Source organism: Dipteris shenzhenensis, chromosome 9 (genome assembly GCF_047967505.1).
Source record: "Dipteris shenzhenensis isolate YYH24624 ecotype China chromosome 9, Dip_SZ_1.0, whole genome shotgun sequence".
In the NCBI taxonomy this organism is placed as follows: domain Eukaryota; kingdom Viridiplantae; phylum Streptophyta; class Polypodiopsida; order Gleicheniales; family Dipteridaceae; genus Dipteris; species Dipteris shenzhenensis.
This window is the reverse complement of record NC_141604.1, coordinates 29,052,708-29,182,586: the sequence shown is the minus strand read 5'-3', so window position 1 is coordinate 29,182,586 and position 129,879 is coordinate 29,052,708. Positions and strand designations below refer to the sequence as shown.

General features: G+C 44.3%; 1 protein-coding gene across 1 annotated transcript; it reads right to left on the bottom strand.

The window, feature by feature from the left end:
- Positions 1 to 12,110: 12,110 nt before the first annotated feature.
- Positions 12,111 to 116,232, bottom strand: LOC147898475 (zinc finger CCCH domain protein). Its single transcript, XM_087378894.1, has 11 exons — positions 114,669 to 116,232; positions 85,047 to 85,054; positions 61,746 to 61,927; positions 57,902 to 57,962; positions 56,567 to 56,665; positions 56,001 to 56,095; positions 46,669 to 46,782; positions 46,492 to 46,559; positions 13,468 to 13,578; positions 13,090 to 13,387; positions 12,111 to 12,863 (listed from the first exon to the last, which is right to left on the bottom strand). Exons 1-11 carry the CDS (start codon positions 115,994 to 115,996, stop codon positions 12,738 to 12,740), a joined length of 2,490 nt encoding a protein of 829 aa, XP_087235020.1. The 5' UTR covers positions 115,997 to 116,232; the 3' UTR covers positions 12,111 to 12,737.
- Between the last annotated feature and the right edge of the window lie 13,647 nt (positions 116,233 to 129,879).

Genomic DNA, 129,879 nt, shown 5'->3' with positions numbered 1-129,879 from the left:
TAATGATGTGGCATAGTTATACATACACACACACACATATAAATATAAAAGTAATATACACTTTTTACTTTTATGAAGAAACACACACACAAATATTTACATTTATATTTATATCTCGTATATTTATATATATCTTATATATGCATTTGGGAAGGAGGAAATGCACGAAAGAGGTTTGGGGAACTTCAAAGGAGGGTTGTGTAGGTTCAAAGCAAGAGGAGGGATGTAACACGCAGTGGTCATGGGGGACAGAAGAGCTCGAACTGTGACCACGTTGGCAGTATGGACACAGACACATACACACACACACACACACACATACACACACACATAGAGAAACTGAGTGAGATAGATGAGAGAGAGAGAGAGAGAGAGAGAGAGAGAGAGAGAGAGTTTATAAGACATTTATTTATATTTTAATATTTAGTGTTTTGCGTGCGTTTTAAATCGGCAAATTAAAATGTTTAAACGATTTTTGACCCACCAAGGAGCGATGTTAACCGGCCAGAGAGAGAGAGAGAGAGAGAGAGAGAGAGAGAGAGAGTTTATATGACATTTATATTTTAATATTTATTGTTTTGTGTGCCTTTTAAATCGGCGAATTAAAATGTTTTAAACGTTTTTGACCCCCCAAGGAGCGATTTAAACCGGCCCGACACGTTTTTTAACCGAGACCGACTGCAGCTAGCAGTTACCCTCAGGAGGTGCATTACTTAGAAATCCTATGTATCACGTGTGTTCAAGGGGTATTTAGAAAACCCCTCAACTAAATTTCCCCCCCAATAATAGCACCCCTCTTTACTTATGAACTAAGTGATTTTTTTCTAAAGTTGTGTGTGTGTGTTAAGAAGTTTGGTTTAATGAAAGACAACTGAAAATTCTTGAATATTTGTGTGTGTGTGTGTGTGTGTGTGTGTGTGCGCGTGCGTGTTGGTGTGTATGTATATGTTTTTTGCAATTTTTCTTAAAATTCCTCAAAATTTGAAATTTATAAATAAAACCTTAGATTTTATTAAAGGCAATCTATGATCACAACTTTGAGACCCAATGGAGCGGGTCTCTTGTCCATCATAGACGGGGGTCAGGTTACTTGTTATAAATTGAAAAATAAAACAAGCCCTCTATGAAGGCCATCTATCACCCATGTTTAGGGAGAATATCCCCTAATTTATTAATCCTTTATTGAGGGCCAAAATAACCCATGTTTTTAATGATTTGTTTCTACCATGTCAAAGAATCCCCTTGTAACCACAATTTTTAGCCATAGCTTAGTAACTTACCCCTAAAATAAATCCTCTGTAAGCCACACCCTAGATTAGTGAGGGTAAACCTAACCATAGACCAATTATCATCTTGGCTAACCATTAGCCTTTAAGTCCCTACCTTTGGGGGAAAGGCCTCTAGATTCACCTTGTTCTAAATATGTTCACTCCCCACTATATCAAACCTTCCTCAAGGGCCATACAAAACCGTTAGGGAGTTCACACTCATTCACCAGTTAAAAAGATTTTGATGTCTTGGAGGCCAATCAATTTAGTGGCATCTTCCTTTCCTATTGCTTTATTGTCTTGATATCCAAATAAAAAGTGTTTTCTCCTAGTACTCATTGACAAAACAAAAATAACAAACCAATCCCCCTTTTCTCTGCCTAGTAGTAAAAGAGTCCCCGATAATGTTCGCAGATTCAAAGTGTTACTATGCCAAGTGCTAATGATAAAGCATGAAGTGCCTTCCTGGCTAAGCAAGGCAAGGGGACAAGAAGTGTGTGTGTGTGTGTGTGTGTGCATGCACGCATGCACCTGCACGTGCATGTGTGCATGTGCGTGTGCGTGTGCCTGTGCATGTGCGTGTGCATGCATGTGCATGTGTTCACGCATGCGTGTGTGTGTGTGTTTCATTACTGCCCTAACGTCTTGCAGTGTGTTCCTAGGAGTCAAATTAGTGTCGTCAGCAAACTGTTGGCTAACCAATTGCTTCCCTTATGGTAGCTTAATGCCCCTAATGACCCTTTGTTGAGTCCTCTAAATAAGGAGCCACCTAAAGAATAAGAAGTTATGGAAAACAAGAATGGAGCAATAGGGCAATCTTGCATAATGGATCTTCTCAAGGGAAAAGTAGAAGACATAACTCCATTCACACACACCCTAGCAGAGGCATTAGAGAGAAGGAGTTTAATGTATGAGATATAATTTGGGCCAAACCCTATCCTGGAGTGACTGAATTAGAAATTTCCAATCAAGCCTATCGTACGCTTTATCAAAGTCAACCTTGATGAAGCAAACATCGTGTTTGGTATCACAACCATACTCACAACCTTCTCACACATTGATAATGGCATCCAAAAGATGTCTACCTTTAATAAATCCTTTCTATTTCTAGAGAATCCACTTGTCTATTTTAGATTGCATTCTTAATGCTAAAGCCTTGGCCAAAATCTTTTAGCTGTAGTTCAACATCATTAAAGGTCTCCCATTCTTGAGGATGTTCTTCCTGTCCCTTTAGGAATAATCTTAAAGACTCCACCATTCAAGTGAGTAGGGAATTGCTAATTATGGAGGCTCTCCTACCACATAGCAAGAAGCTTATGACCCACAACTTCCCAAAAGGATTTGTAGAACTCTATGGGCAGCCCATCTTCTCCAGGGGTCTTGCCATCCTTCATTGTGTTTATAGCCTCTTTGAGCTCTCTTAAAGAGAGGGAAGCTTTTAGATAGGCTTGATCAAAGGGTTGTGAACTAAGGACTTCCTAGCCCTCCTACACTTCTCTTTGGCTTGATAAATCTTAGGAGATACCCTCTTTGGCTTGTGTTTATAGCCTCTTTGATCTCTCTCAAAGAGAGGGGAGCTTTCAGATAGGTTTGATCAAAGGGTTGAACTAAGGACTTCCTAGTCCTCCTACACTTCTCTTTGGCTTGATAAATCTTAGGAGATACCTATAGAGATGGAGAAAGAAGATTCTCAAATTTTTTAGATATGAACTTTTGTTATTCTTCCTAACTCTTGGCCCACCGATTATTAGCCATCTTCATTGGTTCTCTTCCTTCTGATAATTTTAAAAACTTCTTTAGTTGGCCTGTCCATCTTTCCAACCACCAATCTAGAGATAGAACCTGGCCTCTCTGAGCTTAGCTCTATCCAGCCTCAAGAGGTCATTCTTAGCGTTCAGGAGATTTGTTTGAGCACTGGTGATCCCTTGTCTTGCCGCAACTCCAAACCTTCAATAACTTCTTTGATTTTGTCCAATCTTCTGGCCCTTATTCTATTTCTATTTTCCTTGCATTCTTTAGAATCTGTTGGGTGTCCCTGACTGCATTCTGCCCACAAGAGGAGGCCATCTTGGCCTACATCAGGTTATCATAGGCCTTAGTAATCTGATGTTGTATTGACTTAAAGTGGAAAAGGCTGGGGTCAGCCTTGAACTATGACAAGGTTTTAGGCCCAAGTCCAAAATTAGAGCTCAGCATTACTGGCTTGTGGTCTGAAAGAGAGGGTGGTGAAGTCTACATCCTTAACTATAAAGGAAAGGGTTAGAAACCCTAACCCTAATCCTAAAGTATATAGTTACATTTTCAACAAAATCTAATGTACAGTTAGTCATTTGTGATGTGCTCTCTAGCTGTGGCCTCTCTCGTCATCTCCACTCTTCTCCTCTCCTCTCTCCATATTTGTTCATGGTATTAGAGCTCCCTTGCCTTCCATTGAGGCATTGAGATCATTGTGTGAGAGATTGAGAGATCGAGTGTTCATTTCGGCAGAGAAAAGTTTCTAATTTATTGTGTTGAGAGGAAATTTCCATCATCCTTGAGAGATTTTCATTCTTTCTCTTGAGTGTATGAGAGTTCATTTCATTCTAGGGATTGAGGACTCTCTGTGAGAAATAGAAAGAGAGAGAGACTGAAATCCTACGAGTGCTTGTGTCAAAGAGAGAAAGATTGATTGCTTTGAGAACAAGAGAGAGATATATAGGTGGCCGACTCATCCTCTACTCAACAACAAGGCAATCTATCGATAAAGACTGTCTAAAGCTTTTACTTCAAGCTCTATAAACCCTAGCGACTTTGCAACTGAGGCCAATCGTCTAAGATTTTGACATTCTAAGCACCTCCTAAGCTCTACTGTGCCTCCAAAACTCCACGGCTCCTTCTAAACTTCCACGGGCTGCTACGCCAAAGCTCACGGGGGCCTTCATCAACCCCAACCACAGGCTGTCGTACAAGCTCTCCATGAAGGAAGAGTCTTCATGCTCTTGCCCTTGGACTCTTCTCAGGTCTGAGCAAACGCTTCATCCTCCTCCCCCTTCATCTGCCTCAAACGCTTCTCCCTCCCCCTCCGTATCCCGTACTTCAGTCATTGGGGCCATCACCTCACCCTCCTCCCTTGGTGAATGAGACCTCGCCCGCTCCCTCCCCTTGTCGCCTCACCACCACGGTCAGGAGCTCTACTAGACCACCGTGCTACTCGATGGTGCTCCTTTTCGAGACTACGATATGGGTCGGGGAGCTTCCAATGTCAGTAAGTTGAGTGCGCCGTTCCGTCGATTCTTGGAGGTGCCAAAACGAAGCCCCCGGGATAATCCGAACCCATAGACAGGCAGCGCCCAAACGCAAACCAGGTCATGGAAAGTTGCAGAGAAAAAGTCCCAAGCAAACGGAGAGAGGGAGAGTTGCAGAGATAGCTACGACATTACACAGCTTGGCTGAACAGACGCTTCATCTGCCGCAAGTAGGAGAAGGATAAACAGAGGGGAACCGATCAAAGTACCTTCTGGATGATCTCTGTGGTAACGCTGGGTAGGACCCCCTTGTTTTCAACGAGATAAAAAAGTGTAACAATAGGGGTTGCCGCTCTACCTCAAAGCAACAAGATGTCGAGAGACGCAAGAGGAGCAAAGGGTCTTGATCGATGAAATATGCCAACCAATGAAGAATTCTTCTGAATCTTGGAAGAAAGAGTCGATTCCAGATGCGACAGTGAGGAAGGTGGTTCCAGATGCACCTGAATCTCTTACGAGTCGTTTGATCCTCAATTCCTATGGCAGCTAATTTTGAGGAAAAACGACTCCCCAGCCTGTGTTTGCTGCATACCAGCCCAAAATGGACCTTTTCCAGGACAAATCAGGCCTCCCATTGTGGAATGTCAGCCATGTCCTCTGGCCTTGCTTGTTGCCAAGCCGCCTTCTTTCAGAACAATGCCCTGGGGTGTTTGGAGATGGACTACTAGGGACGAAGGTCCTCTGCCGCATCCATAGCTTGGTGTCTAGCAAAATCTGGAGGTTGCATTTCATTCTTCTTAATCTCTACGTCAAGAGAATGCTGGTAAGTCCCTCGCGGCTTGGGGGGAATTCACACAGGATAAGTAGCACCTCTTTAGGGGGGTTGGACTATGATCGATGCAAAAATCAGGACAAGAAGGATGAAATTATTGGCACAAATGTACCGACTCGTGAGGGAGTTGTTCCATTTGTTGGAACTCTTGCCTTTCTCTGAAGTGTTACCGAGGCCTATTGCAACATCTGCCTCGGCACATAAATGCAACTATGTGAACCTCTTCACTCCTGAATGATGCATAATTCATCAACGGTGACTTCAAGGTTTTGATGCTCAAGTCCACAACGGGCTTGTACGCAACCACAAGAGCTCCTTTGATGTTATGTGTGTGCAGAATATTTGCAGCTGATCCTTCTTCCCCTATGTGTAACTCCTGAATACAATTAAAGTGATGAGAAGAACTCGATTGGATAAGGAAAGGGTTTCAGAGAACCGACTCATTACTTAGTTCGTGCAAAAAATCTCCATGCCTTACAATCAAATAAAAAATCCTGGATGGCTTTAGGAGTCAGCTCGAAAGACCTGCGAAGATCTTGGATGTGTCATTGTGTTGTATGCTGCGATTCAAATCAGAAGACTTGCGATGTGTAATGAGTTGTATACAAGTCGAGTGGAGGAGCGTATAAATTTCTGGTGGAAGCAAGCTACTGTGGTTTGTTGTATGGCTAATGGTGGGAGGTCACAACTTCTTCTTTTATGCAGCCTCTCCATCCTATAGTATCTAAGGCTAGTCAATCTTTAGGATAGGTGCAAAGGATGTGCCAGCCTCCTTCTTGACTATGCCCTTTGCCATCACTAGAGGATAGTATATGGGAGAGGTGTCCAGCATCACTATATGGAACATTTGGGTTGCCTACTGCAGTTTTGTGATGGAAGGCCATCAAGTTCCTGTAAACAAGCACCGTAGTTTCCCTCTAGTAGGACAACATCTACACCCTTCTAGCCATTTGGGAATGTGGTACAATAAGAACTTGAGTGACCGTTGAGAGGCGGATGCATTTTTGCAATGCTTGGCATGCGGTTTTCTTTCATGTATTTATGGAGCAAGGCATTTCACTGGATGTGTAGCCCCTATCCCAAAGATTCCCTATGTAGTGAGTTTGTTCTTTCCCCTATCCCAAAGATTCCCTATGTAGTGAGTTTGTTCTTTTCCTTGGAAAAGAAAATGTGGAGGTAAACATGGTGGAGCCCATTGGGGTGCCAACACCCACCTAGAAAGAACCTTCAACTATGGAAGACTAAGACAAGTACTTATTCATGGAGCAAGGCATTCCATTGGATGTATAGCCCCCCATCTTGTTTGCTAGCCCCTATCCCAAAGATTCCCTATGTAGCAAGTTGCTTTTTTCCTTGAAAAAAAAATGTGGAGGTTAACATGGTGGAGCCCATTGAAGTGCCAACACCCACCTAGAAAGAACCTTCAACTGTGGAAGACCAATGGGGTAGAGGTGATCAGGATGTACACATAAGGGACATCAAAGAATAAATATCAAGACTTCAAATATCTACCCCTCCCACCTTGTCCCGAAACAATTTCCTTAGAAGTTGACTAAAGAAAGAGCGAGAGACTACCCCATCAAGGATACCCTAGCTCATGAGAGAGGTATTGTAAGAGGTAGTAAAGTAAGGAAAAGAAGGATGTGGTGAAAGAAGAGTTGAGCAACCCAAAAACCCCACAACCCATGTTCATCAACAGAACCTTCAAGATGTAGAGGACTTCCTCATAGAATTCACATATGTGTATGACAACCTAGGTATTTCATGAACATGTCATAAACTTTACCCACAACAATGGAATGAGTAATGAAACTAAGGAACCTTCTCTCAAGGAGCATCATTGTCTCTTGCTCTTATGTTTCAAAACATGTTTATCATATTGCTAGTTTGAGACTTAACCCTAATTCTTGGTCATGAATGAAATGTATTTATACCATGTGATTTTGTGCATGGGAATATTACCTAACCTTGAGAAGGTCATGGAACATTTTGTAGACGTTGCCTACCTGCATGGAAATGTGTTGACAGAATGTATCCTTTCACTGGGGCCCACCACCAACAAGCCTTCAACACATTAGAAAGTACAAGTTTTCCCTCCAATTTTCGTCAATTTTGATTGGAACAAGGTATCCAATGTGCATACAAATGCAGTGAGGAAAGTGGTCATGGCAGTAATCAATCCCCCCAACGTCTGCTTCCCCCTCTCTTTCTCAATCCCAAGACACCCTCCTCTAGTCTCGCCTCTTTCTCTCTCCCAAACCCTACCTTCTCACAAAATTTCATGCTTTTTCTTCTCTTCTTCTTCTTTTCTTTCCCCCTCATCTTTTTTGCGCCCAACCCCAACCCCCCCCCTTCTTGCTCTTTTTTCTTTCCTCACCCTTTCTCTATCTCAAAACCCCTCCCTTCTCTTCTTTCTCCCCTCCTCAACCTCTCCCTCTCTCTATCTCAAAACCCTTCCCTTCTGTTTTCTCTCCCCTCCCCTCCTCCTCTCCCTTAAAAACCCTCCTCATTTTTTTCTCCTCCCCACTCTCTACCTCTCCCCTCTCCTCCCCCCACTCTCTTCCCCTTTGAAATCCCGCTCTTCTTGTCTCTCTCTTCCCCCCCTTCTTTCTCTTGACTGAAACCCTTCTCTTTCCTCTCTCTTTCACTCCCCTTCTCTCTCTTAACTACTGCTCCTTTCTTGGCGCCCTCTCCTCCCCTTGCATTCTTTCTCTTAAACCCTTCAAGATCAACCCCATCCTTATTTTTCAGAATTAGAGTCGATTAAGGGGGGTAGAGCATGCTATGCCATGCCATATGGTGCACATTTTGCATAGGCACTCAGATGCTCGTGGCCAATGCAAGCAGCATGTGGCATCATGTGCATGTGGCCCACGTGCCTTAGGCACTTGGAGCATCCATCCACTGCGCCCAAGGTCCTTAAAGGCCTTGAAAAAGGGGGACTCTAAGAAGGACTAAATGCTTAAACATGCAAAAAGTATACCCTTGTGCATGGATATTGCATGCGCAATGTTTTCACCTCGAATTCTTGCCAATATCAATGTGCATATAGATGTTTCTTCCATCAAGAAACTCACCCACCCCAAAAAATTCCATTACAATCGTGCACATTTTTTCACTACCACCACCACATAGTCCCACGTTCACAATTTTTGCATGCTTGCCCCTCACACGATCACACATGCCTAACTTTTGCATCCCATATAGTCCCACATGCATAATTTTTGCATGTTGTCACCCTCATGCCTTCTCCTGTGTGATTTAATCATCATTGCAGAACCCCCCCCCTCCCCCCCCCCCCCCCCCAAAAAAAAAAGAAAAAAAAACACATGATTTCTGTGTAGATTGTATTGCTGCCACCACGCAAAAAAACCACCCATATTATTTTCTTGACTTTTGCAGCACCATGACAATTCTACCAAACCCCATGAGTAGCATAGAAGGCACCTTTGGATAGAAAGCTTGCAACTGGTTCTCAAAACAAGCTGTCCCCCTTCAACAAAAACGAGAAATAGAAAAAGGGTCACGTCGTTTCTGTCCCCCCTCTTGCTTCTTTTCTCTTATCTATCCTACCCTTGCCTTAACCTATCTCCCTCCATCCCTTGTATCCTACCATCCACTACCCTGAGCACACTTTACTCTACTTCACACAAATTCATCCATGGTGCACACATTCCTCTTCTCTAACTCCACCTCTTTCACCACCACCTCTTTGTATGCATTTCCATGCATTCTTTTTGCATACTTTTCTCGGCATCATCACTGTGTAGTTCTTGGGTTATTTGTGCACATTTTCTCATGCAAACACCCTACAACACCAAATCCACCTCTTTCACCATCACCTTATGCATGCTTGTGCACTCTTTGTGCACATTGTTCTCTTGCTTGTCTACCTATTCTTAAGTACATGACACTTGTGTTGGCACCGGTTGTATGATGGGCCAAATGCATTGTCTTTCATTTTACACTTTACATAACTTCATTGTAAAGCCTTATTGGCTATTTTTATTGATACCTTGTATCTATCTAAAATCTTTACTATTTTTGCATGTAGGATTTTCAAATATTATGGAGCACATTGAAGAGATTAGAGCAGTTGTCTCTACCACCACCTTACATTTCAATGGGAAAGAGTATGCCGCTGTAACATTCAAGAGAAGTGGACTCACATGGACATGGGAAGAAAAGTTTGGTTTCTCCTTCAAAGAAAAACTGAGCTACATCTTACGATGTCAAGGAAAGATATCGAGTAAAATGTGATACATTGCACCATAGATTTAGGCATAGGGTCAAACTCTAACCAAGGAAAGAAAGCTCAATATTGTCCTCATTATAAGAAGGTTTTCTTAGCAACAACCTATCCCCATTTTAAAACATAAAATCCAATGGAGCTTTGAGAGGGTCTCAAGATTATAAAAAATAAGAATAAATTAGGAGTTAAGAAGAGTGAACACGACTGACTTGGAACAAAATTTTAAAAAATAAAAATATGCTCTTGAGAGTTCACCCATCATGCTATGTATGGTTTTGTAAAGGCTCGGCATGTTATGTATGTGTGTTCTGAAGGCTCAACATGCTATTAATCTTGACTTCATTCACTCGACATACGACATCCATTTAGATAAAGAGAAGCAAGGAGAAAGAATCCCCATATGCAATGAGATAGAGGTTAATAGCTTGGACAATGATTTATGCATTAAGATTTCTACATATTGGACTGATGTTTATAGGATGTTGAGCCTCCTAACTTTTGCCTAATTCATAGGATACAAATCCAATGGAGCCTTAAGATCATAGTAAATTAGAAATACATAAAAGAAACTTAAAACAATGAAGACTATGCTCCCAAGAGGTCACCCATAATGAATGTGCTTTGTGAGGCCGTATTTATCTCTGCTTCATTGTCTCTCATCTATCAATATAGACAGAGGAAAAAGGAGAAGGGATTCCTACATGCAAATAAATGGATATAAATAGCTTAGAGGAGGATGTATGGTTAAGGAAATCCATCTATTGAACTTATATTCTTGTGAAGAAGTTCCCCCTAACTTTGGCCTACCATATTAGACTGAAAATCTAATGGAGTCTTTGAGAGGATCTTGAGTTGATAGAACATAAGAATTAAATTAGCACAAGATTGAGATAAATCAAACTTTAAAAAATCAAAACTATGCTCCCAAGAGGTCACCCATCCTGCTTTTAAGTCCTAACATCTAATCTAGCTATATTTCTCACTTTTGACTAACAAAGTCCAACATACAAAGGAGAAAGGTGACAAAATCCCAACCAATAGATATCTTCCTAGCATGTGCGAAGTATAATGCTTTTCCAAGTGATGCATTTGATAAAAGCATCAAACGTATGGATAACACCGATGTCCATATATGAGTGGAAGATGTTTACATGTCTTAAGACACAATTGACCAATTCAAAATGTGTGATGGATATATAGGCATGGACCATCCAAACCAAATGATTCATGAAGGTCTTGAAAAAGATGGGACAATTGAGAATGTCTTTTACAATGGAAGGCTTGGAGTTTCTGGAAAGAATTTCGTACGATGTACCCTTATGTATAGAAATGATTGCTATAGGCGTGGTAGAGTTTAGGTGAATTAATTGGCCTATTGATCCAAGAAGAGGATCGATGAAAAGTGATTTGGGAATGACTATGCTAATGGTGCATTGGTTTCCAAGACGTGCAACCTGAATTTCGAAGGCAAGAAGCCTCAAAGGAATGCACAACATGGTGGTTCTATAGGAAACAAGGGAAATCAAAGCCGACATAGTCAACTATCTAAAGCCAAGCACCTAAAAGAGCAAGGTGAAGTGCTACAATTGCGGCAAGTTACGCCAACTTGCTAGAGAATACTACAAGCCTAAGAAAGAGCAAAGCAATAAAAGACGAAACGGACCTAGGCACATGCAACAAATGCCATATATGCCTCTAAACGTAGACACATAGACACCTCATAAGATGGGTTGTGCAATGGCAAGAGGGACGATTGAGCCACAATGCGTTATGCAAGGTTCTAAGACATCTCAGCCCATTACAATGTGCATTGCATTTCTTGTACGCGTGACTTTGATCAAAACATTTGGATCGTGGATTTTGATGTTGCATCTATGAGACAACCATCCATTCCTATATAAGGGAATCTATGAATTCTAGTTCAACTTCTCATAAAGAAATCATGGCTATATGTGATGTGTTATGTGTGCAAAGACTAGCCACAAATCTGCATAGCGACATTGTCATCAAGATCAAGTTCTCTTTCAATACAAAATGCTCATTCTACTCACTAAAGAAGGCACAATTGGTTATGGCGTAAGGGATCGCATGTTTTACAAACTTGCCATAGCACAACTGAGAGAAAAGCATAGATGTGTTGTTTCAGCAGGACTTTAAAAGACGATGCCGATCTCTTAACATCTATGCTAGGAAAGTTTAGTTCTCATTCACCTTTCAAGATGGTGCTTTGTTTTCAGCATAAACAAAACCATTTTATTGGTGGGTATACATATTACACACTTGTATGCTTTAAGGGGGCTTCCTTCATAGGGATTGTCCTTTTGACCCTTTAGAATTGGTGGCATGTTAAGTCAAGGTTTTCTTGTGGATTACCTTTTAATGAATGATTCCCTTCTGAACAAAGAAAGATCGTTAAAAAAAAAAAACAAAAACAAAGGTAGGTCATTTTAATAACAACACCTTCCGGCAGCACAACCTCAAACCTCCTCTTCTACACAAGAAAAGAAGAAACAAACAAAAACAACAAAATGCGCACACAAATTTTCACTTCTCCATTAAAAATGAGGGTCTGATACAATTAGCTGAGGATTTGAACTTGATGTGACCACTTAAGAACCAATCTTAGGATTTCTTGCTCACAATGAGACCAGTTTTGCAATGGATAAAACATCAGCAGGAGAGTTAAGAGAATATGACCTTTCTGATAAAACAGCCTTGACACTTTATGTGGCATCTCTTCTAGCTTTGTCTTTTGCATGAAAAGCCTCGGCCATCCCATAAAAACCGAGCACACAGAAGGGTCCTGCTTTGACTCCAGACAAAGGGTTGTTAGATTTATAACCCCCATCCATTTCAAGTATGCCACACGGACTAGGGTATTCGGCATTAAGCTTGAGACAACAAGAAGGAAGCTCGGAAAGGAATTCCCAGCTGGCCTTCATGTTTTTGCCTACAGATGCAACAGAAATCATGTAACATTGAATTAACAACAGAGCACATCTTCCCATGCCGACTTTTACCCCGTAGCATCTTTGTAGACCCATATGAGGGCCGAGCAGCACTAAGGGCAAAAAAAGGCTTATTATATTCATACTTCCCTTGGAGAACTGAGGATAAGCCCAAGTAAATCGTTTTTGCAACCCCCCTTCCCGCCCCAAAAATTAATCAAGGTCCTCCAAATTTGGCGAAACAAACTGGGCTCGAGCAAGAGGAAACTCCTTTCCACGCACCCAAACACCTGCTTGAGACCATTGTACATCCTCCCAGGCAAGGTCATCGTCCAGAACCTGTCATTGAATCAGAATGTTCAATAAAATTATCATAATTTGTAGCTTGAAATAAGGACAAAGAACAGAATAAGTCATTGAGAATTTTTAGTTTTACCCTTGGTCTTGTACTCCCCTCACTTTAAATCATTTGAACATATGCAAGCAAGCCAGCAGACATTTCTTTTTGTATGGATGTCAACTAAATGCAAGTCAAAAGGCTTTCTCTTCAATGTTTAGCCTTTACCTCTACAAATTCAGATGGAAGGGGAACGCTTTTTGCAAGCATCACTTTTAAAGGCAAAGGTTGCTTGCAGCGTGCCCACTTGTAGCGATCAAAAACTTCACCGTTTTGACTTTGCATTTGACCTTTGTCATTGGATCGAACCTTTTCTCCATTGTGATTACCAAGAATCTTTTCATTTTCCTTATCCCTAGCCTTGTCTCCACTAGCAGCAAAGACTTGAGGAGGAGCAGAAGTCGCAGTTGTACCCACAAAACCCCCATTACAAGTTACTTTTTCTCCATCATAAGAGAGCTCATATCTACAGAGACGAGACAAACAGATTAGAGCTATGACATGATGATGTATAGAACAATAGTACATAAACTTCTTCAGTTCTACCTGTGCCTGTGTGTCTCAACATAGAGTACTTCGCCCTTTCTCAACCTTGCTGAGGTATACTGAGACTTTTTCAGGCCCCTATCTGCAACAATGCTCATGCTATACTTCATCCTGCAGGAATTAATACAAACGTTAAACACACATTATGTAGAAATTGTATACATTTGACACTTAGAGTGTGTGTGTGTGTGCCTATCCTATAAAGGCATTGTACTTTCTCATGTCAAATCAATCAACTCACTTGGAGCTCTCTTGGTCATGTGAGTTCTATTGGTTATTGCATCCTTTCATTTCTTTTTCTTTTATTTTAGTTATGCGTTCCATTTAGTTCTTTGCCTTTCCATTTTCCATTTCATTCCTCCCTGCCATGTCTCTTCAATGTAGAGTCCCATAAGCACTATGACTACTAGCTAAATCTACTTTGTTAACATCCACAGGGTACAGTCACAGAATGCAGGGTAATCAGTGATTAGAGGTGATTAGGCTTCATGATTTACTTCAATGGTTGCAGCCATGGAAGGAGTACAGTGCAAGATTTAAGGGGTTTGAACCGCAAATAACTCAAGAAGTTACAGGTCTCAGGGGGTTTGAGCCCCAAATATCCCAAGCAGTTACAGGCATAAGGCACAAATTGCCACAAATATCTCAAGTGGCTACGGGCCTCAGGGGGTTTGAGCCCCAAATAGCTTCGACCTCAGAGGCGCGAGGCTAACACAAGCGCTATTTGGTGCTCTTATATGGTTAAAAAAGCAAAGATCCGAGGCTAAGCACCCCCTGTGACATGCAGGAGGTGGAGACAGAGGAGCACGTACTCATGAGATGCCCCAGATACTATGAGATTTGAAAAAGATACCATTCCTGCTTACTATGATACCTAGATATGAGCCGGATCATTGACTACCCTGACAAACGATGTGCCACACTCTTTATACACAAAATCACATACTTACAATCCAGGCTCACGAGGCCGTGTTGGAGTAGAGGGTTCATTTCCCAACTAATAAGACCCCAAATGAGGAGCATTGGGACATGGTACCTATATAGAATTGGAGCGTAGATCAACATGGGTCTGGCTCATCACAAGGGCTACCATTAATGGGCTGACCCATGGGCAGCTTAATGGGGAAACTGTACCAGCAAGAAGAGCAGCACTGGGCAGCATATGGGCTGCCACATGGGAGAATAGGCAAAAGAGAAAGAAAGAAAGATATATTAATGTCCACGGGAGACCTCGCGGGCCTATGGGACAAAGTGCACAGAAAAGAGAGATGTGCTGCCACGTAGGCAGTCAGATGTAAATGGATGGCTGACAGAACCACCATAGGAGAAGCAGTGGACAAGGCGACGTAGGCGGATACATGGAGCCAGCATAGATAGCAAAATGGAGGCCATGGCTAAGCAATACATATCCCAGGATTGGGTCTAATGAGGCCTTTAGAGTGCTTGGCCTGGTCGTCTAGCCAGAGAATCAAGTTGGTGGGGGCCCTAAATAGGGTCAGCTCTAGGATACAAAGGTTGGGTCATTTATGGTTGGCCAAATAGTGGGCTGATCAGACTACTAGAGGCTGGTCCACCAGCATCTGAATGGGGAAAGAATAAGGTCCCCTCACCCAATTATGCCCATGCCTCAATGACAGCAGTACATCAAATTATTAATTATGCAAAGTTCAATGCTGTAACTTGTTCAATTATAAATATGAATGCTTATTGGAATTGGGCCCTGGGCTCTGGGCTCACTCCTGAGTCCATCACAATTATACTAGGCATATAATTTTTTTTCACACACAGGCACATGGAAAAAGTTGAGTCGAAACACATTTGGAAAAGTTCCCGAAATTTTGCAAACGTTTCCAAACGCCGTAGTTGGAAACACGTGGCAACTATCCTTACACTGCAGATAGATGGTCACAATTTGCGAACCATTCATCCCCACGGTCCCCATGCCCTCCAGATTGCCAGTAGAGAATAGAGTGGCATCACCCCCCCCGGCCGGCCCCTCCCCGTCTCCTCCCCGGAAAATGGGCCCATAGGAGGCACCAGGCGAGGATGGGACCTCAATTAGAGGCCTCTCTCCTCAAGGAGAGCAAGCCTAATCCTTTGATTGACCCCCAACCCCCTCTTTAGACAAGCCCGCTTCTTCGATTCTCACCCGTTCCTCCTCTCCTAGTTTTATCACCCGCCTTGAGCCCACCGTGTAATCCCAAATCCCTCAAGCCAGTCCTCATCAGACTCTCCCTTTGCTAGCCCTGGCCCAGCCCTGGCCCAGCATCTTTTCCCAGACTCGATTCCTCTCTTTTTACTTCTAGGGCACAAGACCCATCTAGACCACCCACTCTTGTGACCCTCAAACTACACAAAGATACCAAAGGAGTACCCTTCCGTCTTGGAGATCTTGGTCTGATACTTCAGCCCTTGAAGGGGGCCACCATTGGATCAATGTTTTGGGGCTTTGACTTCCTAGTAGTGGACCCGATGATCGTTGAAGGTCTAGATGATGGAGATGTTGGAGTGGCTAGGACAACTGCATCAGGAACTGTGGCTAGGACATGGTCACAGTGCCACTGTTTAAATTGCTTGTCCTAGAGATAGGCATAGGCGGAGATATGAGTGTGATGATTCGTTTAGATGAGAGTGAGAATCTCAGCCGCCTTTGAACCAATATGCAAAGTCTCAACCTCCTTGTTGATGTCTCGTGCTCTCAAGGTGGGTCTAGGCATCTTATGCAACACCGCACAGATCTAGATTATGCCCTCTCTAAGTCTCTAGCAAAAGTCAACTCCCTCAGAAGTAGCCTCATTGGAAGGCCTTGTTCAACCTCCCCCGCCCTCACACACACACACCATCTTCTTTATTAGTTGTAGAGAGCCTTTGTTATGCAGTCAATTGATACTCTCTCACTTTAGGAGCACATGTTTTCAGCCTCATATATTTGCAACTTCCAAGAAACACCCAAATATTTGGTCCCCGATAGTGGGATGGAGTAGGCGTATGCATCTCAGTGAACCCCTGGCCCTAGAGGTATTTGATCAAGGCTAGCTCATAGTAGGACGCCTAAGTACGGATCTCCAACATATATGCACCTCCATGTTAGCACTTAGCCATGGTATGGCCTTGTAGGCTAGTCTTAGGACTTAGTCAACCCTTAGGTTGACTTCATTGGCCAACCATATGGTTGACTTCGGGGCCATATAGGCCACCCCTTTGTAGTTTCTCATTATCCATTTGCAAGTAGTGTTCCTTTAGCTTGTCGTTTTCTGAGCTGGGATATCTGGTAGCAGGAGTGTCTTTCTAAGAGCCAACATTTCATTTTTTCGTTGATTTTCATGGTTGGCACCTTTATGGTGTTGCCAACTTGTATGATCATTTTTTACAAGCATCAATAGAAGTTCTTTTCTTTGGAAGAAAAAAGCTTATCGTTTTCTCCCTTGCGCTCCACTCCCATTCCATTGCTTCCCGCACCCAAGAGTGGTATCAGAGCTGGATCTACTCCAACCTACTCTAGCACCATTTTGTTGCGTTTTCTCCTTCTTCACTCAGATCTTCCTGGTACAATTGGATTTGAATCTTTTCACCCCCTTTTATGTCACATTTGCACACCTTGCAGTGACATTGAGGTAATTTGCTCTAGAAATTGGGGCTTTTGTGTCACATTCGCAGATTTTACAGTGACATTTGCTCCTTTTGGTCACATTTTGGGGCTTTTGCAGTATTTTCCCTAATTTGACTCCATTTCGACTCTGAAGTTGGGGATTCTGGATCTATTTCTAGCATATTGCGAGATATTTTCAGATTTCTAGGTTATTTTGTCACATTTGCCTAAATGGCAGTGACATTTGGTTGCTTTAATATGAAATTGGGGGTTTTCAATGACATTGGCAAGAAATTGCAGCAGATTTGATCACATTTGCAAAATTACAGCTTATTTTGGGGCTTTTATCAATTTGCCCTCTTTTTGGCATAATTGCCCTCTCCAAATTTGGGGCATTCTTTGCTTGACACAACCAAATTTGGGCTCTATTCCATTTGAGTTGGGCTATTTTTCCTTTGACATTTGTGGCATTCAACCACCATTTGGGACAGATTCAGCTCCGATTTGCATTGGACAGATTTTTGCAGACATTTGCCCTTTGATTTGGGCTGGTCATTTGTAGGACAGCTATTTGCAGGGGGGTCCTTTGATTGGACAGATATTTTCTTGCAGGTCATTTTTTGGGGACAGCTTGTGCATTTTGCTCAATGTTTAAGCAACCATCTTGGCATTGACACTTGCAGACATTTGCCGTCATTTTTTGTCTAACATTTGCAGCCAGCGGTCAGATACTTGGGCAGCTAGCTCTTTGCATTGTAGCCTTGAGGCTGTGACTCTTGTAGAGCACTTTTATTATTTGGGGATTTTCATTTGCAATGGCAAACCATGAATCTTTTGGGATGCTTGCTACTGAGGACAAGCTTGATGGCACCAATTATCCCATGTGGTCATACTTGGTACGCCACCTATTGGTGTTCAAGAACTTTTGGGGAATTGTATCTGGATCAGAGACCAGACCTCTCTCTTCATCACAAGCACATGCAGCCACCGCAGTCACTTCTGCTACTTCAGGTTCATCTACCACTACTCCCTCCGTGCCTGCCGTCGACCCTCCAACACAAGAACAAATTGGTTGGGATCAACGAGATGCACAAGCACATGCAGTGATTCACATGAATTGCAAGAGAGTTGTTATACCTCACATTCAGTCTTGCAAAACAGCCAAGGCTGCATGGGACACTTTGGCGAGTCCTTATCAGATACGCAATGAGGCTAGAGTTGCTTATTTGCGCATTTATTGTGGAGTGCCATTATAATCCTACTATGCATGATTCAGCTTTTGCAGCCTCAGATTCTGCCTAAGACTGGTACTTTGATAGTGGTGCTTCCAAGCACATCACTTCCTGCACAAAACTATTTCACACATTGAGTGGTGTTCTAAAGGGGGGGACTGTCACTTGTGCAAATAATGCAGCATATCCCATAATAGGGATTGGTCAAGTGGTTGTTACTACACTGTCAGGTGATACCATTCCACTTGTGGAAGTTTTATATGTTCTAGGTATCAAAAGGAATCTGATTTCTATCTCAGCCATCTCTACATATGGCTTCAGAGTTTTTTTGATGGTTATCACTGTGTCATTTATGATAACCGGTATGACAACCATATTGTACTTACTGGAACACTTGATAGGGAACTATATCATCTTGACATATATGCACAACAGGCTGCTAATAGAAGCTAATGCCGAGGATGAATCTGTCATTTCTGATACACATCTATGGCATGAGAGATTGGGACATCTCAACTTCAACAGTTTTGTGAAGATGCATTCACATGACATGGTCGTAGATCTTCCACCAATGCACTTAAAAAACATAGATGCGAGTGCTGCTTGTTGGGCAAAATGCATAGGATTCCATTTCCCAAGGACGGGACCCTTGGTGCATCCAAGAAGTTGCATCTCGTACATAGTGATGTGTGCGGACTGATGCGGACAGCATCACTTGTACTTCATGTTCCTTCAGCTTGTTGTTTGCTCCCTTGCACTCCACTCCCATTCCATTGCCTTGCACTCCACTCCCACTCCATTGCTTCCCGCACCCAACACTCCATTCCGTCAACAGAGAGCGCCATTTTAGCGCTAGCTTACGGAAAGTCTACCAGACATGGATTCTTTCATTATTGGAGTGACTTCAACCATCTTGAGTTCGCAGAGGACAAGCTCGAGGGGATTCCTTCATGGCCATGCCTCCCTCAGAGCCACACACGTGGGAGCAGTTTATCTTCTTGTCAAGGGCCATGATCCTTGGTGCAAGGGTGAGTTCTTCAGAGTACAAGGGAGTCTCAGGTTCTCCTTTGGCAACGCTGGCATGATGGGCTTTTGGAGAGACTGAACAATCGGCAACCGGGTCATGTATACGAAGCCATTGTGCCTAGCATGACAATGTTGAACCACTCTCTCAAAGACATGTTATTTCATGAGGACTCCTATAGGATAGGTGGGCCAGATGGATGGTTGATGTCATTCAAAGAAGAGTACAAATCTCTACTCTCACGCGTTGAAGTGCAGGCAAACCCTCCAAGAGAGAGTGCATTCAAGGAGCCCCCTATCGAGAGGCTCAGGGAGTAAGAACCAACCCAAACTCTCAGGGGCTACAAGACAAATACAAGAGTGCCAAACTTGACTTGTAAGTGAGGGAGATCCGATGTGCAGAGTACTGCTATCACTCTTCCCAAGCAAGTGGGTGCAACAAGGAGATAGGATGACAATCACTTCTTCCAGACCGCCGATACAGTCTCAGTTATAGCGGTTGAGAGACAAGGAATCCTAGATGTACTCAGATGCATAGGACGTCCTTGAGATGACTATCTCCTACCGACAGCTCTTTCAAGCAGAGGAGGAGACCTCGTAGGTGCTGGCAGCTTGGGAAAGGTATGGACCCATATCCCCTCTATGGCCACCCTAGACATTATGGCACATTTACTGTCACAAATGAGGAGGTTTGGGAAGCTCTCCCCATACAGAAATCTAGAGTAAGGACAGCTTGTTCCCGATCTTCTTTCGGCATTTTTGGTAGCAGATTTGTACTTTCTTGCATTTCGGAGCTTCGATTCGCGCTACTCCCTTAGTCACTTGCCCAAGGATGGATATCCTAAAAGGTGGGGACATGGTTGACATCAGCCAATGGCACTAGATCAGATTATTGGACACCACCTAGAAGATCTCGGCCAAGGTCTTGAGTTTGCAGCTCCGTCTACACCTCCCCAACATTGTCCACAAACACCCGAACAAGTTTCCTTAAGGAGAGGAGCATCCTCGATAACATCTTCACTTTTTGGGAGGCGATAGATTGGCCCCAAGAGGAGGCCGAAGGATGCCCAACTTCTTTCTATCCTCCTGCTAGATTTCGGGAAGGCTTATGACAAAGTGGAGGGCACCATGAGGAAATTAGGCTTTTCAAACCAATAGGTGTGGGGGATTTTTCCCTTTATGCAAACAGCTCTAGCCAGGTTCTCATTAGGGTGCACACAATGGAGGCCCTCTCACTCTCGCGTTCAGTGTGTGCGTGACTATGACAAGGTGGGTTGCTGCATCCATTGGAAATCCTATATAAAAGTAGAAAAGAATTTCATGGATTTATAATTGCATTGCCACAGGCATGATAACATTTGGGTGGTGGTGGATACACCGACCAAGATGGGCACGTTCATTTCAACGAAGACCACATTTCTGCTCCACAACTAGCACAATTCTTTGTGGGAAAGTTATTTAGTTTCTATGGTTAAACGGCTGAAATCATTCATCAAGATCCCAAGTTTAGGAGGATGATATTGCAGGCCGTATCGTATGGTTTACATAATTAATAATGTTGTTTATGACCTGGAGTTACCTCCTAGTGTGAGGACACACCCAGTCTTTCATGTCAGCTACCCAAGCTTCATATCAAATGGAAGGACATGAAAAGTGATAACAACTCTTGGGAGAGTAAGCGATCCCTATTAGACGAGGTGTGTTGCTCCCTATTCCTTCTGCAAGCTCTCCCCTCCCCCCCGCTCCCCCCCCCCTCGGAAAAAAATCCCACTTGCCTCTCCTTCGACCCTCGTTTGGTGGCTCCCCAACCATCACCATCTCCACCCATCAGCTCCCGCCTCCCTCCAACCCCCTTTTCCTTTTCTGCGCTGCCCCCTTCCCTGGATTGCCCCTTGCGCCTCTCCCCTTCATCTATGAGTGGAAGCCTATGTGACAAACGTTGATTCTTGCGATTTCGGTGGAGTTTTGGAGGGGAATAGTCGGTACCCGTACCAAATGCATAATTTACTCAATACCTACCTTCAGGGCCCATTGCATCAAGAAAGAGGTCCCCACTCCTAGCCGACTAGCACACTGATTCAACAGCCAGTGTGTAACTGCTCAAACGGATCACTGCTACTAGACCCAAGCATCAATTGTTGCACAAGAAAGCCAGCTGAAAAGTGGTAGTGACAGTGGGTAATCCACTGACGACTCCATCATACAGAACATTTGGTCCCGCATAGTAAGGTCAAAGAGAAGGGGGATCCACAAAAAGGTGGTATTATGGCTAGGACAACAATGTCATCACACTCCCAGATCGTGCTTCGCTTGGAGCATACCTGCAATGGACTCCCTCAAAAGGAGGTGCAGATCCTCGATGCATTGCTAAAAAAGAAGCGGGTTCAACAAGCCATAGCAGAGATCTTGCCCCACAGGACGGCTAGGCCAGTCGGGTATTAGAGGGGATGCAAAGGAGTAGCAAGGAACTACAGCCGTAGGCACTTCAGAGGTGGCACACTCTTTAGCAGAGGGAGAGAAAACTAAGACGAGACTCAAAAACCGACCACAGAGATCCGCAGGGAAATGTTTTCTTATCAATCCTGCAAGGATAACCAGGGAGTTCTTCCAGACCACTGGCTCGCACTCAACAGGGACCTAGCTCCACTGGGGATACATGATAAGAGCGGCCAAATCCAATCATACCCTCAAGAGATTCTAGAGCTGACCACGTCATTCTATCGACACACTCCTCAAGGAGTTCCCATAGGCTCTTGCAGCCCGGGATTCAGTTTGGAAACACACTCCTTTAGTGGTCTCCCTAGACATGAGTAGGCATGCGGATACCCTGTTCACAAATGAGGACTCTTAGAGGCCCTCAAGGCCCTCAGTGGCTAGGCGAGGATGGATTGACTTCGTCCCTCTACCTGCATGCCATAGGGCCTTTTGTGTTTTGGTTTTGTACGTGTTCCAATAGACAAGAGCCAATAAGGTATTTTGTAAGCTTCTTACTTTGAAAGTGCAGCGTACATCTTTCTCTACTTATTTTTTCTATTTTGTGCTTACCATCTAATGTACATTTAAGGTGGTGACGATGTCAAAGAGGATGATACGTCAAAGGAAGTCGACGCTTGCATGCAACCTAAAGAGAAGGACCAGACCAATGACTCCGGTGGAACCTCCAAGAAAGGGAGATGACTCCAACTCCAACAAGGACTCCCAAGAAGCCAGCTCAACCAATGAGTAGGAAGGATTGCATGTTACTCTTCTCTTTGACTCTTTGGTCCACCCAACAGGTATGTATGGCAGCCCTTCTTCGGGGCCGAACCTATCAGAGATGGATTAGTCTCACGTAAAGAGCTTCGAGTTCTCTTTCTTCAGTCCCCCATCATTAGTCATGTCTGATTCAGAAAGAAAGAAAGTTTATTAGAGTCTTTGGAAGACCGATGGGTCTATGAGACTGTGAAAAACCTGATACAATGAGCTCACCCTGTGCCTGCATCACTGTCTCGAGCTTGTCGATGTAGAGGGCAAACAAGGTAGGTGATAATGGGCACCCTTGTTTGACCCCGATAGTGCTCATGATCTCATCTATCCATCCAGATCCTGTCCGGACTACTCTGCCTGAGACTCACTCATAAAGTGCCATGAAAGCCCAAATGATCTGCTGGTCGTAACCCAAATCCTGTAGAGCATCCCCACTACAACTTGACGAATTATTCCAAGTTATCACGCATCTTTATTGTGTCTAGAGTATGGCTCTTGTGACATAGGCTACCATGGCTTGGCCCTATCTTTCATCATGGCTTTGGTAGTTGAGTGTGACCAGAGGTGTTGGTATGCACATACATGCAAATGGTTTGAGTGTTTTGAGCTCTAGATAGACAAACTACCCCCCTTTCAATACAGCATTGAGGCCCCCTCTGTCGCACTCACATATCATGAGGTGAACCAGGTTATCCAGGACTCGAGAGGATCTCTTACAGCTACACACATTCAAGACCTTGTTGGCACCTAGTGAGCTTTTTGTGAAGCTCATCTTCTTCAGAGACCACTGCTTGCAGATTTCATCAAAGGGTTACATTGACCAACCTAGGATACACACGGATCCATCTCGCTGTCCCTTGAGGATTGGAATCTGTACAGATACACTCATTGAGATTTAGGTAATATATCATTCTCTTACATATTCGCGATACTCAATCTTGGCACTGATCTGGCAATTCCGTGTTTCATCACACTGATTTCGCATTGACAGTGGTGGATGGGCGTAAGGGCATACCCAGAGAGGGTCGCATCTACACTTTATATGATCAGCAGGAGATCGAGTCAAAGGAGCACTTCCCTTTCAGGTATCCTATATACTCCGAGATCTGGGGTCCCTACCACCACCTATTTAGGCATGGTTTCAGAACCCTATCTAGTTTCTTGTCCTACCCAGATCAGAGATGCCTGGTGACTTTCATCCATGAGGCCATCCGACATAGGGAGCATTTGCTTACAACACAGGGTGTACGATCAGGGTGTACTACCAGACTGGCAGAATCTAGAATTTGGGGCTTTTGGTTATAATCTGCATTTTGGGATTCTTCTATGAATATATATTCCTTGGAGCATCTTTTCATTCAGATTTGCATAGGGCATTGGGGAAATTTGATATAAAGATGAGGAAATTTGGAGCATAGCCGTTTTTTAATGGCTCCAAGGAAGTCCGATTTTAATTCCAAGAAGGGCAAGATGGCTGTGAATCCCGAAATGGACTATGAAGAATTTCAAGAACTGGGCTTAACAGAAGGAATCGTGAATTTGATTGCTGCACCTGTTGAAGATGCCCAGTTGAGTGACCATAAACCAGCTGAAATTGTCTCTACAATAAAATCCAGGAGGCCATCCCTACGATTTCATGTGAGAATGGGAGAGAGAGAAACAGTGAGAGCAAGAAGCAGGAGAGAGTGAGAGCTGAAAGCTTAGTTGCAAATAGATGAGTGTGTTACAACTGAACTGAGTGATGGATTTTGTCTAAGTGACAAAACCTTATCACTTCACTAACCATAGTTAGTGAACTAACTGTGGTTAGGGGGAAAAGCCTCTAAGTGAGGAAAAAGTGCCCCTAGCCTACTTATTACATTACATCGGTCACTGCTAAATTATAGCAATAATTCTAACACCCCCCTGCAGTGCCAATGTCATGTACAAGGAAAAGATCAATCACCAAAAGGAGATAAGTTCAGGGCACTGCGACATCAATCACCAAAAGGAGATAAGTCAGGGCACTGCGAAATGCCTCAAACTTTTCACGTGGAAGTGCTATGGTGAAAATGTCTGCAACATTGTCATGTGTTGACACATAGATCATGCTGATCTCTCCTGCATGCAACTTCTCTCTGACGTAGTGATAGTGAACCTCAATGTGCTTCGTGCGAGCATGAAACACAAGATTCTTTGCCACTGCAATAGCACTCTCACTGTCAGTGAGAATTGGAGAAGGACCCTCCAATGAAAGATGAAGATCAGCAAATAAACGACGCAGCCAAACACAGTCAACTGTCGCTATGAAAGCTGCCCTATACTCAGCTTCACATGAAGAGGTAGCCACTGTAGATTGTTTCTTGCTCAACCAAGAAATACAAGCTTTCCCCAGAAAGAAACAATTGCCACTTGTGGACTGCCTAGTGTCATAATCTCCAGCCCAATTTGAGTCACTGTAGGCATGCATCTGCAAGTCACCCCCCCTGGGAAACATCAAGCCAAACGACTTGGTACCTTGCAAATAACGGAACATGTGTTTTACAGCCTGCCAATGCAGCCTGCCAATGCATAGTCTTTGGGCTGTGCATATATCTGCTCACCTGAGAAACTGCAAACTGAATATCAGGTCGTGTAATGCAGAGATAAATGAGGCATCCAACAGCCTGACTGTAGAGTGTGACATCAAATGATTCACCTACTTCATGCATTGTAAGCTTCAGCCCCGGCTCCATGGGAGTAGCTATGGGCTTACAATCCTGCATGTTGAATCTGTCCAAGAGTTTTTGCACATACTTGGATTCAGACATACCGATGCCACTTTGCTCAAGTGAACTGGATCCCCAAATAAAACTGTAGCAGCCCCAAATCTGACATGTCAAAAGTGGTCTGCAATTCAGCTTTAAAATCTGCGATATTATCTTCATTTGACCCTGTGAGCAGTAAGTCATCTACATAAAGAATGATGACTAAAACATCCCCCCCATCCTTCTTGATGTAGAGGGTACTTTCGGTTGGACTGTTGTGCAGCCCCTTGCTGGTCAGAAAGGCATGAATCTTTGCATACCATGCACGTGGGGCCTGTTTCAGCCCATACAAAGCGTTATTTAGCTTGCATACCTGAAGTGCATTTCCTGAAATTTCAAAGCCTGGAGGTTGTTTGACATAAACCTCTTCCAACAAGTCTCCATTAAGGAAGGCTGTTTTTATGTCCAACTAATGAACATTCCACTGAAAATTTGCAGCCATTGCTATGACTGACCGGATGGTTGTCATTCTGGATGTAGGAGCAAAAGTCTCCTCATAGTCTATGCCCTTTTTCTGAGCATATCCTTTTGCGACCAGCCTTGCCTTGTACCTGTCAATGGTGCCATCAGGCTTTCTTTTAACTTTGAAAACCCACCGTGTACCTATGGCATGTTTACCTGGTGGCAAATCGACAACTTCCCATGTCTAATTTTTCTGAATGGATTGCAACTCATCGTGCATGGCATTCATCCAATGCACATTATCCTGTGCCTCTTCAAATGTCTCGGGTTCCTCCTCATCAAGAAGAGTACCTGCATAAGCTGATTCAACTGAAAGAGCACCTCCCCCATGTCTTACTGCACTCCGAGTTCTGCCAGGTAATGGAGCATCAATTCTACTCTCCCTGAGAGTCTGTAACAGCCAATTTGGGACTGTTTTTGCTGCATGTATATCTGCAATTTCTTGCTGAACAACCTCTTCCACGGCTTGTGGAGGTGGTATGACATCCTGTGGCTGAATCGGAGCATGTGGAGGTATCTGAAAATTCTGATTTTCATTAGATATATCAGCAGGGGAACCCAAGGCAATGGGTAGTAACCCCTCAAAGACATCACCGGAAGAAGAAGGCATATCAAATTCAGCTTGAGTGTGAGCTGAATTCTCTGAAAATATTACATCTCTACTGACAATGATCTTGCGTGTGACAGGATTGTAGAGACAGTAGCCCTTGCTCTCTGCACTGTACCCAACAAAAATGCATTTGATTGCCTTATCAGACAACTTATGCCAAAACTCAACAGGCACATGAGCATAAGCAAGGCATCCAAAGACACGGAAATGATCCACAGAAGGCTTTCTCCCTTGCCAAACTTCATAGGGAGTCTTGGTCTTCAAAGCTTTTGTGGGTGCCCGATTCAAAACATAATTGGCACACATGAGACCTTCAAGCCAAAATTTGTGAGGCAATTTTTTGCTTTTCAGCATACATCTATCCATCTCCATAAGAGTATGATTTTTTCTCTCAGCTTTCCCATTTTGCTGAGGTTAGCCTCACTGTAAGCTGATGTACAATGCCCTTGTCTTTCAAAAAAGCATCAAAATCTGCAGACAAGTACTCCCCTCCTCTATCTGTGCGTAATGTCTGTATCTTGAGTCCGGATTCATTCTCAACCATGGATGCAAAGTGTTTGAAGACCATAAACACTTCTGATTTGCGTTTCAGCCCATAAACCCAAGTGTAGTTGGAGTAGTCATCTATAAAAGTGACAAAGTAATGATGGAGTCCTCATGGGACCACAGACATCACTATGGATAAGCTGTAATTTTCGAACAGCTTTAACTGATCCATCCTTCTTAAAAGGAGATCTGTGCATTGTACCAAGAATGCACCCTTCACAGGCATGTGGAGGAGGTGTTTCAAGAGGAGACAATGCATCAACCATGGCATGTTTTTGAAGCGTCATCAAGCTGCCATAATGCATATGTCCATATCTCGCGTGCCATAACTCCGCATTCTACATAGCCGTAGTAGGAGTGGAAACTGCAAGAGCATGTGCTGGTCTTTTCTCATACATGTCAAGCTGAAAAAGACTACGCAACAAAGTGCCAGACAATCTCAAGGCATAGTCATGCTCTCTATCATGGACTGCACACTTGTCATCTTCAAAAATGACCTGAAATCCAACTCTGTTAAGAGTGGACACTGAAAGTAGATTTTTTGTGATACCAGGCACATACAAGACATCAGAAATTCTGAATGTTGAGCCATCAATGGCTGTAAGTTCAACTTCTCCTGTACCACGAACTGAATAGGAGGAGTTGTTGGCACATGTGACCTTTTTACCAACGGGTGGTGGATGCAGAGATGTGAAGAGACACTTCCTGGAAGTGATATGCTTTGAGGCACCGCTGTCAAAATACCATGTATTATGTGTCTCATTGACACTGAAAGCTGATGCATCCTTGGAAGAATCATAACTGCATGTCTGAAAAGCATAAGTGTCATCATTACAAGTGGCTGTACTATCCCGAGCAGCCAACTGAGAGTCTGAAATACAAGACAAGAAGGCATAGTCGTGCTCCACAAAGTTGGCTGTAGCTTGCTCATTGTCAGATGCATGAGGAGCTGAATCTGAGACAGCCATACCGGAGCTTTTTTTCTTTTCTTTTGCAAGCCTTTTCTTGCATTCTCCAATGTAGTGACCTGGCTTTTTGCAGTAATGACATATTCCCTTCTTCTTGGGCTTACCTGCATCACCCTTAGCCTTTTGAGAAGGCTGTCCTGAACCACTGGAAGGCTGATTTGCTGAAGTCTTTGCCTATCCCTTTGCTTTAGGCTTGAATTTTGAGAGCATGGCATGTTCACCTGCTCGTGAAGCCATGCTTTTCCTGGTCTACTCTTCCTGCAACAGAAGTCCTATCAACTCGTGAAAAGTGAGAGGATTTGCACCCCCCCTCAAAGACAAATTCAACGAGGTATGAAAGCTGAGATAAGACTCAGGAAGAGAATTCAGAGTAGTGGTAATCATCTCTGAATCAGGAATGATCTCATCAATATTCAGCAACTGCTCTCATAAATCCTGTAGCTTTGTGAGGTGCACTGACATGGAGTCACCCTCTTCCATATGTGTATGAGACAATTCTCTTTTCAAAAAAGACACCATGGCATCATTCCGAGCTGCATACATGCTCTCCAAAATATCCCATGCTGCCTTTGAGGTCTTACACGACCGGATATGCGGAATGATGAATCTTTTCACTGAAACAGAAATACACGACAAAGCTAAAGCATCACGTGAATCCCATCTCTTCTGCTCTGGAGTGGTAGGTATAACTGCACCAATAACTTGTGCTGCAGCTGTACCCTGTGCACGACCTCTGCCTCCTCCTTGTTGGGGAGGGGTATTAGGTGCCACATTTGCTGGCCGGAACTCATCCCCACTTACATAGTCCCACAAATTACGAGAAATCAGAATATTGCGTACCATAAAACTCCAGAGGGAGTAGTTGGTACCATCCAGCTTGTCCTCTTGTGAGAGACCAATGAAACCAAAATCATTCTGATTTTGATGGGCCATGTCTGAGAAAGAAAATACAGCAAATGCAAATCTGAATTCCCTTGCTGGGAATGGAGTGCACAAATCCCAAAAAAACACAGCCAAAGACTGGCTAAAAATGCAACTCAAATCTCTGTAATGTCTCTGTCAGAAATCTGCCAGAGCATCTAATCTCTCCCAAAACCTGCCAAAAGCGCTTCAAAGCAGTCACAAAAAAAGGCAGTGTGAACTGAAACCTGTCAAATTGCTCTCCCAACACAAAAGCCCCAATTTGTGGCTTGAAATTGCAACCAGAAAGGGACAAATTTACTAAAAGCCCCAAATCTGCAATTTCTGAACAAAAGCCCCAAATTTGGAGTTGAAATTGAGCCAAATTTCACCCAAATAGTTAATCTCTGCAATTTCTTGGCCAATCTTTGCAATTTGCTTGCAATGTGTGCCAAAAAATGGACAAAAGCCCCAAATTTAACAAAATGCCCAATTCACAGATTGTGCTCAAATCTGTCCAAAGATTGCTCTGCCAAACAATGGCTTCTTGCAAACTGTACCTGCCAAACGACCAACTTCAAGAGTGCCTGCAGGAAAGGTCAAATGCAACTATACGACCTGTACGGTGGCTGCACGCAGAAAGTACGGAAGGTACTGTACGGTCGACGCAGGTTGTACGACGCCACACGTGCGGGTTGTACGGACGAAGGTTGGCGACGATGTATGGAATCTAGTGCAGGAGCCGTACGGTCTGTACGGCGAAGATACCTGCGGAGCACGTAGTACAACGCAAGTACGTACGGGGCTGCAGGCTCTACGACGCCTGTGTACGGAGCTGTACGACTGTAGGCTATACGGCGACGAGCTGTACGATGAAGATGACGAATGGCAACGCAGGTAATATTCAGGACTGTACGGAGCTGTACGAATTGTACGGACGATCTGTACGGACGGTGGACTGATGGAGCTGGAGCTTGCAGGCTGGGCTCGAGCTGGAGGCGAGAAGCAGAAGAGCAGGGTCAACGCGCTCTGATACCAAATGTGAGAATGGGAGAGAGAAACAGTGAGAGCAAGAAGCAGGAGAGAGTGAGAGCTGAAAGCTTAGTTGCAAATAGATGAGTGTGTTACATCTGAACTGAGTGATGGGTTTTGTCTAAGTGACAAAACCTTATCACTTCACTAACCATAGTTAGTGAACTAACTGTGGTTAGGGGGAAAAACCTCTAAGTGAGGGAAAAGTGCCCCTAGCCTACTTATTACATTACATTGGTCACTGCTAAATTATAGCAATAATTATAACATTTCATACTCAATCACGTTCTAAGTCAACCCACCACGGGACTGGGCTTAATTTTGAGGGCTTGATGGGAATAATGCTGGGGCAGTAGGGAAAAACCAGGAGGGTGAATTTCCAACAACCCCCTAATTTCTACACCTGCTTGGACCACCATCATTCCTCGTGGTTCAGATTATATCCAAGCTCAAGGTACAGCCCCTAATGGCATGCGAAGTTCTTCCAGGGTGTACCAAGCAAGGTGAGTTTCTATCTCAGCAACTCATGGCATAAAATCAGTTGGACCCTGATATTAGGTCAGCCATGATTTTTACTCAATTTGTAAAGGGTATCAACAGAAATATTCAGAAGGAAATGGGGAAAGAGTCGGGCGGACAGGGGTAAGGATTATAAGGGAAAAATCATTATGCAAAGTTTAAAGGTGAGAACAATTCACCAAACAAGCTGGAGGGGTGATTGAGTAAGTTGGAGGACTACTTTAGATTGAGTCCCATGTATGATGCTGCCAAAGTCCAATTTGCAGTATTACATTTTGAGGATTATGCTCGCACGTGGTGGAGGCATCAACTTCAGGAAATTAACAGTGGGGTAAGACTACTTGGGGAGGAATTTAGGCAGGAGATGGTTGAAAATATCTTTCAACTTCTTGTTGTTGACCAATATATTTGCCAATGGTATGATCTGGTGCAACATGGTTCAGCATCAAGCAACTTTGAAAGAAATCTTTGTTTGTTAGGGGAGTTCATCAAAAGCAGAGGATGATTAAGTGTATCCATGGCTTGCAGCCAATTATTGCTTCTGATGTGATGGCATCTAGACCTGAGGCCTTGGATGAAGCTATGCAGTTAGCAGAGATGTTTGAACCAAAGCACAATTCCAAGGAGAAATCCATTGGTATTGGGTATTTCTAGAAAACAGCCACTGTGGACTATTCATTGAAGAAGACTAGTGGAGAGCAGAAATCTCATTTGATTCCAAGACCTCTTCAACCAAATCTCTGATCCAAGGTAAAATTATTCCTAGGTATTCCGCTTTAAAAGTTTCAAAGTCCAGCAGTTATGGCAAGAATTTTGACAAGTAATTATAAAAATAAGAAGAAGGTACATCAACAATTGTCTCAAGCTCTTATGGATGAGAGCAAAAAGAAAGTCTTTCTTTCACATGTGGTGAAAAATGGGGTGTGGATCACAGGTATGCAAGGCTAAATCAGCTCATGGCTAATTAAGTATAATAAACCTTCCTCAACAGGAAATGCAGAGGAGTCTCATGATTGGTGTCAGGATGTCACAAGGCATGATGAGATGGATGATAAGAATTGTGTGTTCAATCCTGTGGTTAATGGATGATGGATAATAAGAATTACGTGTCACAAGGCATGATGGATGATAAGAATTCTGTGTTCGATCCTGTGGTAATAACCGAAGGGAAATAAGAGCTATGAATGGCTCTAGAACTTGGAATTTATCATCTTTTTTCTCACACCTTGTACACCATCCACCTACAGCAGCAGGTAAGCATAGCTACTACAACTTTGAAAGCTCCTTTGACTGTTGTGATCCCTACAGAGAGGCTAAGGGCAATGAGGCTGTGACTGATGAAGAGATCAGGTGGGACACCCAATCATAACGGTACAGAATATCTGCAAATGCTTTAATGGTGTAAGCAGTCCCACCACCATCACTACCAGCCAGAGGATCTGCACTAATGCTGAGATCAACCTTTCCTCAGATTACTCCTGTATAGTTGATTTATTTGCTTTGGATCTAGGTCCCATTGATATCAAAATTGGCTGTGATTGGGGCTTCACCATGAATTTAAAGAGTATTCCAATGACCTCCATGACAAGGGTAAATAAGTTTTTTTAACTGGTATAGATTCTTAGAAATTGCAGCTGATAACAACCAAATAATTCAGAAGGCTCCTCAAGAAAGATGTTTGTTTGTTTGCTTTAAAGCTTGAACCTGGAGATAATAAGAAACCAAGTAAAGACTTCAAAGTGGAGGCGTTGACATGCTAGGGTTGCTACAGCAATATCAGTACATTTTTCAAGAACCCCTACCTGGTCTTCCCCTTAAAAGCGAAGTTGATCATGCCATTTGTTTGGAGGACGGATCAAAGCCCATCAAGAAGGCTCCTAATAGGAGGTTGCCAAGCAAATTCAGGAGTTGTTGGACAAAGGAGGTTTCATCACTGATTGTCAATCTTCATTTGCTTCTTTTGTTTTGCTGGTGAAGAAGAAGGATGGCAATTCAAGATTACACACTGACTACATGGAGTTGAATAAAATGACTACGAAAAATAGATTCCTCATCCCTAGGGTGGATGATTTGTTGGATGAACTGAAAGGATCTGGACACTATTCTAAGATAGACCTCACGTCAGGGTACCATCAAATAAGAATCAAGAAGGTGATGAATATAAAACTTCTTCAGGACAGAAAGAGGACTTTATGAATTCAAAGTGATCCCTTTTGGCTCACTAATTCTCCTGATTCTTGGCCTTATCCCTTCAAGTTTATATTGGTATTCTTTGATGACATCCTTATGATAGCAGGAATAAGGAGGAGCATTTACAACACGTGGCCCCAGTGCTGGAGGTTCTCAGAATGCATCAACTTTATGCGGAGCCTTCTAAGTGTGCAGTTATGGTGCAAAAGGTGGAATACCTACACTGCATTATTACTTCTGAGGACATTTCAATGGATCCTTCTAAGGTACAAGTGATTAAGCTGTGGCCAATCCATGTAACATTTACTCATTGAGAGCAATTCTTAGTTTGACCTCATTTTGCAGAAGATTTATCAAGCACTATGCCAAACGAGCAATTGCACTCACTTATTTGCTTAAGAAAGGGCCTTTTGTATGGAACTCTTCTGCTCAGACAGCCTTTAATGATCTCAAGAAAGCCCTTATGATAGCACAATCTTGGTATACCCATACTTTTCAAGGCCATTCCTAATAGAGGCGGACGCAAGTGGAAAAAGAATAGGAGCTGTTCTCAAACAGTCATGGCTTATAAGGGCAGGAAATTGAGTGATAAGGAGTATATATTTCCAACCCATAACAAGGATATGCTTGCTATCATACATGCTATCAAGAATGGCATCATTACTTGTATGGTGGATACTTCAAGGGAAGGACGGACCATAGGTCATTGAGGTATCTGTTATCCCAGAGTACCCTTACTCCTAGACAAACAAGGTGGCTGGAGTTTCTACAAGGGTATGATTTTGATATTGAATATAAAAGAGGGAAAGAAAATGTGGTAGCTGATGCTTTATCTAGACTGTGGTCTTGTCAATGCTATGCAGTCTCCAATATTTTCAAGCATTGGATACATGATACCTAAGACTGCTGCCATCTTTACGGCCTTACAAGTCCACAATGTGTGGATTGTCCACAATTTTCCCTGAGGAATGGGCACTTAAACAAGTTTATTTGGTCCCACATTCCTCTTTTTAGAATCTGGAAGACTTTTATGAGAAGGTTCTTCTATTGGCAACGGTTGTGGAAGGATCTGTTGATTTATGTAAAATGTTGTGTGCTGTGTCAACAAAACAGGACTGATAACACTCACCCAACAGGTCTGCTACATCCCCTACCCATTCCAGAGGGCACGTGGACTCATATTGACCCTGGTTTTCCCACCACAGCAAAGAGGTGGAACAGCATCATGGTGGTTGTGGATAGGCGGACAAAAACAGCCCATTTTGTGCCAACTAAAAAACCACTTATACTTCTTTTCAAGTACCCAATCAATTTATAGAACATAGATTTAGGCTGCACGGCCTCCCTCAAGAGAGAGATGGTGACAGAGATGCCAATCTAACAGTCAAACTAAGAGGGTCAATAATTGGCTGGAAGAATATTTGATGCATTGCTGTTGACACACAAAAGTCAAGGGATAAGTGATCATGTTTGGCAGAATCCTGTCATAATTCTACAAGCCACTCCATTAAAATGTCATCATTTGAAGCTTTGTATGGATGCCAGGTTACGTACCTTCTACTCTCAATGACAAAATTTTCTTTAATCAAGATGAAAGGCGTGAGTTGGAGAGAATGCAAGCCGTCTTACAGCTGGCAACTTATGTAGGGCACAGTCTTGGATGAAAGAGTATGCAGATCAGAAGAAAAGAGATGTGGAATTCCAGGAAGGAAACTGAGTATATCTCAAGTTGCATAGGCATACATATGCTTCGTTGAAAGGCAATACCAACACTAAGCTGACTCACAGATTCTATGTCCCCTATGAAATTCTTAAGAGGGTAGGTGAATTGGCTTATCAGTTGGACCTGCCTTCCTCTAGAAAGATCCACAATGCATTCCTTGTATCCCTGCTTGACAAGCGTGTGGGAGTAGATGTTCCAGTTGCTACAGAATTGCTCTTATGGATGAATCAGGGCAGGTAGAGTATACACCAGAAAAGATTCCAGGATACCAAAACAAAATACTACATTAAAATGGAAGGGGTTACCAGAGGAGGACTCATCATGGAAGCCTGAGAGTATTGTGCAGGAGTTCCCCTATTTGTTGAGCTGAGTGGGATCTCTTTCTGCCCACATCAGTACATATGCATAATCTCCCCTACTCCGTTGTATTGCTTGTGTCCATATTGAGGACAACATTTTATAAGTAGGAGGTGATTGTAAAATAGTTAGTCTTAGTTTGGCAATCAGCTAGTAGTCAATCAAATAATAGGCCCTGTTAGTCTACTCTCAGCTAGTCATATAGATGACTCTAGTGCCAACCTCAATAATCTCCCCCTAGGTAAGCTTAGCCTAGACCCTGTGAAGACAAGTGACCGTCTGGAAGATGGCATGAACCTAAATCGATGTCATGCCATACTCTACCTGTATGATCTGGTGGGGGACCGAATGCTTGCTCCAAATTATCCCGGATCCCATGGTCACCTGAAACCTCTCAAAGCGTCGCCACTCAATCGCAGATAGATCATCTCCCCATAAGGGTGTTGTGTACATGACCGTCGATCTTACTAATGTGTTGAATAGCCATCTCTTTGTCGGGGATCCTGGAAATGTGCCTAAAAGCATAATCTCTCTAGTCGAACCAGAGCTCCCTACCCTCGTGTAAGTCGCGCCCTGGCTGCGTAGCTCATCATGAAGACTGGACCTGCAAAGACTTCCCCTAGTTACGTGTACAACTATACAATCTCCACTAGCTTCCCTTGGTAAGCAAAGCTGTGTCAGTGAAGTTAAGGTGTTGAAGATCATAACCTTGGACTTGCCAAGGTTGACTGTCAGATCTCTCTCTCTACAAAACACCTCTAGGGCCTCTAGGTGCCTCTGTAGGCCTACTACTGAGAAAGACAGGAGGACTATGTCATCTGCATACAGCAATATATGTATCATCAGATCAGCCAACAATGATCCCTCACCCCCTAGACGGTCAATGAAGGTCGTGATCTCATCAATGCATAGCCCAAATAATGTCGGTGAGAGAGGGCATCCCTGCTTCACCCCTATCGTGCTCTCGATCCAGTCTGACAGGCCTCCAGGAGCATGTACTCTTCCTCTGACTAACATATATAAGCTCATCACCCCCCATATCATGTCTACTGGGATCTGCATCTCCTGAAATTGCTTGATCATGGGAAATCGTAGGACTGTATCAAAGGCCTTTTGAACGTCTACAAAACATGCATAGACTTTCTAGGATCTCAACCTCGCCTCCTCAATGACTGCCTGCAAGGTGAAGTGACCAAGAGTGAAATGTTGCCTTTGAAACCCATCCTGCCCCAATGTCTGCAGCCCATGTGGTTTCATGTAGCAGCTGATCTCTCTCTCTAGTACTCACCCATACATCTTGTCCAATGTATGACCAATCATGAGAATGCGGTAGTTCCTAGTATCCATGGGATATCCTGCTTTGTGTATCGACACATTGGTTGTGGTACTCCAAGTACCGTGGCACAGTGTGTGATTGGGCATTTGTGCTAAAATCAGGGCCAGGACCTTTGCGAAGTGCTCAATGCTTAGCCCCTCATGGTCCCAGGCTCTCTGATTGTGGAGCCGGCGTAATGAAGCTCACATATTATGTGCTATGAACAACTTGCGTGTGGTGGGTCTGGGGAGGGCAGACATATCAGGTGGTGTCTGAGATAGGGCGTCATAGAGAGATGTCGCATAAGTGTGCCACACATCAAAATCTGTGATGGGGTAATAGGTAACTTCCCCTCAGACAGGAGCCCCCAGGCAAAGGTGGAACCACCTCCTCGAAAAGATCAAATTCACCTCATCCATCCTATGCGATAGCAAAGCCCGCCTCTTACGTTGTGTCAAGCATTGGTAGATCCGTTGTGCCTTTGGCCTCGTCAGGTGTCCCAAAGTCTGCTCTCATACGAGGTGAGATGTCATTTCTTGGCATTCGTCATCAAACCATGCATTCTGGGGCATCTTCCTAGATGGGGAGCGGGGTATAGAGCGAATTGTGGGAAAAGACCTAGTGGCAGCATCCTGGACCACTGAGACCAAAGTGTCTGAAGCATGTGAAACGTCTGCGTCATCTCCCATGTGAGTCGATAGCTCCCGTGACAAGTGGCTCATATATACTGCATCAACATAGTACAATTTCAATCGCATGATAGTCACTAATAAGGTTGAAAACCATTAACTCCATCACGCATAGCAGGGACTAGCTACTATGACATCCCCAGTGATGTCATCAGCGCCCAACCGTGGGTATAGACCATAGTATAAAAATATGCTCTCACACATACAAATTCACACCCCCGCCCATACTTGAGCATCCATTTAGACAAAATCTTTGTACTGAGTTTTTATCGGCACTTCGGGGTGAAGGGAAGACTCAGCCATGACGAAGGCTAGCATGGCCAAAGTGTATCTGAATACGGGTGCCGGCTGTTCCCGTCTGGCAATGGCGTGGAGGTCGATTTGCAAAATGGCAAATAGGAGTGGTCCGTGCCAAGTGGGGGAGGAGGGACAATGAGGTCATGTACATGTGTCACAAAGGCTGGGGAGCCCATCAGGTAATCCATTGTGCTCGTCCGCCCTCCATCGGGATGCAAATGAGTCCTCCAGATGACGGCCATCTATGAGAGAGAGAGAGAGAGAGAGAGAGAGAGAAAGAAAGAAAGAAAGAAAGAAAGTTTATTAAAGTCTTCGGAAGACCGATGGGTCTATGAGACTGTGAAAATCCTGATACAACCACTGTGGTAGTGGAGCTACTAAACGAGCGTCCATACCAATGCAAAATGCAAAATGCCAAAAATGCAGAATGGCAGTACTAAGTCCTAAGTACAACATAGTCATGTCGGTGGTCGACTATATATCAATCTCAGCATCATCATCAATATCATCATCATCCCCAGCAACAGCAAGATATCAGGATGGATGAGGCAGTGGAGGCATGAAGTCGGCAATAGAGTGCTGTCGGCCACTCAAAGGTGCGGTCCTGGCACGTCTCTTGGTCGTAGCTCTACATCTAACCAGGGCTACTGTGACCCCTGTCGGTCGGCTCCAACTCTAAACAAGGAGGGGATGTCTCCAAGTGTGATCTGTGTGTCGACCCTCTGTCTGAGCTGTCGGGTCACGGGCTCCGGGTCACGGTCATGTCGAGGCCTCGTCTCGTTGGGGTCCATGTGATCTAGCTGAAAGAACTCCGTGATAGAGCTCTGAGAGGGATCAACCGAGGAAGAAGTCTGCTCCTGTCTCCGTGCTCGGAGTATCCTCTTGCAGTGTCTAAGTGCCTCATGAATGAAACTTGCCAAACACCGTTGGTCTAGGTAGGAGAGGAAATGGGCTAAAATCCCATAGCTATCTCTGAAGAGGCAGCGGAAACGTCCTCGGATCTCATAGTACACAAGACACCTGAAGATGAAATGCTCCTCTGTCTCAACCTCCTGTGTGTCACATAGTGTGCATATGCGCCGCTCCCTGGGTAGTCGCTCTGCTCTGCCGCTCTCGATGCGAAGTTTGTGTGAAGAGACCCGGAACTGCCAAAGAGAGATCCTCATCGAGTGGGATAGGTGAATCTGTGTGTATCCTGGTGGGTCAATGAAACCCTCCGCTGTGATATGTAAGAAGTGATCTCTGTAGAAGCTAAGCTTCACTGGGAGTTCACTCGGTTCCAACCATGTCCGAAAAGTGTGTAGCTGTAGTAGATCCTCACGGGTAACCTGGTTGACCTCGTGTGATAAGAGGGGAGAGAATGGAGCATCCATGCTATACTAGAAGGGAGGTAGTCTATCCATGTGGAGCCCCAGTCGCTCAAACCATCTCTCTATACGTGCATACCAGCACCTCTGATCTCCTCCTGCTGCAAGTGCCATAGAAGAGGATAAAGCTATCCATGGTAGCCTGCTACGCCCCGAGGTATAATCCCCATATTCCCTAACTCGGTACAGATATGTGATGACCTGAAATGCAGCATCTAGCTGTAAAGGGGGTGACCCAAACTCAGCCTGAATGATCTGGTGAGGAACGGATGACTTACCACAAATCATCCGAGAGAGAGAGAGAGAGAGAGAGAGAGAGAGAGAGAGAGAGAGAGAGAGAGAAGAAGAAGAAGAAGAAGAAAATATTATCGTCCTCTGAAGACCAAAACCGGCCTATGGGACCTGAGCAATACAATATCACAAGTACATGAAAGCTCCTCCCGAAGATGGGAGGGTGGAAAGAGAAACCACCTTCTAGGATTCAGGTGGATTCCTATGCTTGAAGAGCTTATACACAAATGTTCCTAAAGCTGAAGGTGACCCTTTATGCAGCAAATCAGCCAGTTTGTTATGTCCCTCAAGGAGGTGATTGAACTCTTCCCTAATGTGTGCATAGTGAGGGCATATCATTACCATGTGTTCTTCTGTTTCAACCATACCTTGATCACATAGTTGGCATATTCTACTCTCCCTTGGCATCTTTTTCCATCCCCCTGTTTCTATTTGCAGCTGGTGTGATCGGGTGCGAAGTGAGGCTAAAGCCCTCCGTTTATGCACTGCTATAGGTGTACATATGTACTTCTGCGTTGTTGTCTCCCTTCCTGTATAAATTGACCAATATTCGGGGTTGATATATGTGCGATAGTACTCAAATTTATCTTTGTTTTCTGCTGTTTGCCATTTCCTGTGTAGTGCATTCAGCAGGTCATAATGAAAAGCCTCTTCATCAATCTCCTCTGAAGAGTAGTTTAAATACTCTTCTACTTACTTCTTGAACCATTTTTTTAGGTCCTGTGCCCATCCGGATGTCAAAATCTTGCCCTTGTTTGTCTTTTGAAGCTTCTGACTTTCATTCCATGCTCTCTTTGGTAGCCTTTCATTATCCATGCACTTGACAAGAGAGAGAGAGAGAGAGAGAGAGAGAGAGAGAGAGAGAGAGATGTACCAAGGTTAGCCATATAGCCAAAAAAGCTAAAAGCACCCAAAAAGAGAAGAAAGCAAGCTATTATAGCGAAGTTGTGCACATTGGGAGTTGTGACAATTGATAATCTAGGTTAACTAGGTTAATTTAAATAGATTTATATCTTTAAAAATTTGGCCCATGGCCCTCCTACCCTTACATCTACTTAGCTTATCTTAACAAGTCAAGGTTGTGGTTGACTAGAGTTTCTCAAGGCTTACAACATAAGGTCAAATTTCAAGTTCCATCCACATTTTCTTGAGTGGATCCTAACATGTGCTATCCCTCTAAACCAATAATGGGTGCCTTGAATGCAATTATGTCTAAGATATCACTCGCATCAAATGTCTTGGAGACCATGTCTCTAAAACTCCCCCATATAATGATTGGTTCAGAGTCCACCTCATAAACTCTATATCTCCCCCATCATCGCTAATGCTCAACCCTAAGTCCTAAAAAAGAATGGCATGGCCTTGCAAGCTAATGTGCAAGTGGATAACCAAGAGTCAAATATGTCCACTCTTGATCCTTTGTACATTTGTAATCCCTTGACAAGAGGTCCACCATTTGCACTAGCCTATCTCACCAACATATTAGCAAACAACATTAGCTATTGGTCACCCAATGTTGAGGATCATTTATGTTAAAACAAGTGACTCCCATCATGTAGAGTCATGTAACAACGAACCTACCACAGAGAATTAGTAATATGTACATAAAATATTAATAAAATGCATTTGAAATATGGTAATGTCAAAAAATGCCAGACTTATAAATAGTGTAGTAAACGGCATTGCACTTGTTGTCTATACCAAAAGTGCTTAGTGAAACCCTCTACATAAACTTCCAAATATCAAGCATGGTTGTTTGTTTCTTCCAGGTAGCTTCTTCATCTTAGGTATCTTTAAAGTAACTCTCTCCATCCATTAGAGCCGAAGACTAGGCAACATGATTGACTGTTATTCTATGAATATTTGAAATTAGTAACGCTTCCTTGTATATTTAGTTTAAAACAATGCCGGTCTTTTTCGAGTTTATCAAGGGTTTGTCGGATCTCTGAGCCTCTTGGGTCTTTTGGGTTAAAATATGATATGATGTTACGTTGCCCTCCATATCTTGCTAAGCAATTCTTGAAAAATAATTTATTATATCTCTCACTTCATGTATCACCGACTTCACCATAGCACCACTCCCTCTAGGAGTTGATCACACATACCTATTCTTCACTATCGCCACCCCACGCTTAGCCACACCACACACACCACATAGGAAGCACGACACCTACCACGACATACACTTTGATCACAGCCTCTCACCGGCCTACTCTGGACGCCTAAACAGACTCCTAACCTACATCGATCACATACCACTCATAGAGGACCGTGCTGCCCTCATTAGTCGCACACTCCACGAGGCTGCCCTCCAAATCTTTCCCCACACCACATGGTCCACTGGACCACCACCTCTTGGTTCTGTACCCTGCAACAATTGGTACGATGCGAAGTGCAAGGCTTATCGCCGACAGCTCCGATTTAAAACCAGATGTCACCTTCCGAACACACCAGACACAGTATGCAAGTACCGACGTCTCGTACGTCGAAAGAAGCAGGCATTTCTTCGTCGAAATGAGGAGCTGCTACTGCACATCTTGTACAGCAGCAACTCTAAGGATTTTTGGCGGAGATTCCTTGAGCGTAGGTCCCCATCACCCCTCACCGACACAAGAGTCTGGCACACGTATGCACACCATCTTTATGATGTCCCACACCAGCCCACTCCACATCTCATACACACACCTCGCCCCACCACTTGCACGTTGTTCACCAGAGGGGGAGTCAAGGACGCGACATTGAAACTGCACAATGGCCGAGCGAAGGATCACAAGGGGCTATGCACTGAGTTTATCGCATATGGGATTGACACATTAGCCCCGATCCTAGCAAAGCTATTCAATGACGCTATTTGCCTTGGCTTGCCCCGCACCCATCCACAAGGCAAGGGATCCCATGGACTCGAGTAACTACAGGACTATCATGATTGAACATGTGATGTCCAAGATCTATGCAGCTGTATTGGATGCATCGGTCAGCCTGTTCGCAGAGATGAGAGGGCTCAGAGCAGAGGGTCAGGCCGGTTTCAGGCGAGACCATGGGACTATGGATCACATACTCACACTCAGGAGTGTCATTGAGGAGGCCAGATCACGGAAGGAGAGGGTATATTGTTGCTTTGTGGATTTCCGCAAAGCCTTTGACACAGTACCTCGAGCTCATCTCATCACACGCCTACAAACATTGGGATTTGATCAAGAGATCATCTGGGCAGTCATGGCACTGTATGAGAGAGTCTCACGCCGAGTTCGGACAGGCGCAGGTTGGACAAATGAGATCTTGAGTACCATAGGGATGTTGGAATATGGAAAAAGAACTAGAACTAGAAACTGGAAATGGAAATGAAATGACAAGACTAGAAGACAAGAAATACCTTGAGAAAAGTGTAGACAAGACACAAGCTAGACTGATAGATTAGAATGATGTGACCCATTGAATATATGGGCCAAAGTACAAGACATAATGCAAGAGTGTTTATGGGATAATTGTAGAAGTGCCACATGGCACACACTCAAGACATAAAGACTAGACTTAGACTTAGACTAGGAAATAGTACACTTAGTGTGCACTTATCTCCAACACCCTCCTTAAGTGGACACTAGGAGTAAGACAGAAAGACAAGACTAGAGGACAGACATAAAGACTGATAGACTGAGAGACAAGATAGAAGACATGACAGACAAAAGATCCTGAGACACCCCTCCTCAAGTGATATCCTCATATGGGTCCACAAGGGTAGGGACAAGATGGATCTAAAACAAGACACAGTCAGATTGATAGACAGATAGACAGACAGACAAGACTAGATAGACAGAAGACTGACTGTAGATAGAAAGACCAAGACACTAGAACCCCTTGACCTACATCATCGGTGGTCAAGGTGGTAGACAAAACATAGAAGTAATCAGAAAGCCCACTTTTCATCATGTAAGGAAGGAACAGCAGGATCAGCTGATGGAGATGTTGCAGCAACATGGGCTGAGGTAGATGCAGGAGCTGATGTAGAGGTTTTGGAGTAGCAGTCCCTCTCCCGGTGATTATCACGGCCACAAATGGTGCATGGATGAGCCTTGAAACAGTCCTTCTCCACATGATTAGTCTTGCCACAATGGGTGCAAGGCTTTCTTACCTTAGAACTGCCTTTCTTTGCTAAAAATGCAGTGTCAGTTACCTTGCGTTGTTGAGTTCTTTCTTCCTCTTGGAGAGCATTGATGATTCCCTCAAGAGAAGGATTATTATGATACTTGAAGGTAGTGACAAGAGTAGCATAGGAGTCAGGTAAGCTTTTGAGAAGCACAGCAATAGCAATATCTTCGGAGATGGGAGACTTGACTGACGCAAGCTGAACCATAAGACTGCGAAGATAATTGACATGAGAGGCTATAGTAGCTCCTTCCTGCATATGTAGATCAAAAAATGAGATCATAAGTGCAATCTTAGAGTTTTTAGATCGGGCTCCAAAAAGAGTGTCCAAAGTGATCCATGCTTGAGGAGCAGACTGTATGTCAGAGATGTGATGAATGTAATCATCTCCAAGGCCGAGCAATATGATAGCATAGGCTTTGTCGTTCTTGGCAGCAACAACTTGCTCAGATGGACCTTCGGGAGCATCACGGTGAACAATGTCCCAAAGGCCTTCTTTCATAAGATGGCACTTGATTTTGATCTGCCAAGTATGAAAGTTGGACCCATTGAATTTGTCGATAGATATGAGAGAATGAGAGGAAGATGCCATGTGGGAAGGTCTTACCTCTTGCTAGGATGCAAGGGCAGTGTCTATTCCCTTACAATATTGCAGAAAATAAATGAGAGGAAGAGATCCCAGAAGCCGGTTCTCTCACCACTTTGTCAGGGCCATAGCATATGACAGCCCATCGAAGTAGGAGGAACCAGCAAAAAAGGAGACTGTTCAGCAAACTGAAAGAGGCAGATGAAGTCGAAGAAGTCTTCAGCCTGTACAGGTACGGATTTCGTACAGTCGTACGGACTGTACGGATGTACGGACGATGGTGCAGAGTACTGACGACGGAGTACGGACGAGGACGAACGAAGTACGGCGGCGTACAGCGGCGGTCGTACGGAGAGCAGAGATGGATGCTGCGCAGATTTGTCGGTGGCAGCAGATCTGGCGCTCAGATCTGGCTGAGCGACAGCAGGAGCGGAAGCTACAGCAGCGCCAGATCTGCGCAGATCTGACGTGCAGATCTGGTAGAGAATGGAACTGCGCAACAGATCTGGCAGCGCAATGGCGTGCAGATCTGGCGCGCAGATCTGGAAGAGAGATGGCGGGCAGATTTACAGCGGCAGCAGGGACGGCAGCAGCGTGGAGAAGACGGGCAGAAGAGGAAGATGGCGACCAGCTGAGCGGGGGAGAAATCTGAGAAGAGGCAGCTATGGCTACAGCAGACTGAGGGGGGAGAAGAGGGATCAATCTAGCTCTGATACCATGTTGGAATATGGAAAAAGAACTAGAACTAGAAACTGGAAATGGAAATGAAATGACAAGACTAGAAGACAAGAAATACCTTGAGAAAAGTGTAGACAAGACACAAGCTAGACTGATAGATTAGAATGATGTGACCCATTGAATATATGGGCCAAAGTACAAGACATAATGCAAGAGTGTTTATGGGATAATTGTAGAAGTGCCACATGGCACACACTCAAGACATAAAGACTAGACTTAGACTTAGACTAGGAAATAGTACACTTAGTGTGCACTTATCTCCAACAAGGGATCAAACAGGGTTGTCCCTTATCACTGACCCTATTTGGCCTCTACATCGATGAGCTTGAGACTTTCGTGGGGGCGTTCGGAGGGACCGGTTGCTCACTTGCTGGGATCATCATCAGGATTCTTCTTTATGCAGATGACGTGGCACTCTTGTCGTCCACATCCGAGGGGCTCCAGCGACACCTGGATGCACTGCAGGCTTTTTGTTTATCCCATGATTTGGAGGTCAACCTTGGCAAGACCAAGGTCATGATCTTTAACACCTCTCGAGCAAACATGCAATGGAAGCAGGTTACTTTTACTTTCGGTGGGTCACCAATTGAGATCGTATCCTCATACACTTACTTGGGGGTCATCTTCTCCGGCCCAATCTTCACGATGAGACCAGCGATGCAGGCCAGACTAAGCAGGGGATACGTCTCACTGGCTTAGCTAGAGAGACAATGCTTTCACTCCCACTTCCAGGACCCTAAGACCAAGGCTCTTCTCTTCGACTCCTTGGTCCGACCAGCCGGTATGTATGGCAACCCTTGTTGGGGGCCTGACATGTCAGAGATAGAGTGGACACGGGTGGAGCGCCTGCAGATCCTCATGCTCTCACGGATGATCCGAGGGGAACCGTCTGTACCACATCACATCATTCAAGTCGAGTTTGGTACTTCTTCACTCCAGCTAGATGCAGCCTTTCAGACCATCACATATCTACAAGGGGTAAGATCATATGGGGACTGCACATCAGGAAGACAGAGGTTGCCATGGTTGGCTCTCGATTCCTCCATGAGGTTGGCAGCAGAGGGAGACGAGCGATGCTGGTATGCACGGACTCACAGATGGTTTGTGAGACTAGGGTTCCACAACATCGATAGGATACCTCCTTTTCAGTACAGTTTAGATGCCCCTCCGGTACTCCCACCCACCATCCCGATTGGGCCACACACCAACCACGTCATTCGAGAGGATCTCCTGCAGCTACACACCTTTAGGACCTGGTTGGAACCGAGGGAGCTCCCAGTGAAGCTGAGTTTCTACAGAGATTACTGTCTTCGTATTTCAGAGGAGGGATTCATCACACCACTAGGGTACACTGAGCTTCATATGCCTCACTCACTACGGATCTCCATCGTACAGTTTCGGGTATCATCACACCGCCTCCGCATAGAGAGCGACAGAGTAGAGGGGATTCCTAGGGAGCATCGCTTATGCATATTGTGCGACTGTCAGGAGGTTGAGTCGAAGTTTTCAGGTGCCCAGTGTACTATGAGATCCGAGGTCGCTACCACTGCCTCTTCAGAGACGGCTCCGGGCTCTCCTTTCCAGATTCCTCGCCTACCCAGATCAGAGATGCCTCGCGGCCTTCATTCACGAGGGAGTCCGACACAGAGAGTACTTACTTAGGCGACGAGGCTTGGCCACATCATCAGACACCTCTCAGAGCAGGATCACAGAGTTCTTCCCATCGAGTGACATTGATCGTCCAGTCTCTAGTCGTAGACATGACAGAGACCCCGACCCGACGACTGCAACACGACACACGAGACATCGGGGGACCTCCCGTCATTGTTTAGACCCGGGATACGTCCCATGGGAGTCACGGTGGCTCTAGTCTTGTGTCGAGCCTCGTCCAGGAGACCGAGACACACAGCACCCCTTGACAGGCACCAGCATCCCATCACTCGCTATGCACCAGCCAGGGCGACATGACATACAGACGATTCCGCTCCGCTCCAATCCTTTTCTTTTCTTTTCATTGTTACATCCAGATGTATTTGATTATGTATGATCAGACTTAGGGTTCAGCACGGGTGATGATGCTCGTTTCAGTAGCTCCACCCTTACTGTGATTTGTATCAAGTTTTCTTTCAGTCTTATAGACCCATTGGTCTTCCGAAGACTCTAATAAAATTTCTTTCTTTCTTGCTTTCTCTTAAAGCAGTCTATGGAAAGAGTCATGCTTTTCCTTAGCGTAAGGATAACCCCATGTGTATCAACTCATAGGCCTTGATTGACATTATCTAGGTTAGCAGTACCAATGACCAATGAAAATGCTTATGTATTGCAATATAAATAATAAAATAAGAACTTCAATAAGAAATCTCCATACAAGCTTGTGTTTTCTCATTAGAGATTGAAAAGTAAAGGGGAACTCACCATGGTTCATTGCACAAGTTATACTGGATCGTGACTTCTTGAACAAATCGTTGTTGCCGATATGCATTCTGAGGAAAATAAAGTAGAACAAAAGAAAACACAAAAGTTGTTAGATGCACACTCTCTCCACTTTCATATCAAACCTCAAAACTAAAAAATATGAAAATGAAGTTGTACAGATGAGGCAGCTCTTGTAGTCATTGTCCGCTCCATTGCAGCCGGGGCAAGTGTGGGGGCAGCTGCAGAGATTCTTGTCAAGCAAGGCTCTAGTTCAATGCTTCCACCACCTACCTGCAACTTAACCCCACATATATCTTAAAATCTGACAAAAACCATGTAAATTTGTAATGATAAAAAAAAGAACCAATTGAATAAAAACATTTTTATGAAAATTAAAACGCTCCAAAAAATAATAATAAACTTAAAGGCTCATTTCCAATAGCAAAGATAGTACATTTTTATTTCCCCCCTTTTAAATTTACACTTTAAAAAAACGTGGTCAGCCTAAACAGGTACAAATGAAATAATAAGTAACAAATTTGTAATACCTGTCAAGCTTGACCATTGTGCATGCCACATGTTATACAATTAAGCTACCACAATCTCATGGTGCTTGAGCATCGTGCATGCCACACATGCTATACAATTAAATTACCACAATCTCCTACACATCTCTAGTCATTCAAAGGGGATGTCCAATTTACAATTAGCAATAATAACCTTGCAACCGATCAAATATGAAAGAAAATTATATGTAAGCATTGCCACGGGTCCAAGCAAACATACAACAAAGGGAAATGCCATTATTGGTGTTAACATGGGCTACTATGAGAAAGAATACAGAAAGAAAAAGCATGATTAAGGTCAATACAGCATGGACACTCCATCCAAGAGAGCTTCAATAATGCATCTAAACCACACAATGTGGAATCCAGCAACTGTGTTCAAAGACTTGTGTACAATGTAACAATCCCATGTATACCATTGAAGACTCTTGCAGCTTACCAGGAATCACTACTTTTTATGAGTCACCTCACACATGTCTACAGCCAGCTCATTGGACCCTTCCATGGGCATGTGGCTAGGCTCTATACAGCCCTTATGCCAGCCCTAACAGAGGGCAGACAATCAGCCCTAAATGTTGCCAAAGGGTGCCCCATGTGGTAATCCAACAAGGAGTTGCATGTGCTGCCCATCCAATTTATTCCAACAGATTTAAGACCAACACCTTTGTCATAGGCATGCAAGGCCAACATAGATAGCATCATTGTCGTAGGCATATAAGACCAAAGCACAACATATTAGCATAATCATGTAGGGTGGGCCGTGGCCAAAACAGAGAAGCCTTTCACCCTCTTTATCCAGGCACTTCAAAAAGTGATTCAGTTGGGAAGGACACACAAATGAATTGAATCCTTGGGCAAAAGTGACTTTTTGAAGTGAGTGTGTACAATAAGTTGTGACTGTTTAACTCAGCAGGCATGACTCTTGATTCAAGGTCCTGCTTTCACAAATTGGGCCCACCAGCCTATCATCAATCTCTGCCCATGGGCCATCATCCAGACACGACTCTAGACTTGAGGTCTTGTTTTCACAACTTGGGCCTTCCACCAGCCCATCTGCCCATCACCCACAAAAAAAAGGCCTGTCAAAAACATCCTTTCCACATTTGATTAGTTTTCCACAATCATGATTGTATTAAGAAAACTCTTGGGAAATTGATTTTGCATTTTAAGAGTGATTATTTTAACATCAAAAAACTTTGTACATCATAAGAATTATCCTTAGCAGGATGATCTTGGAGTTCAGCTAAACCATAGGCTCCAACAAAACTTCAGAGCATAGCAGCAGTAGCTCAGTGGCATCAACAAGAAGACAACTGACAATTCAGGACCTCCTATATATGCATGCAGGGACCTGAAAGGAGAAACTCTGTGCAGCAGCATCAGAAGCCTCTCAAACCTGATCATGGGTGGCAGCAGCAGCATGAGAGGGTACACCCTACGCGGGATCAATAGATATATCCTGACCCTGAGAAGAAACACCAGGAGTCTGGTCTGCAGCCTATGAGACGGGGTACTGAGCAGCTATTCCTTGACAAGAGGTTTGAGTAGCTTCAGCTTGAGAAGGTGGTGTCCTATGAAGGTAATGGGGGGGCTTATCATGATCTTCCTCCAAAGTACATCTGCTGATATGGTCAACAAGGTCCTCACTTAGCCTGGTGTGCTCAAGATTGTATGAACTTATCTGGAAGTCTAGCCTCCTTTTTTCCTATTCCACCATGAAATAAAAAGAGTGTCAATAAGCATCACCACATCATTACATTGGAAGTTGTTTCTAGAAATCCCGATGAACCATAAAGCATGGGCCCTTATTTGAAACCAAAGCTCCTTCATGGTTTTAAATGCAACTCCCAATGAAATGTCTTTCCAATTAACTGGCTCCCCAATTTCTATTTGGATAAACTTCCACACCTTTTTGGCATGGGGGCAAGCAACAAACAAACGGAAAATGTCTTCAATAGTACCAGGGCATCTTTTGCATTGGCCATCTCCTCTCCCTATTCTGAATCCCCTTGCATTAGTCCAAACAACTTTATATAAAATAAGCCAAGCTAGGCATGACACCTTTTCAAGGACCTGCTTGATCCACATCTTCTCAAATCTGTCCTGCCACTTTTCTCTGCTGTCTTCAAGCAACCATCTTGAATCCAACGTTCTAAACAGGTCATCAATATCTGAGGATGGAGTGGGGACTGGAAGCAGTGAAGAACTTCTTACCCAGCTGCCTCTGTATATTAGGAAGGTGCCACCTTTCCAACAAGTGTTTCCTTGCCAAAGTTCAAGTCTTCTCATAATCAACATCTGACACTTGTGAGAGATGAGCAGACAAGCAGGCAGAAAAAGAGCTAGAGAGCAAAACGTAGAGTGTACAATAGATAAGATTGGTTTTGTCTAAGTGACAAAACCACACTAACCCACTAACTGTGGTTAGGTGGGAAAAACCTCTAGTGAGGGAAAATTTCCCCTAACTCACTTATGGATTACTTTGGTCAATGCCTAGAATATGTCAATAATTCTAACACCCCCCTACAGTGCCAATGTGATGATGTACAAGGAAGTGATCAATCACCAAAAGGAGATAAGTTCAGGGCACTGCAAAATGCCTCAAACTTCTCACGTGGAAGTGCTTTGATGAAGATGTCTACAACATTGTCATGTGTTGACACATAGATCATATTGATCTTCCCTGCATGCAACTTCTCTATGAAATAATGATAATGAACCTCAATGTGCTTCATGCAAGCATGAAACACACGATTATTTGCCACTGCTATAGCACTCTAACTATCAGTGATAATCGCAGAAGGACCCTCCAATGAGAGCTGAAGATCAGCAAACAAACGATGCAGCCAAACACATTCAACTGTCCTGTGAAAGCTGCCCTGTACTCAGCTTCACATGAAGAAGTAGCCACAGTAGATTGTTTCTTGCTCAACCAAGAAATGCAAGCTTTTCCCAAAAAAAAACAATTACCACTGTGTGGACTGCCTAGTGTCATAGTCTCCAGCCCCTGAGTCACTGTAAGTATGCATATGCAAGTCACCCCCCCTGGGAAACATCAAGCCATAAGACTTGTCTTGCAAGTAACGAAAGATGCATTTTACAGAGTAGTCGGTGTCTGTGCGGTGCCGTACTAGGGTGGATACCGGCTCAATACCGATCTTCCGTGCCCACCTCATCATGAAGGAGGCTTCCACCCCGAACAGCTCCGCACACTTTTGGAGGGGCCAGGAGTATGCCTGCTCTACCTTTGCCTCCAGCGACAATCTGATAACTCTTGTCGCCAAACCACACACCGGCTCCTCACACGTGAAGCTCAACTGAAAGTTCACCTCCGTGCCATGGGCCTACCAAAGGTCCAATCCCTGTGGCCCCATCCACTCATCCATCATGAGTGTAATCTGATTTTCCAAACAACTCTAGGAACCACTTCTCCAACCTTGTGGAGGCAAACTAAAATCTCCAAACGGAGTGTGTCTAAGATCCCACCGCACTGATCAAACCCCCCTTCCCGGGTTGAAGGACCATGAGCATTACCTCCAGTGGTAGAGGATATGAGTCTGGAATCTCCAGATAATTCTAGGGTCCTAACCTCCGGAAGTTCGCAGTAAGGGATGCCCAGACAGGAGGTTGAGAGCTGCTCACTGAGAGGACGAGCCTCGTCCCTCAGGATCCCTTCTTGAATGGACCTACTGCTGCGATGAGGAAGCTGAAGGGGGCATCATCGTTCCCTTGCATGTTGGCAGAGGTGTCAAGGCGAAAGAACTTGCTGCTAAGGTGGAGAGGGGGGCGGCGGGAGAGGGAGGGATAGGGACACGGGGGTCAGAGGGAGGGGGGCGGGTGGTGAGAGTGACCATAGGCGGAGGGGCTGAAAGGGGGGGGGGGGGGGAACCCTGGAGGGGGAGGGGGAGGGGGAGGGATAAGGACGAAGACCTCAGGCCCCCCCTGTTGATCAAGCTCACTGGGGCTCTGGATCTGCTCCTCCGCGGTTGCCGTCGGGCTAGCGTCTGCAGCTTCCGCCATCACTGCAACTACAGCTCCTGGGGCTTGCTGCTACTGCAAGGGTGGGTGCGGAGGTTGAGCCTCCGAAGCTGGAGGATCGTCTAGATGGCCGGTGGCCCCTGTCGCTGGGAGAGGTGGCTCCTGAAGTTCCTCCTTCGAGGCCTCTTGGTCAACCCTGTCCCTCTCTCTACAATTGGCTCTCTGCCTACAACACTTGTGGGGCTGCTTGCTTGGTTTCTTTTTCTTTTTAACCTGGGTCAAGTCCCCATCTGAGGGGGTAACCCATGGGGTCTGAGACTCCTGCTGCTCCTGCCTGAGAGTACGCTAGACTCAGGCCTGTTGACTCTATCTACTCTGCAGGGGAGGGAAGGGAGGTGCTCGGACGAGGCCATGGGGACAATCTCTGGCGAGGTGACCCATCTGTCTGCACCGAAGATACTGGCCTGGTAACCCGAAAATCTCCACCCTCTGGCGAAGTGTGCCCCCTTCAAGGGTCTCGAGAAGGATCAACTCTGGGAGGGACTCCAGGCTCTCATCCACCAGTCTGATCCTAGGGACTCCATCATCTGCTAAAACTGAGGTGGCCGACTCAGGCGGGGACTCGAGCACTGTGCCATATGCCCGACCAATGAAAGGGAGGATGGCACGATACTCCTTGGGGAGCCCTGGGAAGCGGAGTGTAACCAAAAAACATGGAACATGGTGTGTCGTATCCATGTCCTCCACTGTGAACCCATGATACCAAGGAAAGAGGTAAACAAGATGCGGGCTAAGGAGGATGGGGCTCTGCTCCACAAGTGTGTCGAGGCAGTGTCGGGGGAGCTCAACTCGATGAGGAAAACGCCTCTTCCATAGATGGTGACCTCCTGGATGTGGTCTCTCTCTAATGCCAAGCTTGCCTGGATCCACTCTCGCACCTGTCTCCGTGTAGGCGTGAGGCCCACAATTCTGCCCACAAGCGCCTTGTCCTGAAGGGACTGAACTGCCTGCTATACTTGTTGCTTGTCAGTTGGGAAAAGAAGAACCTTAATAGCAGTGGGAGTCGAGGGTGTTGCCATAGAGCCCCTCTGGCCAAACCAAGGGTCACCACCAAGATGTTCTTTCACTGTAACAAGCACGAATGCTCCCGCTGCAGGGAGGCAAATGAAAAAGGAGAGAGAAAGAAGGGCATCGAGGCGAAGCGAGGCGAGGAGGTAGGGGAGAGAGGTGGCAAGGGCGACAGGGAAGGAAGAGGGGAAGAGAGGAAGGAGGTAGAAGGGAGAAGAGGAGGAAGGAGTGAAGGGTTGGAAGGAGGACGGGAGAGGCAGGAGGAGGAGGAGAAAGACGGGGGGAGGCGGAATGGCGGGGAGGGCACGCTGGCAAGAGAGGTAGGAGAACGGGAGGAGGTACGAGGCGGGAAGGAGAGGCAGGAGAAGGAAGGGGTGGAGGAGGTATGAGGCGGGAAGGAGAGGCGAGAGAAGGAAGGGGCAGAGGAGCAGCAAGGGGGCGGGAGCGAAGAAGGCAAGGCGGCGGAGGCAGAGCGGAGGAGGCCGGGCAAAGCAAAGGCGAAGGAGGAGGCTAGGCGGAGCCGGGGGCGAGGGCGAGGGCAAGGCAAGGCGGAAGGGGGGCAGCGGGCGGAGCAGCCAGGAGCAGCGGGCAGAAGGCCCTCAGGCCGCCGCAGGCGGAGGAGGGAGCTCAGCGAGCGCCGGCCACCAAATGCCACAATCCTTTTTGCATGAACAGCAGACGTGTAGCTAATTGCCATGATGCGAAATTCTTTCCATTGAACATTACCAGGATAGCAAAAATTCTTTCCATTGAACATTGCCAGACTCATGGGCTTTAGCAATAGAGAATACCCAAAAACTGCTCAAGACATCAAGGAAGAATAGGGCCCAAACTGTCTTAACCATGCTTTGAACACTCTTTAGGAAAAAAAGCTTTAGGTTAGCTTTAAACCAAGAGCAACCTCTTTGTCCAGATCCAAAATCATAGTATAGGAAGACTGGCTTGTGATTTGACAAAGAGAGAGAGGAGAAGGTATGAGTTCTCAGAGAACTTATACTACTCAAGAGACCCTGAGATAGATGAAATCTGTCAAGTCTATCCTCTCTCCTATACTCTCCAATCTACCTATTACACCAAGTAAAATCTCCCTTTGGACATGCATCTACAAATTGCCACTGATCCTTCAATTCTTCCCAAGCCTCAAGTTCAGAGCCTCTTATCACTGTATCTTTTTTCATCCATCTGTCTCTTTTTCTTTCCACCATATTAAAGTCACCTAAGGCAAAACAATTGCCTTCTACAATAGCAAGTGATTCCCACATCATCTTTTTGTCTACTGCAGCATTTGGAGCATACACTGAAATAGCTACAAACTTCTAACCCTTGACCATCTGTTTTGGTCATCTGTGACTACTTGAAGCACCCCTCCATTGTAATGGGAAAGTATACCAATTGCAGTTCCTCCCTTCCCCATAGAATGAGAAGTATAGTACCAATTTCTACTTTTGTCAATTACTTTTAGTCTACCCTCTAGACCAAGCCTACTTGCCTTGACCTCCTCCAATGCTAGAAAGGTGGGGGAGAGGGAATTGGCTCTCAACCAATGAGCAATCTCCTCACCTTTACCAAGATCTGTCAATCCTCTGACATTCAAAGTCAAGGAAGTGACAGCTTTATCTGGGATTCTTTTTGTGCCCCTTTTTGGCACTGGGGTTAGGGCTATTCAACTATGGGGAAGCTGCTTTGGATTGCCTACTTTTAGTCTGCACTACAGTGAAGGATTTCCCTTGACTAGTGTCCTTATTGCTTGGGATGACTTTAACCTGGTCCTCTTCTGAGTCTTTTTCACATAAGTCGTTCCCTCATCCCTATTGACATCCTCCTCGAACTTCTTGGACCAGCCAACTTCTATCATAATATCATCGTCACCTTCCTGGCTTTTTTCCCCTTCCTCTTCAGCCTCCTTCTTCCTAAGAAGTCAAAGGAGTTTTTGGAAGTACGAATAATGGGCACTATTTCTATTACCTTTCTCTAATGGAGTCTCAAAGGCATTAGCTGAATGTACTTCTTGTCTAGTGTTATCAGGCACTGTAGGAGCCTTTGGGACCTATTTTTCTACTACAACAGGTTGCTTTTGGGCAGGAGGGGTAGTCTCTTTGGGCTTGCCTCTCTTAAAAGACACAACATGGGTGGATAGACCACAAAGGAAGCAAGAGTTAGGTAGATTCCTGTACACCAATGGTTGTTCCCTGAAAGTGCTTCCATTTTTGTTTAGGATGACCAAAGTCTTAGGAAGCTCTTCAACAATATCAATCTTGATGCATATCTGGGGGTTGCCTCTAGAATTTATGAAATTTTTCTGTTCTACCCCTAGAACCTCTTCCAAGACCACAGCACAAGAAGGGCAATTGATTACAAAGATAGAGAGGCAAGACAGGACGTTCTACCCAAACAGGGATTCTTGTTGATCTGGGAGCTTAGGAGAGAACTCCTTGGTCCACCGTTCTAGATAAAGGGGCTGATTCCTAATTGTCCATAGTCCATATTGGAGGGATCTAGAAGCCATTTCAGGCTTTTCAAAAAAGAATACAAAGAAACCTTTTCCAAGGAATCTGACATTTAATACATTCATACCCTTACTGACCCAAATAGTTCTAATCCAGGTTTCTATGAAGGCCATAGGGGGTCTTACACCAGGCAAGTAGCCTACAAATGCATGTCTACTCAGCCATCTCATAGAATCTGTGAGAAGCTTGTCATCAACGAAAGCCAAAATAGACTTACCTGTATTGATTGCTCACTCTCACCGGAAACGTAGCATGTTCCTCCAACCACTGATTTCGAATCAGTTCGGACTCCTTGATCATGCGTGGGTGTCGGAATATCCTCTTCCTTCTCGCTAGGGGGAGATACTCCTTGGTTGTCCTTAACCTGCCCAACATTTGTGTCAGTCTCTCCTGCTGGTCCTTCTCTTGATGGTATCCACTTGCTCCATCTTTACTAGGACCTCCTGCTTAGCCTCCACTGGTTGGGAAGATGCATCATGAGTTACTACAAGACTAGACTACTTCTTCCATCTTCTTTGATTCAATGAGCTTTCAACATTCAAAATATCATGACTAAGTTTTCTGCAATAGTTGCATCTCTTCTTTTTCTTATTTGCATTCTTATGACAATTATGCTTGGGTTTCCCACATGACATTGCTATTTTGCATTACGCTTATGATGGGTAGCACATGCCTGAGATCACCAGTGATAGAGGCATTCCAATTAGCACAGCTTTGCTCTTCCTGCAACAATAAAGGGATCAGATGATCAAAGCTATAATGGTTGGGATTGTCCATGGCCACCAACCTCAACATGGTTGCAAACCCTTGATAAGAGTCAAGAAGTCCACTAAGTGTTGTGGACACAATCTGACTATCTGGCATAACTTCATCAATGTTGGCCAATCATTTCATTATTTGTGTCAAACACTAGGCCTCTAATTGAGACTTGTTCACCTAGTGTTCAAAGTCCCATAGCTATATATTGAGGCATTTGATCTGAATTCGACATATATAGAGCAATGTATGTAAGTTCCTCTACCTTATGGGCCAATAAATTTTTTAAGACTGAACATGTGGCATGCCATGTGTTTCTCAAGGATTTAGGATTTCTTATAAAACCCTCACTTTCTATGTATTTCCAAGTGTGATTTCATTTCAGCTTTGCACTTCAACACCGTGACTTCTTTCCTCTCAATTTCTCTTCATATGAAAGCATGTGCAGCATTTCAACAGCTAAGATATACAAAAACGAGATGTCAAACATCTATCCAAAGAGAATAATGTAAACAAATGCTTCAAAAGGAAATCTTTCCCTAATTAGCTGGCCAGAAGTTGAACATGAAGAGATGCAAAACCAAAGTGAGGAATAACAGATGTTTTATAAGGCTAGACTCTAGATGTTAGATACCTTTACAATACGGCACCGCAGTATGCTATAGCTACACCCACTAGCAGCACCCCATGCCCGTGACCTGACATTATTCCTTAATGTTGAAGTGTAGCCTGAAGTGTAGCCTGCAAGAATCAAGCTCAGATTTGTCATTCGTTTTTTGTAAAGGAAGCCTGTGAACAAGACCATCACATCTTGCATGTACACAACCCTTTAGTCAATTGTACTCAAAGCATACATAATTAAAAGAAAGCACCAAAAATTTAAACACTCTAATATTCAGCTGCCAGGGAATGTGCACGGTTGCAAAGTAACTTACAAAGCATAGATAGTCATGTACACTATTTTAAAAATAAAAATCATTGGTTGGCACAAAGGCATGGTTTTAAAGGAATCCCCACCATGCAACCATGTTGATCAACACCAAATATATCTTACTCTTCTGGGCGTCTCAGGCATCGTTTCTTGTCTCATAATAGAGAAAGTAATCAACCTTATCACTTTCTTGCCAATCCAATTAACTGTGCAAACCACTACAATTTTGACCGTTCTGCAATCCATGGGTGAAGCAAAAAATTACTCACTGTCTTGTGGTGGAAGCACACGAATTGTAGCACGCAGCTCTAGTATGGAAGGAGGAGGAGGAGAAGCTGTCGGCCGATAATATCCAGTGTGCATTAGAACTGTCAAAGAAAATACAAATTAGCATGCCATTGTGCCATTGACTTGGAACAAAGGAAAACTTGGAAATTTTGTTTTGATATTTTCCATTTATTTGGGAGGTAGATTGCCTCCAAACTCATTTCACCTAATAAGCTCAATATTTGATGTAAAGGAACATGGTGCAACATGTATATACCTAGATGAATCCAGGAACATTCCCAAACTCATCCTCTAAAACCACAACATAGTGCAGTTTCAATCTCATGATAGTCACTCACAAGGTTGAAAACCATAAACTCCATCATGTATAGCAGGGACTAGCTACTATGACATCCCCACTGACGTCATCAGCGCCCAACAGTGGGTGTAGACCATAGTATAAAAATATGCTCGCACACATACAAATCCACACACCCACACATACTTGAGCATCCATTTATACAAAGTCTTCGTACTGAGTTTCTGTCGGCACTCCGGAGGTGAAGGGCAGACTCAGCCATGATGAAGGCTAGCACTAAAGGAGAAGGCTAATCAAAAGGTAGTCCAAAATCTCTTCATTCAAGCTACAACTGCTTGTGACGTCTAAACATTTTCATTTTAGTCTCTCCCCATGCATGCACACCACACACACAGAGACACTCTCACACACATTTTTTTGTGCGGCGAAATCCATGTATGTTTATATTACAAGAAGAAGTCCTCAAAGAGGGGACATGCAATTACAATAGCTAAAGATTTCGGTGCAAGACAAGTAGATAAAGTAATCTATCTGACGAACACACAGACAATCGTAGAAAGATTGCCGAGCGTGATTTGAAAATTGGAAAAGTAGAATCTCCAAAGACTCCATGATTTTTTGTCTTCCCACAGAGTCAAGAGTCCCCAATACCGAACACACACGCGCACACTTTTTTTTTGGGTAAAAGCACATTTCATTAAGAAGAATGTACATTCGTAGCTGTCCCAAAGTGAGACGACTACTACTCATAAGCTAGAGGAAGCTGAAAACACACACACACACACACCTTTTTTTTTTTTGCAAAAGAATGTCCCAAAGTGAGACAGCTACCACTCATAAACGAGAAGACGATGAGAAAAGACCAAGGAAAATGTACATTGAAAGCTGCGCCAAATAGGAGCAACTTCTACTCCAAGCTAAAACTCTCTCTCTCGCTCTCCCTCTCTCTCTCTCTCTCTCACACACACACACACACAAAATATGTGTAGCTTACTGCAGAAAATAACAAGGCTTATACCTGCTACCAAGTCAGAATCATCGGTGTACACATCTGTCCCCCATAACTGGCTGCCCCGCACCTGTTAAAATAATATATCAGAAAGTTGCAAAGCCAAATTAGACTTAAAGCAGCTTCTATGACAATGCCTTTAACCTTTGTGTGCAGTTTCAGGCTGTAATGCTACCTGTAACATCATCTTTGAACAGATCGTACTCCAACTTATCAATTCATCATAAGACTGTGCTATTATAAGAAAAGTCTCTAATAACTCAGCAGACATGTCTCCTTCCTCTTAACACTGACAACTGCTTACATTGAATAATATACTGATCTATGCTTAACCAAGTAAGGGCAAGAGCTATAGAGTTCTTTTTTATTGTCCACCTGAGGTTAGGGTCACGGACAGCAGACTTGGCCATACTCATGCAATATAATACACTTGACATTGCAGCTCCCATGATAGACGACACACAGAACCTAGGTATCGACCTCACATATTGTCAGCGAGTGAAATCTGGAAGATGATCCCTTTGTCTTCCAGACTTTCTGATTTCAGCGGTTTGATGGCACCTAAAGGTAAGAACTGAGCAGTCCATGACCAAAGAAAGGCAAACAATCAGGCACTCGCCTGTTTAAAATGTGCAGATCGTTTTTTTGTCTAGACTTGTGGCTATGAACAGGGATTTGGCAGCACCTAAAGAACAAGATTGTTTCAAAAATGATGAAACCACAGCCACAAGCACTGACAGAACACAGAAGTTATCTCAACAGACAGGAATTTGCTTTCCAAGATCAAAAAGCGTACTGTTGAGAAACCTCCATTTTGTGTCACATGTGACTTCCATGTGTTGAAGAAGTGAAAGGAAAGCATGAAGCTGAACACAAAATGAGAGAATGCTTGCTTGCTTATGGAATGAAGAAAGGTGAGGTCCATATGTAGGCACCTCTACATGAGCCACCAAGCTCCACAATCATCTCCTCAAACATCTCCTCAATCAGCTCCTAGAATCTCTCAATCATCCTATGTGGCATCTACCACCACCTAACAGTGCTTATGGGCACCTAACTATGCCTCTAGCACACACACATAAAACCTAAGGTGTGCCTGTGGCATACACCTTGAGATATGCCATCAAACCCCCCCTCAAGGGAATGCCTCGAGCTATGTCAAGGATACATCTAGTCTCATAGTTTCTCATGCCATCTCATGGTGGTCAAGGATAAATCTATGGCTAGGATCTCATGCTAGCAAGGGTTCCCAAGAGTGTGAAGTAAACAAAAGGGATACATAAGACCTTCCAATGGTTATCTCCCCTGCATGTACATGCACACAATGTCTGCACGAGGTACCATGGAACAAAACACATATACATGGCCTACATCATATGGTGACCAGAGGTGTTTACAAAGAACACAATAGTTTATTCCATTCATTTTGGAGGACTATCCAGACAGAGTACCTTGACTCAACATAAAAGAGTGACTCAACATAAAAGAGAGATCTTGAGCATATATGGAGATGGTTCAAAAAGCATAATCTTCATAGGAGGCCTCATCTTGTGGAGGCACATCAACTGAAAGTAAATTGGCAGTTTCTGGTTTTGTAGTGGCTTCCTTTTTTGCCTTACAATACTTTTCATGGTGATTGTTTTTGCCACAATATTTGCAAGGATTGATCTTGAAGCAATCTTTTGAGAGGTGATTAGTCTTCCCACAATGTTTGCAAGGTTGAAACTTGCCCATTTGAGTTTTTATGGCATAGGCTGTGTCATTTCCTCTTCAGAGTTCCTTGTGCCTTTCTTCTTCTTGAAGAGCAATAATAAGACCTTCAAGAGTAGGATTAGGAAGATTTTTCAAAGTGGTAACAACATGATCATAATCTTCAGGCATACTTTTGAGCAATACTGCCATTGCATCATCTGTAGTGATTGGAGAGTTGATAGAAGCAAGTTGAGTCATGAGACTCCGCATGTGATTGACATGGGCAGCCAAGGGAGTGCCACTAGCCATCTTCAATTCAAAGAACAATCTTAAGTGACAATTTTGAGATGTGAGAGCTAGCACCAAAAATAATATCAAGCTTCTGCCAAGCTTCAAAAGGAGACTCCAAATCAAAAATGTGATAAATATAGTCATCTCCTAAGCCAAGAGCAATAATGCCATAGGCTTTCTCCTCTCTAGCAGGATCTCGTGCCGGGTGTGTAGGAGCTGAGGATTCTCCAACATTAGAGGCTGTTGAAGAAGAAGTTGAAGCACGTTTGATAAGCCCCCAAAAGTTTTCCCTCATCAATGCAAACTTAACCTTCATCTGCCATGTGTGAAAGCCTTTACCATTGAACTTATCCATATTCAAGAAGGTAGCCATGAGAGGGTGTAACCCAAAATGGGCAGTGTCTACTCTCTTACAAGGCTAGAAAGAGTTGAAAAGCTTCAAAGTACAAGCATTTAGTGTAGCAAAGACTTGTAACCAAATTTCATACTAAAAATCATAATGGAAATGATACTTTAGAGGTGGCTAAATGAAAGTATTCCAAGTAAATCCAGGTATAGCAACCTAAAGAAAAGTTGTAGCCACAGCTGTACCGATGCTATTCAACACTTTGAAACATCAGAAATGCTAAAGTAGCATCTAATGTAGCACCAAACTCACAACATTGTCAAAACTGTCCAAAACAGAGGCCTGATCTTGGAGGGCTTGTATCTCACTCTTCAAAGCAAAGAAAAGAGGGCTTTCTAGGTAGAAATAAAGCTGGTATACCAGAGAAGAGCCACTGAAGAAGAGAGGCGAAATGCCGCGTCACGTCGCCATAGCCAGGAGCTTGAAGGTCAACTGGTTTTTCGCCTGTTTCTCCCTCCCTGGTGGACCATTTCACTTCAAATCTGAGCAGGGGCTAGCTCATGCTGTTGTGCAAGCTTGGCTCAGAGGAATTTTGGAATGGCTGCTCCAGCAAGTCGAATTGCACGAAATGGCATCAGGAAGAAGGCGATTGTTGCGTGGTTTCGTGGGCACCATTGTCTAATTCCTCTGACGTGGAAGGTCGCCCATATGAAGGGTCTCTCCAGCCAGAAGGACCCTGGGAATGGTTGCTTGTAGGTAGAGAACTCAGCCCTCCAAGTGTTTGGGCAGAAAGGGGCAAAATGGAGAGGAAGGTGAAGAAGAAGAAGAAGATGACATGGCATAAATGGGCTCAAGGAGGATCATAGTGCTTTGATACCATGTTGAAGAAGTGAAAGGAAAGCATGAAGCTGAACACAAAATGAGAGAATGCTTACTTGCTTATGGAATGAAGAAAGGTGAGGTCCATATGTAGGCACCTCTACATGAGCCACCAAGCTCCACAATCATCTCCTCAATCAGCTCCTAGAATCTCTCAATCATCCTATGTGGCATCTACCACCACCTAACAGTGCTTATGGCAAAGCTAGGGTTTATAAGTGCAGATCTGCATTTATGAGCCCTCTTTTATGGAACATTGTGTTGGCCCAGAGCATAGGTTGGAGGACATAGGCCTTGATTATGAGCCCTTTATTATGGAACATTGCATTGGTCCAGCACATAGGTTGGAGGATGTAGGCCAATTGTAGGCCAGCACATTAGGTTGGAGGATGTAGACTAATTGTAAGGAAGGTGTCCAAATCAGTAGCAAATAGGCAGCCAATAGCTGCGATTTGGCAGCTAGGACAACTACCTGCATGGCAGCCAAGTGGCAGGCCAAATCCCAGCCTATGACAGGCACATTTGGCTACACTTGCAGGAGCAAAAGGCTTTTGTGGACTTTAATTCTACCCCAGTCCTCTTTTCTGTTGTCATCCATGTTGTGACCATTAAATTCTCCAGTCTACTTCAGATATCAAAACATACCTGGTGGTTGGACGTTGTAACCAGCTTTGCTGGTATTCGAATTTCCATTGTTGGGCCTAGACCTAAGCTCGTAGCCTCCACATTCTTTACGGGCAATGTGGACTCGTACTCCTTCCAAAGCTTTGTTAACTCAGGCATGTACTCTCCAGGTCTGTATAAGATGGCTGTGGTCTCCAGATTACCTGCAATTAGGTTATATTGTGAGGCTAATCAACCCAACATGAGGAAAATTTAAAAACCTTCTTGCGGCATGTCATCAATGAACAATATAAGGAATTTTCTGGAAAAAAAAACAATATAAGTAGCCAAAGCCTACAGAAATAAAGATAGCCACACCAAAAGTAGCCAAACAGCAGTCAATTATATAATGGGTCATACAATCAGAAAACTCCAAATTTACCAAAACAAATCGTACAACACCTGCACACACTCAAGAAATATAATTGATATCAATAGGAGCTGTATAAGCTAATGCAAAGGTTGCCATACTCCTTAAATTACTAAGGTGTCTACAGTAGCAAAAGAATTATCACTAGCAAACCAATCCTACTAGGTCATCCAAAAGGAGATTCAGAGTGGCACTACATTGAATGTGTGAGTGGAACATGCCCACAGTGCAGTGTGGAGGAGAAGCATTTGACTTTCCTGAATGACACTTCAACAAAAAAACCTGAAGTCTTAAATGGAGAAGATTTGAAAGGATTGATGTTAAAGGATTCCATTTCTTTCCTAGATGCTTATAATGAACGTTGAAACTAAATTTGAAAGTAAGGCTTGATAGATAAAAATCAGAAATTCTTGAGCACCATTTTTAAAATAAAACTCTGCATATCTGAAACATGACAACTGTGCTTTAATCATGCTAGCAGACAGCTATTGAGTAGATGCAAAAGTGAAGAACTCAAACTGAATGTAATGTATCGACTTGAATTTCCAGAAACCTTAGTAATAGTTCATCTCCCTACAGAATCTTGTAAACAAAACCAAGGTCCAATTAACCTTGACATGTTATACCTGGTAAGACGGAATGATTAAGAGCATTTAATGAGATCTAGCAAATAGATCTTGCCAATTAAAAGTTACAATACAAAATGGGATCCCAAACAGACTTCTATTGGGTTCCTAGAGGGACAACAGTGCGATATCTGGATTGTCACATAGGCATAGATGGAGCAGCAGTTGGCCCCACTTCTTTTGAAAATTCGACACAGCTCCTGTATAGACAAGTCTCCTCAATTGGTAGAGAATGCCCAACAGGAGCAAATGTATAGATGGTAGGTGCCCAAGAGGAGCAAATGTACAAGATGGTAGCAAGTTAAACCTGGTTTGCCAGAATTTCATTTGATCAGGGGGAGATGGCAGCCCAGCCAGGTCAAAGCTCGCATGGGCAGTCATTATTCAGCCCCAATCCAGTTTAGGTTTGGGTATTATTGATGTAGAGAGCCAGAGGGGTGAAGCTCATTGTCAGGGGCTACTTCCTGGAGGGAAGCCCTGGAAGCACAGTACATGAGATCTGACCAAAGGGCCCTGGAAGCCTAGCACACGTTGGATTTTCACCCACGTGAGGGCTTCTCACGTCGGCAAGAGTTTCAAAGGAGAGATTTGCAGCAGCAGTCCTTAGAGCGTGGGACTCAGTGAGAGGAGCTCTCTTTCAAAGACACCAGATGGCTGTTGAAGAAAGGAGGCAACAGCCTCTTTTCTTCGACAGCCTCATCACAACTCACACTGTCACACTCTTGGAGTTAGACCTTACGGATCCTCACCTATCTTGGAGGAGCTTCGCCACGACAGTGGGAGAGCGGATGCCCTTTACAAACTTGCCACTGCAGACTCATAGAAGAAAGTGCAGGGATAGGCACTTAGATTGTGTTACAAGAGGCGGAGAGAGCCATCACAGATGAGTGGAGATCAGATGGCACAGTGGGAGAGTGGATGCCCTTTACGAACTTGCCGCTGCAGACTCATAGAAGAAAGTGCAGGGATAGGCACTTAGATTATGTTACAAGAGGCGGAGAGAGCCATCACAGATGAGTGGAGATCAGATGGCAAGGTCCACACTCTTGGTTGGTATATTCACTATACACAAAATTCCATTTTTGGTGGTGGGTACCTCAGGACTTTCTTCCTTCACATTTCGAGTCCTGGATAACGGCAGGCTCCTCATACAGGAGACTAGCAGGGAGGATTATGCAGGTTGTTCCATTCAGAGAGTCTGGATAGTAGCTCAGTGTTAGAGGAGGTGGTACATAGATCCGGACCCCTCACCGCAGTGGAGTTTTTTCGTATGGGAGAGGAGGCCTTTACAGAGATTGGAGTGAGAGAGATCCCTGTGTTTTGGATGTGCAAGAATTTCCTTTTTCAGCTATTGATCAAACTAGGAGGAGGAATCAGATGCTGAGGATTGATAGCTCACTGCAGCAGCAGCTCATTGGGAGAGGCAGGGACTTTCTCAGAGTTTCCTATCACAATTTTGGCACAGGCTATGGGACAGTTCAGGCCCAGGAAGATCTCTTTCATTCGTTGATAGCTCACGGAACCCTGGCAGTGGGCACATGGCTGGGATATGGACGCAGACAGGTGGCTTGTTTGAGATGTGACGCTGAAGAGGAATCACAGAGGCAAGGTATCTGAGAATCTTTCTAATATTTGGCCTCCTTGATGAGAGCTCTGAGAGTAAAAGGTGGAATGGTCTCGTTTGAAGTCTGTCCTACCTATTGCTTTTGTGTGTGTCCACTTAAACATCTCCTTGTATGTATCTCTTACATTGACCCATACACCTTGGTGGTCAGATGACCCACCATCATCATCTAATAGCTACTAGTGGCCATAGGATCTCCCGCTTAGTGAACCGTGATAACGGTGTTGATGGTCAAGGCTGTATAAGAGCCTTTGGCCTGTTAAAAATCTTTGCCAGTATTGGTGCGAGTATCTCCCCACCATGTCGTTCAAGAGCTCTAGTGGAAAGTCATCATGATCCTTGGCTTTGCCACTTCATATTTTTAATGGCTTTCTTCAGTTGTGAAGTATGTGAACTAGTTTGAAAGGTGTGAATAGCCAGAAGGAATCCTTGGCTCTCCCTAGGTCTTCAACAAGATGTTAAGAGGAGGAGGTTAAAAAGGAAACATTTTGGGACTCCTACCCTCATTCTCCATATTTTCACCTTTGCCAAGTCTTTCCAATAGGCGAAAGAACCCCTACCCTATGATCAGCTAGCACACACTCCCTTGCTATACAGTCAGAAATCTGCATCTCGTTCTTCGTTCCTTGACACCTTTTTCATTCAACCCCTATCCCATGTACACTGAAACGGGAAAATTTAATGTCACACTCAACTAGCCATGACCATAAGGGGCTAAAAGGTTGATCAAGTGTTCAATGAATCGATCCCTTATAAGAGCCTAGAAGAAGGGCAAAATGGTGAAGGCAAAATGGCAATTTTTTACATAATAGCCTACTCAGCCAAGGAAATCTTTAAGTTAAATTGAATCTTAAAGAGGATTTAGTGCATCTTAGTTGATATTTCCTTGTCTCAAGACCACACGTAAAATCTTTATGGTGTACAAAATTACTATAGGCACTCCACACATTGATCCCTAATGCTAAACACGCTTGAGTTATCAAGGTAGGCCTCTAAAATAACCAGGCTAGTCAGCCTAACTAGCTTGACTCCGATTATGGTTGGAAGCCTAGCTGATCTGAGATTGCCAAACAAGAGCTTCCTCATGTTATTCAGGGCTTCTCTTCAAGGCCTCATCACCTTGCCTGGTTAAATGTTCCAAATTCTCTTATGAGATAATCCTCCTAGAAAGTGCTATGTCAATTTTCCATCATAAAATGATAAAGAATGATGCAGGAGAACGATGAAAGTATCAAGTTGAGACTAGCATAGATCATTGATGTACAACTTTCAGATGTGAAGTAACAGTATCTACTATACTATCAGCCCTATAGTCACTGAGCTACTAACATGGGCCACTTAATCAGGTGTCACATGCACCCCTGCACTTGGGTGCAAGGTGACACACTCGCTGTTAAAATTATTATTATATTCTAGGCAGTGACCAATGTAATGTAATAAGTAGGTTAGGCACACTTTTCCCTTTTTAGAGGTTTTCCCCCTAACCCCAGTTAGTTCACTAACTACGGTTAGTGAAGGATAAGGTTTTGTCACTTAGACAAAACCTTTCCCTACTTTGTATGTTATTTATCTTATCTATTGCAACTTATGTTCAGCACTCAGTCTCTCTTGCTCTCTCTCTTTTTCCATCATTTGGTATCAGAGCATCTGCTTCTCCCACCGGGCTCCTGCCATTGTCAGTGTGTGAGAGTGCTCTTGAGCTCTTGCCTTTTGGACCAGCTCCCACATCTTCGACTTCAGCTCCCAAGCTCACATAGCTCCAACTCCAGCTCTAGCCTCGAGGTGCCGTACACCCTGCGCCTATCAGTCATACGGCCGTACGTACCCGCAACGGAAGCGTGGAGCATTGCACTTCTTCCATCCGTACAGCTCTTGCCAGTCCTGTACGGCCCTGCATTCACGTCGCCATCCATACATTGTACGATGTTCGTACTGTGCTAGTCCGTACCTGCGCTACAGAGCAGCACCGCCTCCCCTTGTATCCACAGCCACCATCCGTACAACCGCCATACCTGCGCTAGCTGTACCTGCTTCCGTACAACCTGCACATTTAGATCTGCACCGTACTACATTAGCTTCAACAGGCAGTTGCCGAAAGTACCTGTGCCGTACCAACTCTTCTTGTCTGCCGTACATCCCACGTGTGGGTGTTTTTGTGTTGTGTGGGCATTGCGAAGGACATTGGTTTTTGCAGATATCTCTGTTTGCAGATAAATTGGGACTTCTGAATCATTTGCAGGCACATTACAATTTTGGGGCTTTTGTGCATTTTTTGGCACACATTGCAAGCAAATTGCAAAGATTGGCCAAGAAATTGGGCTTTTGCAGGAGAATTACTATTTGGGTGAAATTTGGCTCAATTTTAGCTCAAAATTTGGGGCTTTTAGTTTTGCACTGCAATTTCTTGCATTTTTTGGGGGCTTTCAGGCAATTTGCCCTCTTTTGGATGCAATTTTCCTAAAGAAATTGGGGCTTTTGGCATTCGGATGCAATTTGGCAGTGTAAAAGCATTTTGGGAGTTTTGCAGGCAGTTTTGGACTTATTTTTGAGTGACATTGGAGAGCATTTGCAGGATAATTGAAGTGCATTCTAAGCCTTTGACAGGCTATGATAGTATTTGTCACTATGGGCAGATTTTTCTTTGCAAATTTTACTTGTGCATTTTATATCCCAAGAAGGGATTTCACTTGGTCAGTTTGCTGTTTTTTTTTTAAGATTATCTGGTAAAAATGGCTCAGAATAACCCCACTGAGGTGTTCGGGGTTCTCACATAGGAGGATAAGTTGGATGGCACCAACTACTCCTTGTGGAGTTTCATGGTTCGCAATATCTTAGTTGGCAGACATCTTTGGGATTATGTCAGTGGAGATGAAGCAAGACCAGATACAGCGACTACACCTTTCACTCCTACAGCTGGAGGCAGGGATAGAGGTGCAAATGCAGCACAAGTAGTTGGAGCAACCACTCCAAGAGCTCCCACAACAGAGCAGAAAAGATGGGACTCTAGAGATGCACAAGCTCTTTCAGTAATTTTTCTTTCTGTCAAGAGGTTCATTATACCTCATATTCGGTCATGCAAGACATCTATGGCAGCTTGGGAGATACTAGAGAGTATGTTTGCAGCAAGAAATGATGTCAAGGTTTCCTTTATGAAGCGAGAACTTTCCTATACGCATATGGAGGAGGGAGATTCCATGAATTCTCACCTCACAAAGCTTTAGGACTTGAGGGAACAATTGCTGAATATTGATGAAGTCATTCCGAATTCAGAGATGATCACCACCACTCTGAACTCTCTTCCTGAGTCCTATCTCGGTTTCCACACCTCGCTGAATTTGTCATTGATGGGAGGCAGCAATCCTCTCTCTTTTCACGGGTTGGTAGGACTTCTGTTGCAGGAGGAACAGACTCGCAGAAATATAGCAACCTGGGCTAGCGAGCATGCTAGGCTCTCCAAGTTCAAGCCCAAAGGTAAAGGGCAGCAAAAGCCACATGCCAATCAGCCCACACATCAGCATAAAGTTGATTCTGGACAGCCTTCTTATAAGGCAAAGGGTGATACAAATAAGCAGAAAAATAAGGGCATCTGTCATTATTGCAAGAAGCCAGGTCATTATATTGGAGAATGCAAGAAGCACATAGCCAAAGAGAAGAAAAGGGATTCCGGTATGGCTGTGTCAGATGCATCAGTTCCACATTCTCATGATGGGGGAGATATTGCAGCCAACTTTGTTGAAGAGCACTATGCCTTTCTGTCTTGCACTTCGGATTTTTCAGTGGGTAGTTCAGATGTTACAGCCACTAATGATGATGACCCATATGCTTTCTTGACTTGCAGTTATGATCCTTCAAAGGATGCATGCTCTCTTAGTGTCAATGAGACACTTCATACTTGGTATTTTGACAGTGGTGCTTCAAAGCACATCACTTCCAAGAAGAGTTTGTTTGTATCTCCGCATCCTCCACCCACCAAAAAGAAGGTAACTTGTGCGAATAATTCTTCTTATTCAGTGTGTGGAGTGGGAGACATTATTCTCACATCCATTGATGGCATAGATTTCAGAATTTCAAATGTTCTCTATGTGCCAGGGATAAAGAAGAATTTGCTTTCAGTGTCCTCACTCAATAGAGGAGGATTTCAGGTTGTTTTTTATGATGACAAGTGCGCAGTCAGAGACAAAGAGAATGACTATGCTTTGATGTTGTCTGGCACTTTGTATCGGGGTCTTTTTCAGCTTGATCTATATGAAAAAAGATCCGATCTTGCATTATCAGTTAGCACTCCCACTGCTGCGATGCAAAATGCAAAGTTATGGCATGCCAAGTATGGGCACATGAGCTGTGGCAGCTTAATGACACTTCAGAGGCATGATATGGTTGATGCATTGCTTCCTTTGGAGTCGCCTCCTCCATGTGAAGGCTGCATTCTTGGCAAAATGCATAGACTTCCCTTCAAGAAGGATGGTGCAGTGAAAGCTACACAGAAATTACAGCTTATTCACAGTGACGTTTGCAGTCCCATGAGAACACCTGCTTTTGGGGGTTATCTCTATTTGTTACATTCATAGATGACTTTACCAACTACACTTGGGTCTATGGTCTCAAGGCAAAATCAGAAGTGTTTATGCATTTCAAACACTTCGTGGCTATGGTTGAGAATGAGACATGACTCAAGGTGCAGACACTTCGAACAGATCGAGGGGGGGAGTATATGTATCATGAATTTGAGACATTTTTGAAGGAGAAAGGCATCATGCATCAGCTTACAGTGAGGCTTACACCTCAACAGAATGGCAAAGCTGAGCGGAAGAATCGCACTGCCATGGAGATGGATAGATGCATGCTCACAAGTAAGAAGTTGCCTCACAGGTTTTGCCTAGAAGGCCTCATGTGTGCCAACTATATTTTGAATCGGGCTCCTACAAAGGCTTTGAAGACAATCACTCCCTATGAGGCATGGCATGGGAGAAAACCTTCAGTGGACCATTTCAGAGTTTTTGGTTGTGTTGCATATGCCCACGTGCCTGTGGAGTTTAGACACAAGTTGTCAGATAAGGCACTCAAATGCATTTTTGTGGGATATAGTTCACAAAGCAAAGGCTATCGTCTCTACAATCCTGCTACATGCAAGACTTTTGTTAGTAGAGATGTTATATTCTCTGAAAATTCCGCACATACACATGCTGAATTTCAGATTCCAGCTTCTTCAGATGATGTGTTTGAGGGGATGCTTCCTATAGCATTAAGTTCCCCCGCTGAAACTCAGAATTTACAGCAACCTCCTCCAGATCCACATGTCCAGATTCAGCCCCCGGCTGATGGAGTACCACCTCAGGGTGTGGATGAAGTTGTCAGGCAAGAAATTCAAGAGATACACGCAGCCAAAACAGTCCCGAATTGGTTGCTTCAGACTCTCAGGGAGAGTAAGCTTGAGACTCCATTGCCTGGCAGGACTCGTAGTGCAATAAGGCACACGGGGGGGGGGGGGGCTCTTTCTATTGAATCAACTTATGCAGGTACTCTTCTTGATGAGGAGCCTGAGACATTTAAAGAAGCAAAGGATAATGTGCATTGGATGAATGCCATGCACGATGAATTGCAGTCCATTCATAAAAATCAGACTTGGGATGTTGTGGATTTGCCACCAGGCAAGAATGCCATAGGTACACATTGGGTTTTCAAAGTCAAAAGAAAGCCAAATGGGTCCATTGATCGGTACAAGGCAAGGCTGGTTGCAAAAGGATATGCTCAAAAAAAGGGCATAGATTATGAGCAGACTTTTGCTCCTACATCCAGAATGACCACCATCTGGTCAGTTATAGCAATGGCTGCAAATTTTGAATGGAATGTTCATCAGTTGGACATTAAAACAACTTTCCTTAATGGAGACTTGTTGGAAGAGGTTTATGTCAAGAAACTTCCGGGCTTTGAAAATTCAAGAAATGCACATCAGGTATGCAAGCTGAATAAAGCTTTGTATGGGTTGAAACAAGCCCCACGTGCATGGTATGCAAAAATTGATGCCTTTCTAACCAGCAACGGGCTGCACAATAGTCACCCTCTACATCAAGAAGGATGGGGGGGATATTTTGGTCATTATTCTTTATGTAGATGACATGCTGCTCACCGGATCAAATGAGGAAGTAATTGCAGATTTCAAAGTCCATATTTGATATGTCAGACTCGGGCTTGTTACATTTCTATTTGGGGATCCAGTTTATTCAAGAGAGACGTGGCATTGTTATGTCTCAGTCCAAGTATGTTCAAAAGCTCTTGGACGGATTCAACATGCATGATTACAAGCCTATGTCCACTCCCATGGAGCCGGGGCTGAAGCTTACAATGCATGATGCAGGTGAACCAGTTGATGCCACAGTCTATAGCCACGCTGTTGGATGCCTCATTTATCTCTGCAATACATGACCTGATATTCAGTTTTCAGTTTCTCATGTGAGCAGGTATATGCACAGCCCAAAAATTTTGCATTGGCAGGCTGTAAAACGCATCTTCCATTACTTGTAAGGTACAAAGTCTTTTGGCTTGATGTTTCCTAGGGGGGGTGACTTGCGGATGCATGCTTACAGTGACTCAGATTGGGCTGGAGACTGTGATACTAGGCAGTCCACAAGTGGGAATTGTTTCTTTCTAGGACATGCTTGCATTCCTTGGTTGAGCAAGAAACAATCTACAGTGGCTACCTCCTCATGTGAAGCTGAGTACAGGGCAGCTTTCACAGCAACATTTGAATGTGTTTGGCTACGTCCTTTGTTTGCTGATCTTCGTCTTTCATTGGAGGGTCCTTCTCTGATCCTCACTGATAGTTAGAGTGCTATAGCAGTGGCAAAGAATCCTGTGTTTCATGCTCGCATGAAGCACATCGAGGTTCACTATCACTATGTCAGAGAGAAGTTGCATGCAGGAGAGATCAGTATCATCTGTGTCAACACATGACAATGTTGCGGACATCTTCACCAAAGCCCTTCCACGTGAGAAGTTTGAGGCATTTCGCAGTGCCCTGAACTTATCTTCTTTTGGTGATTGATCATTTCCTTGTACATGACATTCGCATTGTAGGGGGGTGTTAGAATTATTATTATCTTCTAGGCAGTGACCAATGTAATGTAATAAGTAGGTTAGGGGCACTTTTCCCTCTTTAGAGGTTTTTTCCCCTAACCCCAGTTAGTTCACTAACTACGGTTAGTGAAGGATAAGGTTTTGTCACTTAGACAAAACCTTTCCCTACTTTGTATTTTTCTCACTTCATCTATTGCAACTGACGTTCAGCACTCAATCTCTCTTGCTCTCTCTCTTTTTCCATCATTGGCTACATCGACAAGTTCATTATAGTTCCCAGATAGGAGATTTTGTCGTATGCTGTGACCCCTTTGTGAGCCCTTGTCTAGGGACAATCAGGCACAAGCTACGTAGGTCAGTCTCTCAACCTTAGGTCAAGTCAGTAATTCAGTTCTTGTTCACTAGTACCCACTGGAGAACAGTAGGTTAAGTGTTTATAGGTTAGGTCTTAGCCTAGGTTAGGAGCCGCTTTAGGGCTCCCAAAGGCTGGACAGGTAAGCAGGGAAGGCAGCTTGCAAAGGCTGCCCAAAAACTCCCTTGGCAAATGAGCCAGGGAGGGCTTTTATAGGCTGGTTGTAGGCCAACCAGTCTGTAAAACAGACCGACTCAGTCGGTTGTTTACAGACTGGGTTGGCTCAGTTCCAGCCCTATAAAAGGGCCCCTTGGCTGCCCTCTTTCCTCATTCAGTGCTCCTGCCTTCAGCTCTCCTACAGCTCCACTTCAGCCTCCTTGTGCAGCCCCTAAGATCCTCAGATCTAGTCCTGCTCTAGCCTCAGTCCCTTGGCCATCAGTTCAGCCTGATCTGAAGGTGACCACGCAGCACAACAGTCCGAGGTTTGGACTAGCAAACGGAGAGAGGTTTGGACACTGTTTATGTGAGAGAATGGAGAGTGAGAGAGAGCAAGAGAGTGAGAGCTGAAAGCTTGGAAGCTGAAAGCTGAGTTGCAATAGAAGAGTGTGAAGAGTACAACACAATGAGTGAGAGATAAGGTTTTGTCCTAGTGACAAAACCTTAGTAGTCACTAACCATAGTTAGTGAACTAACTGCGGTTAGGGGAAAAAACCTCTTAAAGAGGGAAAAGTGCCCCTAACTAGCTTATTAAATTACATTGGTCACTGCTGAATTATATCTATAATTCTAACACCCCCCTGCAGTGCCAATGTCATGTACAAGGCTGATCAATCACCAAACGGATATAAGTTCAGGGCACTGCGAAATGCCTCAAACTTTTCACATGGTAGTGCTTTGGTGAAAATATCTGCAACGTTGTCATGTGTGGACACAAAGATCATACTGATCTCTCCTGCATGCAACTTCTCTCTGACGTAGTGATAGTGAACCTCAATGTGCTTCGTGCGAGCATGAAACACTGGATTATTTGCCACTGCAATGGCACTCTGACTATCAGTGAGAATTCGAGAAGAACCCTCCAAAGACAGATGAAGATCAGCAAATAGACGTCGCAGCCAGACACATTCAACTGTTGCTGTGAAAGCTGCCCTGTACTCAGCTTCACATGATGAGGTAGCCACTGTAGATTGTTTCTTGCTCAGCCAGGAAATGCAAGATTTACCCAAAAAGAAACAATTGCCACTAGTGGACTGCCTAGTATCATAATCACCAGCCCAATCTGAATCACTGTAGGCATGCATCTGCAAGTCACCCCCCTTGGGAAATAGCAAGCCAAAAGACTTCGTGCCCTGCAAATAACGGAAGATGCACTTAACTGCCTGCCAATGCATAGTTTTTGGGCTGTGCATGTACCTGCTCACCTGAGATACTGCAAACTGAATATCAGGTCTAGTGTTGCAGAGATATATGAGGCATCCATCAGCCTAACTGTAAAGTGTGGCATCAACTAATTCTCCTGCATCATGCATTGTGAGATTCAGCCCCGGCTCCATGGGAGTGGCTATGGGCTTACAATCATGCATGTTAAATCTGTCCAAGAGTTTCTGAACATACTTGGACTGAGACATAACAGTGCCACGTCTCTCATGAGAGAACTGGATCCCCAAATAAAAGTGAAGCAGCCCCAAATCTGACATGTCAAAGTTGGTCTGCAAATCAGCTGTGAAATCTGCAATTTTGTCTTCATTGGACCCTGTGAGCAGTAAGTCATCGACATAAAGAAGGATGACTAAAATTTCCCCCCCATCCATCTTGATGTAGAGGGTGCTCTCAGTAGGACTACTGTGCAGCCCCTTGCTGGTCAAAAAGGCATGGATCTTGGCATACCATGCACGAGGGGCCTGTTTCAGCCCATATAAAGCTTTGTTGAGCTTGCATACTTGAAGTGCATTTGCTGTAATTTCAAAGCCCGGAGGTTGTTTGACATACACCTCTTCCAGCAAGTCCCCATTTAAGAAGGCTGTTTTTATGTCCAACTGATGAACATTCCACTCAAAATGTGCAGCCATTGCAATAACTGATCGAATGGTGGTCATCCGGGATGTAGGAGCGAATGTCTCCTCATAATCTATGCCCTTTTTCTGAGCATAGCCTTTTGCAACCAGCCTTGCCTTATATCTGTCAATGGAGCCATCTGGCTTCCGTTTGACCTTGAAAACCCATCGTGTGCCAATGGCATGTTTACCCGGTGGCAAGACATCCCAAGTCTGATTTTTTGCAATGGCTGCGAGGCCAGGTAACGGAGCATCAATTTTACTCTCCCTGAGAGTCTGTAACAACCAGTTTGGGACTGTTTTTGCTGCATGTATGTCTACAATTTCTTGCTGCACCACCTGTTCCACTGCCTGTGGAGGGGGCAAGACATCCTGTGGCGGGACTAAAGCATCTGGAGGTGGCTGTAAATTCTGATTTGCATCAGAAAAATCAGCAGGGGAACCCAAGGCAATGGGTAGCAACCCCTCAAAGACATCCTCTGAAGAAGAAGGCATTTGAAATTCAGCCTGAGTGTGAGCTGAATTTTCAGCAAATATCACATCTCTACTTACTATGATCTTGCGTGTAGCAGGATTGTAGAGACGGTACCCCTTGCTTTCTGCACTATACCCAACAAATATGCACTTAATGGCTTTATCTAACACCTTGTGCCTAAATTCAACTGGCACATGAGCATAAGCAAGGCATCCAAAGACTCGGAAGTGATCCACTGAAGGCTTTCTATCATTCCAGACCTCATAAGGAGTTTTTGTTTTTAAAGCCTTAGTGGGAGCCCGATTCAAAATGTAATTGGCACACATCAAACCTCAAGCCATAATTTGTGAGGCATGTTTTTGCTTTTCAGCATACATCTGTCCATCTCCATGAGAGTTCTATTTTTTCTCTCAGCTTTGCCATTTTGCTGAGGGGTCAGCCTGACTGTGAGCTGATGCACAATACCTTTGCCTTTCAGAAAAGCATCAAATTCTGCAGACAAGTATTCCCCACCTCTATCTGTGCGCAATGTCTGTATCTTGAGTCCGGTTTCATTTTCAACCATGGCTGAAAAGTGTTTAAACACCGTGAACACTTCTGATTTGCGTTTCAGCCCAAAAACCCAAGTGAAATTGGAGTAATCATCAATAAATGTAACGTAGTAGAGATGACCACCCAACGATGGAGTCCTCATGGGACCACAGACATCACTGTGTATAAGCTGTAATTTGCGGACAGCTTTAACTGAACCATCCTTCTTGAAGGGAAATCTATGCATCTTGCCTAAAATGCACCCTTCACAGGCATGTGGAGGAGGTATCTCAAGAGGTGGCAATGCATCAACCATGGAATACTTCTGAAGTGTCATCAAGCTGTTGTAATGCATGTGGCCATATCGGGCATGCCATAATTCTGCATTCTGCATAGCAGCTGTAGGGGTAGAAACTGCAAGACCATGGGCTGCTCTTTTCTCGAAAAAATCAAGCTGAAAAAGCCCACGCAGCAGAGTACCAGATAACCTTAAGGCATAGTCATCTTCCCTGTCTCGGACAGCACATTTGTCATCCTCAAAGATGACCTGAAATCCAGCTCTGTTAAGAGTGGACACTGAAAGAAGATTTTTGGTTATACCAGGCACATATAAGACATCTGAAAGTCTGAAAATTGAGCCATCAATGGCAGTGAGCTCAACATCTCCTGTGCCACGTACTGAATATGATGAGTTGTTGGCACAAGTGACTTTCTTACCAACGGAGGTGGATGCAAGGAAGTAAAAAGACACTTCCTAGAAGTGATGTGCTTGGATGCACCGCTGTCAAAATACCAAGTGTTCAGTGTTTCATTGACACTGAAAGCAGATGCATCCGTAGAAGAGTCATGACTGCAAGTCAAAAATGCATATGTATCATCACGGCAAGTGGTTGTACTATCCCGAGCATCTGGAGCAGCCAGCCTAGAATCTGAAATGCAAGATAAAAAGGCATAATCCTGTCCAACAAAGTTGGCTCCAGCATCCCCACTGTCAGATGCATGAGGAGCTGAATCTGAAACAGCCATACCGGAGCTGTTTTTCTTCTCTTTTGCAAGCCTTTTCCTGCATTCTGCAATGTGATGACCTGGCTTTTTGCAGTAGTGACAAAAACCCTTCTTCTTGGGCTTACTTGCATCATTTTAAGCCTTTTGTGAAGGCTGTCCTGACCCACTGGAAGGCTGATTTACTGATGTCTTTGCCTGTCCCTTTGTTTTTGATTTAAACTTTGAGAGCATGGCTTGTTCACCTGCACGTGAAGCCAAGTTTTTCCTGGTCTGCTCTTCCTAAAGCAGAAGTCCTATCAACTCATGAAAAGTGAGAGGATTTGCACCCCCCCTCAATGATAGGTTCAGCGAGGTATGAAAGCTGAGATAAGACTCAGGAAGAGAATTCAAAGTGGTTGTAGTCATCTATGAATCAGGAATAATTTCATCTATATTTAACAATTGCTCTCAAAGATCCTGTAGCTTTGTGAGGTGGACTGACATGGAGTCACCCTCTTCCATATGTGTATTACTTAACTCTCTTTTCAAGAAAGATACCCTTGCATCATTCCGGGCTGCATACATGCTTTCTAAAATATCCCACGCTGCCTTGGAGGTCTTACACGACCGGATATGCGGAATGATAAATCTTTTCACTGAAAGAGAGATGCATGACAAAGCTAAGGCATCCCGTGAATCCCATCTCTTCTGATCTGGAGTAGTGGCTATAGCTGCACCAACAACTTGTTCTGTAGCTGCCCCTTGTGCACGACCTCTTCCACCTCCTTACTGAGGAGGGGTATTAGGTGCCATACCTGCTGGTCGGATCTCACCCCCATTCACATAATCCCATAAATTGCGAGAAATCTGAATATTGCGTACCATAAAACTCCTGAGGGAGAAGTTGGTACCATCCAACTTGTCTTCCTGTGAAAGATCACCGAACTGGAAGTCATTCTAATTTTGCTGGGCCATATCTGAGAAAGAGATTTAAGCAGATACAAAACTGAATTCCCTTACTAGGAATGAAATGCACAACTCCCAAAAAACACAGCCAAGCACTGGCTGTAAATGCAACTCAGATTTCTGTACTTGCATTGTCAGAAATCTGTCCAAGCATCAAAAACTCTCCAGAATCTGCCAAAAGTGCTGCAAAACACTCCAAGAAAGGCAGTATGAACTGAAAACTCCAGAAATTGCTCAACACAAAAGCCCCAAAATAGGCCTGAAATTGCAACCGGAAAGGGGCAAATAGATCAGAAGCCCCAAATGTTGCAAGAATTGCGCTCTGTCTGCAAAAGCCCCAAATTTCACTGCGAGATTGCAGTGTAATTACAAAATCCTCAAATTTCTTCAAGAAATTGTACTACAGAACTGAAAGCCCCAAATTTCGAGCTTGAAATTGCAACCAGAAAGGGGCAGAAGTACAGAAAGCCCCAAATTTTACAATTTCAGCAGAAAGCCCCAAATTTCAGACCAAATCTGCAATGTTTGCTCCAAGTGTAGCTCCGAAGCTACAAAATGATTGCAGTGTCTACAACAAACAAAATGCCCCAAATGTACTCCCAAAAAACTAAGCCAAACAATGGCTGTCTGCAAAATGTGCCTGCCAAAGATCACCTGCGAATTTTTCCTATACGAAATCAAAGGACTACCTGCTGTACGGAAGCAGATCCTGTACGGAAGTACTGTACAGAAGACAATACGGAAGTACTGTACAGAAGATAGTACGGAAGTGCTGTACGGCTGACAGTATGGAAGTACTGTACGGTTGAAGACAGCTAGTTGTACGACTGGTGGCGGCGAGCTGTACGGCTGGTACGGCACTGTACGGCGAACCGTACAGTCTGACGATGAACTGTACGAACGACCTTTGCGACAGGTACGGTACGGTACGGTACGGTACGGACAACCTCTGCGAGCTGTACGAAAGGTACGGATGCAACTGGAGCAGTACGGCAGGTACGGACGTGCAGAGACCAAGTGCAGGTTCCGTACAGTCGAACGGAATGTACGGGTGAGATGTAGCAGCAGGAGCGCAGGCTATAGGCTGGAGCTAAACGGGGAAGAAGCAGGGAGAGGGATCAAATGCTCTAATACCAAATGTGAGAGAATGGAGAGTGAGAGAGAGCAAGAGAGTGAGAGCTGAAAGCTTGGAAGCTGAAAGCTGAGTTGCAATAGAAGAGTGTGAAGAGTACAACACAATGAGTGAGAGATAAGGTTTTGTCCTAGTGACAAAACCTTAGTAGTCACTAACCATAGTTAGTGAACTAACTGCGGTTAGGGGGGAAAACCTCTTAAAGAGGGAAAAGTGCCCCTAACTAGCTTATTAAATTACATTGGTCATTGCTGAATTATATCTGTAATTCTAACAGTTTACTCAGCTTTCTCACCTCTCTTTTACAGTTTACACAGCTCACTCTCAGCTCTATATTCCATTCATCTCTCAGTTCTCTCATAGGATCTATCACTCCTAGTTTTCACTCTCTCACTCACGCAGTAACCCTGCCTTCCGGTAGACAGCACAAGCCTCTTCCTTGCCTTGCAGAAGCATCCTACATCGTCAGTGTGGACAGCATCAAGGTCTCGGTATTGGTCGACATTGCCTCTCTAGTCTTTGGGTCTGCTATACATGTGCACAGTGAGCTCTTCAGAAGCGCGTTCCGTGCTCTCTTGAAGAGTGTTCTTTGTATTTCTCAGTTCTCCAAGTATAAAGCAAATTCTCCCCTGATTAGGGGAGGGGGCCCTCAGTGGGTACAGGGACCCAATCGGTTGTCGACTCTACTCTCTCTACCCTCATCTCCTTTCTCTTCCTATGGTAAAAAACGCTCATTCCTCGCTAAAGGTTTAAAGAAGGTCTTGCTGTGAAGGGAGGGGGCCCTCAGTGGGTACAGGGACCCAATCGGTTGTCGACTCTACTCTCTCTACCCTCATCTCCTTTCTCTTCCTATGGTAAAAAACGCTCATTCCTCGCTAAAGGTTTAAAGAAGGTCTTGCTGTGAATTACACGATCAGATTACCGTTGCATGCTACGTTGGTATCAGAGCTTCGGTCTATATCCGGCTTGACTACCGTGAGTGTATGGTTGTGTTGAGATCCAGAAAGGACACACAATTAAGCGCCATGGAAGGGTCGGGAAAAGATTTCAACTTCGAAGACTTTGAAGAGGAGAAAGACTACCAACAAGATACGCTTCCGCCAAATGCTCAAGAAGTGATGGTGAACCTTCTAGAGCAGAATCGGGTCCTCCCGCAGCAACTCGAAGAACATTCATCCCAGCTAGAAGAAAGCAGAAGACCACTGGACCAGACAAAACAACGTCTGGAGGAAAAAGAAGCAGAAAAGCCACTTTGTCTCACCGTTCGATTGCGGTTGGAAAGCGTTGGACATTTGCAGCTTAGTACCAAAATTATCAAACAAGGCTCGCCAAAAGTTAGACGTAAACTTTGAGTCCCTGTCGGATGTGATGGTCTTTGGCAACCCTCCAATGGGATACCAATACTTGATAAACAAACGAGCTACATCTTCAGCGTTGGCCGTTTGTTTGTAGGGAATGAGCATACAATATTTACTAAAGCGACAAACAATAGTAAGACATTGAGTATTACGCGTACCTACAGATGCTAGAAGTGGCCCCATGAAATCCATACCTATGTCTTGAAAAGGACCGTCGGGGATTTTGGCAATGGCATAAGTAAGCCTGCTGCTTTCTTGTGGGAAGCCTTGACCTTTTGGCATATTTGACAATTCTGCACATAGCCATATACATCCTTCCGCATCTTTGGCCAATAGAAATAGCGCTCTAACTTCTCCAAGGTCCCGTTGATACCTCTGTGACCACCGGTAAAGGCGTCATGGGCATCAAAAAGAAGCAACTGCCGTTTTTCTTTGAGTACACATAATCGTTTCTTATAGAAAAGCCAACCGTCCTCTAATGAGTAATGGCCTGGAGCAAGCGTCGTGGCTAACAGGAACTGCGTGCCAAACTCTGCTGACTCCGCGTACTGTGCCTTCATACTATCAAGATCCTTTCCTTTGATTTCGAGCACAGTGGCTTGCTCAATGGTCTGGATGAAACCTTTCCGACTGAGAGCGTCTACAACGGGGTTGTTTTTGTCGAGAACGTACTCGATCATTCCCGCAAACTGCTAGAATATTTGGCTCCACCGCTGTTGCCGATCGCCCCATTGCATACTAGGCATTGTCTGAAGCCACATAAGGCCTTAGTGATCTGTCTTCACCGTGAAAGTCCGTCCGTATAGGAAAGGCTTCCAATGTTTTAATGCCTGGATGACACCGATGAGCTCTCTATCATACACTGAATAGTTCTTTTCGGCATCGTTAAGCTTTCTGCTGTAGTATGCCACGGGCCTATCCTCTTGTTGTAAAACTATCCCTATGGCGACATTGCTAGCGTCTGTGATTACCAGAAATGAATCATCCCAAGAGGCAATCTTCATAACTGGTGCTGTCGTGGCCAACCGTTGCAAGTCGTGGAAAGCCTGCAAAGCTTTGCCTGTGACTTGAACCTTTTGTCTGCGTGTCTTTACCCCCTTGGGTAAATCTGTAAGAGGGGATGCGTATGTTGAGAAACCCTCCATGTGCGAGCTGTATGCTTGACACAAACCCACAAAGGAGCAGATCTCCTGGTCCCTCGTGGGGACAGCCCAACTTGTGATAGCTTGGATCTTCTCAGGGTCCAATCAAATCCCTTGAGCACTAATGATGTAGCCTGCGTTGAGATATAGCTGGTTATCACGTAATAACTATAGAGCACATCGCACAACCTTAATATGTTGCTCGGCTGTCGCGGAAAAGATAAGGATATCATCGAGAAAGATGAACAAGCACTTCCCAATATACTCTGCGAATACCCGAGACATCATCTTGTTGAATGTTAGTGGTGCATTCTTCAGACCAAAGGGCATGACGACGAACTCATAATGAGCTCGCTCAGTTCGGGAAGCTGTCTTTGGGATGTCAGCTTCAAAAATCCGGACTTGATGGTAGCTACTCTTTAGGTCAATCTTTGAAAAAAATCTTGCACCATTGAGTCTTTCCAAGATGTACTCGATGCGGGGCATAGAAAAGTTGTTGCTTACCGTAAGCTTGTTGAGTGCTCTGTAGTCGACACATAGTTGTGCGGACTTATCCTTCTTTGCCACAAATAGAATGGGTACAGCAAAAGGTGAAGAAGAAGGTCTAATAAACCCTACACGCAGTAATTGAGACAATTGCCGCTCTAACTCCCCTCCATAGACTTTAAAAGTCAATAATGAAACTTACTTGGAGGTGTCGAGTCCGAAAGTAGATCAATGCGATGGTCTTCCGATCGGTTGGGAGGCCGCTGGGGTGGCAGATCGCCCCGGAGCATGATGTCTTCGAACTCTTGGAATAGATTCACCATTGCTTGCCCCATCGGAGGAGGGGCTTGAACTGCAGTGATTTGGCACTGGACATAGACAAGTGCACACATGGCACCCTTGCGGGCGGCGCGACCTGCTTGAATATGAGAGATTAACGGAATCCTTGGTATGCTCCGATCACCGCGTATCACGACGGGCTCAGGTAAACCTTCCACAATCGTGAAGGTGTCTTGCCGCCAATCAGGCGTAAGAACATGCTCACGAAACCACTAAATCCCGTGGATCATGTCGCACCCCATCAAAGGAGTCAATATAAAATCCCGCGTAAACATGGCCTTCTGAACTGAAAAAGTGAAATGGATGGCCTTATGCTTGATGTGTGTGCGCAAGCCGAGCGTGAACCCGTCCACTGCAAGCTCGTGAGGCACCAAGGTGCACCCCACTATCTTGGCAAGCTGAGGGAAGATGGCATCTTCTGAACTCCCCATATCGAACAGAACAATAAACTGATGCCCGTTAGCTGTGTCATACGCTCGAATGAGCGCCTTCTTTTGATCTGAGAAGTCGCCCTCCTTCTTACCTTGAAAGACACCGTGGGAACGACGTTCAAAGCAGAGAAGACAGCATTCGTAGTTGAGGATGGAGGCGGGGATGGAAGAGCCAATACATTGGCGACGGACGAAGTAGGTGCTTTTGCAGCCTTTTCGGCAAGCCACTTCGGACAATCCTTCTTGCCATGCCCAACGATGTGGTGGCAATGAAAGCAGCAATGTTCTTGGTGGTACCGCTTCTGCTCGTCAGGCTATAGATAGCCTCCCGTAATACCCACTTTAGCCTTCTCATCCGGAGTCATCTTTGGCTTGGACTCCTTTTGACCAGAAGCCTAGCCGTCTTTCTTTTGGAACTGGTTGTCCTTCTTCTGATCCTTACCCGCTGTGTTGTTTGACTGCTGCGGGGCTTTGGAATCTTTATGGACCTGCTTGGGCTTTCCCCCGTTCAGCATCATCTCCTGATTCTGTGCGAGAGTCAACGCCCACTCGTAATCCGGCGGGTCGAAGTTCCGAATGGTAAAAACGTATGTTCGTGTCCAATCCTCGAATGAATTGCTTCATTTTGGCGCTCTCCGTCACATCCAACTGTTGCGCCAGCGTGATGACCTTGTTACTGTATGTCAACACAGGCAAACCATTCTGGGAGAGACAAGCGAACTCATCTTCCAGGTTAAGCATATATTGGGGTGGGAGAAAATGGGCTTTGAGGTCGGCCACAAACGTTGCTCAAACGAAATTCTTCTTCAACGTTTTTGGGTCAGTATGCTTACTAGCCCAATGCTGCCACCAAGTCACCGCCTCACCTGTAAGATGAGGGACTGCAAGGTGGACTTTATCTTGCTCATCTTGAATCCGCGCTAACGGAAAATGAGCTACAAACTTATGAATAAATTGCAAAATTGCTGAATGGTCACACTTACCATCATACTTAATAAAATTTGGAGTGGACCGAGCGAGTGGTGTTACCTTTGTCGATGACGAAGCGGTGGCAGAGACGGCTACTACGCTCAAACTTGCCTGCATAGCAGCTAACATCTGTTTGTGTTGAAGAAGCATCGCCTCTCGGTCTAGCTTTTGTTGCCTTTCTGCGAGCTCTGCGCGTCGTAGTGCCTCCTCATATAATGGTATGGCATTTGATATTTTGAAATCATATTGTCATGATGCTCAGGGAAAGTGGGAGTAGTTTCTTCCGCTTGTGCAAGCCATTCTGAACGATACCTATTCTTCGAGTATTGGTCGCACGCCTTATGAAGCGGCGTTTGGACGGCGATTTACCTCACTCCTCACCCGGATGGTGTCTCCATCTCTTGAAGCCAACAAAACCACCGAATCAATGGCAGAGATTACGGAGTCCCCGTGAAAGGCCACATCGCCAAAGCTCAAGCATCGTATACACGCCAGGCTAACAAGTCCAGATGAGATGTCCAGTATAAAGAGGGTCAATGGGTGTATTTACGCATTATCAATGCAAAGATTGAAGCAAGTGGGCAAGCAATGCCCTAAGCTATCCTTCAAGAGCTTCGGACCATTCCCTATTATTCAAAAGATCAATGATGTCTCAATGAAGTTACGCCTACCAGATAGTTGGACTATGCACAACGTGTTCCATGTAGCTTGGTTGAAGCCATATTTTGGACCTCCTCTTTCAAAGATTTCCGACGAGCAACAACCTGAAGTTCTTAATGAAGCAGAAGTTTTGCAACCAGAACAGATCCTTCTTCATAAATTCAAGCATGGGTCAGGACGCAAGATCCGTGAGTTTTACACCAAGTTCCTTCATCGAGCTACCCATGAAGCAGTGTGGTTGGACGAAGATTTTTTCCAGAACTTTCCCCAGATATTGGCGGACTACTCGGAAGCAATGACCCTACCGCCAAGTTAAGGAGGAGGGAATGTCACATGCACCCCTGCACTTGGGTGCAAGGTGACACACTGGCTACATCGACAAGTGCATTATAGTTCCCAGATAGGAGATTTTGTCGTATGTTGTGAACCCTTTGTGAGCCCTTTTCCAGGGACAGTCAGGCACAAGCTACGTAGGTCAGTCTCTCAGCCTTAGGTCAAGTCAGTAATTCAGTTCTTGTTCACTAGTACCCACTGGAGAACAGTAGGTTAGGAGCCCCTTTAGGACCCCCAAAGGCTAGATAGGTAAGCAAGGAAGGCAGCTTGCAAAGGCTGCCCAAAAACTCCCCTGGCAAATGAGCCAGGGAGGGCTTTTATAGGCTGGTTGTAGGCCAACCAGTTTGTAAAACAGACCGACTCAGTCGACTGTTTACAGACTGGGTTGGCTCAGTTCCACTGCCCTCTTTCCTCATTCAGTGCTCCTGCCTTCAGCTCTCCTACAGCTCCACTTCAGCCTCCTTGTGCAGCCCCTAAGATCCTTAGATCTGGTCCTGCTCTAGCCTCAGTCCCTTGGCCATCAATTCAGCCTGATTTGAAGGTGACCACGCAGCACAACAGTCGGAGGTTTGGACCAGCAAACGGAGAGAGGTTTGGACACTGTTTACTCAGCTTTCTCACCTCTCTTTTACAGTTTACACAGCTCACTCTCAGCTCTATATTTCAGTCATCTCTCAGTTCTCTCATAGGATCTATCACTCCTAGTTTTCACTCTCTCACTCACGCAGTAGCCCTGCCTTCCGGTAGACAGCACAAGCCTCTTCCTTGCCTTGCAGAAGCATCCTACATCGTCACTGTGGACAGCATCAAGGTCTCGGTATTGGTCAGCATTGCCTCTCTGGTCTTTGGGTCTGCTATACGTGTGCACAGTGCGCTCTTCAGAAGCGCGTTCCGTGCTCTCTTGAAGAGTGTTCTTTGTATTTCTCAGTTCTCCAAGTATAAAGCAAATTCTCCCCTGATTGGGGGAGGGGGCCCTCAGTGGGTACAGGGACCCAATCAGTTGTCGACTCTACTCTCTCTCTCTACCCTCATCTCCTTTCTCTCCCTATGGTAAACAACACTCATTCCTCGCTAAAGGTTTAAAGAAGGTCTTGCTGTGAATTACACGATCAGATTACCGTTGCATGCTACATCAGGGGACAACAAGATAAATCTTAAAGTTACATTTCTAACTTGAAGAGGAAAAGGGCACTTCAAACACGCTCAAATTTGGTGACATTGAGAAGAAGTATGTTGACAATTGTAGGGATAGTTGAAACCACTGGGTAACTATAAATAACAAATCTATGTCTATAATTCCTGCAATCAAAAGGACAAAACATTAATTTCCTTCCAAATGCAATCTGGTAACTGATCAAATGTCCATAAATTACACACCTTGGTTCCTGCAAAACAAAAACCATCACAAGAGCAATATTTTAGATTATGAACATGTTTCTATTCCATAACGTTCATACTTTTTAGTCATTTTTCTTATAATTTTCAAAAAGCTAAAAGTTCTTACTTGAATTTTGTTGTGTAAAGCAAGTTGGCGACAAGCAAATCTACACACTTCTTGATAAAAATAAATGTATCATGTATGAGCATCCTCGTCCACCAAAGGCCTCACTATGGAACTCTCGACAATGGTCTACTAATAGACTGCTAGCTTAATTCGTCTTGAAGGTTATATCATATACTTCAAATATTAAGACCCATGCCCATGGTTTGATCAAATTTTTTTAAGGCTGCCACTGACTAATAATTGCTGGGGCAAATTTTATTTAAAACACAAAAATCAGCCACTATCTACTTGAAAGAGAGACAAAATAACACTCAATGAAGTTTGAATTGGTGCATGTGTATATACATACCTTCATAAGACTAGAATGTATCCAGCCTTTAAAATTCACAATGTTTGAAAGTAAAAAAATCAGAATAAGAGCAGTGGAGGAAAAAGGTGGGAGAAGGGCGGGGGGGCGAGTTAGGGGGGAAGGGGGGTATTAGATGTTAGGTTTATCCCCTGGTATGGCCTTGTAGGTTAGAACTAATTAGTTCTAGTCCTATTAGTTCATTAGTAACTCCTATTAGTTCAACTAAGTCAACTCTTATAGTATGGGTTTGAAGCTGGCCTTCAATAAATTAAAGAGCAGTAAACTAACAAGTAACCAGTCAACACTCTTCCATTAACAATTCAGCAAAAGTATTACCAGCAGATTGGGATATAGAGTGCCCCTGCACCAAGACAAAGACACAGATTGGCCCCAAACCTTGGCGCCCCTTTCGGTATTTCTTTAATTAAGTGAGAGGCCCTGAATTCCAGGCTACATAAAGGATACACTCCTTACAACTGGGGCATTCCACATCCCAGTGGGCATCCACATACCCTGCATAGCCCTTATTGTTCACCGCTCTCACTGCTCCTGGCAAGAGGTCTCCATCCCTAGTCCATGAAGCTTGCACACAGCCCAAAACTGTCACTACTAACCACACTTGGCTATACAGCTCCCCATAGCTGTTACCAGTGCCCAATTAGTCATCGATCTTAGTCATCGATCTGCTCAAAGCAGAGAAAGAAAGCATACCAAATCTTTCTCCACTGTCTAGGACTGCCATGACCAATAGTCTCTCACCCTATGGGTCGCACATATCATCCTGATACAATAACTTGTTTCCCATACACTTAGGAGATAGGAATATTCTTTGTAATCCTCTCTTCCTCTTCATCTTGTTCCACTAGCTGCAGCAAACACTATGGCAGTCACACTTGTACCATCCCTCTCAGGTTCCAGGGATACTTCCCATTCCAAGCATGGATTCCCGACCCCTGCCTACTCAGCAAATGAGGCTGTACCAAAGATGTGCCGTCTTCCTAGCAACCACTGCCTACACATGACCCATCTCCTAGAGAAACCAAAAACATATTCCCACATGGAACATGTGACCCATCTCCTAGAGAAACCAAAAACATATTCCCACACGGAACATGTTACTTCCCAAAGCCTACAATATAATACACAATGAATTCAAACCCACTTGCATTCAGTGCTCTTCCCACTCTCAGTACGCATCAGTATCACAAACCATTAGCCCTGCGGGGCTCTGCTCTCACACCCATCTAGCCATAGGCATCCATACTCAGTGCAAACAACTGCATTTAACACGGGAGCTGTTACTTCCAGCCCAAACAAGGCCACACACTCCCCAAACAATCACAAGTGTCCACCGACTCACTGGAATACCCAAAATGGGTGAAAGCATAACTGAGCTGCCCCTGATGCTCAGAAGCACAAACAATCACTGCAGGCATTCATTGTGATCACTCCGCCAAGCAAGTCTCTTCACAAACCAGCCCAATGCCCACGGGCATTTACTAGAAGTCTTGTGAGCCCTCTTCACTAGCCCGGAGCTCAGCCAAGCTCAATAACAAGCTAATTAAAAACAATCCACGAACACCATGGACGCCCCGCTCAGCTGGAAGAGGCTCTTATGACAGCAGCCCATTTCAAATGCAAGGAAAAGAGCATTAAACAGCCCGTGCAAGGCCAGGATATCCTGCAGCCGATGGTCGTCAAGCAGCCTGTATAGAAGCAAGAAATCCCTTCTGTACAGCCCAAGCAAGGAAGGCTGGCTCCTTCCGTACCACCCGTGCACAGCACCCGTACGCTGTCAGCCCGTACTGCTCCCGTACATCGTTTGTACTTTATGTACGGACTGTTCCGTACTGTCGTATGGCTTCAGCAGCCGTGGCTGAACCGAACTAGCAGCATCCTCCAATGCCGGTACAGCCATACAAACGCCTTTATTTGCCTTCCGTATTGTCGTACGGCCACACACAACCATCAATATGCCAGCCTCTTCTCCTTGACGGCGCCAACCACCTTTCTAAAGCCCCCGTCGCCGTTTTTCTTCAAGAGGCATTCTAAGGCCTTCCTTTCCAAAGAGGGCCTTGCATGGGCTTGCCACTTGGCAGCCCACGTTTTAGTTTGCCCCTAGGGGCCTTAACTTGCCCCTAAGCCCTAGTTGGTCAACACCAATGACCAACTTAGAGCTCATTTGCCCCTTGCCCCCTCTAGTGGGACGATACCGATGACAAACTTCAATTTTCTAAGGTTCTTTGGGCCCCTCTTGGCCCTAGACCTTACATTTTCCCCGAAGACACAAATGCTAGAGATTCTAGCACATCAAGTAGCCCTTGACCTCGCCCCTTCTTTCCCCAAGGTCCTGCCCACATGCAGGCCAACATGCATGCGCCAGAAATCACGCCCTTGTGACGTACCCCTCTGTTGAAACATTGCAAGCGTCCTCGATTGCATTCTATTCTAAAATACATGTGAATATACCATCATTAAAACGCGTATTACAAACTGGTATAGCATATATGATTGACAGAGCCTAGGGTAACAATCCATATATACTACAAAAACCAACTCATAGTGACTAATACAGTAATCATAGAGATCCCAAGGCAAATTACTGTCAGCAAGCAGTACCTCGGGTGAAACATACAATGTCACAAAGCGACCTCTAGATATCTGAGCATGTTTGTAACAAAGAGACAGAGGTACTACCCCTCTCTTGAGCATCAGAAAATGCTCCAAACCTACGCTCTGCTGAGCCTGAAGGAGCCACAACCGAAGTTGGCTCAAGCCAAAAAGCTTCCAAGTAAAGCTGAAACAACTGAGGTGTCTCTGCCAGATCACCCTCTTCTAGCCACTCTGCATACAAACCAAAGAAACTTTACCTCTGACTTTCCTTCCAATACCTGCTCTGGAACTAAGATATCATCAAGTTCCCCAACTTCTGGCTACACACAAAAGGCATATCCTCTGTCTCATCTCCTAGAAAGGTTTGAGAAGATTCACATTTCAAGCATTATGAATCCTCCAAAGATTTGGTAGCTTTAAGCATTAAGCTACATCACTGATCTGCTAACATACGATGCAAATCCCTACACAAGCATCCATGTCTTGTCCCAAAGATGGCCAAAGAAAGTCTCCACTGCTTTCAATAAAGCATCAGTACTGAGTACGCCGATGCCCTGCACACTAGGCCTAAACTGCTTGTAACACCAGAGACGACCATGCATCTGAAGGAATCCATCTTTGAGAGTATAATTGCAAATGCTGATGTCCATCAAACAACTGATCCAGAACCTTGTAGACTCCCCATCCTCTACATACTAGTCCTTCATTGCATCCAACTCAGGACTCAACGCATATGCTTCTTAGGCAACCAAGTCTGAGTGAGGAAAATATATCAAGGTATGATGATCTATCTGCACAATGAAAACAGCCCCTAGCAAGTTATGCTCCTATGCAAAGAGAGCAAGAGCCACAGCCAGCAACTCTTTCTCATATACTTGCAAATTTCTTTCAGCATCCTACAACATTCTACTCTCGTAGCCAACAACCCATCCATTTTGCATGAGGATTGCACCAATACTATTCCCACATACATTACAATGGACAGCATAAGCCTGACCAACATTGCCATTACCCATAGCAGGGTTTGCTATACCAGCCCCATTGCCCTACATACCAAGCATGCCTACAGGAGCTCCCATAATGCCATGCATTCCACTTTGCATCCCTGGCTGCATGCCAGTGTATCCATTCATAACTCTCTGTATTCCGGCTTGCATACCCCCAAGCATAATCCCTTGCATACCTTACATTCCAGGCTGAAAACCAACAAGGTGATTTCCAAGCATTCCTTGGCCATTCCCAACTTGGCCAGCCACTACTTGAAACACATGACCACCATGAAAATATCATGGATGCACTAAGGGATGCGGAATGACTTGCTGTCCCTGATTTGCATCCTGAAAACCATTGCCTTGGCCATGCAAATCAACACCAGGAGTATGACTAAACTGTTGCAATAGAGCATCCTGTCCACTTGGCATAGCTGATTCAATGGCATAGGTCCATATGGCTGCCTATTAGCATTCTGATCATCTTCAATAGAAGCTCCCTCAAACAAAGATTGTCCATCTTGGGGGGGCTCCTGTCCATTATCCCAATGTTTGTCACTGTGTGACATGCTTGCTCAATTCTCCTTGCTGCAATTCAATTACAGCGAGCAATACTCGCACTAGAGACAACCACAGCCTCAGCTCCTTAAAGAAGATGGTTCACCAAAGCAACCACAGACTCACCCTCTTAGGAAACTTGGTGAGGTCCCAGCTAACATCTCAAGGCTAACAAGAGGGTGGTAGAACAGTAACCAAACAAAACCCTTCACAATAAAATACTCAGCAAACACTCCAAACACAGATAGGGGGAGCTAGAGCGCTCCTGCTCATATACAAAGACACAGATTGGCCCCAAAGCCTTGGTGCCCCTTTCGGTATTTCTTAATTAAGTGAGAGGCCCAGAATTCCAGGCTACATAAAGGATACACTCCTCACAACTGGGGCATTCCACATCCCAGTGGACATCCACATACCTTGCATAGCCCTTATTGTTCACCGCTCTCATACTCCTAGCAATAGGTCTCCATCCCTAGTCCGGGAAGCTTGCAAACAGCCCAGAACTGTCACTAGTAACCACACTTAGCCATACACTTCCCCATAAGCAAAGAAAGAAAGCATACCAAAGCTTTCTCCACTGTCCAGGACTGCCATGACCAATAGTCTCTCACCCTATGGGTCACACATATCGTGATACAATAACTTGTTTCCCAAAAGAGATCTAGCATCACAATACAGCAAACACTATGGTAGTCACACCTGTACCATCCCTCTGAGGGTTCCAGGGATACTTCTCATTCCAAGCATGGATTCCCGACCCCTGCCTACTTAGCAATGAGGCTGTACCAAAGATGTGCCGTCTGCCTAGCAACCACTGCCTGCATGTGACCCATCTCCTAGAGAAACCAAAAATATATTCCCACACGGAACATGTTACTTGCCAAAGCCTGCAATATGATACACAATGAATTCAAACCCACTTGCATTCCGTGCTCTTCCCACTCTCAGTAGGCATTAGTATCACAAGCCATCAGCCCTGCGGGGCTCTGCTCTCACGAGTCACACCCATGTAACCATAAGCATCCATACTCAGTGCAAACACCTGCATTTAACATGGGAGCTGTTACTTGCAACCCAAACAAGGCCACATGCTCCCCAGACAATCACAAGTGTCTACCGACTCACTGGAATACCCAAACAATGGGTGAAAGCATAACTGAGCTGCCTCTGGTGCTCAGAAGCACAAAACAATCACTACAGGCATTCATTGTGATCACGCTACCAGGCAAGTCTCTTCACAAACCAGACCAATGCCCACGGGCATTCACTAGAAGTATTGTGAGCCCTCTTCACTAGCCCGAAGCTCAGCCAAGCTCAATAATGAGCTAATGCAAACCATCCACGAACACAATGGATGCCCTGCTCAGCTGGAAGAGGCTCTTATGACAGCAGCCCATTTCAAGTGCAAGGAAAAGAGCGTTAAACAGCCGGTGCAAGGCCACGATATCCTGCAGCCTATGGTCGTCAAGCAGCCCGTATAGCAGCAAGAAATCCCTTCTGTACAGCCCAAGCAAGGAAGGCTGGCTCCTTCCGTACCGCCCGTGCACAGCACCCATACGCTGTCAGCCCATACTACTCCCATACATCATCTATACTTTATGTACGGACTGTTCCGTACTGTCGTACGACTTCAGCAGCCGTGGCTGAACCATACTAGCAACATCCTCCAATGCCGGTACAGCCGTACAAACGCCTTTATTTGTCTTCAGTACTGTTGTACGGCCACACGCAACCATCAATATGCCAGCCTCTTCTCCTCGACGGTGCCAACTACCTTTTTGAAGCCCCCGTTGCCGTTTTTCTTCAAGAGGCCTTCCTTTCCAAAGAGGGCCATGCATGGGCTTGCCACTTGGCAGCCCACGGTTTAGTTTGCCCCTAGGGGCCTTAATTTGCCCCTAAGCCCTAGTTGGTCAACACCAATGACCAACTTAGAGCTCATTTTCCCCTTGCCCCCTCTAGTGGGACCAAACCAATGACAAACTTCAATTTCTAAGGTTCTTTGGTCCCGTCTTGGCCCTAGACCTTACATTTGCCCCCAAGGCACAAATGCTAGAGATTCTAGCACATCAAGCAACCCTTGACCTCGCCCCTTGTTTTCCCAGGGTCCTGCCCACATGCATGCACCAAAAATCACGCCCTCGTAACAGTTGCCCCATGAGTTGACCATCAAGGGTTCAGGGCAGCCTTCATAGGCTTCTACTTTTAGTTTACTTCAACTTCATTTTGCACTTGAGTGCTCTTGCAATACATTCCTACAACTTGACTTCTTGCTGTCTCCTTGTTCTCACGCTTCTCTACAGTGGTATCAGTGCAGTGTTTCAGCCTACCCTGCGCTACGCTCTTCAAGATGTTAAGAGCTATTATGTTGCGTGAAAGTTGGAGCTGCAGCCCCAATCGGCCTTCTCTGTAGAAGCCACCACCCTCAGCATCATTTCTGCTCATCAGTGAATCAGTTCTTGCACTCTAGGAGCAATTTCTCTGCTGTGCAACTATTTCTTGAGCACTTGTGAGCTGTTTCTCCATTGTGTGAGACCTGCTGCAGCACTTCGGCTGTCTCAGAGCCCTGACTGCCAGGACAACACCTTTCTTGAGGATTTTAGGCGACTACTGTTCCTGCAGTATTTCGGAGCTCTCCTACTCTACTCTACTCTGCTTCATTTTGAGGCATTTATGTGCTTTCAGAGCTGCCCTGTTCCTATTAAAAGTAGATTTGTGCACTTCTGAGAAGCAGCTCATTTGGAGCTGTTTTGCTACTAGTTTCTCAGTTTTTGAGCCAAAGTCTTTGTTTTTTAGGTCGATTTTTCTGTTTCACTCAAGTCCAGCGTCACAAAGCCATATATCTAGATGAATCCAGGAACATGCCCAAACTTATCCTCGAAAGACACAACATGGTGCAGTTTCAATCTCATGATAGTCACTCATAAGTTTGAAAACCATAAACTCCATCACGCATAGCAAGGACTAGCTACTATGACATCCCCACTGACGTCATCGACGCCCAACACCCCATAGTATTAACATATCGTCTCACACATACAAATTCACACACCCACACATACTTGAGCATCCATTTATACAAAGTCTTCATACTAAGTTTCTATCGGCACTCCGAGGTGTCACCAAGCTATATTTATCCCAGAAATAAAGAGGAAATATTTTATTTTGTCTTTGGTTAAAGGTTATTGACTTCAGTCAAAGTGAGCTGCCTTCTATCAACTAGAAAAGTTTCTATTTTTTTTATTGTGTTTGCTAGTTGCATGGTCACCCAAGACTAGGATTAGTCCAAAACATTAGAATGCATGCTTGGGCTAATCTTTAACAGGTGCAATGAGCTTGGTGGTGTTTTATTTGTGTGCAGGTTCTAGGAGAGTCCACATTTTAACAGGATTGGACATACAAAAGTGGACGTCTAAATCCTAGAGGAACCACACGTGCAAAAGGTAGCTATTTTTAGCAGCAACTGCCAAAGTTAGAAGGCAGTTCGTTTTTACTAGCCAAGAGGCGATTTTCGAGATTCATTCAGCTTGTTGTATCTGCAAATTGCTCTCTGAGCCCTGCGTGAGCTGAACTTTGTAACAAACTATTGAATTCTCAGATTAAAAACTTCAGGGATGGGGGGGGGGGCAGCCCTTGTTTCTGACCCCTAGTGTGAGTGTTTTCTGCTCCTTCCCCCCTTTCAGTTCTCCCAAGTCCCCAGAAGCAATTCGCTGCAATTCCATTCAGAAGAAGTGAACAGATGCATGTTTTCCCTGTTATCCTCTAAAATTCGAGTTCTTTATTGGTGTGTATCTACTGGGAATTGAAAGGGGGAGCTTCCAATTGTGTTCAACTGCTATGATCTCCTTTCACCTGCTAGGAATTGAGAATCCTAGTTGTGAATTCACTAGGAAGTGCTATGTCAAGGTTTTCAGGCTGATTACACATTCGTTTTGCTTTTAGCCTCATTACAGACTCGTTTGTTTTAGGGTCTTCAAGCCAATTACAGATTCATTTTAGGATTTTCAGACTGATTACAGATTCGTTTTAGGGTTTTCAGACTAATTACAGATTCGTTTTAGGGTTTCCAAGCTGATTTCATCGAGGCAGTTCAGCAGTGATTTCTTCAGTTTGGAACCTTTCTGAAGAGAGCTAAGCAGTCATTTTTACTTGCAGATCCAAATCTGCTCCGAAATGCTGCTGAAACAGGTCCAGATCTGCCCCGAATTTCTGCTGCGAACTGATCTGCTCCAAGTGGCGGGGCTAAGTAACAGATTCACTTCTGGTTCTGGGCATGGAGGCAGGCTGGAAGTCCGGGGTACTGAATACTGTGAATGGGTGTAAATGCCCCTTAAATAGGCCCTCAACAGGCCCAACCTGCTCAACAAACAGACAAGCAGGCCAGCTGGTTTGATCAACGTGGTCAAAGCCTGTTTGGTCAGCCCTAATGGGCCAACCCTAGGTGGCCAGGTCTGCCTATAAATAGGCTGCCTGGTAAGCCCCAAATGGCAGCCCTAGGGCTGTCCATCTGACCTAAATCTAACCCTAAACAAAAACCCAACTTACCTAGGCTGAACCTTGCTAACCCTTAAGTTCTTCAGTGGTTACAAGACTGCAAGGACTCCAGTGGGTACAGGAGTACAAGGACTGATCCTAAAGGCTGGGAGATGACCTACATAGATCGTGTCTAACTAGTCCCTTGACTAGGGCTCACAATGGGGCCACAATGCACCCTAGTGCAAGGGTGCACATGACAGCAAAGGATGCTTGGGATAAGTTAGCCTCTTTGTATCAAATATGCAAGGGTGCACGTGACAGCAAAGGATGCTTGGGATAAGTTAGCCTCTTTGTATCAAATATGCAAGGAAGCCCACTACTCAATTTTGAAGGGAGAGAAAAGTTTTCTCCACCTGTTGTTAGTCCAAAAACGAGATCTGGATGGCTGAGGGTGTCGAGGGTGCGGCCATGTGAACCCCTTTGGGAGGTCACCTTCTGGATCACTACCCCTTTGTCAAACAAAACTGCCACTAGTGGAAAAAGGGAAAAAAGAAGTGGGGGGAGGTTTTTTCCTCTTTTTTTGGGTTGGCGGCTTGTGGAGGCAGTTTATGCGTTCAGTGAATGCAGTGGAATAATGAAAATGAAGGCGGAGGTCCTAAGGTGGGCAAAAAACCAGACTGGCGGTAAGCCTAAAAAAGGGTGTCAAACGGCCTTAACTGGCTGCCAAAAAACCCCTAGAGGTGCTGGGGCAGCAAGACCAGGGGTGAACAGTACAGAAGGGGACAATAACCCCTTTGTTAGAAGGCAAGGGCAGAAAAGGAGGAAGAGCAGCCCAGACCCCAAGCAGGCTGGGAAATGCAGGGGGCGATACAGTAAGAAAGGGGAGTGGCTCTTCATATGAGAGGGTGAACTATGATATCTGAGATGTAGTGAAAGCAGAATACCCCATGACATAATCCACCACATTGTGCCCCCCCCCCCCCCCCCCCCCCCCCCCTCTTCCCTTTATATGTGGGGAACATGTATATCTAAACCCATGACATGATCCTCCCCCCCATGTGGACAACATGTATATCAGAATGAGCTTGGCCATCTCTACAAACCATTGTATATAATCAGCTCCTATGTGATGCACGTGTGTAACCGCAGCCCCATCATGTGTATCCTCAATTGTGAGTCCATACAGTACTGATGTGGCCTTAACTCCTGGGAGCAAGATTGCAGCAGTCTAAAAATCCAGGATCTATGATGTAGGTCCCTTGTCCAGGCATTAAAGTCTCCAAGAAACAATATCATATCACTATATCCTCGTGGATGTTTTCCCGCCCCCAGTGGGTCTTTGCATACTCTCATGTCTCAAGAGGAAAGTAGTAAATTGCTATGCTGACATTTGTAGTGGAGGGCCTCTTAGGCAGACTCAATACACCAAGGATGGTCATCCCTACCTAACACAGTGATGCACAACTATAATTGTGAGTAGAATAAGATTGCCATGGCACTAGAGCCTCTAGCTCCCCATGAGTGCGGGTCTTTGATCTATACGGTGTTAGCCATGTGTACCCATGTACTATGCATACATCCATCTTGGGGCTTTGGTGGCTCATGGTCTATGCTACAACATCCTTTCTATGGAAGGTCTCAGCAAAGTTGCCTGGCAAACCACAATGTCCCATTTCCATTACAAAAGGCGATATTGAGTGATGTCGAGTGCATTACCTCCCCCCATACTCGTATCACCTAGATGCACCCTGTCTACTTTTGCTGTAGCAAGATATCTATTGGATCATTAGAGACGACCTATGGCACGTTTACATTGAGCAAACCTTCACACGCCAAAAAAATAGCATTATGCAAAGATAATTTTTATCACATGAGTGAGGAATGGGTATATCCAAATGTCAGAATAACAGCCAATTCGCCTATCTCACTTTGTATGGATAGCTATAGAACAACTCTATACATCATTCTACTATTCCACAGCAAGAGAAAGCAAGAGGTTGAGATCACATGATGCCACCACTACTTAAGACTCTACATCTTATGTGCTATGTATGAGGTGGAGACAGAGAAGCATGTATTGCTGAGATGCCCCAAATACTATCAGATCCATGCAAAATACCATTTGTTGTTTCAAGCAGTTACCATCAGATCCATAGCAAATACCATCAGGGTTCCACTACGTGAGTCAAGACAAATACACTTATCTCACTTCATATGGATAGCTATGGAACAGCTCTAGACGTGATTCTACCAATTCCATAGCAAGAGAAGGCAAGAGGTTGAAGCCACATGACACCACCACAACTTAGAACTCTACATCTTGTGTGACATGTAGGTGATAGATACTATCATGCAAATATCATTGTTGTTTTAAGAAGATACTATCAAATCCATGGCAGATACCATAGAGGTTCTAGTACCTCAGTCACGCCATTGACTACGACAAGTGGTGTGTTCTGTGTCTAAGGTCATGAGATTCCAGTGGAGCAAATCAAGCCCCACACAACAGAGGATCTTCTTTATGGGGGAGGAGCCCAAAGTGAGTGTTCACCACAAGCATGAGACTTCAAGCCCACTCTAGAGAGACTCCCATTTGATGTAATGTGCTTGCTGCATCACAATGTCAAGCTGCCTCATGATGCCCCACAAAACGGAATAAAGGCCAATGGTGACATATCGTACAGATGCACCAAGATTCTCAAAGGAACCCAAACCATGCTCATCATGAGTGTAGATGGTGGTGGGAGATGTCTGATGAACATCAAGATCTGCAAGTAGTTTCCATAGCCAAATACATTCCACCGTGGCTAGAAAAGCTGCCGTCTACTCAGCTTCACAGCTGAAAGTAGCAACTGTAGGTTGCTCTTTGCTGAACCAAGAGATGCCAAGCATATAATCCTTGCCACTATGTGACACTCCAGTGTCATAACATCCTGCCCAATCACTATCTTTGTATACATGCAGAGTAAGTGAAGAGTTGTGACCATAAAGAAGGCCCAAACCTTGAGTGCCTGTCAAGTATCGGAACGCACCCTTCACAGCCTGCCAATGCTTTGTGTATTGGGACTATGCCTGAATCTGCTCAACTCTGAAACAACATACTGAAGATCTGGCCATGTGTGACACAAATATATCAAGCATCCAACACCCTGCTGATAGAGACTGGCATCAAAGGGCTGAGTAGCATCATCCAAGGAGAAATGAAAACCAGACTCCATAGGTATACAAACTCGTTTACCGTCCTCAAATTGAAAACTGTGTAGATAAGAATGAAGCTGGGCCAAATCTATCGTTGCAAATGAAAAGGCTGCAATATGCTGAGTGGAAGGTTCAATCAAAAGCTAAAATTGATTTGGCATAACGCTTGCAAACATAGAAAGTACTCTCTGTAGGGCTGTTCTGAAATTTGAGGCTGATAAGATGTGTATGACTCTATAACATGCGGGGACTAGCTGAGCAGAAACCTTGATGAACATACAAGAGACTCAAGCATGAGAGAGACGAGATCTACCTAACTATAGTACAGTTTTGTATGCCAAATCGGCATACAAAACTGTGCTGAGACCACTCCCCTAACTACGACATGCGGGAGATGAAACTATGTTGCGGAAATAGGAAACCCAAAGCTCGTTCATATGCTAGCTGGAAGCGATGCTGGAGCCTAGGAGCTGAGTCCTGAACTGAGGAAGGATGAGTGAGTGAAAAGGGGAGCTGAAGGCCCCTTATATAGGGCTGGGAACCAACCAACCTTGGGCCAGCACAACCGACTGGCTAGTTGGTTTTGGCCGACCAGGCTACTAGCCCTTTCCTAGAAAACCAGGCCCTTTTGGGCCATTAAAGGAAGGCCTTGGGGCTACGTATGCAGGGTGCCCCTCTTGCCCTCTGTCCACACTGTGTGCTGCCCTTGGGAACCCCCAAAGCTTGCTAGATATGCTGCAATTTGTTGACTAGACAGCTAATTGTCATTGACACCCAGGCTTGACCCTGGTGCATGTGACATTTCCCTCTTTTGAACTTGTTGCTAGGTGGATACCTCGCAACGCTTTGCCTCGCGACCCGAACTGCTCTATTGTGGCTTGTGACTTTAGGATCTAGGAACGGACCCCTGAAGCTCGTGCCTAGCGCGTCCCTGGACTAGGGCTCACAACGGGGTCACGGCGTATGACAAATGGATCAAACTGTGTGTCACCATGCTCCCTAGTGTAGGGGGTGCATGTGACATTACCTCTTGCTTAAATTCTCGATGATGACAGCTGCTGAGGGACTGAGTGAATCTACGAAGCCTGACCACCAAATGCTGCTCGAAACTTGACTGTCCTCCCAAAGAACTAAGGAATAACAGTCTGGCATTGGGACTGATCTGGTATCGCTCCAAAAGGCTGAGGAACGAATGCTCTATTATGATAACACCTAACAACCGGTACTGCCGTGAAGACTGGAAGCCGAACTGCTGAGGCCACTACTATGAACTCCTAATCCTCGGGTGGTATGGAGGACTCATTGCAAAGTGGACTCACTGCAAGGTACACCCCATGAGTTAACACAAGATGTGAAAGCCATTTCTTGTGGATCCCAATGCAAGTAACAAAAGCGCAGGGGGAGTTTTGAAGCAAAGCCATGGTGTCATAGCCTTTATGGGTAGGAAGGTCACTGATAACAGCAGGTACCTTACTCATGATGAAGAAAAGTTGGCAATCATTCATGCAATCAAGAAATGATGCCAGAACTTGCATTAGGACAGTAAATGTAACAGAGGGTTACTTTTTACTTAGGCTAAACTTAGGCTAAAAGTTAGTAGAAAGGCCTTTATTGGCTTGTAAGTGTTTTTTTCTTTTTTTAAGGGATACCATAAGTTGCCATGTGGCATCCTAGGAGGTAATCCCAAAAGCAATACTGCTTTGTACTGCCCTGGGCCATACCTATATAAGGGCTCTAGTTGTGCTTGGCAATTCAATTCATGACTTGTACTTCATTACTGAAATAGAAATTACAGCAAGAGTTCAATACTCAGCTGAATTCTAAAAAGGATTGATTTCCTCCTGTCCTTGTGCAGCCCCTCACAAGTCTCTGTTGTAGGTCCACCCCATGACCTTCCACTCCTACCTTTTTCCTAAAACATAAGGTACTTCACTACTTTAACTTTCCTGCAAATTCTACTAAACTTAGTAGTGTTTACTGTTAGTTAGGAGCAGTCCTGTTGCATTGGTATCAGAGCACTTTTCATGGGATTTTGTGGGAAATTCTTTGTCCAATTACTTTGAAATTTGGAGCATCTACTCTTGAGCCTAGGGCCTACCCCTGTGCAAAAATTCAGCTCCAGAAGTGCTCGCTGTTGTAAGCTGTAACGTGGCAGGCTCTGGGAAACCCTGATTTTCGAAGTGCACCAGATTTTGGGGCTTTTTGCATCAATGGAAAGCCCTTGATCTCCCAATCGTCCCTATGTGCTGGAACCGAAATTACTAAGGTTTGACCCCATATTGCACTCGAATTCCAGTCGTAGGTGGAATGGACAGCCAGTCAACGATCTACTAATTGAATGCACCAAACCTTGTCATAGTTAGCTTGTTCTGGTCGCCATAGCCTCTAGGTGCTGCTCCTAAACGTTCGTGGAGATATGAGCTCAAATGGAGGAGCTATGAGCAAATTCGACTAGCTGGAATAGAAGAAATGCTATGGAAATTCAGATTTGTAACTCCATTTTGGGTCAGCTTTAGTGCATATGGTCGCTCAGCTCCATAAAGTTTGATAGTAATCTGGTTTTTTGTTACTGAGAATTTCGAAAATTCAGTGCAACAGCTAGCGCAAAATTGCTATTTGCCAAAGGTTCTAGCAATTTCTAGCCATCCAGGTGTAATGTTGTGAGATTCTACTCCTGATTGGCCCTTTGGTTCAGTCTTAGCATAAGGATCGCCTAAACAAGTGGGAAATTTCAAGTTTTCTCTCAGAAATTTGACCTGTGAAATTAGGGCAAAACTAGCATTTGGGGCTTTTGGTACTGGTTTTTTATTAGGGCATAAGACAGTGCATTTACTCTAGATTCTACTGATCAAGCTAGTAAGCAGCCAATGAGTATCCTTGATTCTATCTCAGAGAAGGAAGCAATTGATAATCAGGCTGAAGTTTCTGAGCCCAATGATCCTCATGTTGGCAATATTCAAGGGGATTTGGCAGCAACTCCTCAAGTAAAAACATCCCTTAACCAAGAGCAGATTATAAGAGTTGTATGGACCCAATGCTACAGGTATTCAAGGAGTTAACCAATGAGATCAAGACCAATAATCAAAAGATTGACCAAAGGATGCAGAACATGTCTGCCACTTTTAATTAAAGGTTTGACCAGTTCAAGAGAAACCAAATTTATGATGGGAAGAGACATGTGGATCCCCAATTTGATGGAGAATCAGGTTCAGATGATGATAATGATGATCATATACATGTAACTGAACCGGTTGGTTTTATGGCTTCTGCCCGAAGGACCTACCACTCTAGTGGAATTACAGGTCATATGGATAAGAATTCAGCACATGGTAAGACTCCTAATAATAATAGTTCAGCAGCTGAAGAGTTGGGTCAAAAATTCCATGAATATAAGTTGCTACCAGCAGACCTTAGGGCAGCAATGACATACAAACAGTTAAATCTATTGAACCAAAAGGACCTATTCATCAAGACAAAGATATGAAAGACAAGATCATACTTCCTAAGTTCAAAGGTAATTCTACCTCTCCTGAGGAATTGGGGAATGGCTCAGCAAGATGGATGACTACTTCCTTCTATATCCAAAGGGTGATCAAGGTAAAATCAGATTTGTTGTTCTTCATTTGGAAGATTATGCCCACTCTTGGTGGAGGCATCTACAGCAAGAAGGGTTAACTTTTAATGCTTGGGATGAATTCAAGGCTGAAATGCTTAAAACTTTTATATCTCCTTTTACTAGGGATCAATATATTTGTAAGTGGTATGATCTTACTCAGAAAGGATCAGTGAAAAATTATATCAAACAGTTTTGGAAATTGGCTCTGTTTGTTCATCGTATTGATGAAAGAGTTAGAATGCTCAAGTTCATCCATGGTTTGCACCCCAGTATTGCTTCAGATGTTGCAGCTCAAAAGCCCAATTCTCTTAAAGAGGCCATGCAGTTGGCAAAGCTTTATGAACCCAAATACAATGGGAAGGAGAAGACTTTGGATATTGGTCACTTTGGGACTAAGCCTATGGTCAAAGGGGTTTCCAATGATGAAAGCAAACTTCCTGCACCTGCTACAACTTCTTCTATTTCTAGGTTCCCCACAGTGTATGGCAGTGGCATGGGACAACCTAAGGCTTACAAGGCTACAGATGTAAAGTCATCCTTTAAACCCACTCCAAAGGATGATCTGGGTGATAAAAGAAACAAGTTGGTTAAGCAATTATCTCAAGCAATTATTGATGACACGAAGAAGAAGAATTTGTGCTACCTTTGTGGTGAGAAGTGGACCCCTGAACATTGGAATGTGTGCAAAGCAAAAACAGGAGCAAAGTTGAGCTTGATTCTAGAGATTGATGAGGATTTATCTCCTAATACTTCTGCAGCAGAATCTGAATTTCATGAATATCAAGACTGTGTGAATGAAGGCCTTGATGATGATGAGGATCATAGTTCCAAAAAAGGGACCACCTTTCCCTTCGATCCAGGTGGGTTATCCATGTTTGACACCATGCTTATGGATGATAATTTACCAAGGTGCTCAAATAGATCTAGACAATGGAACATTGAAGTTGTTGAAGGTTATGAGGATGAGATCAGAAATTCTGATGGAAATGATGCTATTGATGATGATGAAGTGTATTGGGATACACAATCAGTTGTGTATAGCATATCTCCTGATGTTTTTATGGGCTGCAAGGGCTCTCAAACCCTTAGGTTCAAAGGAACAATCAATAACAGACCAGTCCACATTTTGGTTGACAGTGGGAGCACTCATAACTTCATTAATGCAAAGATACTTCAAACAGTGCGGTTATGCCCATCCACTTTGGATCATGGGATCAAAGTTGAGGTGGCTAATGGTCAGCATTCCCATAGTAAGCAATATTGTCTGGCTGCTCAAGTGCAACTTTCTCAAGACTATACTTTTCATGGAGATCTATTTGTCTTGGAAATGGGACCTATTGACATTGTCCTTGGTTGTGAATGGTTGAGAACCTTGGGAGAATCTCTATGGACTTTAACAGGCTGTATATGAGGTTTATGCATGAAGGTAAGCGCATCACTTTGATGGGTCACCAATCTCCTAAATTGTCCTTAATTTCTACAAGAAGAATAGCCAGAGACCTCAAAAGTGTTTGTGGAGTCTATGCTATTCAGTTGACCAAGTCTCAAGAGGGTAATGGGTTGTGGGTGGAGGATAAAGACATGCAGTCCCTATTACAGCAATACTCTGATGTATATGCTGATCTTCCCAACCATCTCCCTCCCATGAGAGATGTGGATCATGCAATTGTGTTGGAGCCAGGATCTAAGCCAATCAACAAAGCTCCATACAGACTTTCTAGAGCTGAAAGGGAAGAGGTGGCAAGGCAAATAAAGGAACTCCTTGACAAGGAATTTATTACACACAGTCAGTCACCCTTTGCCTCTCCTGTGTTATTGGTTAAGAAGAAGGATGGCTCATTTAGAATGCGTATTGATTACAAGGATTTGAACAAAATGACAGTTAAGAATAGGTTTCCTATCCCTAGAATTGATGATCTACTGGATGAGCTTAGAGGGGCAAAGTACTTCACAAAGATTGACTTAAGGTCAAGCTATCATCAAATAAGGATGAAGGAGGGAGATGAACATAAAACTGCATTCAGGACAGAACGTGGGCTTTATCAATTCAAAGTGATGGCATTTGGTCTAACCAATGCACCTGCAACTTTCCAGGCCGTAATAAAAAAGGTATTGCAGTCTTTCCTCTATAAATTTGTGTTGGTATTCTTTGATGATATACTGATCTACAGCAAAACGAAAGAAGAGCATTTATTGCATGTCCAGTAAGAATTGGAAGTATTGAGGACACACCAGTTGTATGCCAAATCAAGTAAATGCACTTTCATGGCTGAAGAAGTGGAATATTTGGGCCATATTGCCAGCAGTAGTGGCATTAAGGTGGATCCCAGCAAGGTAAAGTGTGTAAAGGATTGGCCTATACCTCAGAATATCACCCAGCTGAGAGGGTTCCTATAAAGAAAATACTTGGAGACAAATGAAAACAATACTGAAGACTAATAATGGCTGAAGAAGAAATATATATCACAAACGGAACTCAGTACAGGAGAAGATATGAGAGAGAAGCTCTGGAGGAAGCAAACATCAATCCTCTAGGGAAGACAACTGTAGTGGACTTCTGCACTAGCTCCACAAGTTGGAACTGAACCAAATCTGAGACAGCAAACTGATGCAAGAGTTGCTGCAGATTTGGAATAGAAAGAACATAATCTGGAGCAGAAGTTGGGGGCAGATCTGGAGCAGAAGTTGGGGCAGATCTGGAGCAGAAGTTGGGGAGAGCAGATCTGGAGCAGAAAGAAGCGCAGAAGAGGAGGCAGCAGAGAAGGCAGCCAGGAGGCAGAAATTGAGGCAGCAGAGGAGGCAGCCAGGAGGCAGAAGTGGAGGCAGCAGCGGAGGCAGCCAGGGGGCAGAAGAGGCTCAGGGTGTGCAGGTACCTCTGAAGCTTGAAGTGATGAAGAATAGCTAGCCCCCCCCCCTTTAAATAGGAAGGGGCTAGTCAGTCAACCAGCTGGTCGGCCAGCTGGTTGACCCAGATCTGACCGACCTGGTCAGATATTGACCGACCAGGTCAATCTGGTCGGCCAGCAAGGAGCCTTTTTTATTTTTGACCTCCGAACCGGGGCTCTTTGACAAGTCTTTGGTTGTGGATTTTGCCTCCGATCCGGGGCTCTTTGACAGGGCTTTGGTTGTGGAATTTTGTCCTGACAGAGAGTCACCTGTGGTGTTTTTACCTTTAAGTGATCGGACCTTTGCGCCAGTTTGAACTTTGATTATCCTGTCCTCTAGAATTGGAGATTGCCTGGCTTAACACCCCCTCTCAATGTCCAATGTAGACAGGAGAAGCAAAGAGGTGTTCCATGAGTGATCTATCTTCTTCATCAGCCTTTTTTTTTTTTTTTTTTTTTTAAATAAAAGGGTTTTCATTTAGATGAAGATGCCTACAAAGTAGGTTTTCATCTTCACTAAATGCCCAGATGATGGTACAAAAAAGTACTTGAAGGAGTGCCCTCGCAAGGGATTTGTTCACTTCCTTAAGTACACAAAAAAAACTGCTAAGAAGAAGGAGGCGGTATACCAATCCCCAACCATGGGCCGAGATGCTCAAGAGTAGGGCGATTAACCGGCTTGGTAAGAATATCAGCATGATTATCGGCAGCTGGAACATAGATCAATCAAATAGTACCTAATTCCACTTGCTCGCGAGTAAAATGAAAGTGAACACCGACATGTTTGGTGCGGTTGGAAAAAATGGGATTGCCGGCGAGAGCGATGGCACTTTTGTTGTCGACGTAGAGCATCGTTAGTTCAGTACAAGGAAAGTGTAGCTCTGCCAGAAACTATCGGAGATATATGGCCTCTGTGGTACAATCATACAAGGCCCGGTATTCAGCCTCAGTAGAAGAGCCAGCAACAGTTTCTTGTTTACGGCTAGACCAAGAAACAGGTGCCGAGCCAAACGAGAAAATATAGCCGCCATGAGAACGACGATTGTCCGGGTCGCCAGCCCAGTCGGAATCAGTGTATCCCTGTAGTGTTAGTCCTGGTCTGAAATGTAAACCATAAGAGTAAGTACCACGTATGAACCGCAAGATACGAATACATGCATGCCAATGAGTGAGCTTGGGTTCATTAAAATACTGACTGAGAATGGAAACGGAGTAAGCAAGATCCGGACGAGTGTGAAGGAGCCAGAGGAGTTTGCCAACAACCTGACGATAGAGATGTTCATCAAAGGGAGGAGACTCCAAGTCTTTTGAGAGCTTTACTATGGGATCTAAGGGAGTGGCAGCGAGCTTAGGCTCATGGGGAATGATCTGATCAAGGAGTTGAAGAGCATATTTTTGTTGAGAAACAAAAATACCACCAGAATGTTGAACAGCTTCCATGCCTAAGAAATAGGAGAGAAGACCGAGATCAGTCATTTCAAAAGTGGTGTTGAGTTGAGTTTTAATGAATTGAAGTGTAGTGGGAGTAGAGCCTAAAAGCAAAAGATCATCTACGTAGAGTAAAATAAAGCAGACCCCCTCTGACGATTGATGGATATATAAATTTGGATCAAAAGGAGTAGAATGAAAACCATTAGTTTTGAGGAAGGTGTCTATCCTGTGGAACCATGATCGAGGTGCTTGTTTAAGCCCATAAAGAGCTTTGCGGAGAGGGAATACCTTATTTTCATGGCCAGGAGGAGAAAAACCAAGTGGGGGAGTCACAAAGACTTCTTCATCAAGGTAGCCATTGAGAAAGGCACTCTTGACATCCATCTGATAGATAGACCACAGGTGATGAGCAGCTAGGGCGAGAAGAAGACGAAAGGAAGTTAATCGAGCAGTAGGGGCAAAGGTTTCCTCATAATCGATACCATGTTTTTGGCGAGATCCTTGCACTACTAAGCAAGCTTTGTACTTGTCCAGTGTTCCATCGGCTTTGAGTTTTGTTCGGAAGATCCACTTGGTTCCGATGACCTTTTTGTAAGTGGGTCGATTGACCAAGATCCAGGTCTGATTGCGATCAATACTCTCAAGCTCCTGTTCCATGGCACGATGTTCAGAATGTATGATATAGGCCGTGGTAAAAAAGGAGGCGGTGGTAGTAGAAGAAGTTGTTCGAGTAGAGCGGCGAGGACCGGAAGGAGGAAGTTCTACGGGAATAATCCCGGAATCCTTCATAGTTTGGCGATACCAGCGTGGCAGCGGGTCGTGAGGAGGAGCAATGGGTGGCAAGAGAGAGGTTTCGGGAGCAGAGGAAGAAATTTCGCGTGGAGAATTGTCGGAGGGAACAGGAGTAGATACGTCATCAGGAGAGAGAATAGAGGAATTTTTTAAAACTTCTCTTTCATCGAAGACCACATCTCGGCGAACCAAAACTTTGTTTGTGCGAGGATCAAATAATCGATAAGCTTTGGCTTTTGCTGAGTAGTCAACTAGAAGAAAAAGTTCAGCACGAGGTTCGAGTTTACCGCGAGTATCATTGGGAGTATGAGTGTACGCGCGGCATCCAAAGATGCGAATACCATAGAAGGCCTCAAAAGGCGTCATGTTCGGGATGGGCTGAGTAGGGCAGCGATTAAGGATATAGACAGAAGTATTCACAGCTTCTGGCCAGAGACGTTCCGGCAACTCGGCTGCAAAAAGCATGGAACGGGCCATGTTCATGACTGTGCGTTGTCTCCGTTCGACACGAGCATTTTGGGAAGGCGAATTTGGAGATGTAAGATGGCGTTGGATACCATGCTCGTGAAGGAATTGAGTGAATTCATGGGAAATGAATTCACCACCATTATCACTACATGCAATCCCAATAGACTTTCCCGTTTGGTTCATAACCAAGCGAGCCCAAGTAGCAAAGAAAGAAAAAGTGTTGGATTTCTCTTTCATGAAAAACACCCATTGATATCGAGAGTAATCATCCACAATTAAGAAGAAATATTGTGAACCATTGAGGGAAGGAACAGGAGATTTGCCACTAATATCGAGGTGAATTAGACGCAATATCTCACTGGCTCGAGAAGAGGAATGAGAAGGAAAAGGAGTTCGGCTTTGTTTGCCTAATTGGTAGGGACGACAAATATCTTTGGCTCGCGATAATTTAGGTAGGCCATCAACTAGATGATCCCGAGACATTTCATATAAAGAGTCATAGGACAAATGTCCCAGACGATAATGCCATAATCGTTCTGTGTCAGTTGGATCTTTCAGGGTAGCAATACCATAAAGCCGATGAAACTCAGAACCGCTATGGGAGGGAGTCGCAAGAAATTGAGTTATGAAGTACAGACCATTAGGTTGGGCGTCGCCTCGAGCTAGAAGGAGTCCCGAGGTCTCATCTATGATGTCAACATGCATCTTTGTAAATAGCACTGTGCGACCAAGAAGGCAAAGTTGATGAACGGAAAGAAGATTGACCCCTAATTGGGGGACATAAAACACTTGATCCAATTGAGCAAGATTGGGGCCTTTGTCAGTATCAAAAGTTATTGAACCAACACCATGAATAGTAGCAACAGAGTTATTGCCACAACGGACTCCCCCTGTTGCCGGTTGGCGAGAAATGAAGAGATCATGATGAGGAGTCATATGATGAGTGGCTCCACTATCCACAATCCAAGAAGATTTAGAGCCACATGGAAGAGTATGAAAAGCTGACCCAGATAAGGAAGGGGAGGAGTCAAGCTCGGTGATATGGATCAAGGCTTGAGAAGTGAAGTCTAGAGAATCTCCAGTGGACCAGTCAGACAGACCTTCAAGAGTTATAAAAGGAGAAGATGGAGTGAAAGGATTAGTAACATGGCCCTGGGGTCTCCAAAGACCAGTGTTCGGAGGAGGAGGACCACTCCTAGGACGCCAACGAGGTGGCTGAGGAGTCGTGGTAGGGGGCTGTGGAGTCCAACGGGGTGGTTGAGGAGTCGTGGTAGGGGGCTGAGGAAGAAGGCCTTTGGCTTTGGAGCGACATTCATCGTCAATATGCCCAACTCTCTGGCAATGCTGACAAAACCTATTCTTTTTGGGAAGGGTGTGCCAGGCGGGTTTACTACTAGAGGAGTTATTGGAGTTAGGAGTAGGAGAGGACTTCCCAGAGCTGGGTTAATCTTTTTGAATCCCGGAGAGAAGAGCCCCTCTGAAGCAGGAATGCTATGTTTTTTGTGGACCTGAGAGTAAAGACGAGCATAACGCAAAAGTTGACATTCGAACTCATAAAAAGTAGGAAGAGAAGGTTGAGAAATGATTTATTGCATAAAAATGAAATACTTGGGTGGAAGTTTGTTTAAAAAGAAAGTAACTTGGTCATCCTCGGATTTGGGAGGACCAGTTGTGGCAAATTCAGCAACTAACCGCCGGTAATCTACTAGTTTAACCTTGAGATCATCGTCAGCAAGGATCTGGAATTGTTGGAGATCATGGTCAAGATTGATGCGACGAGTACGATCTCGAGCTGCATAGCGGTCAGTGAGATGTGCCCATCACTCAGAGGCAAGATCAAAATGCTGTAATTGAGAGTGAAATTCAGGTAAAAGACCTTGCATGATTTCGACAATGGCAATGGCATTACGATGTCGCCACGAGCGAACTGCCTAAGGAGGATAAACATGAGGATCAGGTGGCGATTCAGTACCTTGAACGAGTTCCCATAGGTCTTGAGAATCAAGCACATGGCGCATGAGATTTGACCATGTGGTATAATTAGACCCGTTAAAACGAGTCATATCAGTGAAAGCATGTTTGGCTGTTGCAGAGACAGGGTGAGGGGAAAAGGAGGCAGAAGAGAATTTAGAACAGGAGCAGAGTGAGAAGAAGGGAGAGGCGGCACCACTGGAGGAATAAAAGAATTTGGAAAAGGTCCTGAGGGGGAGGGATGAATATGAGAGGCGGGATATGACATGAGAGGTGAAAAAGAGGCAATGGGAGAGATAGAGGGAAATAAACTATAGGAATCCAGTGGCATGGGAGAAGGAGGAGGATGAGAAGCCACTGAAGGAAAGATGGCAGCGGAAGATATGAGAGGGATGGGAGGGAGGGAAGAATGTGAACCGAAAGCAAACTCGTTGTCAGACGCATTTCTCCTTTCTCGTCTGCGCATGTTCACATGCATGTATGGATCTGTGTCCTCGTGATTACTCGTTCCTATGCCTTGCATAACAGATGGAGTTGCACTAAGGGAATAGGGCAACATACCTTGCACTGATTCTTGTGGGATAGGCACTGTCGAATAACCCAATGTTCTCATGCCGGCCTGTCCTCTTTCGTCAGGGTATACTTGTTCTTCGTCGGCACCGAACTTGAGATGTTGCTCAGCTTCTTCTGAGTTGAAAAGAGGTCCTTGTTGACGTATCGGAGAGAACCATGGAGAGGTAGAGGCACGAGGTGTGCGGGTACCCGCTTCAAGTTCCTTCCATTTCTGGAATTCAGCAAATTCTTTAAAGAGTTTGGAGAGGTATTCATCACCTTCAATCCTTGCAGACTCTCTCTCGACATATGACGAAGGTGATGGTTGAATAGAGGTCGATTCAGGCTGAGATCGCTTCGGGGAAGAGGGAGAAGACATCTTCAGGTGATGATTTATCTTCCAAGCTTTCCAGATCAAGGCTCAGGTGTCGATTGGCAAACCTGGCTCTGATACCATATAAAGAAAATACTTGGAGACAAATAAAAACAATACTGAAGACTAATAATGGCTGAAGAAGAAATATATATCACAAACGGAACTCAATACAGGAGAAGATATGAGAGAGAAGCTCTAGAGGAAGCAAACGTCAATCCTCCAGGGAAGACAACTGTAGTGGACTTATGCACTAGCTCCACAAGTTGGAACTGAACCAAATCTGAGACAGCAAACTGATGCAAGAGTTGCTGCAGATTTGGAATAGAAAGAACATAATCTGGAGCAGAAGTTGGGGGCAGATTTGGAGCAGAAGTTGGGGCAGATCTGGAGCAGAAGTTGGGGCAGATCTGGAGCAGAAGTTGGGGGCAGATCTGGAGCAGAAGTTGGGGCAGATCTGAAGCAGAAAGGAGGGCAGATCTGTAGCAGAAAGGAGGACAGATCTGGGGTAGAAAGAAGAGCAGATCTGGAGCAGAAAGAAGCGCAGAAGAGGAGGCAGCAGAGGAGGCAGCCAGGAGGCAGAAATTGAGGCAGCAGAGGAGGCAGCCAGGAGGCAGAAGTGGAGGCAGCAGCGGAGGCAGCCAGGGGGCAGAAGAGGCTCAGGGTGTGCAGGTACCTCTGAAGCTTGAAGTGATGAAGAATAGCTAGGCCCCCCCCCCCTTTAAATAGGAAGGGGCTAGTCGGTCAACCAGCTGGTCGGCCAGCTGGTTGACCCAGATCTGACCGACCTGGTCAGATATTGACCGACCAGGTCAATCTGGTCGGCCAGATCTGGTCGGCCAGCAAGGAGCCTTTTTTATTTTTGACCTCCGAACCGGGGCTCTTTGACAAGGCTTTGGTTGTGGATTTTGCCTCCGATCCGGGGCTCTTTGACAGGGCTTTGGTTGTGGAATTTTGTCCTGACGGAGAGTCACTTGTGGTGTTTTTACTTGTAAGTGATCGGACCTTTGCGCCAGTTTGACCTTTGATTATCCTGTCCTCTAGAATTGGAGATTGCCTGGCTTAACAGTTCCTTGGTCTAGCATCATTTTATAGAAGGTTTATAAGGAATTTTGCCAAATTGGCAGCTCCTCTCACTGATCTTCTCAAAAAGAATGCTTTCCAATGGTCTGACAGTGCCAGTAACAGCTTTGAAGCATTAAAGGAGACATTAACTTCAGCACCTATCTTGGTATGTCCTGATTTCTCTCAACCTTTTATAATTGAGGCTGATGCTAGTGGAAGGGGCATTGGAGCTATCCTAAAGCAGAATCATGGAGTTATTGCCTTTGAAAGTCGGAAATTGGATGACAAGGAGTCAAGTTTCCACATTTATGACCAAGAGATGTTGGCAATACTTCATGCAATCAAAAAGTGGCACCACTTCATTTATGGCAGCCATTTCAAGGTCAAGACTGATCATAAGACTCTCAGATATTTTCTATCTCAGTCTTCTCTATCTCCCAAGCAAAGGAGATGGCTATCCATTGTGCAAAACTATGACTTTGACATAGATTACAAGATGGGCAAATAAAATATTGTGGCAGATTCTCTTTCCAGGATATGGGCTTGTACTTTATCATCTATTACTGGGGTTTATAAAGATTGGATCCATGGCATTCAAGAAGAGTATCTCAATGATCCTCAAGCAGCTACTATGTTCCAAGACTTGCAAGATCCTGACTGTCAGCAATATCCCAATTTCAAGTTGCACAATGGGCTCTTGTGGTATAATGATAGAATATTTCTTACTGAAAATTCCTCCTATAAGCTGCTAATCTTGCAGGAGTTTCACTCATCTCCTATGGCTGGGCATATAGGCCTCAACAAGACGTATGATAAGGTAAAACAGAGATTTTACTGGAAGGGGCTTTGGAAGGATGTTCTTGCTTAAGTTCAAAGCTGTAAGCCCTGTCAACAAAACAGGGAGTTGAATTTGAGGCCAGCTGGTCTACTACAACCTCTACCTATACCTCAAGATAAATGGACACATATCAGCATGGACCTTATTACAAGTGATCTCTAAGGGTTGGAACAGTATCTTTGTGGTTGTTGATAGACTTACTAAAGCTGCCCACTTCATTCTTACTAAGACCCAATTTACAGCTTCCAAGGTGGCTAAGCAATTCATGGAGAATGTGTTTAAATTACATGGACTTCCTCAGGAGATTGTGAGTGATCGTGATGCTAAGTTCATGGGGCATTTTTGGCAAGAGCTTTTCAGTTCCGTGAACACTTCTTACCCCAAGTACAGCAGATCACCCTCAAACTGATGGGCAAACAAAGAGGGTTAACCGTTGGTTGGAAGAACCTAAGGATTTTCACAGTAGAGTATTCTTGACTTGTGCTAATTTGGGGGGGCCATAATACGAGTCCTGGAAATGTGTTGCTGGTCTTCGGCCTCTACATAGTCTCCTCCATTGGCTCCCTAAAAAAGTTTAATGCAACCAGTTGAAATACTAAGTTGTACAAATTTCCTCTTGTTCAACAAGGCTCATAACCACTCAGCAATGGTTGGGGGAGAAATATGGAAGAGTATTAGTTGTGGAAGGGGGAGCATAGGGGAGCGGGGGAAGAACTGGGCAAATGGTTTGAGCAGCTTGGTAATCCTCGAGGGTAGGATTAGCAAGGGAAGGGAAGAAGCTAGGTGTGAGGGGTTCATAAGTTTGTGACTATTGGGTTAGTTAAAAATGGTCATTTTTGTTGAGACCCAAGCATCGTAGGATCAATGGTTGCATCTAGCTGAATTTTGTTATAATATCACCAAGCATACTTCAATTGGTATGAGCCCTTTTGAAGCCATGTTTGGCTGTAAAGTTCATGTCCCATCAACCATTATTGATCAAGCATTAACAAGCCAGCAAGCCAAGGATGATTTGGCTCACATGACTGCTCTATTACAGCAATATTACAGCAATGTAAAGATAATATGGTAAGGGCCCAAGCAAGGATGAAGGATTATGCTGATGAGCATAGGAGAGATCTTCATTTTGAAGAAGGGGATTATGTATTTCTCAGATTACATAAGTCTAGGCATGCTTCTTTGAAAGGTAATACCAATGTTAAACTTGCTCATAGGTATTATGGACCTTACAAGGTTTTGAGGAAAGTTGGGGAAGTGGCTTATGAGTTGGAGCTTCCACCATCCTCTAGAATTCACAAAGTATTCCATGTATCACTACTCAAGACGTATTTGGGGCCCAAGGAGCAAGTTATGGAAGAGCTACCTCCTATGGATGAAGAGGGCCAAATTGAGTATATTCCTAAGAAGATCCTTGGATTTAGAGATCATGTGTTCAAGTCCTACCTGGAATCTCTTATCAAATGGAGAGGTCTACCTGATGAGGAGTCTTCTTGGCAGCCATCTACAATTGTGGAGCAATATCCTCAATTGCTTAGCGGATGGCCAAAATTGAGTCTTTATGAGCAGATTTGATTTTATCTTGCTATATGGCATATATGTACATGCTCAGCCAGCATTCACTATCCTTTCTCAGATCAGCATGTCTCTCATTGGATTATATGATCAGATCTGTTATATTGGACAGCATAGCTCTTCCACCCGATTGCTTGATTTCTTGGGAATATTATATGATCCATTTACAGATCAGCATGCCTACAGGGAGGTATTTGACTGAGAAACTTCATTGTTCAGCTGATATGACCAGAATTGAGCTGTTCAGGTTTACAAGGAGCATTGTATGTCCAGGTTACAGCCTTTTCAAATTTGAGGACAAATTTCTATTTGAGGAGGGAGGATTGTAACAGAGGGTTACTTTTTACTTAGGCTAAACTTAGGCTAAAAGTTAGTAGAAAGGCCTTTATTGGCTTGTAAGTGTTTTTCTCTTTTTAGAAGGCATACCATAAGTTGCCACGTGGCATCCTAGGAGGTAATCCCATTGGAAATTGGATTGCTCAAGATTGATGGTGGGAATGCACTTGAAGGTGGTGGTGCCATCTGGTGCTACCAAGGATGGGGACCTATGTACTAGGAGGACTTGGATGAGCAAGACCCACTGGTTAAAAGACCAAGTCTTAGGAATTGAATTTGACACTATATTATTTTGGAGGTCTTTGACAAGGGAGCCTACATTGGGAGCATTCATTTCTTTTCCATATGTCCAATGCACCTTTGGCTTTGTTTTCTTCCTCAAATGCAATAAACTAGAAATCATCTTCATATGGATGCTATATTCGAACTCAAATAGTTCCAAAAGCTCTGGTGCTTCCTTAACATTCCAAGGATCTTTAAACCTCACGTGTAAGGCCTTCAACCCTAGGTTTAATTGCTATAATTTCCTTCTAACCATGACACCCGTGAGGTATTTTAAAGCTTCCCCAAGTGTAAGGACTCCAAGATGAAATTGTCATCTTCAACTAGGCGTGGGCAAGATGCATTCCATCATAAAGAATCTTGCCTCATCATCCATGGGATATAATCTAAAAATATCTAAATATGTGGTCTGTCAAAATATCTTTTAAGTGTCTACCACACACCTATCCAACTAGGCCCCTACCATAATGTAAGAAAGACAAGTTATCCTTGACCTCAAATGGGAGGCCCACATAGCCTAGTGGTTGATTTGACAAGGAAACATCAATTTCCCACCCAGCATACAAACTTATGTGCATATTGGTGGGCATATGGCATCTAGAGTTTGTACAAGGATATGATTTCAAAAAAAGGAAAAAGATTAGCATAGTCGCCGATGCTTTACCAAGGATATGGGAATGCAGAAGCCACGTTGCTACTAAAGTTTATAGGGATTGGATTCATGACATCCAAGTGGAGTACCTTGAAGACCCTGAGACAGCCTTGATACTTCAAGGTTTGCAGGATCCTCATTGGGACAAGCATCCATCTTTCACCTTGAGGAATGGTTTGTTGTGGTACATGGACAGAATTTATTCGGTTCCCCATTCTTCATTCTGACTGCTTATTGAGTGATGCAAAACAATTATATTAGGCAACAGTCGAACAGCCTCTAAAGGTAAGATACTGGATACGGTAGGAGGTAAATACGGACGTCCTTTTGCAAAATCCAATTAAAAATCTAGAGCCTAAAATATCAAAAAGATACATGGGACAGCTGATGAACATCGTATGTATGGACAGGTTGTATCACATATTACACCAAGTAAACAACCAGAAAATGGTTATTCCATACATAAAGTTGAGAAAGCTTACCCATCCACGTCCTTTGGGAGGAAACGAGAGCGCCCATCTCTATTAACCACTTGAGAATGGCCCCTTGGTCGAAGCATCCTTTTTCGCTGCTGGAAACCATAGTTCACAAATGTCTCCTTTTCCCTTTCCCCGATCCCCTCTTCTGGACTCACATCCTCAGGTTCTTTTTCTTGATCTCTGGTCCTCTTCTCTGATCTTTCAATCTCTATTTTCTTGTCCCGATCTCTTTCCTTTTTCCTCTCTCTCTCTTCTCCCTTCCAATTTTCTAACTCTTTTGATGGCTTTCTGTCAAGTTCTGGCTGTTCAGGAAGAATGCTTCCCTCGGATCCTTCCTTTCTTGCTCCCTCAAAATCGTCCATTTCTTTCTTTACAATGTCAAGCTCTTCTTTTTCTGATCTATCCCTCCTGCTGTGATCTCTTTTGTCCCGCTCTTTGTCCCTTCCTCTTTCTTTCTTCTCCTTTTCTCTCTCCCACCTCTCTCTTCCTGTTGTTTCCCTCTCTTCCCGTTCTGTCTCCTTTCTCTCTGCTGAATTCATGTGTAATCGCCATGCCGGCTGCTTCTCTTCTCTATCTCTTTGTCTGTCATCTTTTTCTCTAATTTTTTCATCCTTTTTTTTCCTTTCCCTCTCTTTCTCCTTTTCTACCCTTTTCAAGTCAATTTTGTTCTCTCCTACTGTTTCTTCAGGATCCCTGAGTTCTCCATCCTCCTCGAGGGAATTCCTTCTGCCTATTCGCTTGCTCCAATTAGTCTCCTTGTAGTCTCCCATTTGTTGGGATGAGACCCGATAATCAAAAGAGCCCAATTCTCTGGCGTCCTTCCAGGACTCTTCCGCGTGCTCAGACCGTTGATCTCGTTTTGGATATTTCCAATTGTTATATTCCATTGATGGAATAAAATCGGAAAACTCCCTTGCTACATCAATAGACCTATCCTTCCCAACTTCCTTCTCTCCTTTCTCGTCAAAGTCTCTGTAAACTCCTTTCTCTCTGTTGAAGTCCAATTTTGCTGAACCCGCTTCTCGAGAATCCTTCAGCTCCGGCAATTCTCCTTTAACGTCCAATCCAAAGGACACTTCGGATGGCGGATCCTCCACTCCAGAGGTTTTTTGAGGTTCCCCGGGTCTTATTGCAAAATCAAGTCGAGGAAGTTTCGGAGGCCTAAAGTCAGTTGCGCTGTCTGCCATGGGTACAACATCCGCCACGCTTTGAGATCTTTGATCCCCGGACGCAGTACCAGAATTCATCTCCTCATGCTGCCTCACTGAAGCTCCAACATTGCCGGATATATTGCACAAATCCTCGTGCATCCTTTTGCCTGCGCCGCTCATATTCTCTCCTTGCGTGTATGAATTCTTCTGCTAAGATGATCACTCTGAATTTGAATCATAAAGCGTCTATGGGGGGGGGCTCAAACTCGAAAAGCGAAGCAAGACCTCAAAAAGTAGAGAATTAACAAGGGGCCAAGATACTGAGAAGACATTTTGCAAACCAGATTTCGAGAAGGTGCAGCTATGGCGATCCGAGCTTGAGCAACAGCAGCAGGGAAGGCATTAAAAGTAGACGAAAATTGGTTTGTTTGTGAAGGTCCTTAGTACCAGTCTCCTTCTTAACTGGTACTGAAAGTGTTTTTTTATTATTTATTTTTCTTTTTTACTCCACTTTTTGTTGGCCTGCCTATTCCTGCCCTTGCCCAAGTCTTCTTGAAGACAAACGCTTCTCTGTAAGTTTTTCCACCATTCGACGATTGTGTGTTTTTGCACTCGATTAGGCGAATTTTTCGGCACTTGCAGTCCATAGGGTTCAACCCGGTGTTCACAGAAAACATTTTCTCAACATATCACAAACTTGGGGTTTCAAATTTTATAGAGGACATGCCCCGTGGTGTTTGCATCTGGATCATAAAGGGAACATGCATATCGGTGCCAAACATCTGGGTCAATGGTGGGGATAAGTGACCTCCCCTCCGTTAGGAAACCCCATCCAGTGGTCAAGTACCCTCCTCGAAAAGATCTAACGATCTCATCCATCCTAAGAAAGGCTCTCCTAGTAGGAGGATGCCTGCTTGCCTAGAGAACTCCGTGATGTCATCATGGATCATCTCATATAGACTGTGTCCCTCTACGATGACCTCTCATGAAAAGGAAGACATGGAGAGAGAGAGAGAGAGAGAGAGAGAGAGAGAGAGAGAGAGAGAAGGGGGGGGGAGGAGAGGGAGAAACTGCAATGGAATCTCTGAAGAAATTCTATGTGTAAAAGCCTTGGCACAATTCTCTAATTAAGTTTTTTCAAAGTGTGAGAGGCTGTGTATACTACTCTAATTAAGTTTTTGGGTCATGGTTTGCTTAGGTGTAGCCATATTTGGTGAGTTTGGGACCATTTTCTGTACATAGGAATCTTGCTTGATCCATAACTTATGCATTGTTCAATGGAATTCAATAAACTTTGTCTTCAAGTTATAGTACACATTCTAACCTTGAGCAAGAGACCAAAAACATATGGAATAAATATTTCAAATGAGATCGTTAAAGCATTAAAATTGCTTTGTTGCAGGTGAAGCATGTATCCTAAAAAGTATAGGATATAATAAAGTTTTTTTTTTTTGGCACATACATGCAACCAAGTAATCATTCAAAACTAAACTACGTAAGCTTCTTTTTAACCCAAGGACACACCTAATTGAGAATGTTAGGTATGGTCTAAGGAGCCTCCAATGTTGTGCTAAATTTTTCCACACCCATTCGAGGGTACGCTCCATAACTTTTTCTTGATTTGTCGAAAAACAAAATTGATTGAAATTTTGGAATCCAAACTAGTGGGAATACTACATGGTAGTCTTAAAACATTGATAGTTTGTGATATTGGTACCTAGATTCACCATTGATAGTTTGTGATAGTTTTCTTGCACATTCGGTGCATGGACAGCTTGTTGTCTATCAACATATGTGGGTGGATTCACATCCTAGAAAGTGATTCTCCTCATTTCCACATCCCTCAAGGGTGTCTGATGCATCTTCTTCTTATTGAAGACCATATCATGGCTTTGTATGATCTTCTTTGCTTTTGGATCCCAATGATGATAGCCCATCTCTCCACTTTCACCATAACCTAAAAAGATGCATTTCCTAGACTTAGGATCTGGCTTCTTCCAAATCTCTTTTGGCACATGTGCATATGCCTCACACCCAAATATATGCAAATGAGATTGTAAGAGGTCTTCTTGCCACTCCATGCCTCTTCAAGAATACCACCATCCAAACTCTTACTACGTGATCTATTGATCACATGCACTGCAATCTTCATTGCCTCAGCCCAAAAACCACCAAAAAGACTTGCATTGGAAAGAAGACATTGCAACCTATCCTAAATGGTGCGGTTCATCTGTTTTACAATTGGATTTTTCTCTAATGTATGAGGGGATGTGAGCTCCTCTTGATCCCACATGTATCACATAAATACTAAAAGTCATAAGACAGATACTCTCCACCATTGTCAGCTTGTAGGCATTTAAGCGTTCTACCTTACTGATTTTTAATCAAAACCAACCATTTCTGAAATACCTGGAACACATGGCTCTTTCGAGCTATAGCATAAGCCCACACTTTCCTAGTTGCATCATCAATGAATGTCACATAGTATTCAGCCCTCTTAATGACCCTATAGGCATAGGGCCATATATGTCTGAATGCAACAAATCAAGCCTTTCAAACTCTTTCTTTCCCCTTCTTTTATGGACTGATTTTGTCTACTTCCCATAGAGACAATGCTCACGAAATTCAAAGTCAGAAAAACTCAAATGCGGTACATAACCCAAATGGCATAAGAGTTTCATTCGATTCTGGCTCATGTGCCCTAGCCAACAATGCCACAAAGAAGTACTTGGCTACTCGGATATTGCAACAACATGATTAGACACCCCTAATACATGTAAGGAATACAATGTCCCACACTTGGAACCTCTTACCTAAACCATAGAGCCCTTTTGAATTTTCCAACTCTTAAAGCCAAAGGTGGTCTGAAGACCATCATCATCTAGCTAAAATGAGACTCTTGGTTAGCTTAGGCACATTTCTCACATTTTTCAAAACAAATGCAGACCCATTTGCAAAAGAAAACTTTGTCACCTGCTCCCACTATGTCACATGCAATCATGCATAGTTATTTCCAAGATGCACATAGCCTGTCTTTCCACTGTCATAAGTGGAGAATCATTCCCTATGGAGACTAACATGGAATGAAGAACCAAAATCAAAAATCTAATCCTGGGAATATGCATCATCTGAGTTGATAAGAAAGTTTGCAGCAGGTAGACTAGACATGAAGAGAATGTCATTGTCACTATTATCAGTGAGATGACTGCATTGATCTCCTCGATCGTCATTTTTCCTTTGTCCTCCCTTGGACTCTCTTCCTTCTTATTTGCACCCCAATTTGCATTCCTTTTATTATCCTTTTGCTCTCTTTTCATCTTGTAGCAATCCTTTTTCATGTGGCCCTTCTTGCCACAATGGTAACACTCAATGTTCTATGCCCTAGATTTGCTACAACATTTCCCTCTTTCTTGGGAGTTCCCCTTAAACTATGATCTACCCCTTTGCACATTTATGGCTGCATCTTGTTTGTTGCCATCTATAGACTTATGTCTAATCTCCTTGGCCAACAAGATACCCAAAACATCATCAAACTTTAGTACTCCATCAATTGTAGAGTTACTGATAGCTGTACAGAAGGTATCCCATGAGGATGGCAATGAACATGGAATATTGCCTTTGTCTCTACATCAAAATTCATTTTCTGATCTTGAAGATGGCTGAAATTAATATTGAATTTATTCAAGTGAGAAGCATGAAGACCTCTTCCTTCATTTGTAGCTTAAACAACCTCTTCATGAGGTAAACTTTATTAAAGGCAGTTTCCTTCTCATAAATGACACATATTTTTTCCACAAATCTTCCATAGTCTGCTCATTTTACTACTGTGAAATAGATTGACTCTGCAAGATGAAGTCTAACAGTAGACTTTGCTAATGCATCCAACTCATTCCAATCATCCTCAAATATATCTACAGGCTTAGCTTCAATCCCTACCAAGGGTTTAATCTGCATCTTTTGAATAAGCACATCCCTTATCTGTTCTTTCCATAGAGAAAAGTTTGTCCTATCAAACTTTTTAATGCTGAAAATCTCCTTTTCAGACATGGAAGAGGATGCCATTATGAAATGAAACAAAATCCCAAATGCTAGTACCTGCAAGATAGAAATCACACCAAATACCAGGTGCACCCAAACGTGTATGCAAAAATGGAAGGTAATATCACCAAACCTCAAAGGCTCAACGCATCAAAATGCATCTGACTCATGTGCTTATACTATGCATCCACATGAGCAAATGTGGCCCAAAAGAAAATACGAATTGCAATGGAAAAACATTGGCAAACCCAATGCTAATAAGAGCCAAATGCCTCAATCATAAACACCGTCCAATGGTATAAGCATCAATAATGTCTCATCCAAGAGAGCATAGCACTATCAGTGCATCAACTGCAATGTGTCAAAGCTATCCCTCAGCATAAAATAGCATTTGTGTGCTAAACGTCCATCAACAAGGATCACAATGCATCCAAATGGCCTGTAAAGCATCCACTGCAATTCAGTGCAAACCATGAATGAGTGCACGTGTCAAACTGCATTATAAGGTATATCCAAAAAATCATGCCCCATGGCAATGACCACTAGCGAAAATAGAAACTGGAATGCCTTAAAACATGGGTGTCACTTCATAATTGTACTAAGCAAGACGATCTGCAAATACCTATCTTCTACTGGAACTCCAAAATCCCAACCGATGAATGGGAAATGGGGAGTTAACCCTTGCAATTGACTTGTAATCAAAAATCAAAGGTTTGAACCTTTAAATGGATTTTTGATAGAGAAATAGACGATTTGGCATCTCAAGAGATGGAACTTCTCCAAATCGCAACAAAATCATGCAACTGTTGACAGGTAGGGGTTTTTGGGCCTCCGAAATACAATGGAAAAGATAGTTTTGAAAACCGTGGTCCCAACTACTAGGTCCAACACATGGACCAAAAAACGTGTTTGCAAACAGACTTGTTTGTAAACACCATCGGAGTGCAAATGATGAGCAACACAGAAGTTTTAGAACCTTCTAAGTCCATCGAAACTAATACATCTGCAAATGGTTGCTTCAAAAACTCGAGTTCCAACACACTGGCAAAAAAACCTTGAAGCAGAGACAGTGAGTTAGAAATCCAACAAAATGATGCCAAATTTAAGAATGAAGGTGTTCTTGAACTCCCAAAGTGCAATGGACACCAAAAGTAGGCAATGGTTGCCTCTACAAGTCATTCCAGACTCTCTGTCATCGGAAGGAACAAGGGGATCATCAAAAAACGTCCTTTTTTGCTCCAATACCACTTAGAGAACTTTACAAAGGTTTTAGCAAGGCCTCTGCACACCAAGATGTAGGTAAAGTCACCCAACGGATCTTCTCCTTCCTCCTATAATAGCAACAAACATTGAGCTCCAAGCTCACACCTAGGCTCAACTAGAACACCCGCACTTTGATACGAGTTGAGAGATCTCAACAACAGAAGCGGAACATAAGAAGGTGAGAGAGAGAGAGAGAGAGAGAGAGAGAGACAGAGAGACAGAGTCCCAGATGAGAGAGACAGAGACAGACAGAGTCCCAGACAAGAGAGCCACACAATTCAAACTTCCTCTCTCGGTAAGGCTCGCTTACCTCTCCATAATTCAAACTTTCTCTCTCGGCAGGACTCGCTTACCTCCCCTGAATTCAAACTTCCTCTCCATGTAGGACTCCCATGAATTTAAACTTCTTCTCCTTGTGGGACTCCCTTATAGCTCCTACGAAGAGAGAAAGTTTGAATTCTAGGAGAGGTAAGGGAGAGAGCAGGGAGAGGAGAAGGGAGAGGAGCAGGAAGTTTGAATTCTAGAAGAGGGAAGGGAGAGAACGGCGAGGAGAGAGAGTGGGACATTTTAATTCTAGGGAGGGAGAAGGAGAGGGAGAGGGAAAGAGTATGTATTCTAGAGGAGGGAAGGGAGAGAACAGAGAGGAGAGAGAGGAGGACATTTGAATTCTAGGGAAGGAGAGGGAGAGGGAGAGGGAGAGAGAGAGAGGGAGAGGAAAAAGAGAGGGAAATTCAAAATTTTTAGGGTTTCATGGCTTATATATCGACTCTCACATTCCCCTCCCCTCTCCCTCCCTTCTCTTTCCACTTCCTCTCCCTCTCTCCTCTCCTCTCCCTCTCTATTCTCCCCTCTCCTCCCCTCTCTTGCCTCTTCTTCCTCTCCCCTCTCCCTCTCTTCCCTTCCCCTCCCCTCTTTCTCTCTCTTCTCCCTCCCGTCTCCATCTTCTTCTCTTCCATTTGCCCCTCCTCCTTCCCCTCCACAACACTAATAGGATGGCCACGGCTGTGGCCACCATGCCCAAAAATAAAAAAACTAAAAAAAATTTATTGGGCTCAGTGGCCATAGCCATGGCTGCCAAAGCATGTATTAGGGAGTGCCCTCCTCTCTCCTTCCCTTACTCACCCCTCCTCTCCCCTTCCCCCTTCCCTTTTCTTTCCTTTTCTTTTTTCCTTTTCACGCTCGATGACCCCAAACCTCCCCTCCCCCCCCTTCCTTGCCCCTCTCCTCTCCTTCCCCCTTCCCTTCCCCTCCCCATCCCCATCCCCATCCCCCTTCCCCTCTCCTCCCCCTCCCCCTTCTCTTCCCCTTATCCTTTCCCTTCCCCTTCCTCACCCTCTCCTTCTCTTCCCCTCGCCTCCCTTGCCCCTTCCTCACCCTCCCCTTCTCTTCCCCTTTCCCTCCCTTGCTCTTCCCTTCGCTTCCTTTTCCTTGTCCTTCCCTTCTCTCTCTCTCCGTCCCCTTCTCTTCCCTTCCCTCCCCTTCCCCTCCCCCTTCCCTTTCCCTTCCTTTCCCTCCCTCCCTCCCCTCCCTTTCTCTCTCTTTCCCCCTTTCGTCAATAGCCACCACAACATGAATTCCAGATCGATACGGATCAACTAAAAGCCCTGAGGGCATGCCCATGCCACTTGGTAAATGCAGCACACCAGTCCTACCATATGTACCAATGGCCTTTGATTCAACGTTTGCTTGGGTGTAGCCAATATTTTGGGGCCACTTTGGGGCCGCAATACGATGCGCTCCTAGGTGAATATTTGAATTTTGCATGGACCTATGCTCTCGCTGAAAATTTTCCCGAAATCATGATGTTGCACTGGTGTAATAATGAGATGCAACCTATTTATTATGAACACCACAGAGCTCGACACACGGCAACTCTGCACTACATCGTGCATCTTTGCACTGCTTCACGTAGCATAGCCTCCTGACGACTTATCATTGTGCATCCATTTTCCATAGCTTTGCCACCTGTCACTGGGCACCGCACCCACGCAGATCATTAAAATTCAAGATTGGCTTGGAGAGACCACCGCATTGGTTCTTGGCATAATAATGAGATGCAATTTATCATTATGAACACCGTCGTAGCACGGCCTGACCATTTGTCATCGTGTAACCTTTTGCCATCATAGCTTTGCCCATGCAAATCACAAGTTGGCTGAGAGAGACGACCGCACTAGTTTTTGGCCCAATAATGAGACGTAATCTATCATTTTGAGCATTGCCTCAGTGCACTCTCTAGCCTGATGACTTGTAACATCGCCTAGAATTCAAGGTTGTCTTGGAGAGGCCATTGTGCTGGTTCTTGGATTTATAGCTTTGTTACCTATTTTTTACGTATTATAGGAGGAGGTCTATGATGACCAACGCACTAGCAAATAGAAGGAGATCTATGACAGCCACCACGCTAGTTCTTGGAGTCATATATTTGTGTACCAAGGAGATTGTAGTTCCTTGTGCATCCAAGCAAAATGCAATTGATGATATGGCCTTTGAGGGGTCCCCTTTAGGAACAAGGGCCATATAGACATGCCATATCTTTCCAGTGAAATCTTGGATATTGTATAATGCATGTTGATATGGCCCTTGACCCTAGAGGGGACCCCTCAAAGGCCATATCATCAATTGCATTTTCTGAATGTTTAATTGTATTTTTCTAGATGTATCTCCATGCAACCACAGCGGTGGCTCGTTGGAGATATTTTAGCGATATTTTGGTCATAAACCAAGGAAATTATAGTCCTTCTTTACTGGTATTTTAGTCTTGTCTGCGGTGAATATCCATGAGGAAAAAAGTACAATTCATCGAGTGAAAATTGAGCAAAAGAGATTACAATGTACATCTACATCCAATAGCAAGTTATATAATTATTAACAACTTATACGGAGCAAAAATTGAATAGAGGATCTTACATTTATAAAAACATGACAACTATTAAGAGCCTTAAAGGCCAAAAGATTACAGCAGCTAGCGACCATAACCATTCAAATATAAAAGTTAACAACAGTGCATACTGAGAGCCTCAAATTGAACAAAAAGAGATTACACAAATGTAATAAAATCTCAACAATTGCTGAGAGCCTTGGAGACCAAAACATTACATCCAATGAGCCAAAAGATGGTTGATAGCCTTAGAGGTCAAAAGATTACATCCAGCCACCATTTTTGAGTGGTTATGAGCCTCATCTGAGCAAGAGGGAATTTGTACAACTCAGTATTTCCGCTAGTCTAGCCTGTTGCATTAAAACATTTTAGGGAGACAAAGGAGGAGATGAAGGAGAGGCCGAAGACCATGCACATTGCTAGGACTCAGATTACAGCCCCCCAACAAGTCGAGAGTACTCTATTGTGAAAATACTAAGGCCTTCATTAACGTCTAGGGGGAACCCATATAGTGCAATCATAAAGGGGCTAGAGGTGAGCCTGTCATCTAAGGTGGTAACATGTAGATCTGGGGGGAATAGACTATGGGAATGAAGGGTCTCCACTACTAGTACTAGCATTTTTAATCTAGGTGAGTGCAGCGCAATCACCTTATATAAGAAGGTAGATAACATTGGGATCACAGTGCAACGAAAGGGGGGGGGGGTAGTAGGCATGGTGAAGATGAGTGGATGAGTAGCAAATGAGCAGGGGAGCAGATGAGTGACGAGTAGAGAAGGGGAAGGGCTAGAAAAGAGCTGTAGGAGGGGTGTGGAGCAAAGTAGTAGAGTGTGTGGAGCAAAGTAATAGAGCGAGGGTGGATGAGAGTAATGTAGTAAAATACCAAATTCCATGGATCTTATATATTATAAAGTTTGAGCCACAGTGGTGAGGCCCAGGTCCCATCCATATTAATTATAGGCCACCGTGGTGGAATCTTAGGCACCACCCCAGACGGGGGCTAGTAATCATGAAGTAGCCACCATGTGGTGGGTGAGCAAGCCACTCTAGTGGTGGCTAGTAATCAACTGCTAGCCCAGTGGAATCTTAGGCACGATAGATGTGGCTGATAAGAGCCACCACCACAGGGCAGTAATTCCCACAAAAGTAAACCATGAAGCCTAATCACTTCTAATCACTCATTAGTACTCTACTGAGCATGCAAGCCTAATGGCTCGTAATTTTTACTACACTTATAATGATCATGCCTATTTAAGCCCGGTGGTGGGTGAGGCGGCCACTGTGGTGGCTAGTAATTACCTCTACAAGCCCGATGGAATCGTAGCCACGCGAGACATGGCTGATGAGAGCCACCACCGCTGGGCAATAATTTTTACAAAACTAAATCATGAAGCCTAATCACCTCTAATCACTCATTACCATGCACTCTAGTACTCTACCAAGCATGCGACCCCAATGATTGGTAATTTTTATTGTACTCATAGTGATCATGCATGCTGAAGCCTAGTGGTACTTAACTGCCATGCCGATGGAATCATAGCTACAACAAACGTGGGTGATGAGAGCCACCACCACTGGCTAGTATTTCCCACAAATGTAAATCATGAAGCCTAATTATCTCTAATCACTCATTACCATGCACTCTAGTACTCTATTGAGCATGCGAGCCTAGTGACTGGTAATTTTTACTACACTGGTAGTGATCATGCATGATTAAGGCCGGTGGTGAGCAGAACACTGCGGTGGCTAGTAATTAACTGCCAGCCCGGTGGAATCATAGCCACGATAGATGTGGGTGATGAGAGCCACCACCACCAGGCAATAATTCCCACAAAAGTAAATCATGAAGCCTAATCACCTCGTCACTCATTACCACAAACTTTAGTACTCTCCTAAGCATGCAAGCCCGGTGACTAGTAATTTATTGCACTCGTAGTAATCATGCATGCAAGCTCGGTGGTGGTAAGTGGAAGGTGAGTAATTGCGGGCCACTATGGTGGTTGGTAATTAATTGCCAGTCGGGTGGGTCTTAGATGCCACCACACATGTGGCTGGGAATCTTAGATGCCACCACCTATACTCACTCATTACCATGCAAGGTAGTATTGCCTTCTTGAATTAATCATTATTTGAGCCAACCACCACGGTGGCTTTCACCTTGATAGTGTAATCGGGCTACAAAATTAAGCCTCCACTATTCCATTCCCTTAATTATTTCGTCTTCCATCCCTCTCGACCGTTTCTTTCTCTCTTGCACTGGGACTACAAACTCAAGACTCCACTATTCCATTTCCTTCTATGTTTCATCTTCTATCCCTCTCGACCATTTCTATCTCCCTCACACTCTTCCTGCAACTTCTATCCCCACTCATAATGGACCCTATATAGTCCAAGAGCTCCTCACACAAATTTTCCTCCCCCTATACAGAATAGTGCGAGAGCCTCTCCTCCCCTAATCTTGAAAATATGACATATGGGAGCTCCTCTCTCACTCTTCAAATTCAAAAACTTCACCATGTTGGTACAGGAGGTGAACGTGAAGGAGACGCAACTAGTCTGTCAAGGTCAGAAGATTATTATCACTGAAAGCATGATTGGAAATGCACTAGGCATTCCTAGAAGCAATTTGCAAGCACACTTCTTTGAGAAGCAGTGGAAGAGATAGGATATTCTAGATGTATACCCAACCACTCAGATTAGTAAAGATGGTGGAGTCAAGATTTCTAGCTTGCCAATAGACTTCCAAGATGTGTTGAAGAAGACCATTCACTTCTTTCCCCGATACAAGAGGAATCATGAAGTTCTGGCAGGTTCAAGCAGTAGTAGTGCAATGTATCTTTCTCAAGGGCTATCTCCAAGAGTGTGATAACCAACCTTAAGAATTGTGTGGATGGAAAATCCCAATTTTCATCTCTATCCACTAGAGTTGCAATGCACCTGATGGAATCTACCCTCAAAGGGTTTTTTGAGCAATACAATAAGAAGATGTCTCAAAAGGCGACTTTTCCACAAGAGAAAGCCACCAATGTAGAAAAGGCAGTGCAACTTGAGAACATTGTCAGGGAAGGTGCAGAAGCCAAGGTAGAGCAGGCACAAGAGCAAGCTAAGGCACTGTAAAAATGGTCGACATGGAAAGGCATAGAACAAAAGAAGTAGAGAAGCGAATCAAGGAGCTTCGACATAGGCTTGAAGAAGTTATGGGGACATCGTGGACAAGGAGCTAGCAACGATGCAAAAGGAGCTTGAATATCAGAGAACCAAAAAGGAGGGTCTTTACAAACGGCTCTACAACATGCAGAATGCATTGAACATTGAAAAAGACCAGATGATGGAGGAGCTGAAAAGGGAGAATGCAGAAACCAAAAAAGTGATGCAGGAACTATGAGAGAGCTTCAAGACTAGGAAGGATGGGGCAGAGAACAACCAAGGTGGAGAAGACAATGAGGCAGCTCTCTAGGCCAAGAAGGATGCAGAGAGTAGCCACGGTGGAGCAAGTTGCAATAGCCATGGTGAGGTTTGTTTTTTTGAAACACTGTAGGAAGTTCAAAGAGTAAGCTACAAGACCCTGCAACAAGATAACAATAGGGATGTGCATGATCTTGCCATGGCTTTTGACAGTTTTGGAAGGTAGTCCATCATCTTGATGTTGGGGTAAAGGGCAGTGTGCCCACCCACTTGTACAGTGCCCATGTATACTCATATATATATGGTAGAGGAATAGGCTGGAGTAGCTTTTGCTCCACCATATATGGTGTCTCTTATCCCTTCTTGAGTGCTCCCTCTTACCCCTCAACTGGTATCAGAGCCAAGGAGAAGCTCGTGAGGCATGGGTGCTGCTTGGCAATGGACTCTTGGAGATTCAGTCATGGAGAAGCTCACAGAAGCTCGGCTTTTGTTGTTGAAGAAGGCGCTGCAAGCCGTGAAGGAGACCACTATCCATTGGTCTTGATGTCTCGTGGGAGCCTATCGTTGGCTATTGATGCATCCTTTGCAGCAAGTGGCCGGCCATTATGTGCTTGTTGGAGGCGTTCGTTGTCACGGGTCTGAAGGAGAGGCTTGCGAGGACTATAGAAGGTTGCTGGTATGGCATAATAGAGAGCCACTCGGAGCGTAGTCATTGGAGATCATGAGCCCTTCATAGAAGCAGCTGTAGGCGCTGTGGTGCAATGTTGAAGAGGATGGCAACGGCATATGGCTTGCCTTGCTTGTTGTGGCATCACTGCTAAACGAGCGATTGCTCGGAGTAGCAATTTCTGAGTACCCAACTATGAAGGGTTGAGTTGCAAAGTCACCCGTATAATGGAGTCCAAGCAATCTTGCTACACGGTAATGCTTCCTGAGTGCAAAACATGCTCCTCATGTAGGGAGTCATTATACAAATTTTGAGGACTCGAAGGCGATATGGAAAACAAGCAAAGCAGGAGAGCTCATAGGAGAGCCTTCTGTGTAGGGCTAGAGACAGCAGTGATGCAATCCTCTCCTTAGAGAAGCAATCTAGCTGGAGTTTTGGAGCTATGCTTGGCTTTGTATTGTGCTACAGCCGTGCGTATGAAGGTCGTATTGAGCTAAAGGGCTACAACAGGTGTTGTAGCGACCGAGAGCTGAGCCAAGATGTGGCCTTAGCTGAAGATGGTGGTTGGTGGACTTGGAGCTAGTGAAGGACGTCACTAGAGAGGCTTTGATCATAGATGAGCCACTACGAGGTCTTAGATGGAGTAGATAGGAGTCTCTTTCTCTCCGTACCTCTTTTTCTCACTATATGCTCTAGCTATTTCAAAAGGAAGAGATGTGAGCAAAGGAACAAGACCATCCCAGCACTAGCAGCAACTCCATCCCGTGAGCAAAGGAAGAGCAGCCTAGTGATAGCAACAACATCCACTTTGGAGAAGAAGAGTGAGTTCTTTGTTTTTTGAGTCTTGAAATCCGACAGTATTTCAGACAGTAAAAGTGAGCAGAATGCCATTTTCGATAGTAAGTATTTGCAAATCCATAAGGATTTAGGCTCGATGCCCAACAGAGGAGTCGGAGAACTTTGGAAGGGCTACCTTTTCTTTGTTGATAGCTTGGTCATCCGAGTTCACAGTACAGAGTTATTTACTGTCCGAAATAGGGATAGTTTGATGATCAGTGTGCAGACAACCATTTTGCAAACTATATATCTTTTCACCTGTGTAGAATCTGCCACCATGTTCAACTAGAGAGTTGTAGATCCTTCAAAACACTACAACTTTGCTGTTGGACACAAGTTGATTTTTAACTTTTGGATCAAAAGATATTGCTATTTAAAGACAGTGACAGCATAAGTATAGTGCCATTTTTCTTTTTGCAGATGTCACAAGGGTACAACGAATGCATGATATTCTCGCTTACTTGGATGCCTATGCTCAAAAGTTGGATGCACAAATGATATAGTGGTACATGCCATTTGCATGCCATTTTGGTTGTCAATTGACACATTTTGGATGCATCATTCCTCACATGCTGTGAGAGGTCTCAAGGTTGAGTAGAAAACACAGCCTTGGTAACATTTGTGAGGTGTCTTGATGCTGAGTTCAGTGACATTGATAGTCACTTTGCATTGATTTGTTGGGTTGCTTTACATCTTTTGGACAACTTTGGTCCTTCAGTTTTATATTGACTTTTCATAGGGGAGACTCTGACAGATTTATGACAGGCATTTGGTACGCTTTTATGCATGAAAGTGGATACATGTTTTAGTTGGTTTGTGCTCATTGACTTGCAGGATGCTTGATGTATGCCCATAGTATTTCTCATGATGTCACTTGGCAGCAGTCATTCTGATTGAATGATCATTTGGTTCACCATCTAGTTTTGGTGTTCTATGCATGTCAGCCGTGATTGGGATTTACTTGACTATGGA

Bases quoted from the DNA above. Each gene is read 5' to 3' on its own strand.
- LOC147898475 (XM_087378894.1), bottom strand. From the start codon at position 115,996: ATGAGCGGCGCAGGCAAAAGGATGCACGAGGATTTGTGCAATATATCC. The intron at 57,963-61,745 runs GTATGTTTTGAT...TTATTTTAACAG, and splicing joins TTACAACGTCCAACCACCAG to GTGCGGGGCAGCCAGTTATG. The intron at 56,666-57,901 runs GTATAAGCCTTG...TTTCTTTGACAG, and splicing joins TGATTCTGACTTGGTAGCAG to TTCTAATGCACACTGGATAT.